Source organism: Pteropus medius, unplaced genomic scaffold (assembly GCF_902729225.1).
Source record: "Pteropus medius unplaced genomic scaffold, Ma_sr-lr_union100, whole genome shotgun sequence".
NCBI classification, from domain to species: Eukaryota; Metazoa; Chordata; class Mammalia; order Chiroptera; family Pteropodidae; genus Pteropus; species Pteropus medius.
Genome location: NW_024349222.1, coordinates 119,927 through 264,105, shown reverse-complemented (window position 1 = coordinate 264,105; position 144,179 = coordinate 119,927). Strand labels below are relative to the sequence as shown.

At 38.7% G+C, this 144,179-nt stretch overlaps 2 protein-coding genes and 4 pseudogenes across 2 annotated transcripts in view; 4 read left to right on the top strand and 2 right to left on the bottom strand.

The window, feature by feature from the left end:
* Positions 1–30,721: 30,721 nt before the first annotated feature.
* Positions 30,722–30,849, bottom strand: LOC120617193 (uncharacterized; annotated as a pseudogene).
* A 45,165-nt stretch (positions 30,850–76,014) lies between these two features.
* LOC120617129 (protein MANBAL-like) lies at positions 76,015–76,592 on the top strand (annotated as a pseudogene).
* A 6,159-nt stretch (positions 76,593–82,751) lies between these two features.
* Positions 82,752–133,416, top strand: ACO1 (aconitase 1). The gene is made up of 18 exons (XM_039880665.1): positions 82,752–82,899; positions 104,813–104,931; positions 105,187–105,355; positions 106,398–106,535; positions 115,842–115,911; positions 116,042–116,225; positions 116,709–116,848; positions 118,560–118,731; positions 121,911–122,011; positions 122,963–123,079; positions 124,325–124,484; positions 125,719–125,854; positions 126,648–126,732; positions 127,546–127,702; positions 128,781–128,905; positions 130,530–130,634; positions 131,374–131,516; positions 133,186–133,416. Exons 1-18 carry the CDS (start codon positions 82,781–82,783, stop codon positions 133,370–133,372), a joined length of 2,427 nt encoding a protein of 808 aa, XP_039736599.1. The 5' UTR covers positions 82,752–82,780; the 3' UTR covers positions 133,373–133,416.
* Positions 118,886–119,004, top strand: LOC120617159 (uncharacterized; annotated as a pseudogene).
* LOC120617165 (uncharacterized) lies at positions 123,318–123,437 on the top strand (annotated as a pseudogene).
* Positions 133,417–138,190: 4,774 nt separating the features above from the next.
* LOC120617128 (procathepsin L-like) overlaps positions 138,191–144,179 on the bottom strand; it is a 56,354-nt gene continuing 50,365 nt past the window's right edge. The window contains 2 exon segments of the mRNA XM_039880724.1: positions 138,191–138,364; positions 143,710–143,895. Of these exon segments, the coding sequence (XP_039736658.1) occupies positions 138,191–138,364; positions 143,710–143,895 (360 nt within the window).

Sequence of the window (144,179 nt, the reverse complement as noted above, 5' to 3'; positions counted from 1 at the left end):
TTTTAAAGTTAACAACGAAGATTAAAATATCCCCAGCAAAGGGTACAAAGTTTCTGTTATACAAGAATAAGTCCTAGAGATTTACTCATAGCACAGTGACTATAGTACACAATACTATATTATATTTATAAAATTTACTAGACTTTATGTTGTGTATATCACAAAAAAAAACAAATAAAAAATAATAAATAAAGAAGGCAGAAGGAAACTTGGAGAGGATGGATATGTTTATGGACTAGATTGTGGTGATAGTTTCATGTGTGTATACTTATCTCCAAATTCCTTAAGTTTTATACATTAAACATATACAACTTTTTATATGTCAATTATACCTCAATAAAGTGGTTTTAAAAAGGAAGAAAGAAAATATATTTTACAACCTCGAAGCGAAGAAATTTGCATAAGCAAGACAACAAAGCTAGCAGAAATAACAGATTCAAACATAAAAATTTAAACCTTCTATATGGAAAAATAGTTTCCATAAACCAAATATAAAAGAAAAAAGAAAATAATTTTTAAAAATATTTTGAAACGTGTGACAAAGAGACAATGTACTTAATATATTAAAGAACTTATAGAAATTAACAAAGAAAAGAAGACTTCCCAATGGGGAAGAAAAAGAGTACATGAACTGCCTACTCACGAAAGAAGTAATGTATGCTTTTTAAAAAAGTGCTCACCTTACTAATAACCAAAATTAAAACAATATTGATGCCGGTTATAATCAGGGTCGCATCAGTAGTGAAATGTGATTCTGATAAAGATCTAGAGGATGAGAAAGTAGATTCAGGAATAAAGGAAATGAGATGGGAAATGTGGAGAACAGAATCAATAAGGGAAGGAAAGGAATTGGGAGAAAGATCTGGCATAATTTAACTGTAGGCAGATGGACCGCCTTTTAGGTCTCGGTATGAAATAGACCTTGGTCTGAATCTTTTCTCTGATGTCATACCTTACACAACCTTGGCAAGTGACTGGCTTTTACAATTCTTAGTTTCTTCATCTGTAACTTAAAGTGTAGTTATGAGGATTGAGCAAAATAATATATTTCACTCGGTCAACTGCATCCCACCTGCATCCAGCAGCCTCAAGGTTTAGTAAAACTGTTTTTCCTGATTCATGCAACTCTCCCTCCTGCTGTTGGTCATGCTGAGAACATTCAATCCAGTAAGAGCGGACCAGGCCTCCTTCATCTTTATGCTCCATACATAAAACAGCCAACGAGGCTGAAAATTGCAGACTCATTTCAAGGTTAAAAGCAAAATGGACATAAGGAAGTTTTTAGACCTCAATCTTAGCTGTCTAGTCCAGCAGCCGGGGAACAATTCCTTTTCCACCAGTGAGAGAAGCAAATGCAGAGTGTTGCCAATCGCTTTTCTCCTAGGAAGTGCAGGATGGATTATACTACTCACATTTCATCTTCAATTATTTCATGCAGTTTTATTTTTGGTGAGGACTTTATGTTTGATTTTTAAAATTTGATCACCTTTTATGTAATTTATGTACATTTATTAAGTGTAAAGGAATAGTCTTGCTTCTTTTGCATTCAAAGTCTCATTACACCAGAGATGGAAAGAAGGTTGTAATGGTAAGTAAATAATAAATATGTTCATAGAAAATGAGAGAGAGAGAGAGAGAGAGAGAGAGAGAGAGAGAGAGAGAGAGAGAGACCGAGAGAAACCAGTAGTTGTAAACGAGAAGGGATTTATCCGACAAAGACTGCCACCTAGTGGAACTGTAACTGTGCATGTTCTTTTGGCTTCAGCCTGTCCTGGAAGGCGGCCAGAGAGATCAGAGCAGCTGACCTGCAAGCCTTCAAAGCAAAATAAAAAGCAGATGAATAAATGTTGGTGCATCATTAGATTCTAAATCTCGACAACACAGAGCCTTATTTAATTTGATTCCTGTGCATCAGAGACTTTAAACTGCCATTAGTCAGGCATGCCGCCACTCTCTCTTTAGTTGCAGAAGGTTAGCACTGTTTATGGGGCATAAACCAGCTATATTTTATGTGAGCAAATGGAAGGAAACAAAATCTCTTGTGATAAAATAAAGAATAAATACAAATACGACTGCCTTATCCTGCATAAGACTTCATGGACCTTTTTTCAACCCATTTAGACAAGTTCTTCAAAAACAGAGTATATATTTGAAATTTTTGAATAAATGAAATGATCATTGACATGTTTTTAAATGACCAAAGTAGCATAAGTTAGACTAGATTTTTAAGAGATTAATTCTTTCCAGTAAAAAGATAATGATATTAATGGAAATAAAAATATGTTCATAGTTAGTGTTTTCTCTCTATTCTATCAAATATAGTAGGCAAATCACATGTATAAAGAATTTATCCTCAACTCCATGACTCCATACTACTTTGCTAACTTAAACAAGGTTTATTATACTATATGCCAAAAATCTATTTAAATGCCAAAAGCAACTTTGTATTTCTAAGCCTTTGTATCGCCTTTTTATGTAGTAGAGAAAAAAGCAAATAAGATTTGTCTATTATTTTTTTGCTCCTGCTCAGGAAAAAAAAAATTAGAAGCTCTCATATTCTCTTTAATCACATTTTCTACCTCTAGGCTCCAAATTCAATTCTCATTTAGAGATTTCTAAGGTTTGCATAATATTTTAAGCACAGCGTTATGTATTTTTGTCCCGTGAGTTGCATTCTCGAATTTAGCTATTTTAGTATACAGATTTAGTGACCATCCAGTTTCTTGCAAAGAGAACATGTAAACAGATCCAAGAAGATAATTTCTTTCCTAGGTTGATGTTAAGTAAAAAGTTAATTGAATAAAACTAGAACATAACACCTACTAAAACAGAAAATGAAAGTTAACAGTAGAATTTTCATTAGTGTACAAATCTAAAAGTTTAGCAAGAAACCAAAAATAGCTCCAGCCCCCTTGATATACCTTTTGTCCTGGTTAGAGGATCTCATCACCTTCTTATTGAAGAGGACCTGCAGGTATCTCAAAATCCCACACTTTCCTTTGGTGAATAAATATGCACCACAAATTAAAGGTAATGCTCATTACAGAATAAGGGTTCAGTCATTCCCCACAAATTCTTTTGCTAGCTTCATGTGATGTCAAGTTCAAGAACCCTCTGTGGTTAATTGGTAAATAGAAAGTCCCTTTATTGGACTTTGGAATTGAGCCTCCTCTCAATTCAACAGGAACATGTTTGGATTGACCACACAGTCTCAGCACTGCTCTGCTCCGAAAGCAAAAGAGTGAGTCAGAGACAACTCTGTGCACTCAGGTGCATACGCAGCCTCTTTCTACTTCCCAGGTGACTGACAACAGTGGGACAGGCTCTCTCCCTCTCTTTACTCCCCTAAGCTGTCCCTCTTCTCATGCATTATTTTACCCTTTTGGAAATGGCGACGTCTCTCCCGGAAAAGGGAAAAGTTCAGCCTGTCAGCAGTACAGTGGGAAGTAAATGCACTTACAAGTTCCAGTGTTATCTTAGCAACTTCTTTTCTACACATTTTGCAACGATACAAGACAAAAAGCCTTTCTCCACAATGATATGACCCAAAACCTTCAAAGAATTAATGTCAGACTGACATGGGAAAAATAAACCCTGCCCTAATATTAATTTCTGGAAGTAAAATAAACAAGCAGACTTCTAAGTAATTATGCATCTTACAGAAATGTGAACCTCTCTGGGGCCTCAGAGACCACTGTGTTCAAGACTCTTGCTTTACAAATGAAGAACTGAGGCACGGTTGCTTGACAGTGTTCTATTTTTAAAATGTTCTGAATCTCTAAAAGGTCACCAGAGTATGCTCATACTTACTGTGTCTTTTAGTGCTTTGCTAATGGCTTTTCAAAACTTTCCAACTGCAGAACAATAAGGCTTCAAGACAGAAACAGGGGATGGTTTTCAATCAGTGGGACAAAAGTAAGCAATCCCTGAAAGCTAATTACATTTATCCCACTAAGAGCTGACCCAGCAACTGCTCCTGATCTAAGTTTTCCTAGTTTTCCTAGGCAAGAAACAAGATATCAGCTGCCCATTCTTCTGCCATTTCACAACCAGCACCACACAAAGGCCCTGTAATTTAGTTACAGATTGATGGCTCCTTGCATAGCCCTCAAACTCCTTGCTTCTGCAGACCAGAAAAGCTGACATGTATGTAGGTTATGATGGCCTAAGGGACCACTTGTAAGTGGGATACATAACACCTTTATCAACACTGCCATAAAAGTGATCTTTCAACAGTAAATTTGTAATCATGACTCTCCCTGAAATCCTTAGTGGTTACCCATCACCTTGGGATAAAGTTCAATTTTCTCTATTTCTTTATACAAAGACCTTCATAACCTGCCCCTTCTCTATCTTTCTACCCTCATTTTCAACCACTAACATCACTGTCACCACTCTCCATCCTACCCCTGCACCCTGAACTCCAGTCAAATGTTTGAAATTCTCCAGGCAGGCCCTGCTCATGCTTTCATGACTTTGCTCATTTGGGTCCCTCTTACATGAATGTGCCTCTGATCTTCCACCATCCCAAGTCTGCCCTGATGAGGTCCTCTGTCCAACAGCCTGGAAGCAGATCCTCTCCCAGTTCAGCAGTCAAAATGGTTGGAGCCCCAGGTGACATGTCGATTACAGCCTCAAGAGAAATTCTGAATAAGAACCATCCAATTACACCACGCCCAGTCTCCTGACCCACAACACTGATAAATGTTGTTTGAAGCTATGAACTGGGGGAGAGGGGGCGGTAAATAATTAATACAGCATCTCTTAAAACTCAGTTCCTAGTACTGACCAGCGTAGAGAGAATTAACGCCTCTCTCCTTTCTAACTGTGCCTTTTACTCTGCATCTGTCATAGGATTGTCATGCATGCGTTTATTTGCAGCTTCATCTCTCCCATTCTACTTGAAGCTCTTCAAGCTTGGGAACATGTCTTTTCATCTTTTTAACCCCGAGATCCTAGCACAAGGCCTGTCACATGAAAAGACTCAATAAATGTTTGTGAACTGATGAACTGAGTGAATTAAATTACAACCTAGTTTCAGAATTAAAACTTAAAACAAAATTTACAAGTCAAATTTGTTTTCATTCAAGTATAGGGGAATACTCTGGCAGTTATCAGGATAGCATAAAACTCTATTAGATCTCTTTATTCAAAGACAACCCTTGCTGACCACATCATTATCCAGTGGAGGGATATCTTAGGTAACTCTTCTTGGGCAGGGGAGAGATTCAGTTAAAATGGAAATCACTCAGGCTAATCAACCTCAGATACAAACTACCCTCTCAGGACAAGGAAAAAGCACCTACTAATCTACTTCGTCTCTTCATAACTGTTTAAAGGATGTCCCTTTTAGGAGTAAGAAGTCCTGGGTGGGGCAGTGGGGGACAGCAGGTTTGTTGAGCCCTTCCTCAAGAACAAGGGCATCGGGTAGGAGTCTACAGGGATTCTAGCTGCTTCTTCAAAAAGGAATTAAAAAATATTTATCAGCGACTGTGGTTAGCGTGTATATGCTATCTCCTATTTTTGTTTCACATTTTGAATAATAGTAAAGTGCATAAAATCAAAGGCCTCTGGATTTGTATTCTAGAAAACAGTATGGAGAGATTAAGGGCCACTCTATTGCCTGTGGGTCTCTTTTAGCTGCCAAGAGGCTGATACAATTAGAAACGATGGAAAAGCAAGCTAATTTTCTGAAGCCAGCTGCAAGGGAGGAAAGTAAAAATAATCTACTTCATTCATCTAGCTATTTTATCTCCCATTTGTAACCACACCAATCCTATGCCGTAATGTTAACAGTGTTTTCCCATGTTACTATTTCAGAATCCAAAGTATGGGGAATTAAGTAATTCGTCTTCAGTTACACAGCTAGTAAACAATAGGATTGTGACTTAAAGCCAGTACTCAAAGGCTTCGATCCCATGTTTTTTCCTCTAAGACTGTGCATAATGTATTGGCCTAGACTTTAATTCACATTTTCTTTCTTTTTTAAAAGTATTTATGAGCATCGTCCATGTGCCAGGCTCTTTGCTAAGGCAGATGCTATGAGATGTGCCACTGGGGTGCTACAGTGGGGGATCCAGCACCCAGAATGAATGTCCTGCCAGTAGTGGCCCTTGTTTTTGAGAATTTTTTTCAGCTGATCGTTTTTCTAATATTATCTAAAAATTTTTTCATCCATATCTCTGTTAAAATGAACAAATCTTCTAGCACGAACAAGATTGATTTTGTCAAGTGTAGAAAGGGAAAGCTAATGGAATCCTTGAGTTAATGATGCTTCTAACAATAAGGTCTATTTAGTAACTTACTTCATGGTACAAACTGTGGCCAAAACAATATACTCACTTGTCTTATGCTTCTCTACATGGAGCACTTGGTAGTTTGAGATTTTAAAATCTAAATAATATCAATGTGAAGGTTTGAAAATTGAGTTAAACATGTAGGGGGTACCAAATATATAGATGTCAAGGAGCCATATATAAATCCCTCTCCACCCCCACTACATGAGTAGAACACTAGACATTCAATAAATGGTGGTTGACAAATTAATGTACCAGGTACTGGAGTTGGTGCCTTTCACAAATTATTGTAACTGATCACTTGCTTCACCAGCCTTGTGAAATAGATGTTAACATATCCAATATGTAATTATGTAACATTTATTTGGCATTTATTATGTACCAAGCACTGTGCTAAGCATTTAACATAGCTTTTTCTCATTATTCACTTATTCGATAATGATTTATCAAGAGTTTATTATAGTCCTGGGATGAGGTTAACCCCTAAGGATACAATAGCAAGCAAATCAAATAGGACATTATCCTAATGGAGCTTGTTTTCCAGGTAGGTGGTGACAGCAATGAAAAAAATAATAATAATAACAAGATAATTACAGATTATGATAGTACTGGGTAGGAAACTAATTAAATGAAGAGACAAAACTGCCTAGAGAAGGGGCGTCTATTTTAGAAAGCATGATCAGTGAAGACTCTCTGGGGTGGTGACATCCAAGCTGAGTCCTAAAGAACACAAAGGAGACAGACATGTAAAGACCTAGAGGAAGATTTCCCAGGCAGAGAGAACAGAAATGCAAAGGCCCCAAGGTGGAAAGTAGCCTGGCTTGCTAGGTGAGCAGAAGAGGTGTCAGAGATAGAATGGTCCGAGGTGAGTCTAGAAAGGTAGGCAGGAGTCAGATGATGCAGGGTCTTACCTTATGGTTCATAGAATGTAATTTTGATTCTTTTTTAAAGCCACATGGAAGCACTGAATGTTTTAAGCTGTTATGGTATGATGTGATTTGTATTTTTTAAAGATGATTCCAGTTGCTGTGTGAAAAATGAACCTGAGATAAGCAAGAGCGGAAGTAGGGAAACTAGTAAGAAGGGCATATCGCCATCAAGATCAGAGACAGTGGAGTCTTGGCCCAGGGAGGTGGCAGTGAGTGTGAAGAAAAGTAGATGAATCTGAAATACGCAGTGATATTGGAACCAACAGAGCTCATGGAAGGATTTAAAGTGGGAAGTGACCTCATGGAGTTGGCAAATTTATTGCCCAGTTGTTACCCTTTTACGTAAATTTTAAAAATCTGAAACTAAAATGTTAAAATACTGTCAATTGTATCTCAACAAAACTGGGAGAGGGTTGGGGATTTCTGGCAAGAGCTAGAGAGTGGAAGTACTGAAAATCACACCAGATATGCTCCATTCGAAGCCTTTAACCACTGTGCTCCATTGCTTCACGCACATCCCTGCTCCTTATCAAGAATTTCTCCAGGTAACCATAGGTGTCTCTGATCTGCTACTCCTGGTTCTTGACTTTTGGATCGTCTACCAGACTGCCATATGCAGCCATGTAAGTTGTGCCCTGCACAAGTAGGGGACAGAGGAGACATGACCACTGTGAAGGTTTTAAAGACAGTTTTTCAAATTCACTGATGCTTCTCCCTCAAAGTACTCACTTCCCCTGATCTTGAATGTGGGCCAGAGTGAGTGACACCCTTCTGGTAACAGAATAAGCAAAAGTGACAGAATGTCACTTGTGAGATTAGGTATTTAAAAGACCACAGGTTCTGTCCAAGAAAATTCTCTCCTTCCCTCCCTTTATCCCTCCCTCTCTCTCATCACATTATGAGAACATTCAGCATCCTACAGACAGGCCCACATGGCACAGAACCAAGGTCTTCCAACAATCATGTGAGTGAGCCTGGAAACAGATCCTCCCCTAGTCAAGCCTTGAGATGACTTTAGCCCCAACAAATTCCAGCCCCAGCTGGAATGCAACCACTTGAGAAACCATGATATGATATTTGCTGCTTCAAGCTGCTAAGCTTGGGATGATTTGTTACTCAGAGATGGGTAACTAATACAACTACAATGTGAAATTTTCCTGGAGTTATGCAGCATGGCAGCACTATTCTCACCCTTCCTTATTTTATTTTTTTATATCTAGTTTTGGACTTCTCATTCTGGTAAAACTTCAATCACTTTCCCAGAGAGGATACCCATTTTCTATGCACTAATTTCACATCCCTCATTCTCAGGTGAAAAGGTGCTCCACCTTCATCCACCTCAGACTCAAGAGATTGGTCCTGGCTAGACCTGCACCTTTGCCTGAATTAAACAACACAGATCAAAGGCTTTCACTTTAATATTTCTGTGTACTCCCAGTATAAGAAACTGATTGTTAAATGGTGCTCAGACAAATAACAGTATCAGAATCCCTTGAGGGCTTTATGTACATACAGATTCTTGACCCCAACACCAGAGAAGATAATTCAGTAAGTCCTGAGTGTGGTCTAGGAACCTGTATTTAAAGAATGCCCAGGTAATATTGAGGCATGGCCAGGTTTTGTAAACTCTGGCTTTGTGTTTGTCCCTGACTTACTGCAGAAACAAGGTCCCCATAACTGGAACTAGAAGCAAGGTTTCCTGTTTTTTCATCAGTAAATCTCTCTCATACATGCAACATAAAGTTTACATTTTCTTCTGTGCATTTTCTTGAGGGCAATAACTGAATGATATTTGCTGAATGTCTGTAAAAAACACAGCAGTAAGTATATATTGAATTTACATATGAGACATTTTGTACTTTTAGGAAACATATTCAACTTGATGTAAGTTAATGCTCAACATATAAATTCATTTTCTGTGATCTCATTTTTGCAGTAACAAATTTAATTGGCATCTTTTCTAACTCTATGGAGAAAGTGAAAAGCATCTCAATAAATTAATAAATGACAGCTTTAGGTTTATCAGTAATCGAGGCTGCAAAACTAATAGCTAAAGAAAATATAGCAAAGCAAAAATGGAGCCATTTATTCTGATAGAGTTAAATTCAGGGAAACAGAGCAGTCAGCAAAATGCCAGAGTCAAAGATGCTACTGCAGAGGGTTTCTGGTAAGAATAAAGGAAATGGCAGTTTTCTAATTAACAGTGCAACGAATACTAAAAATGATCTTAAAGTGGAACTTAAAAGGTATTTTAATGAGTTTTTGGCAGAGACTGCTGATGAGCTCTTTTTCATAAGTGAAGAGAAATGTCTTAAAATTAACCAAGGCCTTATGATCATCATATTGGAATCATATTTCAGGGAAATAAAACCCTTAGCTGGAAGTTAAGCAAAAGGCCCAGTAGGAATACTAATCAAGCTTGTACCTTATTCTAATAACTCTAAGAAGAGGCAGATTCCTGAAGTCTAATTATGATGGCATTGTCTCCTTTTAACCTTCTTTCTGAGAAACTGTCACTGATTTTAAATACAAATATGCACCACACATGCACATACCACAACCCCCGACACATCCACAACCCACTCTGTTACCTCACATTTACCTAATTGTCTACCTCACTGTCCTTCCTTTCCTCTCCAATAGTTCTTCAGAGTCTTTTGTAATCCCTGTTCCATTAAAACACATACAAACATCTACCATACTTTTTATAGCTTTCACTTGCCTCAACTTCTAGTTTAACAAAATATTCGCTACCAATTTTCCCAAAAATATCTCTGTAGATGGACAAAAACAGTCTACGTCCTAACTTGCAATCCAATGCCCACAATTAATGGGCCTAACTCCCAGAGTCACTTCGAGAATTATCCAGTCACTTCTGCAGTGGCTCCCTCCTTTGTGTTGTAGTGAAGGATCCTTTTCCTTGTTTTTCTTCAGCTGCCCTTCCATAAGTGTTCCAGAAATTATTCAAATCCTCTGTTTCACTCCTTCTTCTCTTTCAGTACTGACATGAAGAGCATCTCAATAAATTAATAAATGACAGCATTAGGTTTATCAGCAATTGAGGCTGCAAAACTAATAGTTAAAGAAAATGTAGCAAAGAATAAAATGTAGCAAAGCAAGAATGAAGCCATTTATTGTTATACTTATCCTGTCATTCAGAAAGACAGGTTCAAAAAAAATCATGGGCTCAAAAAAAGCCCACAAGAATTGATGTGTTTATTATCAATAATTAATAATAATAAATCAGTATTTAATAAAAGGTTGACCTCTGACCCATTTCTCTAAAACTTTTATGTAGGTATTGGGTTCCTCCAGGACCATGTAGTGGTTGGTCTGAAAAATCTATATTGATGTTCACAGTTGCCCTCGGAAGAGGTGGAGGGGGACACCGTGTGTCTCCATTTGGTCAGGGCAAAGCTGGCTTTAATCATCTGTAATAAGTGCTCTGTTTTCTGGGAAATCTTGAAAAGTCACAGCAAGAGCTAGATAAATAAGTTATATAAGTTATTTAAGAATAAAAATATGATTTTTTTATAAAGAAACTGGAGGTTTTCTAGGTATTTCATCCATAGCTACCACCCATGAACCCTAGGCAGAATCTCTAGCTAAACAGATTTGCCAAAAAAGGAGTGAAAGATTAAAGAAAAGTCTCTCGTTTGGAGTTCCTTGAAGAATTCCATCAGTCCAGGGCCTCAGTCTAGACTCTAGATTGAAGCAGAGATGAAGTTTGTTGACAGAGACCATGCCAAAGCAATATAAAGTGCCTTGCAATTCAGAGTGTGGTCATTGGACCAGCAGCATCCTGAAAGCTTGTCAGAAATGCAGAATCACATGCCCCACTGGAGAATTTTTCAATCATAATCTGCCTTTTTAACAAGATCCTCAGGTGTTTGAAAGGTCTGCCTTCACGGGATCTTTTCTAGTTGAGGGCTATAGAAAAACAGGACAGCGGGATCCTTACCTTCTCCAGCTTTGCATCCTCCTAGTTGCTCCTCCTCCCCACTTTCACGGGGCCGTGAGAGTTACTCATAGAGATAGGGGCCTGGGGTAATTCCAAAGACCAAATCAAGTGCTATGACCCCAAATTTCAGCAGCAACCACACAGACTTGGCGGGAGATGTGTCCTGAATTCTATTAAGCTAATATCTTATATTAGTCAGATTCTGAGTTGCGGTATCAGAAAATGTAATTCAAACTAGCTTAAGCATTAAAGGGAACTTATCAGCTCATGTAACTGAAAAGTCCTTGTGTAGTTCAATTCTAAGCATAGCTGGGTCCATGTATTTAAACAGTGTCATAGAAAGCTGCCCACCCCTTTTCAACACCTGTTTTTCTCTCTGTTGGCTTCTTTCTCTGGAAGGCTTGTGCCTTAGCACAGCTCCCAGTTCCAGGTTTAACTCTTCTCTGCTCTGAGTCCACAGAAAAAGAGAAGGTTTCTCTCCCAGCAGTTTCCTAAAATTCTAGAACTGAGTTTAAGCTCTGTTTTTTCCAGTTTCAATCATGCTCATTTGCGAACCAATCACAGTAGACAAGTGGATGTGACCCTCTAAGTCACAAGCCTACTTTTGGAACTAAAGGTGAGGCCAAACCCATCTGAAGTACATGGCTTGACCGTGTGAGAAGGTGCTACCTCCAAGGAAAATTGAGCAGCCAATGGCAGAGGAAGGGGAGATTGATTGTAAGTATAAAAAAAAAAAGAAAAGAAAAGAAAAGAAAAAAGCAACAGCTGTTCATTAAGGCATCTTTCAGCTGAAATCTACAACTTCTCTCTCTGCACACAAAAGTGGCATCTCCAGAAACAACAACATAGCAGTTCATTAAAGCAAATGCAATAGAGCTGCAAGGCAAAGAATCAGATGCCCCCCGCCCCAATGTATTTTCCTTGTCAATTTACATTTAAAGCTGTGACTATTGGTAGCACGGCTTACTTACTTTTTCAGAGTGACAAGGCTTGACCCAAGACCCTGATTAAGAAAGGTGAAAAATCATTAGCCAGTGAAAATATAGGAGAAAAGTCATTGTAATGGTGATAGAGCTCTGGGCGAAGCTGTGTGTGACATGGGCAGATTTTGTCTTAATCAGTATCCAGTGCCACCTTTGATGAATTAACACGGTAAGTTTTAGCCTTGGTCAAAGTTTCCAATGCTCTCTAATGCCTCTGAGAAGTGTGATTTTGCCTCACAGGAACACTGATCTCTTTCTGTGTCTGAAAAATCTGGATACAGAGCTGCGAGTCACATTTGGAGATGTTCAATTTTGTTCTCCACTACTCAACTCTCAAGTGAACTATTCTGTACAAATCTACTTTAATTATGTATTAATTTCAATATTATTACATGTAGTACACAACTGCTGCTCATTAAAAATTAATCTGAACTCTATCGTTTTTATTTAGTATTCATTATAAGGCAATATTCACTTTTTTAAAAAAAGACCTCCAGATAAATGTGTTGTTCTACATAACCAAGAGGTGATTTGCCAGAAATAGAACTACCTTAATAAGAATTCTGCCCGCTTTTCCCCTTCCCTCCTCTCTTTAGCAGCTTCATTCACAATCATCAATAACAAACTGGCAGCGGGAGGAACTGGCAAGAACCGGGTACGTGCAGTATTTGAGGACTCTGCTGTTAGGCAGTTGGTGAAGTTGGAATGCCAAAATTCTATCCTCGTTTTGCTATTAAAAGGAATTATGTTATGTCCTTGTCTTCAGCAGGCCTGCTCTGAAGATTCAGCAATAGGAATGCCTTTGTTTAGATGTTGACAAGAAGACCCAGTGCTTTATTTCTCCACATCCATTACAATACTTTTCCATGCAGATAGGTGCAGAGTGAAAAAATAATGCTTAAATTTTGTGTAAGAAGAATCTCATGGGGTGCAAAAAAAATAAAATAAAATTAAGTCTCCACCTGTTTTCTTCTGAATCTGGAAATAATAGTTAACGTGTATGGAGACTTTACTAAGTGCCTGTTACTGAGCACATCCTATTTAATCCCAAGGTGAGTACGGCAGTTACTTTCACAATGAATTTTGCATTGTTTTCTTAATGCTTTAGAAGGATTTATACACATGTTCACAATTAATGATCAATACCTTAACAAACAAAACTCTAACCCTGAATTCACACTGCCAAACACTTTACAGAGAAAAATCATTTTTGCAGCAGCGTCATGGTCTCTTCTGGCAGTATCAAATCAACACTTCAAAAATAAGTTGAAGAATACATGCTGGCTTGGGGATTATTCTCTTAATACAAGAACTAATACTGCACTTCAGGCTATTTCATGAAAATATTGGCTTCAAACTAGAATTGATTCAAAGACAAGTTTTAAAAAATAATGCTCTGTCGCTCTTTCTCAGGGAGCTACACCTGAACAGGTTCCCACCCTACTTTTTCTTGACTTTCTCCTTGGCTCTAGTTAATAAACAAGTAGAAGAAATTTAAAAAAAAAAAAAAAAGCATGAGGCTAATGTGTTGGTTGAGCTATTGATGCAAATACAGAAACCAATTTCAGCCAACATAAGCAAAAATTAAAATACATGGTGGAGAGTAAGAGGTATGATACAGGGATAGGAACCAAAGGCAAGGAACATTCAGGCTTGAGGAAATCATGGGAACAGGAATGGGAAGTGGGTCAGGAACCGTTTCTTTGTTTTTTATCTGTGACATTTTCTACTCTGCAGACCAACTTTCTCTGCCTTTCACCTACATGACAGAAAATGGCCACTCGGCTCTCAAGTCTAAATGGAATATGTCGGCCAAATGGGGAAACTATGCTTTTTCTTTCTTTTTAAGGCCCAATTTCAAATTCTTGAGATAAATAATCTGAGCAACCCACCTGGAGTTAGATATCCAGCTCTGCACTATTCAACTGTAAGTGGAAGATGGGGTCAAATAGAACAAATGACTCTGGGACCTATCTATGCAGGTGGGAAGACAGATGCCAAAAAAAGAAGAAGGGACTGTGAAATGGGCAGATGCCCTACCAGATGTTTTGTTAGTCTAAGTTCTACAGAGAAGCAGAATCAATAGGATATTGGCAATAGAGATAGATGATAGATAGATAGATAGATAGATAGATAGATAAATGATAGATACATAATAGATGATAGATAGATAGAGATAGAGGTAATTATAAGGAATTGGTTCACACAATTGTGGAGTCTGAGCAGTCTCAAGATCTGAAGTCTGCGAGCTAGAGACTCAGAAGAGCCAATGGTGTAGTTCCCATCCAAGTCTGGATGGTATAAGTTTCCATCTAAAGGCAAGAGAAGATCGATGTCCCAGCTCAACAGGGAAGCAGGTGAAGTGCCCTCTTATTTAGCCTTTTTGTTCTGTTCAGGTCTTCAAATGATTAGGTAAGATACATCCACATTAGTGAAAACCATCTGCTTTATTCAGTCTACCAATTCAAATGTTAATCGAATCCAGAAACATGCTCATAGACACACTTAGAATAGTGTTTGGCCAAATGTCTGGGCACCCTGTGGCCCAGCTGACACATAAAATTAATCATCATAGGTGTCCTCCATCCCAAACAACACGGTCTCTTATGGAATCTGACCATATAGACATAATTACAATATTCATTTAAAGACATTTTAATTTTTTTACAATATAAAATGTCAACGATAAAATTTTGTTAATAAAGAATTGCTGTCTGCTTGGAAGGAAATGGAGTGCCAAACAGATGCCTCAACCAAAAAGTATTTCTAGAGTCCAACTGATCACAGATTCCTCTCAAAAAAGACGTTGGCATAAGTAATCCCATCCCATTTTCCTTAGCAAAGATGATGAAGTAATGATGAGGGAATCGTTCTGATTCAAATACTTTCAGATTTATTTGAAGATTTTAGACATTTTATTGTTCTTCCTTAACGATCCAGGCATTCCCTGATTCCAAACCCAAACTAATAGAAATTAACCTAAGCTTACCGCAGTTGTGAACATGATGACTTTTTGCAGTATTAAGCTTAAACAGCAGCTAATAAAAACACAATGTTTTAATTCACTAATGAGAAGATAATTTATTAGTCTGTAGTTTGCATTATTAAGCAAGTTTGAAAGGTTAAACACTCATATTCTAAATTATAGAATAAAGGTTACTTTCATCCATCTCCTTGTTACAGAAAAGAAGTGTGTCAAAAGGAAATAAAAACAATTTGGGGATACTTATGTTTTTAAATAATTTATAATCATTTATTCACTGAATATTTGAATACCGACTAGGTGGTGGAGCTGGCTCTAAAGAGCATACAAATGTATGCTCTTTATTCTTGATTTATTTGGCTCTATTAAATACTAGTGATATTTTGTGTTCTCTTTAAAACAAACCAATAATATTCTTTTAAGGATATGTCGATCTTTTAAATATTGAGCATTTACAGAGTCAGAATTATTCTGACAAAGTCAGATTATATCATATCTATTTTTCAGATTCAGAAAAAGATAAAAGAAAGAACAATAGACAGAGAGATAGAGAGAGAATGAAATAAAGCAAATGTGACAAAATGCAACCGATTGGCAGAATCAGAATAAAGAGTCTAGAAGAGTTCTTTATACAGATGATCAATTTACTATGGGGTTATGTCCCAATAAATCCTCAATAAATCCATCATAAATTGTAAATATTATAAGTTGAAAATGCATTTAATACTACCTTGCAGTGTATCGGTTGTTTACCCTTGTTATCACATACCTGACTGGGTGCCGCGGCTTTCTTCTGCCACCCAGCATCACGAGAGAGTAGCTGCATGTTGCTAGCCTGGGAAAAGATCAACATTCAAATTTTGAAGTAAGGTTTCTACAGCACTTTTGCACCATCATAAAGGAAAAATTTTTAAGTCAAGCCATCATAAGTTGAGAACTATCCATAATATTCTTGCAACTTTTCTGGGTATGTTTAAAACCATATGAAAATTAAAAATTACCAAAAAAATGAAAAAATTAAAAACAGAACTACCAGATGATTCAGCAGTTTCACTTCTGCGTATATATCCCAAAAAAATGAAATCACTATCTTGAAGAGATATTCTATCTTTTATGTTTATTGCAGCATTATTTTCAATAGCCAAGACATAGGAACAATGTAAGTGCCCATCAGTGAATTAGTAGATAAAGAAAATGTGGGATATAAACATATCACACACTGGTATATTATGCAGCTACACAAAAGAAGGAAATCTTGTCATTTGCAACGTGGATGAAACTTGTGGTCATTATACTAGGTGAAATACATCAGTTAGATAAAGATAAAGATAGATACTATATGATCTCACTTATATGTAGAATTTTAAAAAACGGAATCACAGAAACAGAGAAGAGATTGATGGCTGCCAAAAGCAGAAGGGAAAATGGATGAAGGTGGTCAAAGGTACAATCTTCCAGTCATAAGATAAATAAGTTTTGGGGGTGTAAGGTGCAGCATAGTGCCTATGGTTAACAATACTACATTGTGTATTTGAAAGTTGCTACATTGTATATTTAAAAGTTCTCAACATAAGAAAAAAATGTAATTGTGTGAAGTGATGGATTTAATGAAATTTATTGTGGTAATCCTTTGCAATATATACATATATCATTATGGCGTACATCTTAAACTAATACAAATGTTATTTGGTTAATGTCAGTTATTTCAATAAAACTGGGAGAAAAAATGTTGGTAAAGCTGGTAAATTGATAAACTATTCATGGAGTCAGTTTATGTAAATGTAAGGCAGGCTGTCAGCAGGAAGACACTGGATGCTTTAGTGAAATCATGGCAATTACTTTTACTGAATCTAAATTTAAACATTCTCTCCAATGAGAAATGCATAGTAGAAATTATTTACTTGTCATAGTCCTCTGGAAAGCTCCAATTCATTTACAACTTCAGAAATTTATAAACGAGCTCTCAAGCTGTGATTGGCCAGCTTGATTTGACTTTATCTTTTCTTAGAGAGAGTCACTTCCTCAGATGGATCTCCAAGGGGACAGCACTGAATCCATCACTGAGGAAGACATCAAGTAGTATCAAAAACGCAGTCAAACTAAAAGTAATTTAAATAAAACTAAGTTGATGAACAACAAAAAAAGGAGAGTAACACTTTTGTTTTTACGTTATCATGTCAAGGGTGGGAGGATTAATTAGCTTGTTTTTATAAAGCATTTTAAAGATAAATTGTGCTGTTAACTTGCCAAAACTCATTCTTATGATGCTTATTTGTTGTGTCCTATATAAATATTTAATGATTTCCTTGGGAAAGTAACTCTTGTTTAATCCATCATCCTTTTCTTATTAGTAGATAGTATACAACAGCCAAATTTTTCCCCTGAACATATTATTTTTAAAAATGCCTCCAAGATAATTTCTAATCCACTGAGCAATAATCTACAAATATTTCGTTAATTTTTTAAATCTCTTTTTGCAATTAAAACCGCATAATGTGGCAGAACCTATGTGTTGGTGCTCCTTCAAGGTAAAATAGTCGTTAATTTTCTTCTGCACCATTGCAATCATCATTGCATTGGTCATTGCCAAGGTAACTTCCTTAATATAGAAGAAACAATACAGGTTCTGATTTATTCAGTTGTTTCTAAGCATTATTAACCACAAAACATTCCTTATTTCTGGAAACTTGAGTTTCACGAATTAAGAGAAAACATTCCAGGTGTCACCCAAAGTGGTAATTTTCAACTCGCATGTTTCATGTCCCACTAATTAATCTGTAGGGTGAAAGGAAAGAGGAAGAACTACCAAAACCTCTTTTCACTATTGTTAACTATTAAGTAAGATCAATGCCGGCCCCAGATTCTGGTCAGAATACTTAACCCTGCTGCTTGGAGGATACCAGGCTGATTTTCCTCTTGATCTGCACATCCCTGGACCTCTTTATGTGGCTTTAGCAGAGGAGCATCTTGGCTTCCCGCCACAGCAAGAGCACACCCATGTGCATACATTGAACCTGGCACTGGAAGGCAAAAGGGCAGAAAGCCCGTGGATAATCCCTGGCAAGTAAACTTGGCAGAATAATAGCAGGAAGTGAGAAAGGAGATGATGATTAGGAGAAATCCTGTGTACATAGTTACCCTTCGTGGGCCACAGGATTAGAGTATCTGTCACACTTGCCAAAGAACATGGGAACAGAGACGTGACAGTCTTAATATGTTTTCAGGTATTGCCAGGAAAACTCTGTGTCTCTCGTATACTAAATCTGAGACTAGCTAATTCAGAACTACTTACTCAAGAAACATGAAGTTAATTTAAAAACACTGGATTTCTTTCCCAGCCAAAGTCTTAATGATTTGGCCAGCTCTGCCTTCATCAGTGGGAAGACCCTAGCTGGGAGGCCAGGTTCCAAACACATAAATGAAGGGAGCCACCCTTTGTCCATCACAGTTGTCTCTATTGCTTCAACCAAACCAGAAAATCTGACCCAACTTTACCCTAGAAAATTTCTCACAGTTACAGTGGTAGAATCAAGGTTATTATCACTGCTCCCCCACCCCGAAATTTGCCTTTTTTCCAGGCTGTGACCCCAGACTTGAGCTCTTCTTTGAAGAAGCAGGCCTCTTTGGGCAGGCTGAAGGCCAATTCTGTGCCCTTGAAAGAGTCCGCTTCCCTCAGTGGCTTGGAGTGGTGTATAGGGTAAGTAAGTCCGGTGGCCTGCAGACCAAGCTGAGCTAGAATCTAGGGTCTATGACTTAAGAGCTGTGTGACCTCCAACAAGTTAATCAACATTTCTGAGGCTGAGTTTTCTCACTTGCAAAATGAGGAAATAATTTTCCAATAATTAAATGCAAGATTATTACCATAGTTTTCATCCTAGAATGCAATTATATTTTAATGTAACATCAATAAATTTAATGTGAATGAAAAAATTGCTGACCTTTAAGAGTACATTTATTCATATAATCATACATCACTCTGTCCTTCAGTATCATGACAAAAATTTAAGTGAAGTCTTTTTTAAAAATCTAAAGATGATTCTAACTCATTTGTAGCCATATTCTGTCAGGCATTTTTCTTTTTCAGAACCCGTGCTCATGAGCTTAACTTTGTTGGCTATTTCAGGTGTGACAATGACATTCTGGAGCATTCAGGGCTGCTGTGTATGCTTATGCACTGGTTATGCACTGACAGCCTTAGAAAACATCATTCATGTAGACCATAAGAGGCATGTCTAAAAATATCACATTTCCTTAAATGAATCACATACTGCTGGAAACAAACCTGCTCTTCATGAAAGCTACCAGAACCCGGTATAGATAGATATGCAGCCCCCGTCGGGTCAATGTCTGCGTGATGCGTAACTTGATTAAACCAACCTCTTCGCTTTGAAGATTTTGATTTATCTAAGAATATAGGGCTGGCTAATATTTTAATGAACCAATTGTTTGTAATCAAAAATATAGTTGTTTTTACTGCTAAAAGAGACGATAAGAAAGATACATGTACTTTATCATGGTTTTAGGAAAATGTCTGTGTTGTTGGATGTTCTATTGTTAAGTGATGAACAAATAGTCCAAAGCAATTTTAAAATCCCATATTTGCTTTCTAAATTATACATATCATTATTCAAAGTGCAGTCGGCCCAGAAGAAATATTTTCTGTGAAGTATATTAGATCACTATTCTTACAAAGTGTTTTTAAACAAAATACATTTATCCATAAAATACTAAATACACATTGCCAACAACTTTGGAAGGAAAAGTAAACGTTAAAAAAAAAAAGACCACTAAAATCACACACATTTTTACCACCCACAAGATAACCTCTTTAAAATTTTGCCTTATTTGTTCCCAGCTTTTTCCAAACGGAATGCATGTACATGTGTAATTTTTTCTACAAATTCAAAATTATGCAGTTATATACATAGTTTTGATGTTGGCAATATTGTTAACATTCTCTTAAATATCTTTAAAAATATCACTTTTAATGATTGCATGTTAGCATATTATCAGATGTTTTGGTTCCTTTTAATTTTTAACTATTATAAATAATGTAATGAATGTCTTTTATATAAATCTTTGATCAACTATCTCAGGACTTTTATAAAATAGATCCCTAAAATTTCCAAGGAATCAGTTAAAAACTTCATCACACTTTGTCAGTTTCCCTCTGTAAAGTTCATGGCAATATACATTCCCACCAAAAAAGTATAAAAACATTCATTTTATTACATACTTGCCAACGATAGATTTCTAAAACTATTTCTATCAATAAAATCAGTATGTGAAAGAGATATCTGTACTCCCATGTTCACTGCAGCATTACTCACAATAGCCAAGATGTGGAAAAAGCTTAAATGTCCTTTGAGGGATAAATGAATAAAGAAAATGTGATATACAATGGCATAATATCCAGCCATCTAAAAAAAGGAAACCCTGCCATTTGCAATAGTATGGATGAAGCTGAGGGCATTATGCTAAGTAAACTAAGCCAGACAGAGAAAAACAAATACTCTATGATAGCACTTACATGTGGAATCTTAAAAAAAAAAAAAAAAAAAAAAAGCCAATTTTATAGAAACAGAACAGAATGGTACTTGCCAAGGGCCAGGATGAGGAGGAAATGAGGAGATGTTTGGTGACTACAGTTAATTATATGGTATTGTTTACTCGAAAGTTGCTAAAAGTAGATCTTAAATATTCTTATCCCCCACAATCACACACACACAAGAGTTAACTATGTGAGGTGATGGATGTGTTAATTATCTTGATCTTGGTAATCATTCTACAATGTACGTGTATATCAAATCATCACGTTGTATACTTTAAATATACATAATTATATTTGTTAATTATTTCTTAATGAAGTTGGGGAAGGATATTTCTATCAATCAGTTGATATTTACTATATACCTACAATGGGCCAGATCCTTTAGGAACTGCAGCCTAAGGGAAGAAACAACACAAAAAAAGAGTGAAAGAATTGATAAACAAACAAGTGAATGTAATACAGTAAAATAAATATGTAAAATGCACACTGACTAAGAAAAGGTGAGTCAACTGCCTGAGAAGGAAAAACCTGTTATAGGTTGCTTAACTCAACTGGGAAGACCTTCTTCCCTAAAAATATCTTCTAGATATTATAGTGTAGTTCTGGTATATAATATTTTAAATGTCATTATACAAATGAAGACCAAGAATATAGCTCTCAAAAGTTGGCCAACCACCGGGTGGACACCAAAGAGAACTTTAGTCAAAACTTTGTGCCAACCAAGGAAAATAATCTTAACACCCTGGCTAGATCCAACCTTGTGAGGAATGTTGGGATGGCAAATTCAAATATTCAAATATTACCCAGTAGAGCACTTTCTGCTATGCAGAGGCAGTCTTTAAACTGAGTTAGGAGGATTTGCTGAACATTTTTCAGTAAAAGGCACTACAATTTTCATAAGCCTTCTAGAATCAGGAAAAACTTATTTAATTTGGAAATAATATAGGCATATTAATATCTCAAATTTTTAATCCACCTTAGAAATTTGACTACAAAATAGTAGAGAAAAGGCATATTGGATCTAAAATCAGCAAGCCTCTCAAGTGTAGGGCAGTACATGTGGTCAAAAATGTTCAAAGAAAACACAGAGCAAAACTACATTGAATGAAAAGAAACAAAACTGCCATAATGCCATATTAAGCTTTCATCTTTCATTTTGCAGTTAATTTATCCCATTACAATCCTTTGACCTATTACTTACCATCAATTTTACGGTCAGGATTATAAATGCTTTTTTAGTATGCCCTCAGTCGTATCTATATGACCCTTAGGGCAGAAGTGACCTCCAGAACAGCAACAACTAAAAGCCACTGAACCTAAAGCAATGCATGCCTGGCACTCTGCAATTTTCTTCCAATGTCTAGTGGTACTTATTTATGAATAATCTTGCCTTGGGCTATTGTTCAAGTAACAAATAGCAAAATCTAAATGTTAAAGGATGAGACTCTAAGATAACTGGTCTTTGCTTTTAATTTCAACATTGTATCACTTTGGCAAATAACTTAACCTTTTTTAAACCTATAAATGTGTATTACTGAAATAATACTTAATCTCAAGAGCTATGAAAATTAAATAAAATAATGCATGTAAAAAAAAAGCATAGCAGCATAGCATATAGTACATTAGTAGTAGTATAATGTAATCATTATTGTTGCTATGATTAAGTATTATGCTTACAAAGCAATTCCTATTCATCTTACATTTTACAGCAACTTGTCGAAACATCCAAGAAATTATAATCATTCAGAGCCTGCTTTACCCAAATCTAAACCTCAAAAAATATAATTCTCCCCCTATGTGCTGTTAGTTACTAACAGTACATGATATTCTAAGCCTAGCAAATATTTCTTATTCCTGTTCTTAAGTGTATTGACCTCAATAATGTTTATGAAATGCAAGCAAGAACATGATAGATTTGTAACCTATAGAAATACATACTTTTCAAATTCATTCCTCCGAAAGATTTGTTTTTTGCTCTGATGAAGTTTAAACAAAAAAGAAAAAGAAAAAGAAATGTGTCAAACACCACAGATGCCAGACTATCTATAAGGGGCAGGGTAACCATCTGCTCAGACTCATAAAGACACAGCCTTTCCTTCAGGACAGTGGAGTAGGACAGCTTGTTCTATAAGGAGGAAGACCTTTGGCTACAGAGTCTGTCTAAGGTGATGGCTTTTCTAGGTGGACTGTGTTGACAGCCGGCAAGTAATTGAGAACTCTATTTTAATCATAAAGATGGTGGCATCCTGCCTGAGTTTTCCCTGTAGCTTTCTGTTATCTGGAATGCAGCAATGTCTGAGATTCTAGACCCCTAAAATGAGTGAGAGAATGAGGGATTTTTGGATATAGCACGAAATTGTTGAATCAAAGTGTACAGATCATGTAGGAACTAATGTCTAAGAAGTCACAAGCTTCTCAGTCACAATGAGAAGAAGTAAGATTCCAAAGAAAATCAAATGGTGAAATTTGTCTCAACTGTGTTTTAAGAAGATACTGCCTCACACCTATTAGAATGGCTATTATCAACAAGACAAGTAATAAATAGCAAGTGTTGGAGAGGCTGTGGAGAAGAAGGAATCCTCATACACTGCTGGTGGGAATATAGATTGGTACAGCCACTATGAGAAACAGTATGGAAGTTTCTCAAAAAAAATAACAGAATTCCCATATGACTCAGCAATCCCTCTTCTGGATGTCTACTCTCGAAGTTTGAAAACACTTATCCATAATGATATATGTACCCCGATGTTCATTGCAGCATTATTCTTAGTGCCCAAGATATGGCAACAACTAAAGTGTCCTTCAATAGGTGCTGGAAAAAGATGTGGTACATATATACAATGGAATACTACTCAGCCATAAGAGAAGATGAAACACTGCCATCTGTGACAATGCGGTTAGATCTTGAGAATATCATGCTAAACAAAATAAGAAAGAAAAAATTTGAGAACCATATGATTTCACTCATATGTGAAATATAAAACTGAAAGCAACAAACAAGTAAAACAAATAAAAGCTCATAGACACAGACAACAATTTTGTGGTTACCAGAGGGGAAGGGAGGTGGAAAGGAGGCAGATAAGGGTAAAGGAGATCGAGTATATGGTGACGGAAAGAGATTTGACTGGGTGGTGAAAATACAATGCAATATACAGATAATGTATTATTGAATTGTACACTTGAAACCTATATAATTTTAATAACCAATGTCACCCCAATAAATTTAATTAAAAAATAAAAGAAATAAAATTAAAATTAATAAAGTAAAAATTTGAAATAAAAAAAATGACCAAAACACAATATGTATTTGAGGAATAACTAAAATTCCTGGACCAAACTTCTATTTACTTCATTCTTAACTCTGTTTTTCCATCTGGATACTCTACCCAGAGAGACAAGTGAAGACCAGAAAGACAGAGTGAAACTCTGTTTAACTGCAGGATCCTATGCTCACTGGAAATTTGAAAACCTGAATCATTGAAAGTATAATCTGTGCCCTTTACAGCAACACAGTTCTACTTGGGACAGCTTTCTTTCTAAGTCTCTCTTGGCAAATGAGCTAAACCCAAACAAACGCATTTGTTTACTATTCTCTTAAACAAATAGATTATCGGTATACTTTGGCATTATAGAATAGTAACTCTCATTATTTTCTCTGTTGTTTTCCACACACTTTGACACCTTCCTGTCAGTAGCATTATACATGTAATTCATCAAAGCTTTAGCTCCAACATAAACTCCTCAAGCACACCTCTAATTGTGAAGTATCCTCACTGGCTTTCTTCTGTTATAGTCCTTCGAGTTAACTTCCAGCTGACAGATCTAGATTTTTTTTCTTTTCTATAACCATTAATCTTCACTGAAAAGCTATTCAAATGCCTTCCAACAGCTTCAGGGGCAGAGACTCCTGCTGGAACTAGTCACTCTTATAAATATTATTGGGATTGTGCATGTACATCAGGGAGAGAATTTTAACCCCAGAGAACATAAAAGAAACACAAGCAGTCTCATTCTGAGTGAATTTGAGTTGTGCAACTGAGCATGGGAGAGAATGTGTGCAGGAAATTATCTAGCAATTGAAAGGGCAAACAGGTGTTTCACGCAGGCTCTGCTTCTAGAGAGCAATAAGAACGTCACACTTTATTGCGTATTATTGTTACTTCTTATTATGTCTTATCTCATTCAGTAAATCATAAATTTCCTGCAATAAGCATCTTTGTATTATTCATGAAAATTTGGAAGATAGGCATTGAGAAGATGTTTGTTAAATAAATAAATGAATGAGTGGATAAATGGTTGGATGGGTAAATAGCTTGTGAAATTAAGCCTGTATTATTCACATATCAAAAAATATAGTTCCTGATAAGAATATACACCCCAATATCAAGATAAGCAAAATAGTCCAAGTCTTTTTTTTTTTAAAGAACTATCACATTATCTGTGGTGTGTGTATGTGTGTGTGTGTGTGTTTATCCCTCAAAGTTACCCACATAATTTTTGCAGCTGACTCTTTCAGGAATTAAAAACACCACTGTATTTTGAAAAAAAATCTTGGTGTTAGTTGTCTGAGCATGTGCTGGAGCCTTGGGAGCATTTTCTAAAGAAACATTACATACAAAAATTAGTGAGGGAAGATTATGACAGGGGAAAAAAAAAAAAACATTTTAAACAATTGGGTCAAAAAAACCCTATAATATCCTCCTTTAAAATTATACTCAAAATTATATATATAATGCTCAGAGCATTTATATAAGTGCTAGAGGAGAAATAAAGCTCTTATGATGAAAAGATTATAAATTTAAATTTGTAGAATTAGACTTAGCACATTTGAGTATTCTAGTGAGAATAATATCCTAGCAGAGTGCCAAATTGTTTCTTCTGTTTTATTATTTCAATTTTACTCCTGGCAAGCTGGCCAAGTGAGCGTGCTGGTCTGTAATGTTTCTTTATAAATTTACATAGTGATAAGCAACTCTGAGTACTACTTTAAAAACTATGCAAATTCCAGCTTCTGCCTCAAACATTGGAATTATTTGACAGAGAATTTAAAATAACCTTGATTAATATATTAAAGGTTCTAAATAAAAAGGTGAAAGATATCCAAGATAAGAGGAGTAATTGCATCGGAGAAATGTTAGAAATAAATAAGACAGTATAAGGAATGCCTTCAACTATTCATTAGTAGGTTGACATAACCAAGGAAAAACTAAGTAGACTTGAGAAATGTTGACAGCAATTACCCAAAATAAAACCCAACAAGAAAAACAAGTTAAAAAGCAGTTTTAATAATAAAATATCCAAGAACTGTGGAACAATATTCCAGAGGACAAGAAAGACACAAAGGGCCAGAAGAATAGAGTTGAAGAAACAAAGGCCAAGAGTTTTCCAAATTAGTGATGGTCATGAAACAATAGATCCAAAGAGTTCAAATGACAGCAAGCATAATAAATTTATATATTTATATATATAAATTTACATATCCAAGATAAGAGGAGTATATATATATATATATATATATATATATATATATATATATATATACACCTATTATATTCAAACTGCTAAGAACAAAGACTGAGAAGTTCTTGAAGACAGCCATACATAAAATTAACATTGCATAAATAGGAAGAAAAACAAAATTTACAGCTAACTTCTTATCAGAAACAACCAAGGTAGAAGACAATACCATTAAAGTGGTCAAAGAAAAACTGTCAACCCAGAATTTTATATCCAGCTTAAGTATCATTCAAAGAACAAAGAAAAAATACTTTTCAGACAAAACTGAGGAAATTTATTATCAGCATACCTACTCTTCAAAGTATGTTAGAAGTTCTTCATGCAGAAATAATATATCAGACTGAAATTTGGATCTAAAAAAACAAGAATAAAGCAAATAAAATAAATGAAGGTAAAATTAATCTTATTTTTAATTACTGTAAAGCAAAAATTAGTAGCAGCTTATTCTATGTTTATAAAATATGAAAATTTTAAGTGTGACAACACTACAAAGGATGAGAAGAAGGACTTGAGAAACAGTTGAAAGTCCTTGCACTACATATGAAGTAGTATAATACCACTTGAAGACATTATTAGTTAAATATATATATTGTAAGTCCAAGGTTAACCACTAAAACAAATTTTTAGAAGGTATAAATAGTAAGTCCATAAAGGAGATAAAGGAGAATCATAAAAAAGAAAAGTTCAAAGCAGAAATGGGATGAACAAAGAACAGATGAAAGAAATGGAAAATAGCTAGAAAAATGATAGATTCTAATCCAACAATATCAATAATATTAAATGTGAATAATTTAAAGAAAATAGTTAAAATACAATAACTTTCAGAATGGATAAAAAAGCATGACCCAAATACATTCTACCTATAAGAAATCTATTCTAAATTTAAAAATGTATATAGATAAAAAGGAAAAGGATGGAGAAAGATACACCATACAAACATTATACAAATGAAAGCTGGAGAATTGTATTTATATAAGACCAAGTAAGCTTCAAAAAAATAATACTGCAGATAAAAAAAAGGACACTATATAATAAAAAGTTTGATCTTCCATATATGCATAACAATTTATACGAATCAAAATGATTTATATAAATCAAACAACAGAGCTTTAAATATATGTGCCAAAAATTGATGGAACTTAAAGAGAAAATGAACAAATCCACAATTATAATTGAAAACTTCCCTCAGTAATTGATGGCAGAAGACACAAAATCATTAAAAATTATAGAAGTGAACAACACTATCCACCAATTAAATCTAAATAAAGTATAGAACCCTCCACCCAACAACAGCAAAATATGCTTTCTTTTCAAGTGCACATGGAACGTACACCCAGATCAATCATATTCTGAGCCATAAACAAACTTCAACATACTTAGAAGAATAGATATCATACAAAGCCTTATTATCACCAAATGCGAGTAGAAATTTAGGCTCCCCATTCAGTCTTTGCTACTGAGGTAACAGAAGATTTGTGTTTTTCCGTGTTTGGTTGGAGGAACGTGGTTATTATTGAAAAGTTTTTGATCTTGCTGCATTGCCCTTCTCCCAGTTCTTTAATTAGAGGCAGTTGACTTTTCTTTGGGCTTTTATCTGTGTCCATTGATCTTTCTCAGGGGCTGGCTTTGCCAGGATTCAACCTGGGATATACGAGAGGCAAAAAGGATTCTCAGAGAGCTCACTACTATATTGTTCTTTGGGTCCCAATGTTCCTAATCAGTTTACCCTTTTTTTTTCCACCTTTGAGTCTTTTTTCTTGTTTTTAAGATAATTATAGTAGATTATAATATTAAATGCTATATGTTATATTATATTATATTTGATAAAAATGAAGCATAAAGGGACATAAATGGAGGTTTTTATGCATGCGTAATTGCAATTACTAAAAAACTTATACAAAGAGATACACACAGAACACTATACCTGAATCAAAATGGAATCAAAATTAAAAATTATAAAATATGTTTAAGTAACTCACTAAAAGACAGCAAAAAGAAAACAGAGAAACGAAAAACACAGGAGAAAACAGAAAGCAATTAAATGCAGGCTGAAGCACTACCATATTAAAAATTACATGAAATGTAAATAGTCTAAATATGAAATTAAAAGACAAGGATTAAAAGAATAAAAACAAAAATGACATAAAAAATGTAAAATTTTAGTGTTGACATACTTTAAAATTTAGTGTTGACATACTTTAAATTTAGTGTTGACATACTTTAAAATTTTCATATATTATAGTGTTGATATACTTTAAAATTTTCATATATTATAAACATAGAATGCACTGCTACTAATTTCTGTTTTACAGTAATTAAAAATAAGAAAAGATTAATCTTACCTTCATATGTAAATATGTAATTAAAAAACAAGGAATAACAGAATGAATAAAAACAAAAATGACCCTGTGTGCTGTCTTAAAACAACAACAACAACAACAACTTTAATTATAACTGACTGAACATAAAATGATGGGAAAAAATACCAAGCATAAATTAAAATAAGAGTACCTATATTAATACCAGATAAAGTAGACTTCAGAGAAAAGTAAATTACCAGGGACAAAGAGAAACATTATATAATGATAAAAGGGTCAATCTGCCAAAGAGACACAGCAATCCTAAATGCGTATGCATCAAAAATCAGAGCTGTAAAATAAGTGAAACAAGAAATAGTGGAACTAAAAGGAGAAATAAACCAATCCACAGACTCCTCTTGACAATTGATAGGACTACTAAACAGACAATCACTAAGGACATAGAACTTAGCACCATCAACTATCAAGTTCTAATTAATATTTATAAAACACTCCACATGCCAAGAGCAGAATATATACTTTTTCAAAGAAACAAGAATATAAACATGCACTGAAGCATCTGCTACATGCACTACAATTTATTTGTTTGACATTTTTTAAACAGAAGATATAATCAATACTTAGTAATTATAACTGGCTAAATAATACAATACAATGATATATAAAGATAAATCTGATCATGTCAGGCCCGCTCCTCTACAATTTCAACCCACATTGTTATTGTGGGTATGAATAATCAGTACTCCATGGAAAAGAATGAATGGTCTTGGCAGCCTCTATAGCAGCAAAGAGAGAATGAGGGAGTCAGTATAGCATATTGATCAAGAGTACAGACTTTAGCATCCTACATACCTAGGCTGAAGTCCACTCCTGAGATTTACTGGCTGCCTCTGATATTTACAAATTCTCAGATTCCCTAAGCTTCATTTCCCTCATCTGTATAAGAATAGCAGCTACATTTCAGGCATTCTTTTCCTCTTTCTTAGAGACTGCAATAGTCTCTCACATCTGCTTCTCTTTATATTCATCCTTTTCTTCTCTCTGCAGACTAGAAAAAACAAAATGGGAAAGAACTTTCCCACACAGATGACAGTTTTAATAGTCTGACTACAAGAAAAAAGTGAATATGATGTTTAAAAAATTAACAAAGAACATTAACAGGCAATTCACAAAATAAAACATTCAAAGTGTCAAAAAATTATGAAAACCTCAATTTTATTCAAATTACTAAAATAAAAATACAAACAGATTTTAAAAATTCACACTAGTGCCCAAAGAAATGAAAATTGAAACTATGATATCATTTTACTTATAAAATTGGCAAAAATAAAAAGAAACAGTATTGAGCATGTGGCATAATTTATATTTGCTTATACTATTAATAGTGTAAATCGATACAAACTTTCTACAAAGAATTTGACATCTATTACAAATCTTTAAAGCATTAATTTCCCTTCTTGATATTTATATGTTTACTTACTTTAAAGAGTTATTATACTGCAGAAAACATCAAAGATTCACACACAAACTTACATAGGAGTTATTTACCAAGTTTTAGCTATAGTCTAGTGAAAACTAGAAACCTACCTTTATAATAAGGGGAATGATGGTGAGATGAATTGTGATATGTTCATATGATATAATACCAGTCATTTACATCATTTTTCTAAAATTATTTAATGAGATAAGTAAATGAATGCAATATAACATTAAGAAAAAAGCAGTAAAAAACCACACGTACAGTATGTATGTTAAAAAATACATACATAAGAAAAGACTAGAAGAAAAAATTAAAATTGTGAAAAGTTACTTCTGAGAGGTATGATTTTCTTCTTTCCTTTTTTCTTATGTCTTAACGTTTTCTTATTTAAAAAATACTAATCAGTTCATCTCTCAGTATTTTCTACTACACTGTAGGCTCCTTGTAAAGAAGCTGTATTTTCTTCACAGTGGTGCCCTTCCTCAGAAACCAGCACAGTTCTGAAGCAAAATAGGAGCTCCCAAATGTTAAACCATTAAAGCAATTGCTTTTGTAACGTAAAAAATTACAATTAATTTTTTTAGTTATAATTTATTCAGGAAATAATTTATTTTTTTTAAGCAAGGTAACCCTTGGTTGACCTCACAGATTGCAAGGACCTTGTCAGCTTACAATCCCTTATTTCTTTTTTTATTATGTTTTACACCTACAGTGCCTGGTCTTCCTAGGTGGTCTCCCATCCAAGTACTAATCAGGCCCGACCCTGTTTAGCTTCTGAGATCAGACAAAATCAGAGGGATCGGGCTTGTTCAGGGTAGCATGGCCGTAGACTAAGAAATAATTATTTTCATATAAATGGATTACAATTGATTGAACCTAATTGAGCATTTCTCAGTTATTTCTGGAATTTCCTATAAATTGAAATCATAAAAGAGGAAGACTATTAACATTATGATAAATTAAAGGAGGTCATGTTTTTTAAAATATTCTTATTTTACATATTAGCTGTCATTCTAAAAAGAATTTTAGGTGGGCTACTTATAATAATAAGTGCTTACTAAATATCAGGTTTTCTTCTAAATGATTTAACTCTATTATTTAATCTTCATAAAATCCCTATTATTATTATCCCAATTTTACAAATGAAGAAACTGAGGCATAGTGTTTAGTAAAATATGGAAAATAACACATCTAAGACATGGATGAGTTAGGATTAAACTCAGACCCTCTGGTTCCAAAGCCCATATTCTTGGGGACTGCAAAACTATCTCTTCATAAGCAGAGATTTGAGACAGTCGGAATCAGCTATGGTCTGATTTTTTAAACACAATGTCACTTTGCGTTAGATACTCAACTATTAAGTACAACAAACTAAAGCATTAACCACATGACCAAGCACTGAGTTGGACAATGTTCCCATTTTTAGCCCAACCTCTTTCACTCCTTAACCTCTGTCCTTGTCGTAGCCTCCTCTTACCAAACCAACAACTCTATCCTCATGTTCTCTCTGCCTTCCACTCCATCAACACTTAAAACATGAAAGGACCTTTCCAACTCATTCACTCTCAAGTGTAAAATGACTATATTGTCACCCTTTCAAGGAATTGGGGTTTTTAACAAGAAACAGAGTCTTAAATTGAAAGATCAAATCTCTAACAGTGAAGGTTTTAAGGACTGGTAAAGCTATGAAAGAGAGAGTTTGGATATACAGAATTTCTGACACCACTAAAATTATCCCTACAAAAGAGACTGTCTGGGCTGCATGAGCTTTGGAGTCTACCATTTTCTACCTGTGTAAACAATATAGGAAATGTACTTAATTGGACTCACCTTTTTTTTTATTTTTAAAGAACACAGTACCTACTTTCCAGCAATGTGAGAAGATTTAATGATAATGTATATACATTTTAGCACTGAAGTCTCTGACGTAGGATTAATAACCCATAAATTATTGGTCTGGGTATTCAGTGTTCATTTCTGTGTTAGTATAAGCATTTACGTTAGTGACATTAACATTAATTAACATTAACGAAAAAGCACTAAAGTTAGCATCTGAGAACCTGGGTTTAAGCTTTGGCTCTGCCACTTATTAGCCTTATAAGCCTGAAAATATCACTTAAGCACCCCTGACTCTGTTGGAAGAGGCAATGCCCATGTGCCCTGAACACTCTACGTTCTTGCTGGCTATGCCATGAATGTAAGGCCGTGACAGCTCTTTATGGAGGCCACTTCTCGAGGTAGTTTTTGCAAGAAGCTACCTTGAAGGATAAAATGTTTCTACCCAAAGAGCTGGTTTGCTTAGAACTCACTATAAAAACAATAAATACCTCTTCTGTAACAACCCACTGCATGCGCAGCATCCATCTAGGTCCACCTATGTCACCCCTCAGGAGCTGGAGGCCATGGGGAAATGGAGCCAATATCATGCTCAAGCTCTCTGGTATGTTGCCTTTGTCTCTGATCTAGGAGTTTTATGTCTTCTGTCAGCATCCAGAGAACACTAACAGGCCATATTGTCAGCTTGCACATAGGGTAAAATCTTAGAGCCCTCACAATTCCTGACAGACTCTGAATTTTCTTATTTACCATAGAAGAATAGTACCACCTGCCCTAGCTCCCTCACAGAACTATTGGAATAGTTATGCAGATAATCCATTTTTATATAAGATAAGAAATTAGTATAACACAAGTGACTGCAGACCATAAGGAGAACCTTGTGTCATAGCATTGAGAGACTCTTAAAAAAATATAGTAACATTTTATTGTTATATACAAGTCAGCATGTGTATATTTTTAGAATCTATCTTAAAAACATTCCTTGGAGTTTTGGTATCAAGAAATGCCAAATATCAAAAACAATGGCATGTGAATGATTCACTTCTATCCACACATAGGTAACTCATAAACTGAAACAACGCCGAACGTCTCCAAAACATCAGCCTTCCTCTACTGAAATTATATCATCACTTTTTATTGTCATTTTGATAGAAGAGCTTACATATTCATTTTTATACTTACTTAAATGAGCTTTATACTGAGGGGATTCTGCATTGCTTTCCATAAGTATTTCTCCTTTTCCTCTGGACTAAAGACTGTGTAGATTCACACAGAAAGCCAGATTTACCCTGATCTTTCTACCTCACATGAATCAAGGCCAAAGGAGAAAATATGTGCTCTGAGACTTAATGCCAACTAAAAAGAACTAACGGAAAACTAGGGCCTTTGAGTGGTGCAAATGCTCGTTACAGTTTGAATTTATCAAGTGATTACTGGATATGCAATGACCCATATGCCGATATCTTCAAATGGCCAGATGGGTCCTGCCCAAATTCAGAGTACCATGGAAGGTCATTCACAAAATCACTATAACTAGTACCCTTGACATTTACCAAACCATAAACCAAACCTGGCCCATGTGAAAAGTGATTAAATGAAAAGTCATTAACACAGCTTTAATATTTCATAAGAAGCCTCTAATTCAAGGGTGGCCTTTCATTTCAACAGTAAACCAAAATGATCAGAAATCCATATGCATGTGGGCATGACGAATGTTTTCTTAATAACAAAAGGTTCAAATTGAGATCCAAACATCCATCTGCAAATGGCTGGTGAAATAGTGGGAGGCCAAAAGGAAATAATAATCTGAATGAATCAGTTTGCAAATGAGTTTTATTGGTTTTTTTATTTTTGCTTTTAACAGGTAAAACAGAGAGGTTTTTGTGTGCCACTTCTTAAAAAATCCAAGAAATGGACAAAAGAATACAACGTATGCACCTTGCTTTTGCCACTGGACTCATGAGCACAGGTAGAAGCTGCAGTGAGGCTCTGGGAACTAGCAGAGTGGAAAGACTGTAGCTTTAATTCCAAGCAACAGAATGAAACCTCAAAACCCACAGTCTCTCTGGCAATCAGAAATTGTGTTCGATAGCTTCTGTTGCTATTACACTAACACTTTAACCATGTGTCTGGTCTATTTGCTCTGGTTCAGTGATCCTAGACACTAGACTTTAATGTAAAAAACAAATAAACAGCTCAGCATTACTAACTGAACACTGTGATAATTTGTTCAAGTTTTAAGGGGATTCTTTGCAGCCTGCATTTTCTCATAATAATAGCCAATCATAAAAGTGGAGAAAATGAAGGAAGAAAGAAGAGAGTGAGAGAAAAACAGATAGGAGCAGCTAAGAAATTAAATTTTTAAAGTACTGTTTTTCAGTAGTCTTCATAAAAAGAGCCTTATTTTTTATTTTTTCTGTTTATCTTTAGTTTTTTAAATATTGATACTATTCTACATAATTTTCTTTTTATATAACTAATCTCTTAATAACTATAACAGTGCATGTATTGTTTCTAAAAGTGTGGCTCACTATCCCTCAGATAAATAGTCACTTCTTCTCCTGGGTGGGAGACATTCACATGCTCAGTAGATAAACTGCTCAAAAGTGAGGAAAGCAAGTCATGCCGTTCAGCCTCCTGATCCCTCGGAGGATGTGGACACGGTACTTCAATCTGCAGTCCGATCAGGCTGCTCAACCTTTCTAATGCAGAAACCAGGAGCTCTTGGAGATAGTTTTTCAGTTTGGAATAAATAGTTGAACTTGGAACAAAGAGGTCAAAATCTTTTAACAACTAACTGCAGAGAGGAAGGAGACAATAGGACATCATTAAGGCAGGTTCTGCTTTGTTCTCCATTGGAACTTTCTATAAAATGCATGTATACTGCATTTATGTCCACTGATAAGATCCGTAGTATGGCTGCTTTGGTGAGTGATCAGAAATTTGTAGTCATGGATTTGTTGCTGTTATTCTATAATGTCATTTATGTCACTCGTAAATCACATACCAGCATAATCCCAAACTGCACTGTAAACCACCACTCCCGACCCACATCAACCTGGACATTCACTGAGGAATAGGAGATTTGGGGAGAAGCCCTCGGGCTCAGCCTACCCCAGCAGAATCACTTCCCAGTCAATGTCACTCATCTGTTCTTAGTAAGGGAAATTGTACTTGTCCCCCATGTGTTTGTGAACAGTATTCCCCTGATCAGATCCCTGAATCCTCAACTGCCCTTGGCTCTTGGGGAGTATGTTGCTTGATGCCAGCCATAGAATGTCTTTTCCACCAAAGTAAGTAAAAGTGACCAATGTTCTCTATACCTTGTCTCTGGGATAATTCCTTGAATCACTTGTGTTCTGCTTGATCTACTCTAAAACTACCCTCTAAAAAATATTCTAAATATGATAGTTTTCATTCCAAGTTTGTATCTTTTTAAATTAAGTGCCTCCCATATTTTAGTATTATATTTCCTTGAGTAAAGGGGTCAAAAGTATGGCCAGTGAAATCACAGAAACTGGGTTCAAGTCTGCACCTGTCAGTTTCCAGGTGAGTGATATTGGGCAATAATTTCCATTCCAATGTGCTCATGTATTTGAGGTAATTACCTACATCAAAGGTAGTTGTCAGTTTTGTCTGTTATATTGTCAAATTCCTTCAGACACCGTAGAAGTCCTTTTGTATGATGTAGTTGGGACCAGAAGTTTGTGGGTTAATCAAAAAAGCTAGAAATATGAAGAGATCTTATGAATTAATAATACATAACTGTGGAAAGCAAAACAGTGGTCTCCCAAAGATGTCCACATCTTAATACCAGAACTTGTGTTTTTGTTATGTTACATGACAAAGAGGAATTAAGATTGCTGATGTAACTAAGGTGATCAGATGATCTTAGCGTAGGAAAAGTTTCCTTGATTATTCTGGTGGACCCAATATAATCACAAGGGTCCTTAATATTGGAAAAGGGAAGCAAAAGAAAAACAACCAAAGAGATGAAAGCATAAGATTCAGCCTGATGTTGCTGTCTTTGAAGACAGCAGAATGGAGCCAAAGCCAAGTGGTATAGGAGCCCTCTAAAACAGGAGTCCCCAACTTCTGGGTTGCAGACCGGCACTGGTCCAGTACTAGTCCATGGCTTGTTAGGAACCGGGCCACACAGCAGGAAGCGAGTGAAGCTTCATCTATACTTGCAGCCACTCCCCAGCACTAGCATCACTGCCTGAGCTCTACCTCAGATCATCAGGCATTACAATGTCATAGGAGCACTGGTCCCTGGTGCCAGAAAGGTTGAGGACCGCTACTCTAAAAGATGGAAAAGGCAAGGAAATGTTTTCTCCCCTAGAGTCTCCAGAAAAAAAAGCACCCCTACTGACACTTTGATTTTAGCCCAGTAAGACCTATTTTGGACTTGTGACTTACAGACCTTGTAAGTTAATAAATTTGTGCCATTTTATGCCACTATGTTGTGTACTTTGTCACAGCAGCAATAGGAAACTAATATACATATACTATATATTTTGAGTTAAAACATGTAATTGCTCATTCACCTGTCAATCTTTTGACGTGATACTAAAACCTTTTATTTGAATGTATATCACAAATTGGAGTTACATAAAGTCCTTTCTAATTAAATCACGCTCATATATTTGGCTATAACATCCAGTTCAATTTCTTAAAGTGAAGCAGATACCTTCTAAAAGGCTGTATCTAAATATAAAAATAACTCTAACAACTCTATAATAAGAAGAAAAAACAACAAAAATAAGCAAAACAGTTAAACAAACATTTCACAAAAGAAATTATAGGGATGGCTAATGAGCTTATGAAAGGATGCTCAACATTATCAGTAGTCAGAAAAATGCAAATTAAAATCACAATGACATATCACTACATACCCATTACAATGGCTAAAATTTAAAAGACTGACGATGTTGGCAAGGATTAGACTTTTAATTATGCAGCATTTGAAATAACATATTTTGTTATCTTTCTTAGAAGTTTCATCAATATTTCAACTGACTTTACAGTTTATTCAAGAAGCAAACTGATAGATTTTCCAAGAGAAATTTTACATATTTTTAAGATTAAAATTATTTTAAGATGTATATTCAAAGGAAATCATATCAGATTAACATGAGACTTCTTCCCCAAAACAGTATTTCAGAAGAAAAAGAAGCAATGTGAACAGAGTTTTAAGGAAAGAATATTGTGACCCAGAATTACTGTTCATGTGAAAGAAAAAAAATAAAGCATTAAAGAAATGTTGATGAGCTATAAAACAAAGGAAATAAAGGGGGAAGAAAGAGAAAAGCTATGGAAGGAAGAGAGAGAAAGAGAGGAATGAAGGAAGGAAAAGAGAGTAGGTGGAAGGGAAGAATGGAAAGAGGAAGATATTACTTTGAATATGTGTAATAAAACAAGATACATATATCAACAAGAATCCTTGAAAAAGGCAATATGACATAAATTTCATAACAATAATATGGATCTAAAATTGTTTTAATATCTTACAATGTAATTAATGATGTGAGAGGAAGAAAGAAAAAGCACACTGTTTCTCAGCTTTCACTTTCTGCCATAAACGAAATGCTTTAAATTTCCAAATATTGAGGACTTTTACACAACTGTTATATAGTTATTAAAAATACATATTTCTGGTTAAAGGTAGCACAATAAATCCACTTCCACTCAGGTCATATGAACCAGACTTGGTTCCCAAGCTCTTTCCTAGACCTAACATTTGCAAAGTCATATGCACAGAATGAGGAGCCATGGGCATCTCAGTAAGAAAGTGCGAATAAGGATTCATTACAGAAGTTGGGTATGGGTTGGGCATTTGGGAGGAGGACTAAAGGAAGCAGGATTTTGTTATAGATTGGATGGTCTCAGGAAACAATTCTAGGGTGGATATCTGAATAAATCTTATCTATAAGGTAAGAGGCATAAATCAAGGCTAGAGCTGTGATAGTCACTCATAGTAGCCAAGATAGGAGGATTTTGGTATTCTTGTGGTTTGCTTTAGTCTGTGCTTAGAAAAATTACCGAGTTCTCTCACTTTTTTTCCTCTCACGTCACTGCAGTCATAGAATGCTCTTATCTGATGTCTATGTTCTGAGAGATTGTTTATATCTAACAGGAGAAAACTTTGTCAATAGCTGCTTTTCTCTTTTTCAATAGTTTTATCCAGATAATGGAGATGAGGTGAGAGCTAATCCTAATATTCTTAATGTTTCATATGCCTAATATGAGGCACAAATTTGGCAAGATTTCAGTAACAACTATTTTTAAAGAAAAATGTGTTTGTAACTAAACTAATAAAACAGTTAATTTTGTGCAGAAGATAATGACCCCTTTCCCGCTCCTCAGTTTTCATAGACAGCCTCTAGGGCATTTCTGTTTGCAACAAATATGTAGGCTTTGTTTGTTTACTTGGTCTGCCCTAATACTCACAAATATTGATTTATATCGGTAGATTTATTTAAACAGCAAACAAAAAAAGAGCTTCTCCAAATAAGCATTTCTAAGCCAAGTTTTGGGCTAAAGGGAACATATTTCTCTTTCAGTTATAATTCTCTCCAAACAAGGTACTATTGGAGAAAGCCTAAGAAACAGTATGTGCGACTCAGCTCGTTGTGGCTTTATATCAAGTTTTAGCTCCAATGAGGGCTGAGTGTCATAACAAAGTAATAGAAACAAAAGTTTCCATTCCCACTGGGAAGAGTAGCTTCCTGGTCTCAGTGGACAACATAGAGAAAAGAGTACTTCTCGGAAACAGAAAATGAGGCTGTTTCTATCCCTAGTTTACCTTCGGAGTGTTGCCATTCTGTACTTACTCACCATTTTAACTTTCTCAGTTCAAGGAAACAAAAATAGGAAGAATAAAGGGGCATGTTTGGTAACTATCTTCTACAATCTCCTGATTGAGTTGGACACAGAAGATGGCCAGAGACATGATCAGGCTGGTGCCTGTGGGAAACTGGAGAGCTCAGAATCAGGGCAGAGCTGGATCTCAGAATACATCCTCTGACAAGGTGAGGATACGTCCTTTAGTGCAATCACTGGCAGAGTCAGAGAATCAGAGAGAATTCACTCTCTGCAGTTTCCCATCCTTTTCCCATCTCCTGCTCCTGAACTAGCATAAGCATCTTCTTCAATCCATGGTCAGTTAGTCAGAGCAGCCCTTCATCCTGGCTTCTAGGGCATTATTCCATGACGAAGCTTCCACGAAAAACTTCACAAGACGTTGGCCCCTGCCTTGTTTCTCCGATTATGTCTTTCTCAGCCCCTCCCAGAGGAAACACTTGAAGACCGGTTTATATCCCCAGGTCTGATTTGGCAGAAACAGGAAATACAATAGCATTGTCATATTTCAAGGTGGTGCCTGGACCTAATCCAATGGCCCATGGACTTAGGATCTGCCCTGGACCAAGAGGTAGAACACGAGTCACAGCTTCCCTTTCTGTTCCCTCTGCCTCACCCATTTCCTGCCCTGCAGTTCTGATAGAGACTCCAGGACATGACGTTTTCCTTGATTTTCCTGCCTTATACTCCACTGCTTCTTAGGTCTACTTGAGCCCAGAGAAGCCTGATTAGGACACAATGATCATCCCAGTCTCTTCTGGGAGACGATACTATTTCAACTCCCTTCTCCTGCCTGGAGACCTCATTTAAATTGAACTGGTTTTACCTTTTCCAAAGTCAAACCTTTCACATTTATTCTGACTTGAACTAGATGTTTGCAACTCTTTATTCTTCAGAATATTCTGCACTGATTGGGAAACAATAAAAATCAGTTTCACAGCCTCTACTCTACAAATCTCAAATCACTGATGTGATGTAACCATGTCACCATTAAAAGAGGATACATGTACTAAGAAATCAGTTTGTTGTGACTGATGAGTCTGAACCAGTTTCTACTCAATGTTGGTGGTGTAGATGACCCTCTATCAAGAGGAAGCACATATACATGAAATCATATGCTTGCCTGAAAAATATCCACATGTCAGTTGTGCGATTAATCAGCTCCACATAAAGATCACATTGTAAATATCATTATATATGTTAAAGTTAAAAAAATGTGGTTCCTTCTAACATAGAGACTCTCATATCCTCTGCTGAGTGGTAAATCAAGATTCCAATGGGCTTGCATTTCCTCTCCCTTTGCCTCTTCCCAGGATGGTTTTGAGGGTTATGCATTTGCCCTTCAGCTGTGATGAATGGAGTGTTGTGCTAATGCTCGGCGCCACCATTATTCATGCCTCCATCCTCTGTCCAGGCCTTTAATTGCAGCGTCCTGGAAGTAGCAGCGAAAACTGTATTACAGAGGAAACTTTCATCTTCCTGATTATAATACCTGACAAAATGCGGCCTTTTCTATTAATCTCAATTTTGCCTTCAAGGTGGAGAGTTAAGGAGCGGGGGCAGGTGCATCCATTCACTCATCGTATGTGTGCAGGGCCCACAATCTGGTAGCATAATTCAAAAACAAAATATGTGGCTCTTGGGATCTATAACTTCAGCCTGAAGAAGCTGAGCTGATAATCATATCACTCCACTGCCACGTCCTTAATCGGCCTATTTATGGGTATAAATTAAGAATCCTACTGTAGAGAATCTGTGTCCCAGAATTCTTGACTGCCAGGACCCAGATGAGCTCTGCTGAATATCAAGCATCCCATCATATTCTGGCTCTCTCATTGCAGCCTATTATAATACAATTCACGCTTATTCAGAAATGCCCTGGATTTGTCAGAGTCATCTTTCTCTTTTTCAGTTCTTAAAGCGATACCCAAAAGAGAGTATTCAGTTACTCAAATTATATCTAAAAGATATTGGCCAAAGATTTATTGTTTAGTACATATAATTATAGTGATTTTTGTCATAATTAACAGAGAGGCAGAAGCAGTGACAAGCCCATCAGACATAATAAAAGCATCAATTTGGGTTAGAAGACAGTCCATTACTATAGCTGATCACTGTTTCTATTAAGTCTTAGAGCTACAGAGGTTATAACTTTGCCATCTGCTATTTTGTCAAATGGCTTATAGGAAAGTTTCTGGCCTGGAGAAAAACTGTAATGCAGCTGCAGGCTGCTTACTTTTCTCTTTGAAATTGAGACTTTTCAAAAAGTCTAGGATCCAATCCAAACTGTAGGAACAAGGTAAATAACTTTATATAGTATAGTGCCCACAAATCCTGGAATTTACAATTGTAAAAGTTCGACTATCATTTATTTTGAATTTGTCATCCAGGCATACCTCGTTTTATTGTGCTTTGTTTTATCATACTTCACAGATATTGTGTTTTTTATAAGACCCTTAACCAACAAAAAAAATTATGACTTGCTGATGGCTCAGATGATGGTTATCATATTTTAGAAATAAAGTATTTTTAATTAAGATATGTACAGTATTTTTAGATGTAACGCTATTATTCCACACTTAATAGCCTATAGTATAGTATAGTATAGTATAGTATAGTATAGTATAGTATAGTATAGTATAGTATAGCATAGCATAGCATAGCATAGCATAGCATAGTACAAACATAACTTTTATATGCACTGGGAAACCAAAAATGTGTGACTTTTCACTTTATTATGCTGGTTTGGAACTGAACCCATAACATGTCCAAGGTATGCCTGTATACTGGGCACTAGCCACTGGGGACACCTAGATAAAGGACATACGGTGAGATCTGGCCTATTATCCAACTAGGAAGTCTTTACAATTGCTCTCTCTCCACATAGAGCAAACCTCTCTCCAATTTGCCAACACTGGAAGCCATTACCAGCCTCTTTATAATGGTGGAGACATTATGATAAGAGAGTAAGGGCAGAGTCTTCACTCCTCCATCTGCCCTGGCTCTCTCTGGACTTGCCCTCCTTCTGAGTCCATGGTAGAGTTCTCTCTAGCCCAACATTGACTCTTAAAGCACAAACAGATAGTATAGAATCACAGGTCTGTTCCTAGATTATATAAAGATTGGTGTCCCCTAAACAGACAACTTCTTTAATGATATGTTTTACTAAGTAAAGAGCCTTTGTAGCTCTAAGATTGAAGAGAAAATACAATCAACTATAGCTTCAACTGATCTATTTTAAAAGGAAATTCAGGGTCATAGAGCAAATAGGGAATTACCTATCTACAGTGCCAAAAGCTGACCATTTTCTAACAACAGGCCCCCTTTTCTCAAGAGCTCAGGATGGATCTGTTCCTTTGATATCTGAGGCAAAATTGGCTATACCTTTTTGTTGTGGGGTGCAGGAAGATTCAGTCAGAAGAGAGCCCAGTTGTAGGAAATGGCCAATGAACTTTGAACAGCGGCTTCCCATTCTATCCTTTGATCTCCTCTATAGAAGTTATAATGTGTGTTTTGGGGGGAGGAGGGTATAGATAGACAGGGGTTATATAGGAGAGAAATTAAAACAAGCATTTAGAGAGTATTCCTCCAAGCATCTCACAGTCTAATCAGGGAGATGAACAAGTAAGTTGCAATAATTACAAAAGAGCATATTATATTTCACAACAGAAGTGTCATGTGGGCACTAGGAGGAAGTGGTAAATGCTATCAAGTGAAAGCAGAGAAAGCTGCATGGAAGAGATTATGACTAAACTGACTCTTGAAGGATCAATAGAAATTTCCAGATACCTTAGAGGTCAAGACCATTCCTGCTTTGCTTAGGTGCACTAGTAGTTCTTAAACTTTAGCATGCATAGAGTCATGCAGAATTTATTGAAGCACAGATCACCAGGTCTCACTCCAGCGTTCCTGATCAAATAGCTCTGAAGTAGACCCACAAATTTGCATTTTTAACAGGTTCACAAGTGATGCTGATGATGAGAACTGGGGGCTTAAGTGCAGGATGAGGAACAAAATGGAGCAAGATATGTTGGGAAATAGGTAGGGCCTGGACCCTAACAGTCCCTGGAGCCCATGGAGAGATCACGTACTATCTGGACAGTAAGGACCCATAGATAGGTTTTAAGCCACAATATACAATCACCGTTTTTGTGTTTTAAGAGGGCAACTCTGGTGGAAGAGCAGAGGGAAAGAATAGTTGTAACATGGTGCCAATCAGCCACTCAGGAAATGATAGAGTTAGAACAAAAGCCCAGGGGAGTGAGGGAAATGTCAAGGATAGATCTGGGTTGCTTATGGGAAAATAAAAACAAAAGTCTGGTCTATTGAGCTATCCTCTCAAAGGGGAAAAATAAATCATTTGTCTCCTTTGCCTCCAGAAACCGATATTTGTTCTCATCCTTTATTTAAATATGCATGATGTATCTTCTGGGAAAGAACACATGGATTTTAGTATCATTTACTTAACAGCCATAATTTGTTCATTCTTTTTTCCAAGAAAAAGAGAAGCATCCTTATTTGGTGAGTCAGGGTATCCCTGTGGGTTTTCCACATGCATCTCCATTATTGTTACATGCAAAGCCCTGCATCAAGGGTGCCTGGGAAATGAAAGAGGTAGGGAGGGTAGGGGGAGCCTGTGTGTTCATAATTTGAGCGAAAGCAGACCAGAGAAGGCTGAAGTAACACAGACTAGTGATGTAGAGAAGGCAAGAGTGGTAGAAATACCTTGCACCTGTAAGGAATAGAATGGAGAATTCTAGGAAGCCTGAGAACTATTCAGCAAGTGCCGAAATTCCTGAAGAACACAGTAGATGAGGGAAATATAAAATATTAACAATAATCTTAATAAAAGCTAACATTTATTGATGGTTACTGTCTTAGTCTAGGTTCCCCCAGAAGCAGAGCCTGAGACAAAAGGTCACATGCTGGTCGATTCAGGAATGGGACCCAAGGAGCAGGAGTACGGAAGAGGGAAGTGGCTTGGGAGAGGGGAAAGCCAATCCTAGGCTGCAGGATAGAACTGAGCACCACTCTGGGCCACTGCTCACTCCATCTCATGGGATCCAGTTTATGAAATGTTTCTCAGAAACTTCCACCCAGGGAAGAAAGGGAGCAGGATTCACTCATGGACTGCCTTCTCCTAATGGCCAAGGGCTGACTCACAAGACATTAAATCACTTGTACTTCTGAGTTGCACATACAAGAGTGCTTACCACTGGTGTCAGAGAAGCCTTAGGCAGGTCATAAGAATTGTAAAGAGCTTTCAGGTTGCACCTGCACCATGCAGGTTGCACCAGCATCAGAGCAGAGGCCGAGAGCATATGTGATAGTGTGTAAAGTGTCCAGTACACTTTCCAAGGGCCAGCTCCTGGGCTAAGGCTTTGCATGTGTTCTTTTATTAAATCCGTATGACAACCCTATAAGGCAGGCATTGCTATCCCCACATTACAAATGAGGAAATGAGTGTTAGAGGCCCAAGATGAGACAGCTAGGAAGTGGCAAGTATAAAATGCAAATTAACTTCTTTCTGGCTTCAAAGCCCATGCTTAACCACAATATTAGGTTGAACCCAACACGTCAACTGACTCGTGAAGTCAGTTGAGAAAGACATATCAACAGACTTTAAAATACTTATTAATGTTATTTCTATCCTAGAAATCTAACTTAAGAAAATAATCAGAAATTTACACAGATCAATGTTTATTCTAGTCTTATTTATAATGGATAAGATATAGATAGATGATAGGTAGATAGATAGATAGACAGACAGACATATATAGGTAGATATAGATAGGTGTATATAAAAATATACATATATGTATATATATAAAATGGAGTACTGTGCAATATTTTAAATGACTATAAAAACATAATATAAATACTTATGATATGACGTTAAGAAAAATATATAGCCTACAGAACATATAGTATGAGCTGAACAGCATACCAAATATAGGAAAATAGGAAAAAAAAATGAATGGAAAGGCCAAAAATGTTAAAGTGGGTGGCAAGATAATACTAATTAAATATTTTTATATGCCTCTCAATATTTTTAAATTTTCCACAAATACACTTATTACTTTTATGATCAGTAACATATTTATGTTATTTTATTATACAGTAGGTAAAGTGACTGTTATCCACCAGCGGCTCCCCACTGGGCCTAGATCACCTACCAGCACCAACTGAGTTGTGTTGTCTATACCCATCATAGCAGCTGCTGTCACTGTTGTCACTCAGGAAAGGTCCTTAATGACTGAGAGAAGGTTATGTGTCCTTCACAAAAAGTCCCTTTCAAAACACTGTGCTTGGAACCTTGGGCTGTGTCTCTACTCCTAGGCTCTCTGCCCTCTGAGCTGGACATCACCACAGCCTGGCTACTACTCTCTATGTCCATATTAGGGCTAACAACCCTGGAATGTTCGTGTTGGAGAAGAACTTAAATGAGGGCAGCCCTGATGCAGGTCTGGCCAGATGAGTTCTCTGTCCTGGGAGTATCTGAAATTCCAGGAGTCTTCCTGGTGCCTAGAGAAGATGAGAATGTGGGAGGGGACAGGTCAGGGAATTTACACCGTATCCCCCTTTACTAATACCTCTCTTGGTACTTCCACTTTCACACCCTAGCCTGCCCAGTTTTCCTCATTCCTAATTAGATGAATAGGATTTCCCACTTCTGAGTCTGCCAATTAAGTCCCTCCCTTTCCGTGTTTATTTTTGTTTAAGGGATATTAGTGCCCCATGCTACATCTCCCCCATAATTGCCGTGTGTCCATTTTCATCATCATTTTATCTTTGTTGTCTATTCTCTCTACTTCCTTTCTTGGAATAATCCCTGGAGACTCAAAACTAGAAGAGTACTATATTCAGAATGATCACACCCCAGTGCTTCATATTTACGTTTCAAAGGGCCACATGTTTCTCTTTTGTCCTTTAATAAACACTTGGAGCTATTTCAGGGAAAACAGAGTTGCTTGGCCGGGTGGAAGAGACAAGGCTGTAAGGAAGAACATCTGCAGTTCTATTTCACTCTACATTATCAGACATCAAAAGATAGTTTGATGAGGGAGTCATTTGGAGGAAAGTTTGAAACCAATGGCTTGCTATTTTAGTGTCTGTATGGCATATTTTAAACAGCATTCCTGTGTATCTACAGAATTTCACATGTTATGAGGTCTACTTTCCCAAAGGAGATGTGAGAACAAACTACCCAGCCTTCTTTGCAATGATGTGATAGTAAATGTTTCACAATCAGCTTTCCAGATGGGTAAAAAGCCCTAATTTGTAGTATTTGCCAATTTCTATGGTGTAAATTCTTCTACTATGCCTATTTCAAGTTACCAATTGTTTAAAAATTGACCTATAGCATCCTTGAAATTTAACAGTGATTTGAGCCAGCTTTGACATAACACTGCACAGGCGTGTGACTTAGATTCCATAATCGGAGACACCTGTATGAAACAAGCTTTGAAGAAAGAAGAGAGAAATATGAGGAAGCGAGAGCCACATAGACTAACTTTCTATGTGGCAGAGGAAGTATCTTGATGGAATGTAGGGGACATGGTGGTTCTAGTGTGAGCAGTATGAGTCGATACGTCTGTTCCCACAGCAGTGGCTGTGGGGCCACCGCTGGAGGAGACCTGAGGTGTGTTTGAGCATCATTTTTGACTTCAGAGCCCCCTGCCCACCTGGAGGCTCTGTGAACTTCCTTATATTCTTTAATAAATCTCTTTTGTGCTTTGACTGAATAGAGTGGATTCTCTTATTTGCAAATAAGAGCCCTAACCAATTCTGTTTGAGGCAGAGATAGATACCTGTAAGCAGAATTAAATATTGCTCCATGAAATCTGTCTTTAGAGTTTGGTGTTCCCTAGGGGGTAAATTTAGGTTTCATTCAATCCCATGCGTACCCCATTAATAGCAGTAGTGGACCGAAACCACCTCGAACTTGGATATAGGAAGAAAACAGCTTTATTTTACAATGAAGCATCTAATAAGAGTCCCAAGAAGACTTGGGGAGAGTAAGGAGTAATTCCCGTCACCTCAGCAGTGCCAGTTCTCACACACACACACACACACGCACACACACACACCGCGCACGCAACTGAAAAAAAACTCGTGAAGAGCAACACTGGAACCATGCAGATTATTCGTTATATATATTTTAATAACTTCTAACAAATAATTAATTCCTCAAACTTAAAATATTGTTCTAACACTTTGTGAATCACTTGCCTCCAAGGTACCTAAAATGCTTGTTAAAAATTATTTCTGCCTTGTCAAATCTGAATTAGAATCTCTGGGGTCAATGATCAGGAATTTATATTTTCAACTTGTACTTACAATATTTGATAATAAAACACTTTTTTACAAACATCACAGAAATGAGCACCCCACAATATATATATTAAAATGTTTAACAGCAAATGCTAGGTGTATAATCCAAATTACTACTTGCATTGTTACTAAAGCCCACATCTTTTTATAAATCACATATTCATTAATTTCTTTACCCACAAGTTCCTTCAACAAACACTTCTGAGGCTTGTGCTTTTGCTTTGCATACACCCATATTCAATAGGACACTGACAGATGCAGGATGCAGATATATGTTATCAGGCCTGTGCTCACTTTTTCTGCAAAAGGAGTATCTGGAAGTTGCAGCACCACCTCAGAGACATGTACTTCACAGGGATCTGGGGAGTCAAGCTCTCTCTTCCTCAATGCTCTTTATCTTTTCTCTCCAAACAGCAAGAACATGGCATCTTTTCACATGGGAATAAATGGGATGCAGAAAGTCTCTCTTCCATTCACAGCTTCCCTCTCATCTCTCTGCCATCTATGCATTGGCTGCCTGACTCTCTTTGTCTCTCTACATTGTGCCATCTTGAGACTGCCCAAAGCAAAGAGCAGTAAATCAAAGCCACTTCCAAAAGCCATGTTGAAGAGTAAAACAAACTCAGATAAAAAATGGTGCCCATGCTGATGAAGGAGGAATGCCAGCCTATCAGCTAAGGTAAGACTGATCCCTTTCTAAAGAAATATTATATGGATTTAATTTCCCAGGTTGCTCCCAGTGCTCCTCAGGTTGGCTCTTTCATAAAGTATTTTTGACATGTATTCATAGGAATAAATGGATTGTTCGAACTTTCTGGATTTTTCTTTCAGAAACTAAACAAGAAAAGAAAAAAATTAAATGCATAATGTTAAGTCCTCAATCACCAGTTCAACTGCAAAGGATGATAAGAAACTAATAGACTCTATTCTTTAACCAACCCATATGTTTATCATTTATTATGTCTTATATGCCTAGCTACAAGCTACCTGCTCTCAAATCTCATAGACTAGAGCAATGAGAATATTATTAACAACAACAACACCAAAAAAAAGTCAAAATTAAATTTTTCAGAGTTCTATAGATTAACTAAAGGCTTACAATGATCCAAGAAGTATTTATTCAAGAGCAGTAGCTGAATCTCAGTTAAAAAAAAAAGAAAAAGAAAAAATGTGCTTTGTGGTGTTCAAACTTGTCCTGTTACCATCCTGCTTTGAATTGGAAAGTTTGCTACATTACTTGTTGAACAAATAGGTGTAGTTCAATCAGAGTATGATTGATTGAGCATCAATTGGTTTGTGTAGTGAGGTCAGCTTATAAGCACTGATAAAAATTCTTTCATGTAATTATTCCTTTTCTCTTTCTCATAAAAATCCCTTGCTTTCACCCTGTAATCAGGACACTATTTGGGTTTCTGCTTGAATCTGTGCTGCCCTAATTGAAATTCTTTGATCCCCAAATAATACTTGTTGTCTCTCATTTCGGCTTTTTAACTTTAGGTTAACATACCAAAACTTACCATCCCTATCACTCAGAAAATTACGAGTTTTAGAAGCTCTGTACTAGGATCTGGGGACAAAGATCAAATATATATTATTGTATCACAATATTACAGAGACACAGAAGTTCTTTCACTGAAGAGAGAACCAGTCTACAGTCTGGTGGGTGTGAGTCTCCCAAATGACCTCAGTCTCACCTAGTCTAGGACCCAAAGAGAACTCAATGCGAAAGACTGTAAATAGTTTCATACCTACTAGCAAAAGAGGAAGTTGGGAAAAGTTTGCAATCTCCCAAGGACACAGGTCCTATTTCCTATTGAAATTATCTTAGAAGTTCCTGAATCAAGTGCATATTCCCTTTTGGTATCATGAAGAACTCTTGCCCCAAATCTTGATGCTGAGACTTCCTATCTACTCCACCCACCCCACCTCCACCATCTCTAGATTAGTTGGACCCTTAATATGTAATACTTGCTAGTAACTTTAGGGCAGAGTTCCTGTCTTTGTCATCCTTATATTGTCAGCAGCTACCACAGAGCCTCGAGCATAGAAAACTTTCAGTTGTGTTGGAATAAATGGTACTAAAATGTTTGTTGAAAGAGCTATGTTTGTACAGGCCCACAATCATAACACTTAAAAATAGCTAAAGTGAGATATTTGAGGGAGTAAGTCCTTGTACCCATCCCAAGTTAAGTTTAGTCAGTCTGATGGAAAGAAAAATAGCAGATCTGAGGCTATTAGCAGATCTATGGCTAAGAAACACAACCTTTAGGAAGGTCAGATACACCTAGGGCCACTGGCCAATCCAGGTAGTGCTGGGGAGTCGAGATCACACGTGAATTGCCTTTCCCACTGGCTTCAGGTCATAGACTTGATTTCCAGTGTGCCTTGAAGCAGTTTATTCTTTGATCCAATGTTCAACAAGCCCATGCACAAAACCCCTATCTGAGAGATATAGTAAGGAGCATAATGTTGTCCATAGCCTGCAGAGATCCTTTGAAGATGCATTGAAATAGCCATAACACAAAGTCAAATCGATGCATGCCATAAGAGGAGATAAGTGAAGTTCTACTTAAGAGATCTGTTAATAATCATCTTCCGAGATGATTTTTATAAGAGAAGTACTTTCTTACTTGTGACTTTATAAATATATATGCACAATAAAAAGAAATTATTAAGTGTTGCTCAGCCTGGTTCCTCTGCTTAGAACTCTGGTCTCTCCCAATCCCTTCTCTCTGTTAACTTCACTCACCTTCAGGTCTCAACTTAAAAACCAGTTCCTCCAGAATACCTTCTTTCTTCCTCCCAAGGTCTGTACTATACACTCTGGGGCACATAGGATTTCCCTTATAAGAGCATTTGCTATACTGTAACCTAATTATTTGCTTAATTTTCTGCCCCTCTAATTAGATTTAATTATATGAAAGCAGAACACTTGGTTGAGTCACCCTGTATCTCTGCTCAGGGTTTGGTGTATAATAGGCATGCAGTGAATGTTTTATATGGATTTATCAATCAATCAGCACAGAGCACATTTAAAGAGCCTCAGCAAAAATCAAAGTTGAATAACACTGAGTGGCCAAACTGCTCATCGATCTAAGTGGACGTGAAAATTAACTAATGCAAATTTTCCACACCAAATATTTAATTCAGGGCTATAGATCTTAACTCTCGTGTATGAAAAGGTGTTCATTGGTACTAACAATAAATTGTAGGAGAAATGATGGTAAAAAGCTCATTTGAAACCCTAAATTATTCTGTTTATTTTTACCATTAGTTCCCCACCACCACCACCACCACCACCACCACAATATTTTTAATAGAACCACTAGTAAAGAAGGAAAGAAACCATGCCCTGCCTTTCCTCTCCTCCCTCTTCTGTTTTCTGCCTTCTAGGAGCCTTGAGAGTGAGCTGGCAATAGCCAGAAGAAGAATGAGGAATAAAGGGAGTGAATAATCCCTGTGCCTCAGCTTTCAGTTGTCATGCACTGTCAGTTTCTGACAAAAGATCAGAGTCGTGCCCGAGGCTTGAACAACCTGGGGTGGCAGTATTCAAGGTTCTGTATCCCCAGTCGTGGACCCCCTGCTCAGAAAGCTTCCCCATACAGCCTGCCTGTCTACCTAAGAACCACACTATCCTGGGAGGTTGGGTCCAACTCTCATCAGCATCACTGTCCTACACACCTGGACAGATACTGAACATGACCCTGAGCACTAGGGTGCAACAAACAACCTGTGCTGCGCTTTTCAATGGAAAGGCTCCCATTTGATCTGTATCAGTGCAGATTGCCTTTTCTACAAGCCTGTCACTGCATGTGATGCCTCTATTACATACATAGCCTCTGGCACCATGAGCAAGGCTAAATCTCTGCCCAAAATCAAACTGTTCCAAAGCAGATCAAAATACGAAGCAGTGCTTAAGCTGAGGTGGAGAGTAATTCAAAGGCACAGACATCTAACTCTTAACTCTTTCTTTGCTTCTCTCAAATTTCCAGTTGGACTGTGGCAACCTAACTAGATGCAACATCACCACTCTTCTCCCTGCTCCTCCAAACCATTATCACCACCAAAACCCACTCAAATTCCACTACATCATACAATGCTATTCAAGGGATTCTGGCAGAGAGGTAATGAATACACAACATGACATCTTTCATTTCCCAACAGAATCCAGGGAAAGCCATCGCTCCTCTGGCAAATGCTTGCTTTCTGGCGCTCCCAACTCTCCCCAGGTGGTTCATATGCACACCCAGTTGGAAAGTGGCACTTTCCATTCTACAGCAGCTGCTCCACTGAGCCACTCTCAGAAGGCTGCCTCAACTAAAAGCCAATTTTTTATGGCAATGCCCACAGACTAATAAAGCATGCGCAAAGAGACAGGCCTCCAAATAATCAGCCTTCCTATTGCAGATCTTGGGAAGTCATGCCTGATTCAACACTACTAGCAATTTTGGCTCCTTTCACCAGTACAGTTGTAAGCAAATAAGATCTTTTGCTATAAATTTCAGGTGCCTTTCTTCAAGTACAGGTGAGAAGCACAGGACAGAGTAACTTCCCCCAGCTCTTTCTCGAATGCAAATATGCTTCTCTGATGAGCTGGAAGGCACCATCAAAGCTCTCAACTAGAATAAATCCACATTTGGGAAGGTGTGAGGAAAAGGACTGATAATAGACCTTGTTGGCATTGATTCTTGCAGCTATTTAAAAAATAATGGTTTCTTATTACAGAAGTTATTAATGTTCACTATAGAAATACAGACATGCATAGCAAGAAAAAATAAATTAGCAATAATCCACTTTCCAAAAGTAAATGATTTTTAAGATTTTAGTGCAATTCCGCCTTTCCTTTGCATTAGTGTGTGTTTGCGTGCATGTGTATGTGTGTGTACTTTATGTTATGAGTACTATTTTGTAACTCATGTTTTTACTTAATAAAGCTGCTATATTAATAATATTTTGCACATTTTTGAAAGACCCTATGTATAGGTACTAAAAATAGCTGACATTTATTGAGCCAGAAACTTTATTGTACTATTTCTTGTTAGAAGATAAACTGACGCATTTTTTAAATTTTAAAAGTTTATTTGAACAAAGCCAATTCAAATCAGGCAGTGCTAAACTGGAAGTAGTTAGGAGCACTCCACCAACAGGAGTTGGGGGAGACTTTTATAGAGAAAAGGTGGAAGCAAAGTTAGGAAATTATTGACTGCCTCCAGCTTAAAGCGCCTGCTTGGTAGTTTGTGATTCGTTGTCCTTACAGTTCCATTTAACTTTAGGCATTCACAGGCTGACATTTGGTTTGGTTACATATGAGACTAGAGCCACATCACTCTAATGGCCTCCTTGTTTAATCAATTTAACACTTTCTTAATCTTCACAAAGACTCTCTGAGTTAGATACTATTACATTTTACCATTTTCGAAATGAGGAAGCAGAGGTGTAGAGATAAGCTATATGATATCTCTCTTCTGCTCCTCCTTTCCTTCTCCTTTTCCCCCATACCATCCTCATACCAAGCAGACAGCTTCCATCACCTTGTCATATCTCTGCAAACTAGCTGCGCTACAGGTCATCAGGTAGATCTTCTAGGACCATCTCTGCCAGGGCAGAGCACATGTGCAGGCAACACAGATCTGAGGGCCTCAACTACTGCCTCCTGATGCTTTTCTGCCATGCTTCCACCCAGTGCTGGACTGGACTCAGTTTTATTATTAATGTGGGTGACACGGCACCATTTTCTGTGCCATGTTCCCTGTGTATCATTTTAAAGTCATACTTCATGGCCTTTACTTCAGTCTTGCTAGGACCAGAAATTGCATTCGCCACATTTTCTCTTGTTTCTGTCACCTCTTTTTAAAGATGTTGAATTTTGTTCTCTCCTTTTTATCTCTTGTTTTGAATCATTTTTCTTCCAATTCTCTTCTTTTTCACTCTATTTTCAGTACTGCTGTGTCATTCTAAGATACTATTTGTTTTCCTTTCTCTTGTTCCGTTTGTTCACTGTACCTCTCCACCATCTCACCCCAGTCCCTCCCACCAACTAATGATTTCTCAGCCTCATATGACTCTAGTACAGAAAATTCTCTTCCTTTTTCCTTTGGTCTAGCTTACTCCTTCAAGGCTGCTCCTGCCATATGGGGGAGCCAATGATACCAAAATTGACATATCCCAAATCCATATAATAAAAAGACAATGAAAAATTATTCCATCCAGAAGAACCTGCTAGCTGCTGCAACACACAAGCACACATTCCCCTGACCAAGTGAAAGCTGTTTCCCTGACTTTCAACTTGTCTTAATTCCAGGTACCATTTATTCCCAATACAACCCAAACTAATATGATGTTGTTATGCTAAAGGGTCTTTCCTAGAGCCTCTCTTCTCGGTCAGCATTTGCTTCACAACAGGTAATATCTCATAAATGCAAATGCAAGTAATGTGTGCAGAAAGATTACAATGCACCCTACAGGTACCATCTGGAGTCAGCTCTGCTCAGCTTTCTGACAAAGGCCCAGGTATTCCTAAGACATTTCACTGCATTGCAACCTTCTACCTAGAAACTAAGCTGCTTAATTTCACTTGTCACCAATAACTGAGGCTTAGGAGTCAGAGCACAGCAAGCAGTTTAGAGTGAGGTTGGGGGAAGTCTGAAATGTCATTCATTCTGCTTTGTGGGCTGACTCTCCAGCAAAGCTTTAGAAAGGACTTACTTTTCAGTTTGATTATATTCCCTTGTCACACTTATGTCTCCAGCTCCACCTGTCTCTTCTCTGTGGTCTTGCCTGTCTCCCAGTTTTCACAATTGATAGGAACCAAGCACTGTTTATAGCAAGTCTTTGGTTATTGCTTTTAATTCGTACCATAATAGAAAAAAAGAAGAATTAAAGACAAGTAGAGCTTATAATGAGGACAACTCCCTACATATCTGCTGAGACCTGACCGCTGAAAATCTCAGAGAATTGGACAGCCCCACTGGGACTGGTCTCCACAAGCTGTAGGATCCCGAGCTATTGGCAACATCACCTGAAAATAATAAATGATCCAAGACTGCATATTGTGACTACTCGCCAAGTTTGTTTTCTTGATGTATAACCAATCCTGACCTATCTTCTATTGGTAACATTAAGGAGCTATTCATAGACATTATCATTGCAGTGAACAGTAAAGAGGCTACAATTTGAATAACATATGATCCAAATCGTGTTGCTACTTTATCTCAACACACAATCTCTAACTCGAAGTTAAATGATAGTAGCACAACTCTGCTTTTCACTGAGCTAGGGAAAGAATTTGCATGATTTTCTCAAGGATGACTGAAACATGCAAAATATGTCAGCATACAAATATCTCACTTATGACTGAGTGCACAGGTTTAAGACAAAGTCTACGGAGAAATCAGAAGAATCACTGCTTTGGGAAGATCTCAAGCAGGTAGGAGTGAGAGGCAAGGTTTTAAATAGCTCCTGCCAGCTATAAAAATAAGTGAACTGTAAATTCTTCTAACTGTAGATTTCCTAAAACAGCAAAGATAGAAATATTCCTAAGATCCTAGTACAGGGAAAGTCACTGAAATAAATACTTCTTAAGGGAATCGATGCATTAAGAGGAAGCATTTGCACACTAAAAGCCACGTAATACACAGAGGTTGCATCCTGACAGGATACTTGTTAAAAGAATCCATTTGTGGCTCCAATATTCAGGGTCAATAATTTCTCAGAAAAAGGTTAATGGAAACAAAACAGAATTCAGGGCACATTCTCCCAACCAGTGTGCAGAAATATAAGCAAAAATACACCCTTAGCATATTCTCAGGCTATAGAATGAAAAATTATTGCAATGTTTTATTAAATAGAATTTGTGATCAATACAATGGAGAATAGGGGGAGGCTAGATGTAAGGAGGCATTTGTGTGTGTGTGGGTGAGCAGGTGGACTAAATGACTTCTGGTCACTTTTGGCCTGAGGATGCAACAATTCCATTTACGAAGGCAGAGAGTATCAATATGAATAAACCAAGTGGTGACCAGATGGAGCTGGAGAAACTTTCTCAAATCAGCTTCTATCCCAGAGCTGCTCTGAAAATTTTATAAGTGTGTCACAGGCTCACAGAAACTGAGGAAAGTTGATCGAGAATGAAGCCATGAAACCTAATGGCTGTCGTCTAATCTTACTGTTTAGAAAGAGAGGGACACCTGAGCTGGGCAGCAGTGTTCCAGAAATGCTGGGAGAGTATGAGTCTGGCTTGGGTTTCAGGGTCTAGAGCAGCAGTGCTCTCTGGAACATCACAAGCAATGGAGGTCCCAATAGACCAAGGAAAGGATCAAATAAGAGATGTCAAGAGAGAGTCTAGAGACAGGAACAGGACATAGAAACCTTGTGCACGGAAGTTTGGAACAACATGAATGAGTGAATATGAGGCTGGAGGAAGTCCTCCCAGAAAGGGATGTGAAGGCCATCTCAGTTCAGATGACTTTTGAAAAATACACCACTGCATTTAACAGGCCACACATATACCTACATGAGTCAGCCACAGCAGGTATTCTGTGTCCTTTGGCTGAAGGTGGTACAAGGTCCAGGCTGGTAATGGATGAATTTTAGTGAGTCCTCACTACCTGCCAGGTGCAGGGCTAAGTGTTCTGCAGGCAACATATTAGTCTTCATAGTGATCCTCCATCCCTATCAAACCACTCAGAGAAATAATAATCATTGATGGATTCCAAATTGTATCCCTCAATTAAATTAGAAAATCAGAAAGCTACATTATAGGAATACTTTTGGGTATATGGTGCTCACCTTCCCTCATCCACCTCAAAATCTTTAATTAAAAAGCACTGTGGTATTACACACCAGCTGATATTGTAAGAAGCAATCATATGAAAGGTATCTTTGTGCTTAATATAAGGATATTATCTATTGCAATAACCTCTTCATGAGTCCCCAAGAGACATAACTCCCGATCTTAGTATTAAGAACTGTTTGTTATAGCTCTCTTAGCACCTGGCATGTTTTTATATTATAGACCCTAGGTCATGCACCTGTTCCTGTTTCCTTATTTGCACTGGCTGCTAACAAGTTCCAGGCCAGGTCTGTGGCCCAACTCAAGGCATGTTATTACTCTGACTTCATTTCATTCTTTCTTACTCTGTTTTTTCAATTTAGTTATGTTTTATTTTGTTTCTACAAAATTTTGCACATTGTTTAAATCTTTGTAAAAAATCAAGTATAAACACATATATACATACATACGTACATACATACGTACGTACATACAAATCTAAAAGTGCTAGGGCCAAATTGCAAATACAGTTCAGGTAATAGGTTTCATGTACGTAAAACTGAAGTTAGAAAAATGCCTATCCCCTGTTAAAATTATCTCTTGTTAATATTTACAAGTAACCCAGTTTTCCTGCTTCACATTTAAGGAAATTCATTTTCAATTTGCCAGAACCTGAATTCTTTTATTCCTCATAGAGGAGCTAAGCCTTCTGATTTCTATGGAACGACTTCTCCATCTATTGGCACAATTTAACATTGCAAATAATATCTTGAAATCAAATGTTCCCTTATGACTCTGTGAAGATTTTTCCCCCATTAAGTCTCTCAAAAAGTTCCCACTGTCAAATATTAAATACATCTCTGCTACATTAAGCTTTTTGCCTTCAGGGGTTAATAAACGCATAGAAATTAAATTCATGGCATTACTCCTGGGCTGAGAGGCTTCCTGGAGCACAATCTCTACCTCCTAAAAAGAAGTTAAGCCAAATTTTCCAAAATAAGAGATAAAGGAATGAAGAGATATTAAGCATAGATAAGTCAAACCAGGTTAAGATGTGGTCATCGTTTTAAAATTAGGTTTAAAGGCTGAATGAAACATCGGACATGGCTGCATTTTAATATTCACTGGGAATAGCTTATAAGTGATAAAACATATGGGCATACAAAAGGGCCAATTAATTTTATAAGTATCATAGCCCAATACTGAATATTGAGTTAGAACCAGTCTCGTCACTCCTCCCCACCCAATGGACCTCTACTTTTGAGTAAATCATTCCCTTTATCTGACTAGGCAATCCCACTTTCTTGTAAACAAAATACATCACCCTTGACATTTTTTAGAGCAAAAAATGTTCTCAAAATCCCTGTAATGTTGCAATCTCTGTATGACTTTGTATACATACCGTGAATTTACTTATATGCACAGCTCTTGTATTATTACCCAACAGGTCTGAGTTTAAAAGTGACCTCTTTCATTTGCACAAAGTGTGCAGCCTTAAGCAAGTTACTTTTACCTTCATAATCTTCATTTTTTCACGTGTATATAAAAATAATACTTATTATCTTGTAGGATTGTTGTGAGGATTAAATAATACTTTAAAAAATATCTAGCACTTAGTAGACACTCAATAAATAGTAAATTTTAGTAGTTGTGATAGTTGTCATTGTAGAAAAAGAAAAGAAGTCTTTATCATGTTTTTCCCATAAGTCCCTTGACCTCTCACTTCTTCTCATATTGAATCTCTGGCCTGAAGAAACAACTTAAGAGGACTTAAAAGCAGGGAGTTCGCGAACGATAAGAAATAAGAGACTCGATAAAAACTATGATGTTTCAGACAGGAAGAAGCGGATGGAAGAAGAAAAAATAAGAAATAGAACAGAAATTTATATCAAAAATAAGAATCAATAAAGAAAAATCAATAAAACCCAAAGTTGGCTCTTCAGAAAAATCAGTAGAATTGGTAAGCTTCTAGACAAGCTAACTAAGCAAAAAGAGAGGATATAAATTACTAATATCAAAAATGAGAGACGAGAATATCTCATGGACATTAAAAAGATAATAAAGAATTATTACGAACAAATTTGATAACCTAAATGAAATCAACCAATTCCCTGAATGACACAATCTGTCAAATCTCACACAAAAAGAAATAGATTATCTGAATAGGTCTATAGTTATTAAAGAAATTAAATTTAAAAAAATTAATAACCTTCCCAAATGAAAAGTGCTAGGCTCAGATGGTTTCACTAATGAATTCTACTAAACATTTAAGAAATAAATTTTACCAATTGTCTACAATCTTTTTCAGGAAGGAGAAGCAGAGAGAATATTTCCTAACTAAGGCCAGCATTATCCTAAAACCCAAACTGGACAAAGGATTTACAAGAAAACTGCAGATCAGTATCTCTCATGAACACAGATGCAAAAATCCTGGACAAGATATTAGCAAATTGACCTCTTAATCCTTCTTATATTGAATCTCTGGCCTGAAGAAACAGTACGTAAAAAGAATTATACACCACAATCACGTGAGATTTATCCCAGGTATTCAAGGCTGGTTCAACATTCAAAAATCAATTAATGTAATCCATCAATCAACTGATTTAAAAGAAAAATCACATAATCATATTAATAGATATAAAAAACACATTAGAAAAAATCCAACATCCACTTATGATTTTAAAAAAAGCAAATTAGGAAAAGAGAGGAACTTCCTAAACTCAATGAAGAACATCTACGTAAAAACCTATAGCTAATATCACACTTGATAATGAAAAACTTGAAGCTTTCTCACAGATTAAGAACAAGGCAAGGATGTCCTCTCTCTCCGCTCTAGTGCATAGTGTCAACAGTGAGGGAGGTTGTGTGTGTGGAGTTGGGAAGGAGGGTTACAGACGGTATATGGGAACTCTGAACTTTTCACTCAGTTTCACTGTGAATCTAAAATAGCTCTAAGAAATAAAGTGTATTAATTTTTTAAGTTCCTGTAAGTTTTCTGATAGGCAATAATCAATAAAACATAAATGATACCTTCATATGGTGATATGAGCTCTCGAGGAAATAATAAAGAGGTTATGTCAGAGAATGTGACTGAGGAAGATTATCTCAATATTTTTCTCTTATGATTTACGCTTTTAGTATCCTTTATAAGAAATCTATGCCGAAACAAACATAAATGTTTTCTCCTATGTTTTCTTCTAGAACTTTTATAGTTCTAGATTTTAAATTTAGGAATATGATCTATTTTGAGTAATTTTTACTATGATATGGCATATAGGTCAAAGCTGATTTTCTTACATATGGATACCTAATTATTCCAACATTTTTTTTCCATTGAATTGCATTTTCACCTTTGTTGAAAAACAATTGTATTTGAAAATAAGACACACACGTATATGCATGTTTATTTCCAGACTCTCTATTCTCTTGCATTGATCTAGGTGGCGATTCTTTTGCCAGTACTACACTGTCTTGAATAATATAGTTTTATAGTAAGTCTTGAAATAGGGTAGAGTGACGCTTTAGTTTGGTCTTTCTTTTTCAAAATCGTTATGGCTATTCTATTTAATTTGCCTTTCCATATAAATTTTAAAACTAGCTTATCAATTTCTACCCTCCAAAATCCTGCAGGACTTGATTGGTATTGCATTGAATCTACAGTTCAATTTAGAAAAACTTGACATCTTAACAATATTGAGACTTCAAATCCATGAGTACTGGATTTATTTAGCTTTTCTTTGATTTTGTTCATCAGTGTTTTGTAGTTTGTAGCATGCAGATCCCACACATATTTTTTTGAGATTTGCATTTAAATATCATATAATTTTTATGACATAAATAATACTGGTCTTTAATTTCCATTTCCAGTTATTCATTGCTAATATATAAAAATTAAATTAAATTTTCTCTTCTGACCTTGTATCCTAAAATCCTGCTAAACTTATTTATTTGTTCTAGTAATTTTTAAATAAAGTCTCTGAAATTTTCCACATAGATGTTCATGTCACCTGCAAATAAAATACAGTTTTATTCCTTTCTAGTTTATATGCCTTTTATCTTTTTTCCTAACTTATTTCACTGGTTTGGACCTAGAACAAAATTGAATAGGAGTGATGACAGTGGACATCCTTGCCTTGTTTCTGATCTTACTAGGAAAGCATTCAGTCTTTAACCATTAAGTGTAATGTTAGCTTTAAGTTTATTGCACATGCCCTTTATCAGGTTGAGGGAGTTTACTTCTGTTCCTAGTGTGCTAAAGTTTTTATTATGAATGAATGTTGAATTTTTCAGATGCTATTTTTCCATCTATTAAGGTGATTATAGTTTTACTTAGTCTGACGAAATGGTGAATTATATTGGTTGGTTTTCAAATGTTGAACCGGCCTTGCTTTATTGAGATAAATCTCTTTGTTAGTAATATACTATCCTTTTTATATATTGATTGATTAGATTGGCTATTTTTTTGACAATGTTCCTATTCTGGACATTTCATGTACATAGAATGATACAATAAGCTGCCTTTTGTGACTGGCTTCTTTCATTTAGCATGATGTTTTCAAGCTTCATTCATGGTATAGCATACATCAGTTATTCATTCTTTTTTATTGACAAATAATATTTCATTATATAGATATACCTTTTTTTGTTTATACATTCATCAGTTAATGGGCATTTTGGTTGTTTCTACTTTGGCCATTATAAATAATATTGCTATGAATATTCATGTACAAATTTTTATATGGAAATCTGTTTTCATTTCTCTTGGATATATATCTAGAAGTAGAGTAGCTCATTCATATGGTAACTATATGTCAAACATTTTGAAAAATTTCCAAACTGTGTTCAAAGTTGCTGCATTGCTTTACATTCCAACTAGCAATGTATAAATGTTCTAATTTCCCCACATCTTTTTCAATATTTATTATGGTCTGTATTTTTTATTGTGTTTGGTTTTTAAATATTTCTGCTTCAAGCATCATATATTTCTACTGTATAGCTTATGTATTTCCAAGAGGATCTTTTATGTGATCTTTTAAATTATAACATGATGAATAGAGCCATAATCAGCAAAATATTATAAAATTCAAATATAAATCATTTATTACCTATGTTAAATATAATTTTCTGCTCCAAAGAAGTTTTTAAAAATAGTCTCAAGGTTAAAGATCAGTGTGTCACTGGAGAACATTTTTTTAAGATTTTTTTAAAAATTAAATTTATTGGATGATATTGCTTAATCAAATTATATAGGTTTCAAGTGTACAATTCAATAATACATTATCTGTATATTGCACTGTGTGCTCACAACCCAAAGTTAAATTCCTTTCATCACCATACATTTCACCCCGTTTACCCTTATCCATCTCCCTCTTCCCCCTTTTCCCTCTGGTAATCACTAAACTGTTGTATGTGTCCACGAGTCTGTTTGTTTGTCTTGTTTGTTTGTCGCTTTCAGTTTTATATCCCACATATGAGTGAAATCATATGGTTCTCAACTTTCTCTGGCTTATTTCACTTAGCATGATAATCTCAAGATCCATCCATGGTGCTGCGAATGGTAATATTTCATCTTCTCTATATATGTACCACTTTTTCTTTACCAGCCATCTATTGAAGGGCACTTTGGTTGTTTCTAGCTGTTGGCCACTGTGAATAATGCTGCAATTAACATAGGGGTCTATATATCTTTATGGATAAATGTTTTCAATTTTGGGGGGTAGATACCCAGAAGAGGGATTACTAGGTCATACAGTAATTCTACTTTTTTTAGCCATTTTATTTATTTATTTTGTATTGGGTTTTCTGTTTTGTTATTTTTCCCCCAGCTTTATTGAGGTATAAGTGACAAAGAAACCTAGGTAATTGTATTCTTAATTTTTTGAGGAACCTCATACTGTTTTCCATAGTGGCTGTACCCATTTACATTCCCACCAGCAATATATGAGGAGGACATCTTGCTGATGAACTACCCAAATCCAAATTCATGATTAAAAAAAAGTTATATAAGAAAATTCGACTAGAACTTTATTCTCCAACCTGAGTAATATTTATACTTATTTTTCAAAAGGCTAAACCATCTTTTCCAGATTTATTGAGGTATAATTGACAAATGAAAAGTATATATACTTAAGGTATACAATATTATGATTTGATATATGTATATTTTGAGAAATTATAACCACTATAAGGCTAATTAATACATCCATCACCTTAATAGTTACCCTTTTGTGTGTGTGTAGTGAGAACATTTAATATTTACTCTCTAAGCAAATAAAACTATAAGACATCAATGAAAGAAATTGAATAAGATATAAATAAAGGGAAAGATATCATGTGTTTATGGATTGGAAGAATTAATATTGTTAAAATGTCCAAACTACCAAAAGTGATCTACAGATTCAGTGCAATCTCTACCAAAATTCCAATGACATTTTTCACAAAAATAGAAAAGCAATCCTCATATTCATATGGAACCACAAAAGACTCCAAAGAGCCAAAACAATCTAGAGAAAGAACAAAGCTGGAGGCATCACAATTCCTAATTTCAAACTATATTAAAAAGCTATAGCAATCAAAACAGTATGGTACTGGCTAATATTTACACTTTACAAAGTCAAATTTTTAGCTTTTGCCTTCATATCCTTAATAGTATATAATGACTATCTCAGTGTTTTATACTTTCAAACGATGCATGTCAATAATTATCTTTCTTCTCAAGATTCCTCCCACTGAAATGTGTGGCCTCTGGTTTCATCTATAATTTCAATCAAAGGTAAATCAGTAATATGTTGGTCTTATAATTTTATTTGCAAATTAATGTTCAAGAAATATAAATATTAATAAGTATTAATTATCAACTTCTCCTATCAAATTAACAAAAACATTAATAATATCCAACATTGTGAAGGATCCCCAAAAGGGGTTATTTTGCTTCAGCCAGTGGAAATGAAACTAATACAAGTTTTCTGGAGGACAATTTGGAAACACTTTAAAAGTTTTAAGAATGTGCAAACCCTTTGACCTAGCAATTCTTCTTCTAAGAATTTGTACTAAGGAAGGAATTAGAAATATGGTCCAAGTTATATGCATAAAAATTAAAAAATAAGAAAATATTTAAATAGCTAAAAATGGGGGATAGTCAGTGGTTAAATAAAATACAATCTATTTGATGCAATATTATGCAACAATACAAAAATTATGTTTTCAATTAACTTTCAATGGCCTAAGAAAAGTTTTTGATGTTATGTTTTGGAAATAATGTAACATAAAACTATCTACTGTGATAGGAAGGAGACTGATAAAACTAAACATATTAATGGAGTGTGTGAATGTGTGTCTGTGTATGTGCACATGTGCACACGGGTATATTTTCAAAGTTTTTTGAAGTGAACGTGTTTTACTCTATAATGATATACAGAAATGTTCTTAATTTCACCTTTGTTTAAAACCACTTTTTAATTTTATTGAAAAACAATAAATATCTCCTTTTGAATACCTCATTTTGCAAAAATAACTTAGATAATGAGCAGTTTATGTGAAGTAATAATATGTTGGGGAACTAGCTCACAGAACTTTTCCCAATGGCAAAACAAAAATGTCACAGAGGCATTACAAGGTTTATGCTAACTCTGACATTTTACATGCTTGAGCTCATTACTATTCTCATTAATTTTATGATTGTTAATAACACTGCTATTTATATGATGACTTAACCTTTACAGATTTCAATCAAAGATTTCAAAACCTCATTGAAGAATATGTCTAGAATGTAAGAGGATGTATCTCTGAGTGAGTTTCCTCAGCAGGAAGTATATTTTGATTCTCGGTATATTTAAATGACTGGGATATCTAACTAGAGAAAAGTCAAGAAATAATTATTTTATCAATAAAAGTACTAAAATTGTAAATGACTAATGAGCTCTCATACAAATATGTATGAATGTCAAAAATACATATGAAATGAAAATAACCTGTAGAAGTATCTTCTAGATATTCCCTTGAACTAGACAAGGAATAAGAATAACTTTTTAACAAGGAGCTTTATTTTATAGCAAAAGCTGTTCTGGAGTTAAACCCAAGCATAATAAACTGTAAAATTCAAAGAGATAAAAATATAGAAGATACTCTATTTTAATTGTTAGGAACACAGCAAGAACCCCTTTGTTCACTTTTGTTAACAGCTAGTTTCAGCTGTCCCACACATCATTTTATCCTTGGTCATAGAGTTGTTCATTAGTCTGTCAGCTGTGTTTCTGTACAATTGCAAAGTGTTTTCTAAACATTGTTAAAGCCATTATATAGGATAAGCATAAAACCAGTAAGAACTATTATATTCCTCATCTTTTTCTATACTTTAAAAAAGTTTATAAAGCATGATAATTACATGTTGTTTAAAAGAACCATCTCATGGCAAAAATCTAACAAAGTAATCTGTTGCTGAGGCTGCAATGAAAGAAGCACTTGATGGTGGGACTATGTAACAGTACAGCCACACCCATGGAGGCTGTACAGAGATTACTAAATTGTTTCCTCTCAGCTCTGAATCTATTCTTTTATACTCTGCTTCTTGATGCTGTGACCGGGTCTCAAACCACCTTTCTGCTTTGTCAGGTGGCTCTAATTTAGGATGTGTCAATAGGGGCACCAGAGGGAGTCTGAGAGGCTAGAGAAGGAAGAAAGGACTTGCTCCTTCCTGTCTTGCAGTTCCCATGAGTCATCCCTGCAGTGCTCTTCACTCTGATAGCAGCCGTATGATCCCATAGCAGCAGGCAAATTCAGTTTTTAATTTTCCTCATACTTGCAAACTCCTGTGCCCCACATAGACATCAGAATTGGCTGGCCACCTCTTACTTCAAGATCTGGGTCCCAGGCCCACAGGCACCCCATTTCAAACTCAGAACCACCTGTAGCAGTCAGGCAGTACCATCTCCTTGGAAGTCTGAGTGCAATTCCATGGGACTCCTCCTCTAAGCTTCCTCTGCTGAGAGTGATAGTGACTTTTGACAGTTGCTGCCTTTTTGATACCTTAAAAGTTATCTTTTTACCCTTTCAGTGATTAACAACACTATACCTAGTGAACAATTCTTTATATCAAATTCTGTTGGTTCAAATAACTTGTGTGGCTTCTGTTTCCAAATTGGACTTTGTCTTAGTCTGCAATTTACAATAATAAGTTTTAATTCCAGAACAGCTTTTGTTGTAGTGACAAATTACCATAGATTGAGTGGCTTAAAAAACATACATTATTTCTCACACTTCGGGAGGCTGCAAATTCAAAATGAAGTTTCCAGTATGGTCGGGAAACTTCTAGGTTGCAGACTGCTGACATTGCATCCTCACATGGCACAAAGAGATCAAGCTAGCTCCCTAACCTTTTTAGAAGGGCACTAATCCCATCCATAAGAGCTCTACTCTTATGACCTAATCACTTCCCAAAAGCCCCACCTCACAATATCATCTCTTTGGGGGGGCCAGGATTTCAACATATGAATTTTTGCACATGCAGTCCATTGCAGACCCTAACTGATATAGAAAAGAATTTGGCAGTATCTAGTAATGAATTTCTCTTTTGATCCATCAATACCACTTCTGGTACTCTGTGGAAAAGGACATATGGTCTAGGATTTTCTTTAAAGTGCAAAGATTGAAACAAAAAAAGTCTATTAATGATACATACACATAAAAGAGTATCATAAAGTCATTGAAAAGGAATGGAAAATGCTCTATATATTGCTATGTAGCTATCTCTATGATATGTGGTTATAAAAAAAAAAGGGAAGAAAATAGGATCCCTGTTGGAAGTAAGAAAAAATAGGTTGAGTGAGGGCAGCATCATGACAGAATGAGAAAGCTCCACTGTTTCTCCCCTTAGTTACAAGTCAGACAACTATAACTCAACAAAAGACTTCCTGATCAACAATCAAACATGCCTGAAAGATCCACGCATCAGAACACTTGAAGATGGACATATTGGACCAAGTAGTGGAGGCCAAATAGAAGAAGGACAAGAAGGAATTATGGCTGCAGACACAGTTCAGCAGCCCCCCATGGCTCCAGCAAGCACAGAAGCAGAGAAGGAGTCTGGTTGCAGCCTTTACACTACCACCTGGAGCATAAGAGAGGAAGAGCAGTTTCTCGCTTGTAAAAGGCTTCCCTCTTCCTTCCTCCCCATAGCCACAGAATTGGAGGGAGGTGGTTGGAAAACTTTAAAGAAAACAGTGGAGTCGATAGACATTATTGGCAGGGGGCTGGAGCCACAGGATCACACCTACCTCCTCTCTTTCATACACCCTGAAGATCCGGATGAAGCCAAACATACAGAGGAAAAAGAAGGTAACTGAAACTCACAAAACCAGTTCTCTTTCATCTGTCACATTCCCCATCCCACCATAGAGGCAAACTGGTCACAGAGAGGACACCCACTAGCTGCACTTTCCTTAACTGCAGCAACTCAGCGCCATCTCAGTTCACAATTCCAGGCACAGAGTAGTGGGATAGACTAAAATACAAGATGCAACATTATGTTGCTTTCAGGAGGTTCACTTCAGCTCCAAAAACAAACACATGCTCAAAGTAAAGGTAGAAAATGATAATTTAAGCAAATAACATTCAGAGAAAAGCAGATATAGCATTAGCTGTAGCATTTTGTCAGACAAAACAGATATCAAGATTTAAAAAAGGTAACAAGAGACAAAGATAGACATTTTATAATGGTAAAGGGGACAATAATTCATCGAAAGACATAGCATTTATCCACACATATGTACCCAATCTGGGAGCACTATACATATAAAGCAATTACTAACAGACCTAAAGAGAGAAACTGACAAAAGAACAATTATAGTAGAGGATCTGAATACTCCATTCACAGCCATGATAGATCATCCAGATAAAAAGTCAATAAGAAAATATCGGCCTTAAAAGACACATTAGACCAAATGGACTTAATCAATATTTTAAGAACTTTTCATCACAATATTGTGGAGAGTGGATTGCAAACTGACAAGGTCCTTGCAATCTGTGAGGCCAACCAAGGGTTGCCTCACCTCCAGGAATCCTCCTAAGAATGGGAGAAAGTAGGAACAGATCGGAGAACAATGTGGGTTTTGAAATGCAAATGATTACTGCAGGCTGTGCAGGGTGGGGGTAATCTATAGAAATGCAAATGATTATAGTAGGATGTGGAGTTTGGGTGGGGATAATCTCATTTTAGCCAGGAAATGTATGCTCTTGTATAAAAGCAACTTGCAAAAATAAAATCTCTCTCTATTCCATCATCAGTGGATATTGCGCCTCCCGATCCCAGCTTTCTGTCTTCTTTCTTTTCTCAATCTCCCACCATTACACTCAGAATTATTTTCCAGGCCCGCACTGGACGTGGCAGGATTTACCACTTGCCAGACGTGGCATAATATGACAATTCACATTCTTCTCAAGTGCACATGGAGCACTCTCAAGGATAGACCATATATTGGGGCACAAAACTAGTCTCAATAAATTGAAGAAAACTGAAATCATACCACCATATTTTCAGACCACAATGGTATGAAACTAGAAATGAACTGCAAGAAGAAGCTGAAAAAAACACAAATATATGGAGATTAAACAACATTCTACTGAACAATTATTGGATCAAAGAAATAAGAGATCGAAAGATACATAGAGACAAAGAAAAATGAAAATATAACATAACAAAATTTGGGGGATGAGACAAAGGTGGCACTAAGAAGAAAGTTTATAACACTGCAGGTCTACCACAAGAAACAACACTCTCAAATAAACAATCTCACATTATACTTTAAAGAACTAGCAAAAGAACAAACAAAACACAAAGTCAGTAGAAGGAAGGAAATAATAAAAATTAGAATGGAAATAAATGAAATAAAGAACAGAAATACAAAAAAATTAATAAAACAAAGAGCTGTTTCTTTGAAAAGATAAAAAAATGACAAACCTCTGGCTACACACACTAGCAGAAAAAGAGAAAAGATTCAAATAAATAAAAACAAAAATGAAATAAGAGAAGTTACAACTAAAACCACAAAAATACAAAGGACTAGACAAGGATACTCTGAAAATCTATATGCCACAAAATTCAATAATCCAGAAAAAATGGACAAATTCTTAGAAATATATGACCTTCCTAGAATGAAACTTGATGAACTGAAAAATTTAAATAGACTGATCATTAATAAGTAAATTGAAACAGTAATCAAAAACCTCTCAAAAAACAGAAGACCAGATGGCTTCACTGGTGAATTCTACTAAACATTCAAAGAAGATTTAATATCTACCCTTTTCAAACTCTTTCAGAAAATTAAAGAAAAAGGAATACTTCTTAACTCATTTTACAAGACCAACATTACCCTGATACCAAAACCAGGCAAGGACAACGCGCGTGCACACACACACACACACACACACACACACGCACGCACGCACAATACATGCCAATATCTCTGATAAACATAGATGCAAAAATCCTAAACAAAATACTAGTAAATTGAATACACCAATAAAAGATCACACATAACGATCTAGTGGGGCTCATTCTAGGGATAGAAGGATGGTTCAGCATCTGCACATCAATCAGTGTGATACACCACTTTAACAAAATAAAAGATTAAAATCATAGGATCATATCAATATATGCAGAAAAAGCATTTGACAACAAACAACATCAATTTATGATTTAAAAAATCACTCAAAAAAATGAGTATGAAAGGAAAGGAAAAGACCTCAATAAGAGCTGTATATGATAAAATCTCAGAAAATATCATATTCGATGGTGAAAAACTGAAAGTTTTTCTCTAATATCAGGAACAAGGATGCCCACTCTAGCCACTGTTATTCAGCATATTACTGGAAGTCCTAGCCAGAGCAATTAGGCACCAAAAAAAAAAAAAAAAAAAAAAAGAAATAAAAGGCATCCAAATCGAGAATAAGTAAAAGTGTCACTGTTTGCAGATGATACAATTCTATATGAAGAAAACTCTAAAGACTCCAGCAAAAGACTATTTGAAACAATAAACAAATACAGTAAAGTTGTATGATGCAAAATCAATATAAAAAATCCATTGCATTCCTATATATAAACAATAAAATATCAGAAAGAGAAATAAAGAAAATAATCCCATTCATAATTGCAACACAAAGGATAAAATACCTAGGCATAAACTTAACAAAGGAAATGAAGGATCTGTACACTGAAAACTACACGACATTATTGAAAAACATTGAAGAAGACACAAAGTAATGCAAAGATATTCCATGCTCATGAATTGAAAGAATTAACATTGTTAAAATAGCCATATTACCTAAATCAATCTATAGGTTTAATGTAATCACCATCAAAACCCCAATGGCATTTTTCACAGAAATCAGAAATCGAAAAAAATTCCTCAAATTATATGAAACCAAAAACACCCAAATGGCTGAAGCAAAAACCAAAACCAGAGGTATCACACTTCCTGACTTCAAACTATAATACAAAGCTACAATAATCAAAACAGCATGGTATTGGCAGCAAAACAGACACACAGATCAATAGAACAGAATTGAGATTCTAGGTTTGTTTCTAGGCACATAATTGAGATTGATGTGCCCAGAAACAAACCCACACATGTATAGACAACTAATTTCCAACAAAGAAGCCAAAAACATACAACAGAGAAAAGAAATTCTCTTCAATAAATGGTGCTGGGAAAAATGAAAAGTCACATGCAAAAAAATGAAACTAGACTGCTGTCTGACACCATATACTCAAAATGGTTTATGTACCTGAATATAAAATCTGAAACAATAAAATACATAGAAGAAAACATAGGCACTAAAACTTATGAAGGGTTTTAGTGAACTTGACCCCAAAGGCAAGGGAAGTAAAACATAATAAATACATACATACATACATACATACATACATAAATCTAAATCAAACTGAGAAGCTTTTGCATATCAAAAGAAACTGTCAACAAAATAAAAAGGCAACCAAAAGAGAAAAGATATTTGCAAATGACACCTCCACTAATGTCAAAAATTTATAAAGAACTTATACAACTCAATGACAAAAAAAAAAAAATGTGATTAAAAAATGGGCAGATAATCTGAATAGAAAGACAACTCTTCAAGGAAGACATACAGAAGGCTAACAGATATATGCAAAGATGCTCAACATCACTAGTTATAAGGGAAATGTAAATCAAAACGACAATGAGATACCACTTCATACCTGTTGAAATGGTATCAATAAGACGAGAAATAACAAGTGTCGAAGAAGATGTAGAAAAGAGAATTCTCACGCACTACTGGTGGGAATATAAATTGGTGCAGCCTCTATAGAGAGCAGTATGGAGGTTCCTTAAAAATTAAGAATAAAGCTACCATATGACCCAACAATTCCCTCTCTGTATCTACCCCCCAAATTTGAACACACTTATTCATAAAGATTATGAATCCCTTATGTTCACTGGCATTATTTATAATGAAGCCAAGACATGGAAAAAGAAACTAAATGTCTTCAAAGGATAATTGATAAAGAAGATGTGATATGTACACACACACACACACACACACACACACACACACACACACACAATATGGAATACTACTTGGCCTTAAAAAGGATAAAATATTGCCATTTGTGACAACATGGATGGATCCTGAAAGTATCATGCTAAGTGAAATAAGTCAGATGTTTTGAAAAGGACAAGAACCTTTGAGAAATGGCAGGTCTAGGTCTAGAGCAGAAAATGTATAAACTGAGTGAGGAACCTCTTGTTACTCCAGAGAGCAAGGAAGTTATTGAGCATAGCTGGGTTATATCAAAGGACTCAGGAGCCAACTTGAAGACATTCCATTAAAATAGCTTCGTTTGCGACCTCTAATGATTAATGAGTCTAGGCAATGATCATCAATGTCTGCTCACATTACAAAAAAAAAAGACAACCGGATATTAGGTTCCTCCTGAAAAAAGTATACAACATCATCTGTAAAGTAACCTTGTGCAAAACATGGAACCATAATCAAGCTTCAAGATACATGTTCTATACCTATTTTCAGGGGACAGAAGGACATATTATATGACATCATGGAAATGCAATTAGCTAAATACAGGTATTAAACCACTATAGTACAAATGATTATTTCTTCAACAAATAAACTGCAAGAAAAAAAGTGTATAAATCTGAAAATTAACAGAGAAAATGTTATAGGCCTAATTTAAACAAACAAATTGTAAGACAACTAGGGAACTTTGAACACAAATGGGATGGTTTTAACATTGAAATTATTTTTAACTTTGTTAATGTAATAATGATATTGTGGTTACATTTTTAAAACAAAATACAATACATGAAATCGTATAAAGTCAGGTATTTTCTTCAAAATTGTCAGGTGTGGGGAAGAATTGAGTTAGGACATAGAAGAAATAATACTGTCCAAGACTTTATAATTGCAGAGTCTGGGTCATAGGTACATGGGGGTTCATTATATAATTCTTTTTACTTTTTTATATATTTACATTTTTCATAATAAAAAGTCTATTTAAAAGGCAAAATCATAAGTTAATATTTTTGGATGTAATTCTTTGATAACTTTGCTCTCACTTGCATTATTATTACACTAGCCAAGTTTTTCATTTCTTCTAGAGTCAAGTTTTGGTAATTTATATGTAATGCTGTAAAGAAAAAAATTATTCATTTTAATTTTTCTTAGAGAATAAAATAAATAAGTCCACTCTGTATAGAATGTAAAACTGTAAGGAAATCTGACTGTTGGAAGAATAATCATGCCTGATTTTTTTTTTTAAATTGAGGAATTTCTTTGTTACATCTGAAAGAAAATGAGGTGAGAAGGAGAGTAGAGGTGAGAAAGATGGCGACTAAATATGCAGTGTTTGATTAAACCCTTCCCCATTATTCTTGAAATGAACAGAAATAGTCTATATGAAATAAAAGACTTAATAATAGCATCTAACATCGAAAGAGTAATTACAATGTGCCAGTCAGCTTTTCTAAGCACTGTATATATTATCAGCTCATTCAATCTTCATTAAAACTGAATGAGATAAGAATTGTTATTACAGCTGTTTTCAGAATGAGGAAACTGAAGCACGGGGAGGTTAAATATTCTTCGCATGTGACACTACTAAAGTAGTAAAAAGTGGAGTCAGAATTAAAACCCAGGATCAGAGGCAATAAGTCTCCAGGACTGCACTTTTTAGGCATTACAATGTAAGACAGAGTTCATAAAACTACTGCTCACAAGCCAAACACAGCCAGTAGCCTATTTTTGTACATTTTTTCCAGGAGCGTTCCCTGCCTGGGGTCGGCAGGCCGGCCGCGGGGGACAGGGGTCCCAGGCCTACTCAGCAGCAAGCACCCCACGAGACGTCGCAGCACAGGTTCACCTGTGCAGCCACCTTGCGGTTTCTGGTCTCGTGTGGCCACGGGGCAAGGCCGGTACTTTCCTGTGACAGGAAGGCCATGAGAAGCGCCCACTGTTAGCTGTCGAAGTCGCCGGTGGCCGTCAGATGCCCGGACATCGAAGTCGTCCTTCCTGAGGAGAAGATAGAGGAGGAGGAAGCTGAAAGGTAGGCCCCGCTCCCGCGCCACCTGCAGCCGCCTTGTCCTAGGCGGCGGGAGGGCCAGCAGGTAGGAGTACAGGTAGGAATACTCGGCCCCTGCCATGGTGTAACCACTGAGCATCTTGTCCCTCAGGGCAGCCATACCCGCAGCCTCACTTTTATTCTTGAAAACTAAGAAAAGGTTTTTGTTTTTTGGTTTTTGGGGTTTTTTTTGTTTTTGTTTTTGTTTTTTAAGGCTGTAAGAATAAGAAGAGAAAGAAAGATGAGGAGAAGGAGTAATGTATGTGCCTGCAAAGACTAAAATATTTGCTCTCTGGCCGGTTACAGAAAAAGCAGACCAACCCATCCTTTAGTGCCTTGCTGGGATCTGAGTGGTTTCCACATGGATAATAAAAAAGAGGCGTGTGATCATGTTAGATGAGGCTGGGAAGATAAAGACAGCTTATCTAGATGCAGGAGTGTGGATGCTTAGAAAACTATGAATTCCCCAAATCTCAAAGTGTGAGTAGGTCTTTGGATTGTCACAAGCAAATAGACGGCATTTGAACAAAAATCAAATCTCTGAGGGGTGGAAGCTACAACTGATAGAGGTTTCATACGTATTTGTCAGAAATTTCCTGTCTGAGTTTCAAAATTATTTGCATAATTTCACAGTAACCCCCAACCTGCACCCTCTAAAAAACAACCAGATATCTGTCAGAGTTTGAGATTTTACCCTACTTATAAGCTAATAATAATGTTACTATTTTATGAATATTGGCAGAAGACACAAGACTTGTGGGTCATAGAAAAGAACTTTATTACATGGCACAGCAAGCAGCATGAGCATCAATTCCTTGTCACAGGTCCCATGAGGGTGATGTGCAGGGGCCCAGAAGATGTAATACTACAATGAGTTTGTGTTACAGATGAGAAACACTAAGTCTAGGAATTCACTGCATTTATAGTGAGTAGAAAGAAAGCCTGCACTCTGAACCCACACATACTCATGACGCTGGCTCAACAATAGAAATTCTTAGACAATATTGCTTCATCTATACCCTCATTCAATTCTTCTTCCTGTCCAATAATGTTGAAGTAAATGCCTGACATTATATAATTCCAACCCTCAAGGTTGCTCACTGGAAATACAACACCAAGGAACGGCATGGGCAAAGAGCAGTCAGGACCTTCCCTACTTGACATGCCCTACAAAAATGTGCAGGGATGCTTGGGGCCCATGGAGAATTGCTTTCCCCATCAATCCATCCATTATCCCTACATGTCTGGTCTTCTGGCAAACTTTCACAAAAGTATGTCAGTCGACTGGCCACTCTGATTAATTTAGCCAACAGTTTTTCTGTCCAATCTGTTCAATTTGTCTCATACGGCATTTAATCAAGGCTACTGTCAGAGGAACTTTAAACAACAAGATGAAGTTAACCCCCAGTATTAACCTCAAATATGCCTTCCAGGGTCCTGGACTCATGCACCTGTCCCAGTGGAAACCAGGAGACTACTTCAGCCACTCAGGGTGTAGTCTAGTCCAAGGTCAGTCCATTTTCCATTATGACCCCTGCAAGGGAGTTCACACTGACCTGCTGATCTTCGGTGTCATTGTAGATAATTATAGTAGGACCAGAAACAACCTCTATCCCCAGGGGAGATACATTCTGTGTCCCATTTCCAGCCATATACAAAAAATATAACTCAAACAGGCACAGATAACTTTCATCAGAATTTGTCATTAAACTTTATTTGGATCAGCATTACATTGGTTTGGTTAAGTCACACAGGCAGTGTCACTAAGTAGTTGTAGTCTTCTTTTCCATGCATGGCATAACCCAAGACCTCTCAACCATCAGAGAAGCATGAGAATTTGTAACAGTCAGAATGAAACAAAGTCGTGCCAATCCATGGGTCTGTACCTGTTTAAAGGAGGTGCAAATTGGGAACTACTATTGATGGCATCAAGCACAGCAGAATAAGTCAGGATCAGCCCTGTCCACAGATTGTCAGCTATAGTTGCTATTTGACTCAAGTGGCAGTGTTGGACCTAGGCAACAAAGAGATTATTAACTGCCTCCACCCCTGTACATCTGGGGTCTAAGGTGTTCCCACCACAGGTGCCACGGTTGTTTAATATCTCAAGCCTATGGTCTTCCAAACATCAGACCAGATAGTAGACAAGACAGCTAAATCATTGGCAAGAGCCCCAGTAAAAAGCACAAGTTTCATCATAGGGAGTATTAGCCAGAGTTATAAGAATGGTCTCCAGCTCTGCCCACTGAGTGGACAGCCACACCAATTATCATGATTGACATATATGGAGCAACAGCTGAATAGCTGCAGCAGCCCAGTGGATATTGATAGATTTCAACTCAGCCAAACCATCAGAGAACCAGGCCTAGGCATTAGGGTGAACCTCTGTGAATCAAGAGCCTCATTGAGCCAGTAGCTTTACTTCATGGGGCATAATACAAATACAATTTCCCTAAAGCAATAGCTGCTACTTTTTCATATAAACCGAGATGCCACTGGGACCATGTCCTTGAATATCCAATTTCTATTTGACAAGTGAGGTATATTGGGCCTTTTCCTTATTAGTCGTCAAGTCTGAGTTGACGCACCCCACAATGGGGACATCAGGCAGCAGAGTCACGGGCCTCTATGTGTCAGGTGTTCCATTTCCACAAGGTCCAAGCAACAACAGGTCAATAGCTGTGGCCGCTCCCACACCACTACTACTACCTCTACTCGTTTTTTTAAAAAAAGTGTAGTTGGGGCCTGATTCCAGCAGGTGGCGATATTGTGCTACAAAATTACCTCCACATGCGCAACCGTTAAGTCTTCTAACTAAAGCAGTGATTTCTATTTCTTCTCAGATTATATATATATGTGTGTATATATACATATATACGTATATATACACATATAAACATACATATATATACATATATACGTATATATACACATATATACATACATATATATATATATTTTTTTTTTTTTTTACTAAACCACCGTGAAGAGACCGAGGGTACCTCTCTACATGCCACAGTACCTGAATAGATGTAAACCTTCTAGACTTTATGAACATTCACAATACTAGTATGTACAACATAAGTATCAATTATACATTCAGCACTGAAAGACACAATGAATGACACATTGAATATACCCCAAAAGTCCTTCCTACAAGATCACTTTAACTTTCCTTCTTCACAGAAAACATTTCCCAAACCCCATCAGTTGATTCTGGACATTCCCCCCACCAACCCCCCAACCGCCAAGGCAAGGTTTCTGAACCCTGGCATTATTGAAATTTTGAGCTGAATAACTGTCTGGAGAGGCATTATGTGCACCTTAAGATGTTGAGCGCCATCCTTGCTTCTACCCACTAAATGCCAGTAGAACACACACACACACACACACACATCCTCTGGTCGTGACAATCAAAGATGTCTCCAAACATTGTCAAATGTACCTTGGGTGGGTGGGGGACTAAATTGCCCTAGCTGAGAACCACTGCCCTGTAGAAACATGGAACAGTGGACCAAGAAGTCTAATAGGCACATCAAGGGCTATAGCTCCTAGAAGTCCAGAAAGTAGAAGGAATGTAGATGGAGGGAGAGGAAGATAGGCCGTGGCAGATGGCTTTATATATACATATATCCTTCGTCGCTTCAAGCTAGGCTCAACACCAATTCCTTACTCCCATTATTGCAGCTTCCCCCACAGTGCTCAGTGCCTTTAGATACCCTTGTTCCCTGTCCCCCAGCATCCAGTCCCTCATCCCCAACTAGCTGGATAGGATTGTGACCTGGGGACTTGTATACAAAAATATTTGAGTTTCTGAAGCACTTCCGGGGGAGCAGCGCATGGTGGCGCAGGAGAAGTTGACGCTGAAGAGTAGTGAGTCAGAGGAGACCTCACACAGCAGGCAGCTAAGGTCATGGCCTCTGACCTCGATTTTTCATCTCCCAAGGTGCCCGAGCCCACCTTCCTAGAGAACCTGCTACAGTATGGACTCTTCCTGGGGGCCATCTTCCAGCTCTTCTGTGTGCTACCCATCATTGTGCTTGTTTCCAAGTCCCATGAGGTGGAGGCAAAGCCATTTGAGCCCAGAAGTGGGGAGGTGACGAGGAAGCCCAAGGTTGCTGCTCCTTCCATAACGAGAGGCCTAAGAAGGAAGCCAAGAAGAAGTGGTAGAAGACAAGGCCTGTGGCACCAGGCAAGAGGGGTAAGGGCTTTAGGGGCAGCCCTCCTGGAACTCAGCATCCTGTCCACTCGCTCTGTCCCAGGCCCAGGCTCTGAGGAGGCTGGGATGCCCTCTCATTATAGAGAGCCGAACGATCATGACAGTCCCAGGCCCCAGCTGGGCAGACCTCCACTTCCTCTTACTTCTGCTTCTGTAATAGTTAAGAGCCAAAGGGACTGAAACACCCTATAAGCAGACTGCCTTAGAAGTCTGTTCAGAAATCAGGTCAGCTCACAGTTATGTTCTCTTACTCAATCATAGAGTCCAGCCTTTAGTCACCCACCTTACAGATTTACACTACGTTTTAGTCATTATCGAATGCTGACAAGCACTGCCTTCTCCCATTGTTTGTGCACCACAGATGTTCTGCTGATCAGTCACCTTTGTCTCTGCTTATGCAGATGAAGCCAAGCCGGGTCAGGCCTCACCTGTTTGTTTAGGTCAAGATGCTATAGCCACTGCAATGTTTGTGGTCCCACAAGTGTAATAGCCAGGTCTGAAAGGTGCCTCGTGTGAAAGCCAGTGGAAGACCCGGGCCACGGCAACGCCTGGTTTTCCTTTGGCAGTTGGAAGGGATTTGGTTGAATAAGTGCGTGTTTCTTGGGTCCAACTTTCTGAGCTTCTGAAATGGGAGGTTTGTCACCCTCAGACCAACTGCTTCTCAACCCATCATAGCCACATCGCAGGTGAGCCTTTTGGCGTCCACCTCTACAGCCCTTATCTCCCTCCTCCCCACCCCTATTCTTTCATCCTTGACCAGTGAGGAAAAGTGTCAATAAATTGCCCGCGTGTTGAAAAAAAAAAAAATTGAGTTTCTCTCCTCCTTGAAGTTCCCCAAGCATACGCAGCTTTTTCTTTAAAGCAGCTGAAGTTGGGGTATGGGGAAAGGAGGAGTCTGGAGGTATGGAGGGACAAGGCCATTCCATGCCAGTAAGCAAGGCTTTGCATCAACTTCCGGCTTCAAGCAGTTGCTGGCAACTTGGGCTCATCCAAACCAATACCTGGTTTTGGTCCATCTAAAGCTCTATCTCCTTATTGCTGCTGTCACTTATTTAAGCTTTGGGGATCCCTTGACTCTGGAGTTGCAGTCACTTTTGGTTGCCCCACTTTTGCTGCCCTATTGTCACATAACATTCCATTTTCCTCCCGCTCTTAAAGACAGTGAGCACAACCAGACATCGCTTAGGTAGACTGTTTCAATCCTGCCTCTTGCCACTTAGTTTCTAAATATTTATTAATGGGTAGGACAGTGGGATACCCTTACTTTCACCCTTGCCCACCAGGTGGGGAAGAACATCCGCTGCTGGATTCTCAAGAGTCTTCTCATGTTCACTAACACAACCCATGGAGTCTTCCAAAAAGGGATGTCTCTGCCAGGATCCCATCTTGGCACCTAAACTCTCAGGTTTTGAGATTCTACCCTACACAAGCTAATAATTTAGCTTGTTGTTGTTTCAGAGATGTTGGCAGAAGACACGAGCTTCTTTGTTCAGAGATAAAGTACTTTAATACTCAAACACAGCCAAGTAGCATGAAAATAATGTTGCTTCAGTTCCCTATGGGGACAACAGGTAGAGGCCCAGGTGGATGTTACTCACACAGTGAGTTTGCTTTGTAGCTGAGGGAAAATGAGCTTGGGGAGTCCACTGCTTTTATAGTAACTGGAAGATAGGTCCCAGAATGAAGGACAAAGAGACTAAAGCATGGAAAAGAATAAACAGAGCATAAGAAACGTAGAGACTATAGTAAGACTTTAAAAAGAATAGGTAAACTAATATGTGAAAGCAATCTCTTCATAAACTGGAAACGGAGATGAGTCCAATTAGTGACAAATGTGCGATTTTTTTTTAACTCTCACTTGTCAACGTTACCAAATCATTTCCTGGAAAATAATATATTGAATAAGTCAGTAACGGCAGCCTCTGAACAAGGTACTGCCTCCAACTTCCAACACCACCATCCCCCATGATGAGGAGCATGTTTACCTGTGTGCACCTCTGTACTAGCATCAGGGAGAAGAAGCCATACAAATAAATGAATAGGGAATTCTAGACAATATGGTGATAGACCAAAGTTCCCTTCCGGAACATTTAAGTTCCTCTTCTTTTCTGCAAAGAATAAATAAAATATAACTTCAAGGTATCCAATGATTTCACTTAAATAAAATTCTAGTGGGTTGTATAGAAGTTAAAAGCACAAGCTCTGGAGTTAGAGCAGCCTTCGTTCAAACACCAGCATTGCCACCTACAAGTTATGTGACCTGAAACAAATTGTGTAATCACTCCAAATTTCAGTTTCCTCATCTGAGAAATGGCAACAATGTCACTAGCCTCAAGTGGTTGTTGTGAAGATTCACTGGGTCACTTAATACATTTGACTTTTATTATTAGCTATGTCAAGGAGAGTGGTACTTAATTGGAAAGCAAGTGGCCAAAGGATTCTGGCTCCCTGGGAAGGAAGCTCAGGGTTCTGGCACTTTGGCAGGAAGAAAAAGCATAGATGTTAAGGATATGACAGGTGTTGAAGGGGGTGGCAGTTTGATATTTGTGGGGAGCCAAGATGAGGCTAAGAACTGCCTTTGCTCATTATGAAATATGGCATTTTTTTTTAGAGAACAGAAAACATTTATTTGAAACTTCCTCTGGTATAAGGAAGACATACCTTCAGTGATGAGTCCCTTCAAACAAGAATTTCAGAAAGGACTACCTTATACTTCATTCATTGCCAAACAGAGATCTCCCTTCTGTGCTTTGAGAACACGGAAAGCACGTAGGCCAACAGAGAGCAATAGAGTAGGGGGCAGGAAGAAATTGACAGTGAGTCAGAGTCAACTAACTTGTATTGAGCACCTACTATGTGCCACGCTCTGCATTAGGAGTGATGAACAAACTGACATGGTCCCACCCTCATGGAGCATATTTCTCCAGGCAGAAGCTCCCTGGTGCCAATCTGTGGACATGCTAAAGCACAATCACCTGTAGCATTTAGATTCCTCAGACTCTGAGCACAATCCCACCCTGACCTAATGAATCAGCCATTCTGGGAGATAGGGGACACAGGAGGCTATATTTTTAATAAGTGTCATCTGGTAATTCTCAGAAACACCTAGTTTGGGATCCACCACTGGTATTTCTGAAAGGGTGGTCAGACCCTCAAACTCGGTTTCTTTAAAAGTGCAGCATGGGAATGTGTGTTTTCGATGCATCAAGAAGTTTGAGAACCATTAATGCTAGACTGCCTTTCTCTTACATCGCTTCCTTTGTATTTAATAATATGTGTGAAAGTACATTATGATTTGCAAAGCTGTAGAGGAGAGACTGTTCCAGGATGTGACTGGGACTGAGACCCTCGTGCTGGACCTGGGCCAGAACGGAGCTTGCCAACCAAAAACCCCCTTGGAGACTGTGTGTTTGTAAATGATGTTAATTCTGACATAAACTAGCACCCTCCCTTTCCTCTTAGTATGTGCTGGTTCCAGAATAGGCTGTTATCCTGACCTGGTCAAGCACGGAAAGTAATTTCCCATACCTGGTAGCATTCACATACTAGTACCTATGACTATCCCTGCCACCTCTTTCACCCTGTGTAATTCTCTGGTGACTGTCAAGTGGCGTGGAAAAGATCCACTTTGTCTTGCAGCCACTCAAGGTGCACCTCCTGTGTAAATTTCCCTTAATAAACTCTGTTAGCTGTCAGACTGAAGTGACCAACCTCTTTCTTCAGTCTTTTCCCATTCTCCTCTCACAAAGGTAGATTTTCAGTCTCAGGACTTTTCCCTGGATCTATGTGTAGCAAAAAAAGCATAATACAAAGTTAGTTGGGCCTAGTCTTTTGGACTTTTCTATAAACTGAGAAAGTTCGGTTTACACGAGTAACTGAAATAGTTTCGAGTATAATGAGGTATTTCTAAGAGCTTAACAGGCCTCTGACTGAATCCTCATGGTTCTGACAGTAGCAGAAGCTTCTGGTGGTAAGGCTGCTGGAACAGTACTGTTACCTTAACGGAAGACCCTTCTGCCACTGGGAGCAGATCTGCGGGGCATGCGCAGTTACCTCACCTGGATGGCTTCCTCTCAGAAGATCCATAAAGAAAATACATTCCTCTGGCCCACTTGCAGAATCTTCTGTGTTATGACAGAAATATTCCCCAGGCAGACCCTTTACGAGCATAGTAATATGACTCTGAACCCCTTAGGTGTTTAGCTTTCTCAACACACCACGAGACCCAAATTTAAGATGTGGTATTCAGGATGAGGAAGAAACCATATTTGTAGGAGACAGACATATGGTTAGAGAAGATACTGAATTCCCATTTTAGATGTTAAGAATGGCAGGTGCCTTGGGGATAGCCAGATGGGATGTCCCACAAATGGCTAAAAACAAAGAGCATAGAGATCTAACAAGAGTTAAGATCAATGGGAAAAAGGTAAAGGGCTTCAGCTAAAGGCGGCAGGGAGTTTGCGCAGAGAGAAAATAAATTAAGAAAACTCAGTGTATGAAGTCACATGTAAAGTGAGAGGAGAAAGTGCAGAGAGATAGCCTAGCCTAAGGGAGAGGGATGGGGAGAGAAGAGGTGACTCATGAGAGCAGAGGGCTCTAAAGTCAAAAAGAGGTTAAAATTTCAAAGACTAGTGTCAAATACCACAGAGTAGTCAGCGAGGACAAGCACAGAAGAGAAGCCACTGGATTTAGGATCCACATGTCACTGGTGATATTCCCAAGAGCAATGGAGCAGAGTGACGTGGGAACTACTTCCTTCATGTATTTGGCCGAGTGTTTACTAATAAATCTCAGTTCCCTTTGTAGTTCTTATTTAACTATTTTCTGTCAAGGATTATTAGTTATCATATTATATCTGTTATCATTGAACATTAAGAAATTTTGCTTTCTGAAGGGCTGCCTCAGTAAGAATCAAAATTTAGCTAGATTCCTCCCAGCCTTCCACCCACTCCTGCTGTCCCTATACTCTCCCTAACTTCCAAGGGGATGCTAGTATTATTTTTCAGGATTTGTCGTGTCCCTCTGGCATATGGTGGACACTCCAGAAAAGTTTGTTCAATGAATGTGAATGGAAGGAATTTAGAGAATGGGGAGGGAGGTCTTCTCCCATGTTGGAAATATAGTAAATATCCCCTCATTCAAAATTAAATAGAACTCTTTATATTTAAAAATTAAGCGTAACTAGGGGATAGCTGTACTCTAGTGTAGCACGATGAAAAAAAGTGTTATGACGGGCCTGAGGGCTGAATCCCAGCTATAAGACATTTCATATTTACAAAATGGGGCGATATTCCTTACTTCATAGGGCAGTTGGAAGAGTTGAATTAAATAACGTACTTAAAGATCCAATCATAGGGCCCTTCACAGAGTAGGAGCGTACTAACTGGTAGCAGTAGGTATCAGTATTAGCTATTAGTTATTTATCTTAACAGCTGTTTATTCAGGTACTCAAGAAAGAAAATTACAGTAACTTTTCATATAACTTGGGCAGAAAAACCTCACTACCTTTCATCTAGAAAGATCTAACCACTTCTTTGGACTCACATTTGCCCGAGAGGACGCAGCTGCAACCAACCTACCAAAAAGCAGGTCCCTTGAAAAAGGCCCATTCATCGTTAACTCTCACCCATTTCTCTGACTTCCAACTGGTGAACAGCTTGCATTACAGTGTTTTTAAAAATTACCGTTGGAGTCCTATCATGTCAGCGTGACCCCGATGCCCACTTGGCACGCTCCGCGGGGAATGAAGCCGGGGGCGGGGTGCGTGGTGAGAGGGCCAGGCGGTGGGGAGGAGCAAGGCGACCACGAGTACCCGAGCGGCCAAGTAATGAAGCCTTACGGTAGCGCTACGGCCAAATCATTGTTGGAAGCCGCATTTCTTCCCTTCCCCGTCGGTTCACTTCCCGGAGCAAGTTGGTCGGCCACACTCCATGTCCCAAAGTGAGCGAAAGTCACCCTCGTGGACACGCAGGAGCGGACTCGGGGCCAATTCTCCCTCCCACGGAGGGCGAAGTCCTTCCAGCCGGGGTGGGGACCCGGGAGCCGGGACAGACTCCGCCCCGCCCCTCGGGTCACAGTCCGGGCGGATCTGGGCCCGGCGCCCACGCCCCGCCCCTGCTCCGCCCATCGGCGGGTGGCCATGGGGTGGAGCGGGTGGAGCGCGAAGGAGGAGCCGGCAGCTGGCACCGCGCCGCGCACGGGAGCGCGCCCCGCAGCTCGGCGTCCGCCTGCTCACCCGGCCCCGCCGTGCACCCCGCGGTGAGTACCCACCAGGCCGGCCGCACGTCCCGGGGGGAGTCGGTGCGAGCACCTTCCGCGGCGCCCGGGGCGCGTTCCCCTAGCGGGACGGAGGCAAGCAGAGCGGCCCAGGGCGGGGGACAGTCCCGGGGAGGCCCGCGGGGAGAATCGGGGACTAGTTTCTGGGGACTGGACTCTGCGCCCTGTCCCCAGCCGGTGCCGCACGGGGAACAGGGGCCGGGAGCTGGAAATGACTTCCCTCGATCCTCTTTGGCTTGGCCGTGCCTGCTGCCCGCAGACTCCTCGCCGATGTTGCGCGGGCCTCACTGGACAGCCCTCACCGAGGCCAGGCAGGCTGGCCGAGCTGCGGAGTCCTAACTCCGAGAAGGGTGTGCGGGCCTCAGCGGGTAGGCCTCGCCGAGCCCGGGGTGGCCAGATAGGGAAATCCTTACCGAGGTGCCGGCAGATGGGGGACCCACATCAAGTGGTAAGGGGAAAGTAGGGCGAAGGGGAAAAGACACCTCGGTGGAAGGTGGAACAGTTGGGCACAGAGCTCATCCTGATTCAGGAAACCTAAGAAGAAGCACGGACAGCCTTTCCTAATCCAGCCAACACATCGGAATGGCACATTTTCCTTCCTGCCACATACAGAACCCTCCTGGGGGTAGGAGGGCTGGGAGCACAGCCTCCAGGACAGCAATTCTCAACCTTTTGGCAGGGGGGCTCAAAAACCCCTTTACACTGAAAAATTAGTATGCTAAGGAGCTTTATGTGGGTTATATATTTCGATATTTGCCATATATAACTGAGAAAGTTTTACTATATTTAATAATTCATTTAAAAATAATAGTGGACCTATTAAATGTTAATATATTTTTTAGGAAAAACCATATTTTCAAAACAGAATGTTACTGAGAAGAGTGGCATTGTTTCATATCTTTCAAAGCTCTTTGATATCAGGTTTCATAGTAGGCAGCTGGATTCTTAGATCTGCTTCTGCATTCAGTCTGTTGCAATATCACATGTCATGTAGCCTGGGAAAACCCCACTGTATACTCCCAAAAATTTAAGAGTGAAAAAGGCAAAGAGCATCTTGGTATCATTATGAAAGTAGTTTTGAGCTTGAGGATCCCTAGAGTCCCCCACAGGGCACCACACTTTGAGAACCAGTGGGGTAGGAAATGCTTCTGAGGCTTGAATCATTCTGCTTCTTGTTTGTAATCTTTCCTCTGAATGGAAACACACCATCCCATGTCATGGACAGTGTTGACCTCTTCTATTTGACACCAATCTTGACTTCACTTTGGAAACCAAGTACTAGGTCCCCACATAAGTGATGGTCCCCACATAAGCCTTGCTGGCCTCCTGAAAACTTGGCAAGGCTCACAGGTGGCTTGGTTGTTTCAGTGCCTGCGGAGCTGACCAGTCAGTCCATGCATTCAGATTGCAGCAGTGATATGGCAGATAGGACCTAGGGGTTCAGAGAGGAGCCTACAGGGAGCCTATGCCAAGTGTCCAGGGGTTTGTACGAGAGTTACCAAGCAGGCAAGAAGTTACTTCCAAAAGAACAGGGACACATGCTTTTGCCTTCTTTTCTTCCATATTTATTTTCGTTTGTACTTGTGTACTCTTGAGTTTGTTGGAATCTGATTCCCCAGGTTTGGTGCTCTTGTGTTTTCCACTTTCAGAGATGTGTCACTGTGAGTGGCTCTTCCTGAGCCCTTTCTGGAAAGCAGTGTCCTGCATCCTGGTATGTGATATATAGGATCCCTCACGAGATTATTTCCTTTACTTCACGTTCTGTCAGCACAAGTTCCCAATAGAAATTACATACATGTTTATATCAAAGGAAAATAATTCTCTAATTCTATCTTCCCTTTTACTCCTCCATCCATAGAGCCTCTGGTACTCTGATGAAGTAGCCCATACTTTTGAAAAATGCTGCAAGCCCATGGGCATGTTGCATCTCTTGTTATACTGTGCACAGATGGGAGAAGGCAGTGGGATCTAACCTCTGGGCATCTGCTCTGTTCTTTGTATAAAGATATTTATTGACCACCGACTTGCCAAGTGCCCATTTCTGCACTGGACACTGGGGACAGTAGCAAGCACAAATAGATGTGGACCCTGTCTTTCTGGAGCTTACAGTCTGGCGCTTAGGTAACGGCCGTTGAGATTGTGCACTGTCAGTGTTCACATGAAACATGGTCCTATGCGGAGAACAGTATCCCTTCCAGATGTGTGCTTCAGAGCATGAGCAAGTGCTGGGGAAGCCAGAGTCCCAAACTATGAAGATAGTAATAAAACCAACATTTATTACCATGTGCCTGGCAACAAACTTTCCTTACCTTCCTTCCTCCTTTCTTCCTTTTATGGAGGAGGTCGCATTCCCTGTGAGGCAGCCAGACTTTGTACAGGAAAATGAGCTCCAGCCTGGTTCCAGTCATGTCACAAGGCCAGTCTTGGGCAAGACACTTTCTCTCTGTGGGCCTCAGTCTCTTCATCTTTGAAATGAGGGTTTGTGTCATTGATGTCCCAGTGGGGGACATTGCAGATGTCCCAAGGAACCAGTGGTTTGCTGGAGCTGGTTTGCACTAGCATCTGTACGCACTTCTTCCCAGTTCCGTGATCAGTGGCATCACACCTTTTAGCTTGAAGTAAGCCGTTATGAGGGTATATTTACACCATTGAAGTCTGCAAATTTTATAAAGCAGCCCTACCCCCACCTCCCAATCAAGCTGTTAAAGGTTTACTGGCACACCGTTGCTATTGTCAGAGCCAGGGTGATTTTTCTTTGTATTTTAACAGAAAACAAACTCTTTAGCCAGGACAAAAACACTGGATGTGGGGTGTGTAAACCAAGTTCTCCAAAACTTTTGATAGGGAAAAAGCAGCCTATTTTCACTGTGTTCTAGAACACGGGTCAGCAAACTTGTCTGTAAAGGGGCAGATAATCTTAGACTTTGAGACTGTACAGTCTCTGTTGCAACTACCCTGCTCTGCTGTTGTAGTGTCAAAGCAGCCCTGGCAATAATGTAATGAACGGGCACAGCTGGATCCCAGTAAAAATAGATTTACAAAAACAGGTGCTAGGCCACAGTGTGCAGAGTCCTGTCCTAGAATGTCAGAACACGAGCCATGATTCAAGGAGGTAGTTTCATGGAAAAGGAAATTGTTCAGGATTTTATGCATGAATACCAAGGACTTGATACTCCAAGACAGATATAGCTGGAGTGGCAACTGCAAAGGATTTGGAATCAATTGAAAAAGAATCCATGGTAGGTTGTTTAAAGGAAGGCCAGCTGTGTTCAAGTTTGAGGACACAACTGCGTATGGGGGGATGGAGGATGACTTTATTCTCAACTGTTTCTCTAGAGCCATCTCAGACATGCTGGGATGGAGGGACCTGCAGTCTAACCCAGTGTGTGAATTTTGGGTGATCTTATGCAAAAATCAGTCGTGTCTCTAATATCTATTCTGATTCCAGGGGCAGGGACAAATAAAATATTAGAAAAGTAAGGAAAAGCTTCATATATTATACACTCTATGGGTATATGGGTATTTGTATATTTATTTTTATGTATACTTAAGTTCTGTGGGTGAGTGATTACATATTCCATGTATTTAAAATAGCCTTATAAATGTCAGGAAGACAAACATACCAAAGTACTAACGATAGCCAGTTCTGGGCAGTGGAATGGGGTGGAAAGAAAAAGGGGATTTTTGCTTGTTACTTTTTGTAATACTATTCGTCTACCCTGCAATGCCTACCCTGCAACATTCAGGTATTGCTTTTACAGCCTAAAAACACAATAGAAAATGAAAATTCCAACAACCTAGATTTTTAAAAGGAAGAGTTATTTCTCTAGTAAGAATGTTACTACCGCCTCCCCTCTGCCCAATAAAACAAATTACCTTAATTTTCACATAGCAGTTCTGAACAAGTGTATATGATACTAGTGTATATGAACTCCAAATAATATTTATATAGAGAGAGCCCTCAGGTCAAAACATCTCGTTAAACTACTGTTTCACTTAAGCCCCATCCAGGCTTAGGAGTACCAGATCATAGCGTTCTTTAATAAACTACCATGCATCCCTTAAACTGCTGTTGTAAAATGCTGTTTCATGAGCTCTTCTGAAGTACAGGTTTTAAGTTTAAAAACGTGTTACCAAGACTCTTCCCCTGCGATCCTATTTTTATGAGAGAGAAGGCATGTGCATGTATGTAAGGGCGAGCCCATGCACGGTTAGAGGCAAAGAATCTGCCAGACGCTGAGTCCTTTTCTCTCTGTGGTGGGGTACACTTGGTTTTTAATTGTTTTTCATTTTGCTTATCAGTATTTTCTAGCAAGTATTAAACAAGTATTAAACTTGATCTGACCAAAAATACACCCTACAGTTTCTTGTCCATATTGTGCATTGAGAACAACACAGTCACATTCATTTTTCTTAGACTTCCCACCCACTTGCCAAGCAGCAGACCCCTGCTACTCCCTCTCTCCCAGTGGGAAGCAGATGCACAAGTGCACTGCAAGAGTAATGGGGCGTTTGTGGTCCGTATGTGTCTGTCCACTTTCTTGGAGAGCAGGCTCCAACCTGAGCCCACTCTCTCCCTGCAATTGACCCAGGGCTTAGAAAGTTCTTCATAGGATTAACACCATCACCTGAGAAGCCATCAGCTGATCATCTCCCTAGATCAACTGGCCTTACTATCTTTTTTAGCTATTTTAAATGGAAAATTTTAGACATAACAAGGAAATGGAGAGTAGAAACCCCCAGCTTCGACAGCTAGGAACACTAACATTTAGCTGGTCTTGTTTCATCTATACCTTTCCTCAAACTCTCTTCTTTTTCCCTCTGCCAGTAGTTGGCATCTTTACTTTCAACTATATAAATTAACCAAAAAAAAAAAAGATCCCTTGTCCTGTCTTTTTAGTAACAGGCATGTACTGACTGCTGTAGCAAAATCTTTAAACTCTTCTGCCCGAATGCCAGCCCAGCTGAACCACCAGTGGACCTCAAACATTTGCTGTGTGGCTCTGTTTCTCTGCTGCTGCACTTGCTTGTCTCCCTAATAAGTTGGTATTCCCTCTCTCTTTCTCCCACTTCTCCTCTGTATAAAGCTTATCTCAATTCCCCTGGCTACAGCTTGCTTTTTCCTGTGACCTATATGATTTTCATCGTGCTATAGTGAATGATTTGCATGCTCATCTTAGTCTCCTGGTTAAATCGTACTCTGTATAAAACAAAAGAGTGTTTTCCTTATCTCTTATATTATTTAGCGATGCTTAATGCAAGGTGGATACTCGAAAAATAGATGCTAAATTAATTTAAATTAAGCTCATTGGTGGAAAACTTTTATTATAAAAGAAATGTATCACATTAAAAGAAAAAGTTATAGATATGCCTTTTGTGGTGACCAAGAATATTTTATCTCACCTGAGAGGATTTTAAAAGATTTTAAAGAATTGGGATGAAAAGACTCTTCAATTTGAGCCAATCTAAAAAGGCACCTTTTTTTTGAGGAAAATGTTTTTCTTTATGGTCATTTTTTTCAATTAAATATCTGGAGCCTTTAGGTCTTCTCTGATTTTAGAATGCTTTTCCCCCAGTAGAGTGACTCTGGCTATATTTTAGAATATCCATTGTGTTTTAAAATGTAGATTTAAATCTTCAGTAAAAGAAATAGGCTCTATTCAGGACCCACGTGCCCCATGAAGTAAGTTGATATCAATCTCATGAGTAATGGTCTAGGTACCAGGTCTAGAGTTCCCAGCGTACACTGTGTTTTCATCTTTGTCCTTGTTTAGTTATCACAGCAGCCATTGTGAGCGGGGCGAAGCAGTGTTACCTTAAATCTGCAAAGAACCAAAATGAGGTTTAGGGAGATAAAGTGAATCTTGTCTACAGCAGAAGATGGCAGAGCCTAATTTTAAGTGTAGATTGGAAACCAAAGGGTCTTTTCGATGAGATATTATGAACATGCAAAGACAAGAAACTATCTTTCTAAGCATTATATGCCTCTGGGAGACAGACCAGGTTCTTGAGGTATGTATATATATCTTAATGCCATGGAACTACTAAAGTGACATCACATTCTCTGAAACCATCATTTCCAAGATTCCTCACGTTCTGCTTTAGTCTTTGTTGTAAAAGTTAATCCACCTTCTAATGAATTAGCAAGGCTGCTGTGCATGAGTGCTAGTGTGGTTCTCAGTCTCTTTTCCTGACCTAGGGAGAACTCTGGGCAAGCCCATCTTTGGATGGCATGCTTGCCTGAGCTGTTGCTCAGACATTGATGGAGAACTTAATTATTCCTTATCCTCATTATCCTTTTATGACCATTATTGTAAAATTACAATAATGCATAATACATGTTATGGCATAGTTCATGAAGAAAGTATGTCAGTCTAAGAAAGTGTCTTACATGATCTCTTTTTGATTCGAAGAGAGGTGAATCAATCATAGTCGACAATCTGCAGGAGCTATGCTAGGGCAGGCATACCAAAGTACAATTCTGTAATAGTGGTGGGATCAAGACTAGCCTCAGGATTGCTTTCAAGGCTGGTGGTATGTTTCATAAAACCCTTTTTTGCTCAGATAAAGAATCAGTTGCATTTTTAGCTCTGGTGATGTCTATAATATCGACACCAACCCATCCTTTAAAAGTTATCATAGAACTTCTGCCAAAATCAAGAAAATAGAGGAAATAGAGGTTGACTAGCTAATCCTCACTTGTGTACCTTAGAGTGTAAAGATTCTTTTAAAGTGAGATTTAACGTTTAAAAATCCATTTGGTTAATTTGGGTCTTTGTATAAAAAATGACTATAAAATGCTATCATTTATGCTGCCTGTTGGGAGATAGAATGGTGCGAGAGAGTCAGCCCTGGCATCAGGAGGCCCGAGTGTGACTCTCAGCTTGGTTATGTAACAGCCACGAGACTTTGACAAGTTACTTAATCCCCTGACCCTCAGTCTTCCCACCTGTAAAATGGGGTGGTTATTCCTTTTTCATAGAGTTGCTGAGGGACTTATACAATGTGGGTGAGGTGCCTAGCAGCCCACAAGCACTCAGCACCAGGCTGCTTTGCTTATAGAATGATGTAGCTCCCCGACACCTTGGCATAATGCCTGATAATTGCTGCTGTTCTTCCAAACTTCTGTCCTGGCCCAGACCTCCTGAGCTCCAGGCCCACCTATGCAGCTGCCAGCTGAGCATCATCATCCCAAATTCACCATATCTAAAACCAACATCCTGTTTCCCATCTCGGTCATTGGCTCTGCCAGGAACGTAGGAGTTATCCTCGTCCTCTCTTCATCCTCGTCCTCATACTCACTCTTGGTCCATTCTGCTTTTTTAAACTCTCCCTGGGATCTATTGCCTCCGGTCTCTTTTTCAGACTTGGCTGTGATAGCACTTTATCTGCCTCCCTGACACCAGTGTTCCCCCGAGTCAGCCCCCACCACTACCAGAGTGATCCTTGAAAATCAAATCAGATCTCGAAGATTCCAGCTTAGAATTCTTTGATGGTGCCTCCTTGTCTTTAGAAATTTGAAACTTTCTGTAAAGTTCCTCATGATCTGGACCTTGTCCTTCCCTTTTCCCCTCCTCTTAGCCCTGGCCATGCACCCTGTTTTTCATCTACTTAGAAGTGCTTTATGACTCCCACAGGGGCACCCTTCCGTGCCTTTGCATGTGCAGTTTTTCTGCACAGAATGTTCTTTCCCTGACTCCTTCCTTCTGTGTCATTCTGGAAGGCTCTTGCTGGCGTTGCCTGTACCTGCAAGCCTTCCTGACCTCCTCACATGCCAGATTAGGGGCTCTCCCTAGAGGCTTCTGTAGCATGGACTGCATGATATTGTCATTACCCCCTGGCCAATCTGCATGAGACTGTAGAGCGAGAGAACTTTTATTCCTTTATCCTGGTAGTCCATAAATGTCAAAGGTAATATGTGAATCAACATCAGTCCCTTCTCTCAGATAATCCAGAGAAGCCCAGGTAACCAGAAGCGTCATGGTCTAATGCTGCTCCGTTACTTGTCACATCTTTGACCCAATGAAATGGCCATCCTGTATAGATGTCATGCTGGTGTGTGGGCCACTGAGATCGGACTAGAGCATAGTTGCATGAGAGCTGATCTTTAGAGTCTGATGGACGTGGGTTTGAACTCCAGTTCTCCCTGTCTACACACCTGCGGTCTAGCTTCAGATTTCCAGCTCCTAACCACACAGGTATACTACTATGGGGAAGGAATGTACTGGTCAGAAAAATGGGTGTCGGGTCCTTCTGGCAGTTCTCTTTCTTCTGGAAAATCAGTAAATATATGGGTTTATGCCTCAAACTTCTGAGAACTTTACTATCAAGGCATCATTCTTGAGTCCAAGCAGTTCTAACATGGGTGGAGTAGATGACCTCAGAAACTTGGTGAATTTGTAGAGATAAAAGCTGCCCTGTGAGACCCTGGCAGCCTGACACCCAACCTTTTGTGGTGACTTTCTTTCTACTTCCTAAAATTTGAGTTAGAAAAGTTCATGACCAAGAATCTACAAAATGAGTTCAGGAGCTTGAGGAAATCATGCAGCTTTCTTAAAGAATGGGTATCAGTTAGGCCCACCCCGTAATGCTCTAACAGACTTCAGCTGCCTTCTCCGCCTCTACTCCTGCTCTCAAGACTTAGATGCAGTAGGACTTGGTTGGGGTCTCTGCAGGTGTCATTTTTGAAAACTCGCTGGTGACGGGGGCTGCTGCCAGGTAGGGGACCCACATTCCAAGAAAGCACTGAGGACTGACCTCAATGAGGAAAGGAGGAGGTCAGGAACAGAGCTCAGGCTGGGTTAGGATGCCTGGTTCTGAGCAGCCCTGCCCTGCTTCTTCCTTTACTTCCTGGCCAAATGTTTCATGACCCCATGATGACTTTCTTTTCTCGGTGCATCTCCTCAATTATAAATTCTTAAGTTCACCACGACTTTTATGAAACTTTGTTTATATTAGCCCACAGTGATACCAAAAAATAAAAATGACTATTTCTGTTGTTTTGAGTTTTGTTTATGCAATTACTACAATATGAGAGCTGAAAGCAGAGGTCCCCTGTTAGGAACTGGGCCGCACAGCAGGGGGTGAGAGGTAGGCCAGCAAGCGAAGCTACTCTATTTGCAGCCGCTCCCCAGCACTAGCATCACCGCCTCAGCTCACCTCAGATCATCAGACATTAGATTCTCATAGATGCCAAAAAAAGTTGGGGATCACTGAAGGATGTATTGGGTAAGCCTTTCACCTTTTAGGAATTACATATGATATTGAGCCTAGAACTGGGGAGCCTTAAAGAGTCTGGGGTTTTACTTTCTTGCCAGAAAGTAAAGAGCAGGGGCTGCTCACTAAGACAGTTCAGTGACTATGGCCTTGGTCCCCCAAATGCTGACTCTTGCCTTTGGAAGTGTCTGTGGTCATTTGCCGAGTGAGTCATGGTCATTTTTATGGTACATCCTGGAAATTTCCAGTGTTACTTAATAATGAAGTTCAGGGAAACAGAAGACTTAGATTTAAGGAAGTAGCCACTTTTTAAGTGCAATTTTCATATTATGAGTTAATTTCTTATAAAACATTAACACATCCCAGTTTTGGAAATCTACAAGTATAAAGCTAGGAGGGTGCTCTGTCATATGCCTTTAGTCACAATCCCTCAAGTGGCCTACTCTGCTGCTTCCCTTTTCTGCGCTCACTCATCCTGCTCTGGCCTCCATACCTTCCTCAGACCCACCTCAGGGCCTTTGCTCATGATCTTACCCCTCCTCCAGACCACACATAGCTCATTCTCTCACTTCTTTCAAGGCCGTGCTCAAGTGCCTCCGAATCAGTGAGGCCTTCTTTGCTCTCCTGACACACCTCAAGGCCCCAGTGCTGCCGGTTGCTCTTGTCCTGTTTTATCCACAGATCCCGTCACCTTTGACATTCCGTTTTTTATATTTGTTTATTTGTTTAGTCTGTCTCCCTCCACTAAAATGGAAGTACCGTGAGGGCAGGGACTTTGTCAGTTTTGTTCCTTGGTATGTCCCCAATGCCTAAAAGGGTTCCTGGCAAATTTTAAATGTTTAACATAATTATGTGTTGAGTAAATGAATGAATAAATCATAGAATTTTTTCACTCAGAAGAGATTTTTAGATCATTGAATAACCTCATATCACAGATTAGGAAACTGAGGTACAAATAGGTTATCTGGCTTATTCAAAATGAAACTGAGTCATTTAAAAACTATTAACAATTCTTTAAAAAAATCTAGGAATATATGTGGAGCATTCTGGTCAGTTGCCTAGGGTAAGAGAAGAATAAGTGAAATAGACTAAATTAAAAATTTAGCGAAAAGAGACAAGTTATTGTGTGATCTCAAAGCTTTCTGATAGAAGGCAGAGTTTTATTCATTTTTATAGCATAAAGTTCACCTTGCATGTAAAGAGCGCTTGAGAAAAATGTGTTGGTGGATTTAGTTATATTGTTATAAAGCTATTTCTTTTTTCAAGACCCTCCTAAGGCATTAATTTTTTTTTCATTCTTTTTGCTACAAGTATCACATTTAAGAGCTTTCTGTTTGTTTGTTTGTTTGTTTTTTAATTACTTTTTATGATCCTAAGAGGATCAAAGAGATAACTAGTCTCTGGGAAAATTCAGAGATACTTAAATCACTCCAGTTTCCTAGATGCATCTGTATCAAATAAAGCAAAGAACTAAATTTCTAGCTCTCTACTATGTGAAAGAACCAAGTTGACAAGCCATGGTGGTTTGCTGGCCTTAATGGTTGTGACCTCGATCTTGTGTCTGCTCACGCAGGCATCCTTGGAATCTCACTTTGGTCAAAATGTTCTGTATAAGTAGAATGATGTTCAGGTGCATGGAAGTCATTTTGGACTGGGACCAATTAATTTCTCTTTAAACAGAAAAAAATGAAGCATAGCTAATTTTTGTAGTGAACTGAAGTAAACTCTAGAGATGCAGTGGCATTTAACTTTGGAGTTGGAAGCCATGAAAATTCAGGATGGGTATATTAAGGAAAGTGAGAAGAGAGGAAGAGAGGTGGGTAAACCACATGAAGAAACCTCTTTCTGTTGTTTGCATCGATTTAAAAAATCCATTCTTGTGTGTCTTTAGATATCCTAAATAAACGATTCAGAAAATTTGTTAACTATACTTGAGCCCCCAGAGCAGTGATTCTCAATTACTCAAACTATACAAACTCTCCTAGAAGCTGATATGCCACCCTCCCACCCCCCAAAAGGCTCTATCCTTCCCACTCCATTACTGACAGGATTTCTGCTGCTTCCTACAGGTGCATGGAAATCCTATGGTTGGTTGTAGGGCCTACTCAGATCCATACTTCTTTCTGTCATAAGACAACCAAAGAAGATTCAGTTCTTAACAGCAGAAACAGCTAAATCTTGGATTTATATACTCCAAAGCCCGGAAAGAGACCTGAAGAGGTGAATCTTATTTTATCTGATCACTGGCATTAAACTAAAGTCAGTTGACTATTCCAAACATCTCTACAGATCTGGCTGTGCCAAATAGACATCACTGTGTGGCATTCACTGACAGCTGGGTATAGGGTCAGAGATGGTTTAGCAAGAATGATGCTTTAGCTGTGTACTGCCCATATGCTGTATTCAAGCTCCCTCATAAAACCTGTTTGCAGGCTTGCTGCCTGCACTTAGAATCAGTCTGGGTAACAGATAGCAAAGCTGATCCAAATGTGGATTTTTGCCCATGATTTAAGCTAATTGGCCACTTACCTTGCTAAATCCAACTAGGTACTCCATGAACGCAAGTGGGGTGAAATTGTACATCAGATTTTAGTGCCGCCTAAAGATTTTAGGACTCCCTTCTTGTAAAGGGGAATCTTGCAGACAGTCCTTGCCTCTCCAGGGTTAAAGTCTCATCCACATTAATAGCTCAGTCAAGTCCCCTCAGAGATGAGAACATTTGGTCACCAGAGGCCATATTAGTGTCACTTCATTTGGCCTGTCTGGCAGACAGGCAGTTTACAAAAGAAGAAATTCAGATGTCCAGTAGACAGATGGAAAATTATTCATCTTACTACCAATTAAAGAAATACCCAAGATTAGCTTTTTAATCTCTTAATGGCAAAAAGTGAAAACAAAATGATGTTGCCTGGTTTAGACAACTCCATTCACTGCTTCAGAGAAGAGTCATAAAACTGGTGTGGCCTTTCCCAGGCAACCTGGTGATGTATAACAAAATGGAAATGGGCAAATCTTTTCACCCAGCTGTCCTACTTCTAGGAATTGAAAGCTAGGAATCTATTTTGAGAAAGTGGATTAAGGATCTACTCAAAGAAGTGTGTACAAAGGTTGGTGCGTTGTTCGAATGTTAATATTTGGAAACAACCTAAGTACAAATGATCCCCAATTTACGATGTTTTGACTTACGATTTTTTTGACTTTACTGTGGTTCGTGTGGTGATACACGTTCAGTAGAAACCCTACATTGGATTTTTAATTTTGATATCTTCCTGGGCTAGTGATACGCGCTGTGATAACTTTCTCATGATGCTGGGCAGCAGCAGTGAGGTGTTTTTTCCCAACTGTAAGCTAATGTAAATGTTCTGAGCATGTTTAAGGTAGGCTAGACTAAGCCGTGGTATTCAGTAGGTTAGGTGTATTAAATGCATTTTTGATTTTTCGATATTTTCAACTCACGATGGGTTTATTGGGATGTTACCCCATAGTAAGTTGAGGAGCATGAATATTTTGGTAAGGTTTTAAATAAATTATTAATACCAGAGTGACAGATTTTTATGGTGTAGTTAAAAGTGATATAAAATATCATATGATGGCCCTATAAAGAAGTTTGTGGTCAATTTCTGAGTGAAAAAGCAATTTATAGAACATTTTTTTTTAAGAAATCCAAATACACTTAAAAACCTTGTAAAATGAAACTCCAAACCATAATATTAGATTACTTTTATTTTCTTCTTTTTGTTCACCTGCATTTTCTAATGTTTCTACAATGAGCATCTATTTCTTAGTGTCATATTTTTACCACCCGAGAAAATGTGGTTTAGCAACAAACTTGATATCCTGCTGGGATTGAAGGAGGAGGAAAAGGGGATGGGAGTGGGGATGAGAAGGAAAGGGTCCGACTTGGATTGATATGTTTGACTTTTATGAGTATAGAGCTGTCCATCTAAAGTTAAATATGAACCATTCGTGGATTTTCTTCAGAACCATTTCGCTGCATTGGTGGATAATGAAGGACATATTTGGGGGAGCAAGGTGGGTTTATCTAAAGTCACAAGTTTACTTTTAAATAAATCCTCATCAGGCATTATAAAAGAAAGAACTGCATATTGTAGTTCCAGGAACTTTGCGAACTGTTCTAGCTTCCTTTCAAAAAAAAAAACATTGCTGAAGATGTCAAGTTCTCATTTTATAGAAACACCGTGCCTTCCTATATGAAATATCCTCTAAAGATATATATGTAAAAATTTTAAATGACTGCTTCAGCTTTTAAAAAAGTAAGCAATGAATGAATTCATGCTTATGGAAAATAGAATTGGATTATATTCAGAGATATAGAACATAAAAAATTAAAGCCCTCTCCCGCCACACCACTTTGTACAATGTGTTCTTCTATTTGGGAATAATCAATGTTAACTTTATCGTATATCTTTCTTTTTTGTGTGCATTTTCATATGCAATGATATGTGTGTATATGAATGAATATGTTCAAGTATTCTTGAAGGTTTTTAACTTAAATTAAGTTCTAGTATATATATTTTATGCAACTTGTTTTATTTCACTTATTAGCTCTTTAATGTGAATGTGTGCTTACATTTCTGCTGTCGAATCTGAGTAAGGAATTGTATGTTTAATATTCACATCGATAATTGCCCTTACTTCTCTGCCTCTCTTGGAATAAACTGGTCACTCAGGGCAGATTGTCAAAATTTAACCATAAGTTGTTTTTCCAAAGTTTAGCTATCATTCAGTTCTCTGGCAATCTGAAACACATGGAAGATTCAGTAAATAATTGTAGAACTAACTCACAAAATTACCAGAAGGTTTTGATATGGCTAACCAGTGCTTTTTTCAACACTACTTATGAAGGATTTTTAAGTATTTTTTTTTCCTTGCTAGAAATTTGTATTTCACTGGGATAGGGGTAATCAACTATATTTCCTTCTACATTCCTGTGACCCCAGGCAGTGACTTTTTTCAGGGCCTCTCATCAGGTATGCTGTATCATCTCCAGGGTTCTTTATGGAAGGCTCAGCATTCTCTCATTCCCTCTCATTGCCTCCTTATCATCTAAGGTCAACATGTCCCTAGGGCGAGGTGATGGGTTAATGCCATGCCGCTTATGCGCAAGCGAAGGTGCCTCTACAAGTCACTTGCAGGTGTCCTAAATTGAGGCCAGAAGCTCAGTTGACAGTTAGACTGTCTGTGGTTGGGGAGGAACCCTAGCTTGGAACTCTCTCCACCATCTAAGATCTGCCTGCCTGTGCCTCCTGTTTAGTATTTTTAGTTATTTGATTTAAAAATCTGGTGGTCAATACTATTCCCCACCCCCACTCTTCTGTGCACAAAATGTACCTGTGGGGATCATGACATTGTACAAGTCACTCAGCCAGTATTTCAGGAAGGGTTAGCTTTGAAAGACACTGTTTCCCTAAATAACTGCCTTAACTTTCAAAATGTGAACTAGGTGTAGGGTTTCAGGTACAATGCAAGTGTCTCTTTTTGGATTCCTCTTGTATTAGAGCTGTTCCCGTGTCTGATGTGATCGGTCGGCAGCCCAAGCATTCTGAAAGCGAGTGTTCAAGAAAGAAAGGTTCTAAATGAGCTCCAACTTCGCTGCTTAAAAGATGTCATTTCTCCTTCTTTCCTTTTTTTTCTTTTTTTAAAAAAAATCTCTTTTCTCTTTTCCTTTTTACTATTTATTTATTTATTTATTTATTTTGTAGAGAATTTTTATATGAGTTTATTTGAGTTCAACAGAGAATATACCTGGAAGCAAGATCTCAACAGACTGACAAGAATGCTTCCCTTTTTCTTTTTCTCTTTTCCTTTACCTTTAAGTGATCCCATCTCATTCCCTGGAACAGAAAAGGCAGTGAACCAAACATATTTCCATGAATACTAACTCTTCCCCCTCCCAAACAAGAAAGAAGATAGGGTAACACTCTACCGTTACTCCAAAACTCCACATTGACTCTGATAAATTTGAATGGGGATTAGATGAAACAGAAAAATGTAGGAACCAAACAGAGTGAGGGGATGATGGGAGGTAAGAAAAGAAAAGAATTGAAACTGAGTCTGCGCTTTATGTGCATGTGGGAAGTAGGCAGGGCTCCCTGGCCAGATGGTAGGGTTCCTAGACAAAACCCCAGTCTTAGGATAATTTTGGAGTTGGCAGGAGCCGTGGTGTTTCTCAGGTCTCGGGGATGGGGCGGTAAGAGTCTAGCCAGGGTAAAGCAGACCTAGGAAGCACTCATGGAGCCTAGGTTCTACTTTGGATCTGGACCATTCCCAGGCCAAAGGTCCTTCCCCTCGTCCTCTCTTTGGAACGCCGTTGTATTCTGGCGTTCTCGTGGGGTTACAAAGCCTTGGGAATTCCCGTGAGCAGATTTGAGTCAAGGGTGATAGTGCGAGTGGAACCGTGGGGTGGCTCACTGATTTCCGAAGCCCTCCAGGCTCACGTAGAGGGGCTGTTTCTTATCTTCCAAGCAAAGCCAGTTTCTGGGTTTGCCAGAACGCAGCTGCTGTTCTTTCCACTGTCCCGTGGCTCAGTCAAGGGTGGCAGGGACATGTAACAATGCCTAGCTCAGAGGAGGGTGCTGGGTGACCCCTGCAAAGGAGTAGAGACAACTCCAGTTTCAAAATCGAGTCTTGTGGGAGAATTTCTCAGGCCCATGAGTCAGTTCTGGCTTTTTTCAGTTTTGGGGGGTGGTTGGTGACCTGCAGCCAGCATCACTTTCAGAATAGGAATTGCTGCACCCAGAGAGGCAGTGCGGGGTAGGTGGAAAGAACCAGAGTTCAAAACCTAGCTCCTCCTCTTACTAGATATATACCCTTAGGCAAGTTTTTCCACCCCTCTGAGCTACAGTTTCCTCAGCTGTAAAATGGGAATAATGATATGCCTTAATTTACAGAGATGTTACCAGAGTTTAAAAGATCATATAAAGCACTTGGTGTGTGCTGACACTTAGTTATTAGTAACTAATTCCACTCTCCTTAACTTATGCAAGTCAAATTTTCTTTATTAATGTAGAGAAACCAGATAATGACCTAGTTGTTAAGGAAAAAGGGAGGCAGACAGTAGAACAATTCACACAAGCCATCTGCAGGAGTCGTACTCACTATATGCATCCTGAAATACCAGCCGGCTTTGTAGGGTGATAGGTAGGAACAGCAAGAATTGCGTAAGGCTTCCAAAATTATGTCCAGGGCATTTGTAAGCCACAGAGAAGTAAATTGACACATTTTGTCCTCACTGTCTTATGGCAGATGTGGATACAACTTAGCGACTGGTTTAACTACAGAATTTTGGCGAACTTGGGGTCCCTTACCCTTTAGGGCTTGACACAGAGATAGGGATGATTCTGAGACTTTTTAAAGATATGAATGACCCTCCCTGCCTGGTTCTACAAGGGTTTTCCACCACTTCCCCCGGATGTGGGGATTCCGACATGACCCACAGCCTCTGTGGAGACACTCTTCTGTTGATCCGTTTTCCAGGTAGACGAAACAACAGTTTCACCATTTCAGTTGCTACTGTTTGAGGTGGAAAAGTTGGGGCAGTAGCATCAGTAACAAATCAAAGGGAAAATAGTGTTATTGCCTTTTTAAATTTACACCTTCAGAATTCTAGTTCGTGGAATGATTAGTCTCATTTTCTGAGCCCACGGATTTGTAAATTTCTGCAGATAAGCTAGCCTGTTTCTCACTAAAAGGTGTATTTATATGGATTTGTTCCTCTTGATTGGATCCTTGTTTAATGGAGATGAATAACAAATCTCTTGTATTTGTGGGCCACTTCATCTTAAATGCACTCTCTCAAAAACTAAAGCCACAGTCCTCCCTCCCAAAGCAGTCCTAACATCCTCAATCCTCCACACACAGAGTTGTATTTCTTCTCTCCCCTGGTGATTCTCCATGCACTCAGCAGCCATTTTTCTCTAAATTTTGCCTCTTCAGCTTTTAATCCATCCACCACGTTTTTTCCATTTCGGATGCCGCCTTCCCATTGCCTGCCCTGGTTCCCTCTCACCTCTACCCTTTCTGTAGTTTCCTACCTGAATTTTCTCTCTCTGGTTACCCTAACCTTCCTCTAAGCCAGTACTTTTGTCAGGTTCGGTTGGCACAGGTCACAGACTGGTGAACCACCAGTCAAATAGAGTCCACAGGCGTGTTTGGTTTGGCCATCATGCTGCTGAAACATAGGGTAGTTTAGAAATATTTAGTTACTAAAATTTATAAATCAAGAGAGTACATGCAAAAACCCAGGTGACCAGCCTTGGCTGGAACCAAAGGGCCACTGCCCCCTTCAGCGTACACGCACAGCCCAGGCTGGCTGGTCCCTCTGCAGACTGCTTCACTTGCATCTGTCCCTTTCTTGAACCAAAGAGGCATTTCGGTTGTGACCCCGTCTCCCTTTTAGACATGGTCCTCCCTTTTTCATATGCTTTTCATGGTCCCTCGCTGCCTCCTCAATTAAGTGTAAGTTCCTCACCTAGCACTCCAATCAGTGTCCAGCGATGGATTCTCATACTGAACATGTGTCAGAAACACTTGGAAGATTAAAGACTGATTCCTGTCTTAATCCACCTCCTCCAGTCAATTCTAATTTGGTAGTTCAGACGAGACACTCAGAAATCTGTATTTTAACAAGAAAGATCCCAAGTAATTCTGATGTAGAAAGTCTAAGGCACATATTTTCATAAACACAGTTTCAGTATGTTCCAGCATCCCTTGCTGGCCTTTCTTTAGTTTCAGTTCTAGAATTCCTAAAGAAGGAAATCGATTGGCCCAAATTGCATCGGATACATGCAAAAACTACATGGGACTAGGGCAAGGAAGCAATTCCCAGCACAGAGGCACTGGCACACAACCGCACTCTCCTCAAGATTCTCTTGTCCCCATTACAGGTGTCTGGTTTATCCTCCCACACTAGTAACTCCAGAAGGCAGGGGCTCTTTCTCAATCAGCTGCCTATCCCCAGAACTAACCAGTACTGGACTTTAGACAGAGTAGATGTACAAATACCTATTTCTTTTAAACTCTTAACAAGTTTTCAACAAATTATATGTGTACATAGTTAAAAATGCAAACAATACGAAAAGATATACAGTGAAAACTGAGGCTTCCTCACACTCCTGATTTGAGGACCCTGTCGCTTTTAAAGAAAACTGTTCGTTTTATGTTTTAATGAAGATATGGGTCTGTCTGTGGGGGGAAAAAAGGCCCATTTGTAACTCTTTATCCACAAATAGACGTTTCCTATGCATGTTTTTTCTTGTTTTACAGTAATAGGTTGATCATTCCATGTCAGTTATCCCGAAATTATGTTGCGTAGTTAAGTGTTTACTCATAAAAACCCTGGATTAAGTAGGGAAATATTTCTGTTTTTATCTTAAAATTAAGACTGTTGGGGAATGAATTGATTAAAGGACTTTTGCCCAAGGGGTAGGACTAGAAAGCAAGTCTTCTAACTCCCACCCCGATGTGTTCTGCTCTAAGCTATATATAGTTACTTGAAATCACTGTTTATCTGTGTGGAACCCGGGAACAGTGTCCTGCCTTGTTTACTGCTTATTTTTTATAAAAAGAGAATTTAAGTATAGGAGAGGGGGAAAAAAATGGCGTAGGTGATAGAGGCTTCTTTCATTCCTCTTGCGACCAAATAAGTTGTGACAGAAACACAGAGCAAACAGCAAGAAAAATCGCCTAGGATCTAGACGAACAGAAGCATTACAACAAGGGAGAGAAATAATCAACTTGCAACAGTAGAAGGTTGGAGGAGAAGAAGATGCAAGGCTGCCCGGTCCACAGTGGCTGACACAGAGTTACGTCAGCAACAGTCGGCAGCTGCAACACCTCTTAAAGGTGCCCTGTCCGCGAGCGGATTTTTGCGGTGACGGATCTGCTAGCTCTGAGCACCAGCACCGGGTAGGCTGCACAGGGGTCACCAGGGACTTACTGGAAGACACTGAATTGTCAGAGTGAGGGCTGGAGGCGAGGCTCTCCTCTGGGCAGAAGTGAGCAGTATCCATTGTTCCTCTGTTGTGCCCTCCCCTCAGTGTGCCCCCTCAGCGCCACCATAACGAGAGGACATCAAACTGGATAACAGAGGATAACATGCTCTGCCCAGAGGATTCCCTGAAACTCCACCTCCCTCAGCTCGGAGTGCCACTCAAGCCACATCCAAGTGTATCCTCAGTGAGTCAGGTGCTCCATGATGAGCAGCGCCTAGACTTAACGCTGGTGGCAGCTGGCCTCGGTTTCTGGCATAATTTCTTGAAGTTTATAGTTATAAGCACAGCATCTGTAGATTGCTTGCTGAATCTCAACAGGTGGCCCCGGAGGGGTACAGGCTGGGGTTGAACTTGGCCCGCAGCTGAACCCCTCTCAGGACTGTGCCTCTGGACAACTACTACATAAAGCCGCACTAATAAGACCGGGAGATTTAGGAACTTTGCATGGAAACTAACACAGAAGGCAGCCAAAATAGGAAGACAAAGAAGCAGAAACCATATGAGAGAACAGAAAAGAGACCCAGGAATAATGAATCAAGCAATCTAACAGATGCAGAGTTCAAAACACTGGTTATAAAGATGCTCAATGAACTCAACGGAAGTGTAGGTGAATTCAGTGAGAACTTTAACAAACAGATAAAAAAAAAAACATAAAAATGGAAATGGAAATTATAAAAGGGAACCAGTCAGAAATGAAGAACACATTATCTGAGATGAAGAGTATATTAAAGGGAATCAACAGAATGGATAAAGAAGAGGACTGAACCACCAATATAGAGGATGGGGAAGCCAAGGACACTCAATCAGAATGGCAAGAAAAAGAAGCCAAGACTATAATAATAATTTAAGGGCTCTCTGGGACACTATTAAATATAAAAATATCCGTGTCATAGGGGTACCTGAAGGAAAACAAGACGTTGAAAAGCTATTTGAAGAATTAATGATGGAAAACTTCCCTCACTTGGTAAAGGAAATAAACATACAACCCCAGGAAGCTCAGAGAGTCCCAAGAAAGAAGAACCCAAAAAGACCAACACCAAGATACCTCATAATTAAAATTCCAGAGGTTAAATACAAAGAACTTTAAAAGCAGCAAGAGAAAAGCAGGTAATTACCTACAAGGGAGCACCCAGAAGACTGGCTGCTGGTTTCTCAAAAGAAACTATGCAGGACAGAAGGGTTTGGCACAAAATATTCAACATGATGAAAACCCAGGATCTACAGCCAAGAATACTTTATCCAGCAAAGCTATCATTTAGAGTCGAAGGACAGATAAAGAGCTTCCCAGACAAAAATAAGCCAAAGGAAGTTATCAACACCAAGCTAGTATTACAGGAAATGTTGAAGAGACTTTCTTAAGAGAAAAAAATATGTATCAAAAACAAGAATAAAGAATGGTAATACATTCCCTTCAACAAGTACCTCAAATGGAAAAGAAGTAAGGGCTCCAACCAAAAGATAGAGTTTCTGAATGGATAAGAAAACAAGACCTCTATATGTGCTGCCTACAAGAGACTCACGTCAGATTAAAAAACACACACAGACTAAAAGGAAGGGGATGGAAAAAGATATTGCCTTGATGGACCTAGATAGAGGTTATTGCACTGAATGAAATGAGTCAGAGAAGGACAAATATTGCATGATTTCACGTACATGTGGAATCTAAAGAACAACAACAACGGCAACAACAAAAGCAGAAATAAACTCATAGATACAGAGAATATTTTGGGGGACAGCAAATAAAAACAAAGTGATTAAGAGGTATAAATGGGTAGTTGCAGAATAGACAGGGGGATGTAGAGTGTGGCATGGGGAAGACTGTTGATAATGTTGTAGTATATATGTAAGGGTGAAGAGGAGTACTAGATTAGTGGGGTGATCACTTTATGAGTTACCTGGATCTCTGATCACTATGCTGTACAACTGAAACAGGTATATTATTGTATGCCAGCTATAATTGAAAAAAAAAAAAAGAACTAATTGAATTATGCAATGAAAATAAAAGCAACTAATTGTCTATTATATTTCAATAAAGCAGGGGATAGGTAGTGGGGAGAAGATACCTGAGAAGTCCTGCTCAGAGCCGGGCTAGAGAGTCCCCTGGGGAGTTTGGACTTTAATTGCACCACAGTGTACCATAAGAATTCCCTGATGTGACTACACTGTTGCTTCCAAATGCAAAAGTGAGTCAGGAAGACTTCTCACTAACACGTTTATTTAAAATGCTGCAGAGCTGCTTTCAAAGTTCAAGTTTTATATAATTGCATAATGTCACCTGGTATGAACTGCTTACCTCCTATCAAGCAAGACGTGAGTCCAACTCAGAGGTCTGCTCAGATATTCAAGATTTACCATGAGACACCTCCTTCATTTCTCATCTTTTTATTTATCAGTGGAAAGTTGTAGAAATAAGACAAAAGAAGTTCAGGATTTTATACTCTCTCAAAAGGTGAATGCTAGCTTTCACAATAGCTTCACAAAGCTCATTTTATTTGCTAAGAATATCATTTTTGTATTATTTAGGCCCCACCTTCCTCCTCCTTTAAAAAAATGAGTGATTTCTTAAAGTGAATGTGTATGATAATTGTTAAAGGGGGCAAATGCTCATCAGAATAAATGAGGTCCAGCTTTGAGAGTAAACATTAAACGTTCTTGTTCCTTTTCAGGGACACGTGGCCATCAGGAACCATGAGCAACCCATTTGTACACCTCGCTGAGCCTTTGGATCCTGCACAACCAGGAAAGAAATTTTTCAATTTGAATAAATTGGATGATTCAAGATATGGTAGGTCCCTGGCTCTATGAAAGAATTAACTAGTATTTTATTTTCACCTAGTTTGTGGGTTTCTGAATGTGTACTGAATGTGTCCTAAACTCATGCAATATCTTCATATTTTAAACTTTTGAGATCAGTTTATATTTACCCTCTTTCCCTGTTGGAAGAATAGTCTGATGCCTCTTATCAACTTTATGTAGAGTTCTTATAATAAGGTGTCTCATGGTTTTTGTTTGTTTTGTTATGCTTTCTCCTTTATCCTAGAACGCTTACCATTTTCTATCAGAGTTCTCCTGGAGGCAGCCATTCGAAACTGTGATCAATTTTTGGTGAAGAAAAATGATGTTGAAAATATCCTAAATTGGAATATCATGCAGCATAAGAACATAGAAGTGCCATTTAAGCCTGCCCGTGTCATCCTGCAGGACTTTACGTGAGCCTAATATGTCACTGAACTCTCTTCTACTCTGCCTTTCTTGTCAGACTTTAAAGAAGCTTTAAAAAAAAAAAACTAAAAACCACAGTGACCATATAATTTATCGCCCAATATCCAGACACTTTTGAAAATGAAAGGGGGCTCTTAATCCCACACAGCACGAGATTGTCTCAGGCAAATCAGGTTGTGTAATCACTGCACCTTTCCAGTGGCAAAGGTCATTGTCTTTGGTCTTGGGGAATCACAATTCTAAGTATACTAGTGAAAGGTGAAAGAAATAACATAGAGTAGAGCTATCTTGGAATCTTTTTTTCCCACATGTCCTATCACCCAGGGAGCCAAGTTTCAAACAGCTGCCCTTGGAATATTAATGTGACGTGTAGTTCACAAGGCCTGACCTGTTGCTCTTCAGCCTCAGTTTGCCTCCTGCTATTCCCAGGAATCTTTGTTCCCCATCAGGCCTCTTTTTTGAGATAATACTACCTTTCCATTTTTACATGATGTTAATATATTCCTCCTGGAGACCAAATTTAATTTTTCTAGAGGAAGAGCACCCAAATTTTATACTCTAATATAATGAAAAGGAAGGATTCACTTATAAATTTGACTCACAGCCTACTTTTCTGAATTATATCCATTCTTTTAAATCCGGTCTGAAGTTGAAGATGTAACCCATATGTCTTGTCCAGGTCTTTGTCAACTCACCATGTGAATGGGAAACAGTCATGACACTAAAAGTTTTAGAGTTTTGAAGCACCAGCTTCACTGGAGTTTCTCTATTTAGACTATATTGTTTATTAACTTTAATGTTTTGATAAAATTGCATATAGAGATACTGCTGAGTCATGGCCTATACTACCTAGGTGTTTTCTGCTCAAGGAAATGGAGTTAGAAACTTTTCACTTTTCTGAGTCCTTCATCGTTAGCTTCACTGATGAGACAGTCTCATTGCCAATTTTGTCAATGGAGACAAAAGCTGAAAAACTCACTTACATGTGTTTAACAGATTTATTTTCTGTTTAATTCCTTCTTTTCTTAGGGGCGTTCCAGCTGTGGTTGACTTTGCTGCAATGCGTGATGCTGTGAAAAAGTTAGGAGGCGATCCAGAGAAAATAAACCCTGTCTGTCCTGCTGATCTTGTAATTGATCATTCCATCCAGGTTGATTTCAACAGAAGGTGAGAGATTAAACTGAATACCTGGGTTTTATGCTTTGTGCAAAATCATGGCATGCAATTCTTTGTGTGTGTGTGCATGTAATTAAATAAAAGAAGAAAATCTTTAAAAGGTATATTCAGAAAAACTCAAACTTAATAGAGATTTTCCAGTGAAAAATTTGGGAGGTAGGGGGCAGTGAATTAAAAATTCTTTTTTTCTATTTATTTCTTGGATAGGAGCAGCCTATGTTTAAATTTAGCTTGAAGTCTGGGTGAAAAACACATGAATTTCTGCCATTAAAGTTTGTCAGTACAAGTAGGTATTTGACTTTAAGAGAGCTTGAAGTTTTTTTTGTTTTTTTTTTTTAAACCACTGGAGTCTTGTTGTTTTTTTGATCCCAAGTAACTGTTTCATCTGGCTATCTCTGTCTCTCCATGTGGGTTTCCGTAATCTTTTCCTTTGTTCGTTCTTATATTGTTTGGGATATCTGCTTCTCTTTTCCTGCCAGAATCCTACCATTAGCCCTAAAATCTCAGTGGCAGTCAATAATAGGAATTTATTTTTTACACATCTACAAGTTGGTCATACAGCGGTCTCCAACGTTTTTGGCACCAGGGACCAGTTTCGTGGAAGACAGTTTTTCCACGGACTGGGGCGGGGGAAGGAGGGGATGGTTTCAGGATGATTCAAGTGCATTACATTTATTGTGCACTTTATTATTTTTACATTGTAATACATAATGAAATAATTATACAACTCACCATAATGCGGAATCAGTGGGAGCCCTGAGCTTGTTTTCCTGTAACTACATAGTCCTACCTGGGAGTGATGGAAGACACTGCCACCCAAAGTGTGTCGCATATGTCTAGTCTATTCCATAATCTCGTTTTGCTTGCTGTCACTGCAGAAGACCCTGCTTCACAGAGATAGGATGTTGGAAATGGAACTTTTCAGTGCTTTTGTGGCATTCTCAGAATATTCCACCCTGACTTTAATCCAGAACATGTGGAGATTTGAAAATGTTTCAAACATACTTTTAAGGCCACTGTCATTTGCAGTCTCATGCAGTTGATCCTCTTCTAGCATGGACAAAGTCGATTCACCTAGCTTATTTACAAATGGGTCATGGATCCATTCCTTCCCAGTTCGGGGATCTTTTGTGGTTGGCAAGTAATGTTTAAACTCTTTAAAGCTCTAGAGCAACTCTCGTAACTCAAAAACTCTGGCCAGTGATCTGCCTTTAGAAAGCCATCTCACTTCTGTGTACAAGAGAAGACAGATGTGCTTTGTGTCCATCTCCTCACAGAGCTGTGCTAACAGATGTGAGTTAAAGGCATGTACTTTAATGTGGTTGGTCCTTTTAAATCACATCTCGCAAAACATAAGTTCAGATGACATATCTCAGCTAGCCAGCTTTTCTCTATGGATGACACAGTGCATAGACATTGAGAAGCGACCTCTTTGACCTGAGTGGTGAAACCAGAAAGCCATCCGATCATGGCAGCCGCTATGTCCGTGCGTATACCGATGCAAAATGACCAGTTCAGTTTTCCTGATATGTAAACATTCAGAGTCTTGAATAGTGCTGTAGCTGTGGTGTTTGTTGGCAGTAAAGGTGCACATAACATATCGTCATGCACAGCCTCCTGAAAAATATATCACACAAAAACTAGCTTTGTTGCCTTGTCAACATCAGTAGACTAGTCAACCTGGATTGCATACCACGGTGACTCAGTAATCCTCTCTAACAAAGGTGCCTCAAGATCCTCTGCTAGTTCATCAATCTGTCTAGTTATGGTGCTAGCCAAAAGAGGAGCACTTGCCACCTTTTGAACTGCAGCCTTTCCTAAAACTTCACAACAAATGTCCTTAGCAGCAGGCAGGGTCAAACTCTTAATTGTAAAGGGCTTCTTAGCTTTAACCAGTAAGAATGATGCTCTCAGTGCAGACACATTTGATGAAGTGGTGGTCTTCAATAATTGCTTCTGTTTTACGTATTCACATTTTTTTCTTTTAAAAAAACTCTAAAGGCTTGTCTTTTAATGTAGGGTGCTTAGTCTCCATGTGGCAAAGCAGTTTTGAAGGTTTCAGGGCTTTGTTGGATAGCTGGTTGCCACATATACAAAGTGGGCTTGGAGAATATGAATCACCTGTTGCAAAGAACCCTTAATTTAAGTAGGACTCTTGGTATTTTCTTTTAAATGCAGCTTTCTTTTTGTTGGCAGTCTTTTTGTTTAGAGTCTTCTGCTGTCTCATCACTGGGCCTTTCTCCCTTTTCAGAGAAGCTCTCCAGTGGTATTGTTTTTTACTCATTCTGGCTAAGTTTAGTTTGTGGGCTTACCACAACTCTGACTAAGTATACAGTGCGGGAAAGAGGAATTGATGGAAGTAGTAAATAAAATAATGGGCGGGCCATACATAGACTAAAATAAGTATTGGATTCTGACTTTAAGCCTGCCACCAGATGCAGCTGTACAACTGAAGTATATCAACTCACTTGCCACTCTGAAGCCTACCATCAGATGCAGCTTAATTGTCACTTGCCACTCACTGATAGAGTTTTGATATGAGTCTACAGGCAGTTGATTTATTATGGTCTTTGTGCAGTCAAACCTCTCTGCTAAAGTTAATCTGTATTTGCAGCCACTCCCCAGCGCCAGCATCACCACCTCAGCTCCACCTCAGATCATCAGGCTTTAAATTCTCATTAAGAACCATGCAGCCTAGATCCCTCGCATGCATAGTTCACAGTAGGGTTCACACTCCTATGAGAATCTAATGCTTGATGATCTGAGGTGGAGCTGAGGTGGTGATGCTGGCGCTGGGGAGTGGCTGCAAATACAGATGAAGCTTTGCTCCCTCCCCCACCACTCACCTTCTGCTGTGCAGTCTGGCTCCTAACACACTATGGACTGGTACCGGTCCATGGCCTGGGTGTTGAGGATCCCCTGGGTTAGGAGGTCAACTGATCTAAGCTGAGCGTAGAAGGACAGCTCTGCTTCATCCAGCCCTGGGTAGGTTGACTGCTTACACTGCACTGCACATATGCAAGGCAGCTGGGACAGTGGCATTCCGTGTGTGTTTCTTTTGGTGGTCCAGGCTGAAGGAGAAAGCAGCTGATCACAGAGGCTCAAGAGGGCAAGCAGGAACCCACAATATTTTGAGGCCTAGATCAAAACAAGTCACACAGTCAAACCTAAAGTCAAAATGGAGAGAATATTGGCTTTTGTAGAAGTAACTGCAAGATTATGCAACAAGAGAGAGCAACCAGGTCCTGCTAGAAGGTTGGGATCTGAACTTAGAAGTATAACTAGATAAAGTATGATCATCTATCTGTGAAGAAAGAAATAATTATTCTATATACAGTGCTAGGAAAATTAATTATTTGGTAAAGGGAGCAGTTCATATAAATTGAAACATTAATCTTTAAAAAAATTAAGTTAAAAAATTTAACAGAAAATTTAGGGATATATATGTCAAATGTCTTGATGAGAGAGATCTTTCTAAAGTTAGAAACAATGAACGAAAAAAAAGTGCGGGAAGGGAATCTATAGATTTAATGACTTCAAAGTTAACAAGAAATAACTTGAAAAATATTTGCAACAAATAGGACAAAGGATTAATATCTTTAATGTAAAGAGTCTGTATATTCAATTTAAAAAATAGTAAAAAGGAAAGTGAACATTTTACAATAAAAGAAAATGTAAATGGTAAACAATATATAAAGCCTTTTCAACCTTACAAGTCATAAAAAAGTAAATTAAATCATTGAGATAGCATTTTCTCATCAATATAGTTAAGAGTAGAAAATAAACATTATAAAGGTGTCATGAAGGAGATACTTGTATACACCACTAAAGCACTGTAAATTAGAAATGATGAAAGCAATGTGTATTAAGGTGCTTAGAAACTGAGATATTCTTTGTCCTGGAATTTCTACTTCCAAACTTATCCTTAATAGATACATGAAATTCAGAAAAAGCTTAATAAATAAATAGTGTTTGTTAAGGTATTATTTCTATTAATGAACACCTAGAAGCATTCTAAATGTCCAACAAAGGAGAACGATTTATTAAAGTATGGTATGTCTTTAAAGTGAATTATTAGGTAACTTTTACAGTTATAATGTGCTACATAACACTTGGAACATGTTTGTGTCAGTTCAATGAGCCAGGTGTAAATTTCAAGTATAGACTGATCTCAGCATGATGAAAAGTTATGTAGAGATTAAAAGATTGGAAAGAGAAGGTGGTAAACCGATTATCTCTAGGATTGTAATTGTTCTTTATTTTTACAATAAGTAGCTATTGCTTTATTATAAAACATCATTTAAGAATACAAAACAAACCATTTGAAGGGGGAAAAGGCAACCATTATTTGCTTCCTTGGGGATTTAAGTGGGTTCTGTACAGCCTCAAGAGAAATGTAGAAACTGGTCATTCTCGAATTAGTGTTGCCAATATCCAAACAAATAAATGCAGGGTAAAGAAAAATCTGCTTTATCTTTAACTGACAGTTCTTGGAACAAAACGTCTGGATACTTGCCAGTTCTTTCCTTTCCTTTGGACTCTAAACCCGTCCTTAGGCAACATCTTTTTTTCTTTTTCTTTCTTAAATCACATGATCTCAATTGAATGTTTTGATTTCAGAGGGAAGAGTTAAATATATATATGTACACACAATGTTATCCTATTTAAGACTAAGGATGTTTCCTAAAGTCCTATTTTAGGAGTTACAAAAAGTAGCCTCACAAAATCATGGCTAACCTTATCTTTCTTGGAAACTCTCATTGGTGTGGATGAATTTACTTCATTTTGCTGGCCTGGAAAGGGAAAGTACTGGTGAAGACAGGGTTGCAATTCTTTTAATGTCTAAAGCCTTTGGACTCACAATTCAAAGAGCTCCTGACTATTCAGCAGTTAATGATTCTGGGTCATCACCAAATTCACAGTGATTCTTTTTCTCTGTAAACCTTGACATTCATCAACTTTGGTTTCAATTTTTTATGGACATTTTTCATTTACACTGTAAGTACAGAAAACATTATTCTGAAAATAGCAAATCCAGGGCTGAACTTTGATTTCACACTGATATTCAAATATAGCTAACACTATTCCTTTTTTTAAAAATTAAGTTTATTGGGGTAACATTGGTTAATATAATTATATAATTTTCAGGTGTACATTATAATTTGACATCTGTATATTTTATTGTGTGTTTATCACCCAAAGTCCAGTTTCCTTCAGCTACCATATATTGGATCTACTTTACCCAATTCACCCTCCTATTACCCCCTATATTTGACCTCTTTAACCCCATCTACCTCCCACTTCCACCCCCACCCCCTACCCTCTGGTAACCACTAGTCTATATTCCATGTCCATGAGTCTCATTTCTGTTAGAAGTGCTTTCATTGGTGGTGTTTTGTTTTCATTTCTTAAATTTGGTTTTGCAACTTGACCTCCCTGTCTCTTTCCTCATGTTTGTAAGGAATTAAATTTGATATTTCTCAAACTTTGTGGAACTGTGTACTGTAGGCTTATTTCCAGCTATTTCCCAAAATGAAATAGAAAAACTGAGTAAAGAGTGGTAGGTGGTAAATTTTCTCAGTTGAATATTTCTAAGCTCTTTGCATGGTTTGAATAATATTAATTGGCCTCACACAATCTTTAGGAATTGAGGATCTAACACATTATTGTAATGTTTTACAAAATTTTCTCAGGGGAAAAAAAAAACGTTTTAAAAAATCCCAACAAGTATATTGTAACAATTTCTGACTAGATTTTATGAGTGTGAAAACTCTCTCCTTTGTATATACTGTTTGTGAATTTTTAGAGTACCATTAAATATAATACTCAGAAACGTTGAAGTACATCCAAAAGTATGTACAAATCTGAATTCAAATTATGTGACTCAGGAGAATTTTCCTCTTTAGATGTCAGGCCATTCACATTCAGAGACCTTATTAAAAGCTCATTAGACTGAGTGAATTTAGGAAAGTTCTTAGTGGTACAAAAATCTGAATTGTAGGTCTGTTTATTCATGCCAATAACCAGAACTAAGTTAATTGAGCCAAGGTCAGCTTAGCTGATGTTATGTTTTCATGAATAAATAGATTTTTACCGGGAATTAACATATAAAACAACCAAAGCATTTCTGACTTCTCCTTGTCCTGTAAATACGTCATTTATATCAAATGGATGTTCTCTTCATTCTCTGGGGTAATATTCCCCTTCCAACCTTGTTTCTGCTGTGAGAAGCTCTGATACCCTTCTGGTGCTGCAGGCAAGGGGATAAAAGTTAATGGGAATTCACAAGTGCTCAGAGTACAGCAGAAGTGATGGGGATACCAGAGCCAAGGGACCACATATGATTAAGAATAATGTTTGCAATGACCTGAATGGACCTAGAAGTTATTATGCTGAGTGAAATAAGTGAGACAGAAAAAGATAAATACCATATGATTTCACTTACATGTGGAATCTAAGGAACAGTTAGTAGTAGTATATTGGCTAGGTGGAAAACCAGAGGAGAGAAGGAGCAATTAGGAGGATCATTTTATAAACTATATAATTGTCTAACCAAGGTAGTGAATACTTGAAACTAATAAAAAAAAAAATCTCCAATAAAAAAAAGAATAATGTTTCAAGATGCTTTCCTTTTTTCTTTTTTCTTTTTTTTTAAATTAAATCCATTTAACAGACCTACTATACCAGAAACAGTTTAGCATAGAAGAGAAGAGAGATTAGTGAACACGACTTTACTGCAGTGGGTGAATGTAGTGACCACAGAGAAGGGGCAGATCATCCTGACTCGGGCCATCAGAGGGTCGGTCCTTCATGCAGTGTCCCTTGTTCTGAGTACTGAAGGATATTTACCACAGGGAGAATAGCAAGAAAAGGCATTCTGCACGGAAAGAAGATTGTGTGCAAAGGGACTTGGGGAGAATATGAGGGCTGCACTGCAGTGCGTCTGAAGCTTGGATGGGAAGATGGGTGAGGGCTTATAAAGGAAGTCTGAGGAGAGATTGTAGGACTGTTTTTTAAAGCAAGGTGTTTATACTTTTATTTGGCAGGTTCAGGGTGTGTCACGGCGATCTGTATTTTAGAAAACCAATTCTGGTGACAGTACAAAAGTATTCTGGTGAATAGACTGACAGAGAAACCAATTAGGGAGCAATCTCTGGAATAAAGACTTTGATAGTTGTAGTTGCTACATGTTAGGACAGGAGGTCGTTAAATGAAATATGGACGGACAAGGACGAGAATGAGATTTAAAAAAGAAGGTCAAGCAATTAGAGTTTGCCTGTTGAGTTTGTGGTGCCCAAGATATTCCTGATGTAGATGCCCTAGATACATTGGGGATGTGGATCTGGACCTGAAAAGACAGGTAGGAATTGGAAGGATAGAGCCCTCAGTGTACTAGTGAGATGGTGGAGTTGAGTACCTTGAGGACTAGCTAGCTGCACCTCGTCCAGAGGATCCAGAGGGTCTGCTGACCGGGGGGTCAGGAGTGGTGTGCTCCTTTGTTCCAGTATAGCAGGGTCTCTCCTTTCTCTATTTCTTCCTTTTGCTCTTCTGTAACACATACACACATTGACAGACATTCATTCTGTACATCAGGGATCAGCAAACTTTTTCTGTAAAGGGTCAAGAGTAAATATTTTAGGCTTTGCTGGCCACAGACTGTCTCTGTTCACATTCTTTTTTTCTCCAACCTTTAAAAATCTAAAAACTATTCTTTGCTTGAGGGCCAAATACATAGAGATGCCGGGTGGGCCTCATTTGGCCCTTGGGCTATAGTTTGTGGGCTGCTGCTGTAAGACACTCTCAGGGATTGATTTCATTAAAGCGACTAACACTATTCTTGGAAAATGTTCACATCAAGAGAAAAAGAGAAAAAAAAAATCAGCATGGTAACTGAATGTGTTTTTTGTAAATAACAAATGCTTCTAGTTCTTTCCTTCCCAAAGAGTGCCTACCTATTGTTTTCTGACTGACTTCCCCTCACCCCTCAGCATACATCTATGTGATTTCATTTGGAAAGGCATTTCTGACCCCTGGCCTGAGTGCTCCCATGGCACCTTGTACTTTCCATATCGTGACATTGATAGTCACACTCATAATTGCTTGTACCTCTCACCAGGCTCTGAGCTCCAAGTAGGCAATGCACATGCTGTTTTTGCACTATTGTGTTCCCCACATGTGCCATGAGGTAGGCTCTGCAGATCATCAATAAGTGAAGGAAAAGGGTGGATGAGAGGTATAGTGGTTAAAGTAGAGGCCCCAGGGCCATCAGACCTGGGTTCAGACAACAGCTCTGGCCACGGACACACTCTCTAACCCTTCTGTGCCTCAGCTTCCTCTTCTACACATTGGGGTAATAGTAGTGCTTATGTGAAGGGTCATTGTGGTGATTGAATGAGTTCATGTGTGTAAAGTATGTAGAATAGTGATGGGTTCTTAGTAATGTTAGGAGTGTTAACTATTAATGAAGTTGGACTTGGGTTTGTCTTAGCTATTAATTTTACTATGCTTTCTTATGTTCACTCAATCCATGATACATAGTTTATGAGCACCTTCTGTGCCTCCTAGCATAGCTTGTTTCCTATCTCCCAACATAAGCAGATGAAAATGCCAGCCCAGACGGCTTAGCCCGGAGAGGTGTTATAATGAGGACAAGGATGAGAAAGGAGTATAAGAATATGGGCTCTTTAAACATCTAAGCTGCTCTTGGGGGTGGCTCCATAGTGTAGTGATTAGCACGTCTGCTTTACACGCAGAAGGTCCTAGGTTCGCACCCCAGGTGGAGCCACAGACCATACCCGGGGTGAGCCAGACCCCCCCGAGTGCCCTCGGGGCACCGGCCCTGGGTACACGCCCCGAGCATGTGGGAGGAGACACCCCGCCTTCAGAGATCCAGTTCCTAAGGGGAAATAGCAACATCCATAGGTCAGGGGTAGAAATTGGGGGGTGGAAATTAAAGAGGGGGAAAAAATAAATATCTAAGCTGCTCTTGTTACCATAAATATCTTGAGTCTGTTCCTGCGAGTCATACTTTATGATTAAATTAGTTTTAACTTAAATTCACTTAATATTTTCCACCCACAATGTTTAATGGCATCACAGGAATCAGTTGAGCCAAATAACAATTACTTTTTTTTTACCTTTGCTAATTACCTTTCCTTTCCCATGTCAATGAATGAATAATACCACCCAGCAGGCCTGCAGATGAAATTACTATTTTATTTATTCATCACCAATAAATTTGATGCATAACATTTTAAGCCTTAAAATTTATACATTTAAGTTTTTTCTCTCTGACAGGGCAGACAGTTTACAGAAGAATCAAGACTTGGAGTTTGAAAGAAATAGAGAACGATTTGAATTTTTAAAGGTATGAGCAGAGTTTGGTCCCAGTGGTTGATTCTTTAGGTATGTGGGGTTCGAGGGAGGAGCGCCACAGAGCTGGGCTGCACAGAAATGTGTCAGGCATTCATAGTGTTCTTTCCGTTTTTCAATCCTAGTGGAGTTCTCAGGCTTTTCGCAACATGCGGATTATTCCCCCTGGCTCAGGAATCATCCACCAGGTGAATTTGGAGTATCTGGCAAGAGTGGTATTTGATCAAGATGGATATTATTACCCAGACAGCCTCGTGGGCACAGATTCACACACTACCATGATTGATGGTTTGGGCGTTCTCGGTTGGGGTGAGTGTTCTTCTATATATGTTGTTCTATAGCGTGTACCTTTATTTTGATACCGTTACATCCCGGTAGCATGAATTTGCATGACCACAAGTATCAGAGACGTATTTTGTCTGTTTCATTCACTGCTGTATTTCCAGTGCCCAGCAAAGTGCCTCATGCCTATGTTTGGAAAAATGAACTGGAATAAGGAGTTAGGGACATTTAGAATAAACCACCTAGGGTATTTGTTAAAAGTAGAGATTCCTGAACCTCAGTCCACTTGGTGTGTAAGCAAGGGGATTTTGATACAGGTGTTTGGTGACCACACTTGGAGAAGCACTTACTAAAAATTCTATAGAGAGAATACTGCTCTTTATGGAAATATAACCGTGTACTAGTACAACATTGTAACTGGGTTCGTTATCTATTAATGACTCTGAATTATGCCTGAGGGATATGGTGAGAAATAAAGAAAGCATTATTTTATCATGCCACTCCTTGCAGGTGTGGGTGGTATTGAAGCAGAAGCTGTCATGCTGGGTCAGCCAATCAGCATGGTGCTTCCCCAGGTGATTGGCTACAGGCTGATGGGAAATCCCCATCCTCTGGTAACATCCACTGACATCGTGCTAACCATTACCAAGGTAACATATGCTGCCTGTTCTGTGGTTTTGGAGAGTCATAGTGACAAACAGAGAGGAAATATATGACGAGGTCTCTCTTGGTTTCCATGCGCTCTGGAAATGCTAGAAAACAGTATGTTGGTGACTTTAAAAACAGATCGGATAAGGGAGAATTCTATGATTAAGTTTTAGGTAATTATGTTTATTTTATTCCTGTCACTGCATGGATTTTTTTTCTTTAAAAACGTTTTTGAAATTGTGAAATATTTCAAATACACAAAAGTAAAAATTATATTCATATATATGCCTACCCACATAGAATTAACAGATGATAACATTTTACCATGTTTGCTCCAGAGCTCGCTTGTATGTATACTTTTTAAGAAATAAAATGTAATATTTATAGCTAAAGCCATCCTCCCATTCCTAGAAATAATCACCATTCTGAGGTTGTAAGAACCATTCTCATGCATGTGATTCTACTTTTACTACAGTGTCCTCCCCGCCCATAGTTCTTCTTTGTGTGTAAATAACAAACTCTTTCTATGAATGTTTGATTTTTTTATTCCCCTCTCTGCATTGTAAGTTACATTGTTACAAGAGATGTTTCTCTAAGCTGGAAAATATTTTGGTTTTTTTTCTTTTTCTTTAGCACTTTTAGGAAATAATTCTTTTTGTGTCTGTGTGATGTGCTTGCTTTGCAAAATGAGGCCAGTTTATTTTGAAAGATTATCAGAAAAATAATTTTTTTATTATCACAAATAGAATTTTTTCTGATTGTACAGTTTGTCAGGCTTGGGGTATTTGGAATGACATTATACTGATAAAGGCCAAAAGAAGTTTCTTTTCGATTTAATCTTTGTGGAATTTGGAATTGGATTTAATTGAACACTATAGTTTATCATAGATGTCTGTGCATTGTTCTTCATATGTGGAATAATATAAGACTTGCACACATAATTTGGCAAAATTCCATGTAACCAAAAGAGCCTGTCCCTGTGGTTGTCCACGGTTCATGGAACTGGCTTCATGTAAGGCCAGGTTCGTCACTGAGGCCCAGGCCTGGCCATTGGCCTGCGTGGAAAAGGAAGTCAGACTCTCTGGATGTTTTGGTCCCATTAGACTTGTACCTATGTTCAGCAGATTTGTTTGTTACACCCTTAAGAGCAACCACGTACTTACTCAACTTGTGCAAGTCATAATGTATTTGGGTTGAAAGAATTTAATTTCTAGCACTTGTAGGCACTTCCAAGGATCTCATTAGAGAGAGTGTTTCCCATTTTGAAAGAGGTTTCTTCATGTTGTTACTTATATTTTTGGCATTACTTTTTCTTACCTTGTTTTGGAAGAACTGTTTTGACATAATTTTAGATTTACAGGAGAGGTCTTGTTACCTTTCTCCTGGCCTCCCTAAATGTTAATTTACAACACCATGCCACATTTATCAAAACAAAGACATTAACATTGTTATGGCCCTATTAACTAAACTAGAGGCTTCACGAGTTTTTCAGTAGTGTCCTTTTTCTGTTCTAGTATCGATCTAGAATACCGTGTTATATTTAGTTGGCATTACTTTTTAAGTTTTATTTTTTAAAGTAAAAATCAAAAATATTTTGAGCTAACATATTGTTTGTGTTTACTCACAAGGTTAGTTTATAAGAATTACAAGGTAATAGCTCTGCATTTTAGATATGGTCTATCAACTCTGACCCTTTTCTGTCCTGCTACTCAGCACCTCCGCCAGGTTGGGGTAGTGGGAAAATTTGTCGAGTTCTTTGGGCCAGGAGTAACCCAACTGTCCATTGCCGACCGAGCCACGATAGCCAACATGTGTCCAGAGTATGGAGCGACAGCCGCCTTTTTCCCGGTCGATGAAGTCAGTATCAAGTACCTCATACAGACAGGTACGTGTAGAACCGTGAGAACAGAAGGCCCTTGGTAAAGTTTCACAGAATGCTGAGGATTGGAGCACTGCCTTCGGCCTCTGCCCCTCAGAGTGTACTAGGTCAGATTTACAGATTTTTTTTCTTCTCTCTGTGAAGTCAAAATAGTTGTTGAGACTATGGCCATCCCACCCTGAACAAGCCTGATCCCGTCTGATCTCGGAAGCTAAGCACGGTCAGGCCTGGTTAGTATTTGGATGGGAGACCACCTAGGAATACCAGGTGCTGTAGGCGTTAAAAATAAATAAATAAACAAATAGATAGATGAGAGATAGATAGATAGATAGATAGATAGATAGATAGATAGATAGATAGATAGATAGATAAAGGATGGGATTGTAAACTGACAAGGTCCTTGCAATTTGTGAGGTCAACCAAGGGCTGCCTCGCCTAAAAAAAAATAGTTGTTGAGATTTCAGAAGATATGAGGTAGACATGGTATGGCGAATAGAAAGAGCTCAGATATGCTGGAAGCCTAGATATTTATAGTGGTCTTCTACTACTAGTTATATAGCATGAAACAAGTAATTGTGACTGCTGTCTGTGGGGCATCCGCTGTGTGCCAAGCACCTGGTACCCATCCTTTTAATGTATCTGTAGAGTAGATTGATTGATTAGTTAATTAACTAATAAGAGAGAAGACCGAAGATCAGAGAGGTGGGGTAAGTATCCAAAGCTAATAAATAAGGGAGCTAGAATCCAAACCTGAGGCCTCCAGGCTCCAAACAGGGGCAGCACTCCATGATACCCGTCTCAGAGCTGTCTAAAAGGTAAAATGAAAGACTGTATCTGAAGCTATTTTGGAATGTCAGTGATTTTTTAACTGTGTGTTTGTGCGTGTATACATATATATACGTATATGTATATACCTGTACCTATACATATATTTGTTCAGAAATTTGACTTTAACTTTGAGAAAGGGTTCGTTTGTTTGTTTTTAATTTCTCAAGTTTATTTTTTAAATACTAAATATTCATTAAGTCATTCATTTGATACATTATCTAGTCTAAGTCCCAGAGGTTCAGCAGTGAACAAGAAAAAGTCTATGCCCTCGCGGAGCTTACATTCCAGTGAAGGAGAAAAATAAGTACATAAGTATTAATATAATATATTTATAAGATAATGAAGAAGTGGAGGGGGGCGAGTAACCTGAGGATGCTATTTTCTAAGGAAGGTTAGCAAAGGGCTCTTAGAAGTGCAATTTGAATAGATGTCTGAGTGATGGGGGACAAGCCATGAGAAGTGATGGAGGAGGTGTTTTTCAGGCATAGGAAACCACCGGTGCAAAGGCCCAAGACAGAGAGAGGTACAGTGTGTTCAGGAGACAGCAGAGGGGCCTGTGCTGCTAGAGCCCAGGGTCGAGGCCATGGGAGGTAAGTTCAGATGGTGGGCAGGCGGGGGCCAGGGCCCGATCCCACAGGCTCGTAAGCCACAGTGGGCAGTTAGGATTTTATTCTAATGTTCTAGGAAGCCACTGGGTCATTTTGAACAACAAGATAACGTGAAATAATTATTTTTAATACCTCATTCTGTGTGACAGAGATGGCGAAGACCTTTTATTTTCCAAATGACTCTTAAAATTAGAACTAATTCATTAAGGAGAAAAGAACAGACAAGCTTGTGCGTTCTCATCTGTATTCAGTGTTTACTATTGAAGGGTTTCAGTGGCCAGTGTTTCTTGTGAAATATTAATAGTCTTGGGCGTTTAAGGTAAGAGCTAAGCCAAGTTATTTTGGCAAAGTAAGACAGGGGCAAGTACACATCTCTTGATAAGGTTTCATAAGAATCTTACAGACTGCAGGTAAATCCAAGTCTTCTCCTAATTTCCTCTAGATATAGTTAAGATTGTGATGAAAAAGCTTATTTAAAAAATGTTTTTATTAAATATAACCATATTAAAATTGATTGATACCTCCCGTGATCCCCAAAGGATTTGAAGTGAAAAAGATTTAGAAATTAAAGAACAGAATAAATAGTTGAGGGAATCACCTTAAATAAGGGAGGGAAAAAGGGGAAAGCTGCAAATATTTCCAGAGCTAAGATTAGTTTCTGTGGCTCAAGAGGTGTCCACTGAACTTCTTACTGATCTGACAACAAATTGGAAACATCTGTAAAATTGAAATAAATATACCACATCAGAGAAGTAGAATCCTTTCTCATTCATACCTAAGAGAACTTTCTTCCGTGCATGTTCATGAAGAGATGGCATGAGATGTAATGAACAGTGGGCTCAATAACGAGTCATGATAAATGTGTTAATGAAGCTCAGACCGTCAGCTCTTACGAGGCTCATGCTGAAAGCTGATGACATTTACAATTCAGTTAAAAGAAACAGGCAAACAAAAAAGTGCTGATCTATTGTGGGTTCAAGAGTCAAGTTTTCAAACAGTCTTATTTGATTGTCAGAGAAATGGATAGACTGCATGTCCATTGGGCATACTTTGTGAGTATTGTCTCTTATAACTAGGGTCTCAAGAATTAAATGCAGAGCATTCAGGGTCATATTCCTGGTGATATAGCATTATGAATTAAGACTTTGGAGTCAAACTCAGGTTTGGATCTGGTTCTGACATTTACTGGCTGCGTTGCATGGGAAAGTTACTTAATCTTCTTGAGCACCATTTCCTCATCTATAAATGAGAATAACAACAGTATTTGTCTCATAAGGTCATGATAAAGGATTAAAGATTGAAATAATGCATTCGAAACATTTAGCACACAGTGCCAGGCACACAGAAAGTGCTCATAGCTGGTAGTTTGTGGTAGAAGTCAGGGTGGATTATTATTTTAACAATAATAATATGGAATGCTGAGTCTGTGGCCAGTTAAAGGCAGAGGCATAGGTGTGCGCTGACAATTACTAGGCTTAGGATCCTCCTAATTTAAGACCATAATAGAGAGGAGGCTAGAGTCTTCTAGTCTCTTTGGTAGGAACAACAAATCAGTTAATGGCCCCTAATAAATAGCAGCATCAGCTAGAGAGTCAGACTGTTAGCCTGAATGCTGAGGTATCAGCAGAGCTGTTGTGTGTAAGTGAAATGCATATTACTTGCATAATTGCTGGTGGAGGCGGTGGTTTATAGCTTTCACCAGGAAGTATTAATATTTATTACTTGTTACCTCTTAAAATGCCCATTTAGGTCGTGATGAAGAAAAGGTAAAGCACATTAAAAAGTATCTGCAGGCTGTAGGAATGTTTCGTGATTTCAGTGACCCCTCTCAAGACCCAGACTTTGCCCAGGTATGGGAGCGCCTTCACTAACTGTTTCTTTTTCCCCAAGGCTGTGATTTTAGTCGTATATATTTTTTCTTGGGTGGTATAGTTAAAAAATTAGCCATTGCCAAGTCATTGCTGGAGAACGGGGTGTTCAAGGGCTGAAAAATCAAAAAGATAAGGAACTGTGAACATTAAACAATGTAACTTCATCCATTCTCCCTGGCCATTAGATTGGGCTGGATGTGCTTCCCCTTTTTGACTATGATTTACTCCTCTTATGTAGAAGACCTTGATAGAAGGACTTCACTAGAAGTACTAGAGCTATTTAAAGGCTAAGCTCATCGATATTATAGATGGGGAAAGAAATGGAGGTGTGAACATATGAATTGGCTCTGATTTATCCCACGGCTTACCTTCGTTTACTTTCTAGGGTGCACACTGAATCCACATTTTTCTCAGCAGCCAAGATTAGAGGGTATACTAGATGTGGGACCCTCGTTTTCTTTCATTACATCAAGGGAAGGAAATATTCCATTAAACTAAGGCCCATTTCCTGATATTTGATGTTTTAATGGCTGTATCCCTCCCAAATCATTTTAGAAAAAGTGCAGCAGTCTAGGTATTTCAATAGAAAACCCATCTCAGACTAACGTAAAATGAAAAGGATATACACGCTGCTTCACAAAGATGGGCGAGTGGAAGACACTGGGCAGCCGCTCCAATGCCCACCCTACAATGTCTTTCTGAGAGGTGACAAGGCATCCTGCCTGTGCCACGCTCTGCAGGTGACCCTCTTCATGACTGGAAATTCATCCCTTAAGTGTTAAAATGAATATCAACTTTCTTGTTTTGAATGTGGTACTTTAGTTTGTTCATTTTAGTTGTTCTGGTCTTTTAAATGCTCCACGTGGCTTGTGTTTTCTCTTTGTGAGTATAAGTGTCAGTTCTACAGTTCCTTTTCTTCTGGGGGAACAGGTTGTGGAATTGGATTTGAAAACGGTAGTACCTTGCTGCAGTGGACCCAAGAGGCCTCAAGACAAAGTTGCAGTGTCTGACATGAAAAAGGACTTTGAGAGCTGCCTTGGAGCCAAGGTAGGGGCTCAGGAGAGGTGGGTGGAAGTCATGCCCAGCCCTGCCCTAACCCGGTTTCTTGGTGCCCAGGTTCTTTTCGCCCCACTCATGGTGAATCTTCCTGAAGCCTGGCAGCGAGGGCATTTTTTTTCCATCCCTAGTCTTTAATGCCTCTCCCGTTAGCCAGGAGCCAAGCAGCTTCCTTTGAGCACTTGACCCTCTATAAACACAACTCAACTCACTTTTGAAAAGCATATCTGTCTACACACCATGCCACCCTGAACACGCCCAATCCCGTTTGATCTCGGAAGCTAAGCAGGGTCAGACCTGGTTAGTACTTGGATGGGAGACCACCTAGGAAGACCAGGCGCTGTAGGCATTAAAAAAAAAAAAAAAAGGCTTTTGCACATTATTCATTCTACTTGTCCAGGCTTTTCCAGCCATTGTACTTCTGTTCGCGCCATTCCTTGCCTGCATGTCTCTTCCTCATCTACATATCTTAAATCTGTCAGCTCCTCTGCAATGTAGCCTCAGATCTTAGAGCAGAAAGTCATCTCTCCTTCATCTGAACTTTCATGGCACTTGGTCTGAAACCTTTTGATGATGGCTTTCCATATTGTTTAACTTATATTTCTGGTACTGTATATTATTTGCACGTCTAATTTCCCTTACCAGACTGTGCATTCGAGGATGAGATTTATGTCACTATCACCTCTGTTTCCCACAGAGTGCCTGATATAACCTCTTATATGCAGATTTTCCATGAACATTTCCCAAATGAATGATTAAGATGTGTGATGAATTTTATCCTTGTAACATCAGAATTATACTAAATGTTCCTCTGTACTTTGTTTGCCTTATTGAACACGATTAGTTTAATCTGACCAAAATGGTACCATTTTCTAAATTTCCATCAGGTTAAAATCAGTGACCTCAGTCTGTATCCATTAAACTCCACAGTAATGTCAGAGTCCCAATTAGACTAACTTTGAACTAAATTTATAGTTTTAGCATTTCCATTTTTAGGTAGGAACTAATTATTAAATTCAAGACACAGTAAGATCAGAATCATTACTGCCTTTTGTAAAGATTTTAAAAGACTTAAGAGAACTGTAATTTTTCTGTAGCATTTCAGAGTTCACTGGCCAAGATATTTATGTTTTGTTAAGAATCATTCTTTAAAATTATAGTTCTGAAAGTATTTCTTCTTCTTTCAAAAGAGAACTTTTGAAAAAAATTTTTTTTTCTCTTTTTTTCTTCCCATAGCAAGGATTTAAAGGATTCCAGGTTGCTCCAGATCATCATGATGACTATAAGACTTTTATCTATAATAATAACGAATTCACCCTTGCTCATGGTTCTGTGGTAATTGCTGCCATTACCAGTTGCACAAACACCAGTAATCCATCTGTGATGTTAGGAGCAGGTAAGTGCATTTGAAACCCTCCTCATGGCCATATGGATAAGTGACCCAGGAGCTTAGCTGAGTTCTACATCTAGTTCCCTGAATCTTGTCTTTTCCAGAGGGACTTTATGGCCCAGAAATGTTTACACAATACATAGTGTCCAAAACAAGGTAAATAAAGTAGAATACATAATGCATAATAATCTTTGGAATTAACACAGAAAGTAAGTAGAAGAAAGCAAAAAAAAGATGAATTTCTGATAAAGCCTCTTGTGTCATACTTTAGAAGAAAAATAACTGTTTTCCTGTCAGACCATTCTCTGTAAAACCCCTGGTAGGCTTTTTATACAGTGGAATTTAGTCTGTCTTAGACATATTGTCAAGTGCATCTGAATTAGGGCACAGGGCACTCAATAATAATACTCACTTGCCTATTATGCAATTCTGGTTAGTAGTTAATATTTACGTGCTAAATTTCATTAATATAAGTTCTCTTTTGTTCTCAGATTTTTGAGCATCCCCAAGAATTCCTCTTGTGCTTGTTGTTGTGTCCCTAGACCCAAAGGGTATCAATAATTCTTTCCTTATGAAGTAGATAAGTGCATAAGGAAAACTTTCCTTGTCAGCTAAGCTATTTTTGTCTGAAGCAAACCAGTTTCCTAAAGCAAAGTCACCAGCTTGTCTCCTCATTTCTTTTCTATTTCTGTGATATATATCCTATGACAGAGCACCCAGTTTTCCTAATAATCTCTGTATTTGCTGAAAGTCCAATGACCCAGGAGCTCTTGATCTTCCACTTTAAGAAATATCTGAGGACTAGATTTTTACTTCTAGACTGACTATATTCCTCACCACCCAGTACATAATTCATATACTTAAGAAAGGGCCCTTCCAATTATAATTTTCTTCCAAATAAAACATAATTAGATTACTTTCCCTCCAAAAATTAAAAACTCATTCTGTAATATATTCTAAACAGTTTTAGGTTTATCTCTTTAAAAAAAAAAAAAAAGGCAGATCTCTTTCTTCATTTCCATGAACAATTTTGAGTTTACTGCTTACATGTAAATGATTTCGGGCCAGTGAGCTTTTGATTTCTATTAGGCAGCAGAAATAGCGGAACGTACCAATATGAATGGAGCTTTGTCAGGCAGTAGCAGGAAATGCAGACTGAAAGTCGGTCCCTTTTCCCAGCTTCTCCTGGCACCTAGAGTAGGTGACCACCCACCCGGTGTCTGTGTTTACTATCTCACAGGATTGTTAGCAAAGAAAGCTGTGGATGCTGGCCTGACCGTGAAGCCATACATCAAAACTAGCCTTTCTCCTGGGAGTGGTGTGGTCACCTACTACCTGCGAGAAAGCGGAGTCATGCCTTATCTGTCTCAGCTTGGGTGAGAGAGAACTTTCTTATACACCATTGCTTTTGTTGTATTCCACATGTATCTTGCTATGTCACCTTGTAATAGATATAAGCTTATCTGATGGTATGTAATTGTGCTGTCTTTTGTCAGATAGTGAGTAGACTAAAACTCTTACATTCCAGCAGAGTAGGGCATGCCCGTGGACATTGGTGCTAGTTGCTCATCATTCGAGGGTGTCTGTGAAGGGCAGATCAGGAGCTAAAATCAAGCCTGAGCTTTGGTGCAGTGCTGCACCCTCCTAGAGTTGGGGGCTTCTTTTCTCTGCTATGGACCAGCACTGGCTCTGCAACTGAGAGTCTGCCCTTTGGTATGAAAATCATTATTTACCACGGCTGAAAGTGTTCCCATTCCTTGATGTAAATTAGTGTTTGCTGCCAGATATAGTTTCTCCAACTTCCCCTTTACTCCTAATTTGGATGCCAGATTTTATTCATGTGCCTCATGAAAGTCAAAAGTCCTTGGGGTTATGTAACAAAAGTAGTGAATAGAGACAATAAATGGCATATCTGATTTCAACTTTTAAAAATTTTAGACCATTTAGACTCCTTTTTATAATTTACTTAAAAAGAAGTCTAATTGAATGATCTAGGATGATTGAATAATATATCAAAATGATCCCAAGAATGAAAGCTTAATAGGAACAGCACTGTACTAAACTTATTTCCTGCACTGCTGTTCTCTTTAAATCCGTGGTCTCTAGGAACTGCTCCCAGCAGAAGGGCTTGCTGAGAATTCTATCCTGTGCTTCTCTTTTGGCACCTAGGTTTGACGTGGTGGGCTATGGTTGCATGACCTGCATTGGCAACAGTGGGCCCTTGCCTGAACCTGTGGTAGAAGCCATCATACAGGTAATTTCAAAGGAGTCTGTGGGTCTTCAGAGCTGTTGTCCCTTTTCATGTATGTGACCAAAACACAGGTAATTTCAAGAAAGCCTAGGGAAGGAGGAGAATGTGGTTAGATGTATGGTCTTTGGAGTCAAGCTGTATAACCTTGGGCAAATTCATTAACCTCTTAGTACCTGAGTTTTCACAACTGTAAATTGGAGATGATAATAGTACCTGTTTCGTAGAGTGGTGAGCATTGAGATGATAATAGACATAAAAGATAGTGTGGTGCCTGGACACAAGTGCTCAATAAATTCAGGTTTTAACTACAGACAGCTCCAAAATTGTTTATTCTTGGTAATCTGCAAACTGGTTCAAAGTCAGAAAAGTTGCCACACAAATGAATCTAAACTATGGTGCATTGACTCAGTTTTTGTCCCATAAATTCTGTAGCGTTGAGAAATACTATGTGGTTTGCTTTGCATGAATTATAGAATCCATGTAAGTCAATTCTGGCTTCCTTTAACTTTCAACTTTTAGTCTTTCCCACCTGTTCTTAGGCCCCAGGCAGCAAAATAACCATGATGTCGCCTTCTGACCAACCTGGTATTTTCTCATCAGCAGAAACCACTGAACATGTCTCTGTGTCTTTTGACCCAGACTGTCTCCCACAGGGAAGACACTGTGAGCTCTTCTTTCCTGTAGGGTAGAGGACCAAGTGAAAGGGAGGCTTAAAGAGCTACATCCAGGTGGTGGGAAAACTTTGGCAAATGGTCAAAACTGAGCAACCTAGGCATTCTGTTCTTTCCGACTCGATTTTTCTCTTGCCTTACACAGGGAGACCTTGTAGCTGTTGGAGTATTATCTGGGAACAGGAATTTTGAAGGTCGAGTTCACCCCAATACCCGGGCCAACTATTTAGCCTCTCCGCCCTTAGTAATAGCATATGCAATTGCTGGGACCATCAAGATTGACTTTGAGAAAGAGCCATTGGGTAAGATTTTGTTTGTGTGGTTACAATTTTATTTTCCCGATGAATTTAGAAATACTATTGGAAGAAAATTAATGTTTTCCTTTAGAAATAATGAAGCTAAGAACTTTCAGAGATTCGGAGAGTCTTTCCTTTATTCCCCAATGTACAGCTAAGACAAAACTGAAATACACAAGAATTTACTAAAGGGCAGGAGATGATAAAAGAGATATAAATAGGAAAAGTAATAGAGAGCTTGCTATTCTGGCTTCCTCTTTAGTTCCTCTCTTTCTGTCTCCTGTTTTAATCTAAGGATAGGCGTGCGTTGTGTTAATTATCCCCTGTAGGAACACATTCCAGGTAGTTTAACTTTTCAAAATTCAGAGAAAATGATGCTTTGTCTTCTTTCCTGTGGTCTTCCTGCTTCTTATCTCCTTAATCCATTTGAAGCAGATTAGATAATGTGAAAACAATTTCCCTTAAATTTACTTTTAGGAAATTATAACTTCAGAGGTACAGTTGATTCTTTTTACATGTGGATTCGATATTTGTGAATTTGCTTATTCACAAAAATGTACTTTAACCCCCAAATCAATGCTCATCATGCTTCCATGCTCATTCACAGACATGCACAAAGGAGGGAAAACTCTGAGTCATTCAACATGCACATTTTCAGCTGAAATCAAACAAGGCAGTCTTCTGCCTTCTTATTTCAGCTGTCATACTGTAAATAAGTATCCTGTTTGTGGTCTATTTAATGCCATGTTTTTCACATATGTGTGCTTTTAGCGGTAATTTTTTTGTTTAAAATGGCCCCACATATAGAACTGAAGTGCTGTCTAGTGTTTCTAAGCCCAATTAGCCCTATATTAATTTAAATAGGCTTTATTCAGGCATGAGTTATAAGGGCTATTGGCAGAGTTCAATGTTAATGCAGCAACATCACCTATTAAATAAGATGTTTTTAAACAGAAACTCTCATAAAGCCAGGTTATATCTTGATCTGTTGACAAAAATGTTGTGATCAGAGTTTCAGAAAACTAACCATGAAAAAAGAGTATTAAATGAAGTTTTTCTCACTAACAAGCACTTTTTTCCACAGGGGTAAATGCAAAAGGGCAACAAGTATTTCTGAAAGATATCTGGCCAACTAGAGAGGAGATCCAGGCGGTGGAGCATCAGTATGTCATCCCTGGGATGTTTAAGGAGGTCTATCAGAAAATAGAGGTGAGGTCCTGCCCACTCTGCCCCCAAGTATTTAGGGGAAACCTGCTCCTTTGTGTCATCTCTGAAGACCTTGAGGCTAATGGGGGTGTAAACCATAGAAGTAACATTTGTTTCTTCAGAAAACTAAGGAAGTGGTTCTCAGTCATTTTTGACCTGTGACTCATTTTTACAAACTCCACACTCCCCACAGGTTCAAGTGGTCAAGTGGGCAGCAGCCCCAAGAAGAAAGGCCTGGGGCTATGTGTGATACCTGGCCAGCTCTCCATAACTCTTTTCTCAGATACCCTGGGTTATTGTGTCATCTGTGGTTGAGGACCTCAGATGTCACTGTTGTGTGTTACTAAGGTGGTGTCAATTGGTGGAATGCACCTCTCAGAATTATTTGGATTCTTAAAAATGAATGAATGAATGAATGCCACTCAATAGGAAGCAACAAACTGCTGAAAGAAAACTTTCTGTGCATTTTACAAATAGGGAGAAAATGTATGGAGCTCGGTAGTATTTTCTGAAACTCTTAGACATTATTTCTTTCCCTGCTTTCTGTGTTAGGCTGACCCAAGGGCTACTAATTAGGACCTGGGTTGAAAATTAGAGAGTAGACTGTCTGGGGAGATGAGTCAAATGGGGATCATAGGCATGCACAGTGCCCTCCCATAAGTGCCTCATTGGGAAATGGTCTGAGGGAGTTTTGTGGGCACTGGTTAAATGCATTTGTTCAAAGGCTACATTAATGGACCCGTGGAAAAAATTCAAGCTAATTTTAGTGCACAGCAGCTGTCATTTGCTTTTCAATGAATGTGTGACCTGGAAGTCTGCTTCCCCTTATCTTCACAGAGTAAATAATTTCTCCTTTACTACAGTCTGGATTATTATTTCTTATATTTGTAAATATATATGAATTATTTATCTATTGCTGTACAACAGATTACCCCAACAGTTAGGGGGTTAAAACAGCAAGCAGTTATCTCGCAGTTTCTGTGCATCAGAAATTCAAGTGTGGCTTAACTGGGTGCCTCTACCTTCACAAGGCTCCAGTCAAGGTGTCATCTGGGCTGCAGCTCATATGAAGGCTGAACTGGGTGAAGATGTGCTTCTAAGGGCACTCACGTGGTTGTTGGCAGACTAAAGTGCTTCACAAGCTGTTGGACTGAGGGCCTCAGTTTTCAGTGGCTATTAGAGGCCTCCCTCAGTGCCTTACCTAGTGGGTCTCTTCACAGCTCACATCATAGCAGCTGACTTCCATTAGGGCAAACAAGCAAGAGAGGGTGAGAGAGACAGAAGGCAGAATCTCTTCATAACCTAATCTTGGAAATAAGTCACTAGGTTCAGCCCCACTCAGCAGTAGGGGCTCACTTTAGGGTGTGAATCCCAGGGGATGGGGGTCCTTGGAGGCCATCTTAGAGGCTGCCTGTCACAGTGCATATGTATTTTTAAGGTTTTTTGTTTGTTTGTTTGTTTGTTTTTTAAGCACAGCACTGTCTTAGTATTAAGGAACTCATATGTGACTAGAATAAGAATGGTTTTTATTGTACTCTTAGCTTGAATATATGTTTTATGTTTATGTGTTAAATTTTCCTTAGGATGGAATGTAATTAGATTGGCCTTTTTTCTTCTTTTTTTTAAGACTGTGAATAAAAGCTGGAATGCTTTAACAGCCCCATCAGATAAGCTGTATTACTGGAATCCCAAATCTACATACATTAAGTCACCGCCATTCTTTGAAAACCTGGTATGACTTTTTACTTTTTAACAAAATGAGTTCTTCAAAAGGCTTTTTTCCTTTTTGTCCTTTTTGTCCTTTTTGTCCTTTATTATCCCATACCCTGGCTTTGACTACCCATTTCCTTATAATCCTTGCAAACTAAAGCAAATAGTGCTGAGGAGAGTTTTCAGAAGCTAGGCTATTTGGCTGTAGTGGACCTAGAGTTTTTCTGTCCAGGGGTTCTGTGTGGTTGTGTAGAGACACCTTGGTGATCAAGTGCCACCAGGACATAGATTAGTGAAGTCTGAGAGTCTGTTCCAGGAGAATATCCCCAAGGCCTGCCATATTTAAACTGTATACCCATAAAAACAGATGAGCAAGGAATCTAAGCCCCCCTCGGTGGGTCCCTGTGGAAAGCGGATGGGAGTAGAAGTCAGAATTCCAGTTGTCCTCAATATGTGAGATGTTCCCTGGATGTGGAGAAAGAGAATGTCATTTCTGTGGACATGAAGAAAGAGAATGTTATTGGCAGCTGCATCCCTGTTGCTTTTAAGGGAACAGTGCCAATATTTTGCCTTCCCTTCAAGGGTGAGATATGAGTAAATTAATTTTTCTTTTCTAAGCACCCTAATACAACGCATAGAATTTTCTGTATGTTGAAATAGAGCTGTCATCTGATTCAAGTCCATGGACCACTACTGTTGAGACTTTTCTGGTGACTTGTTAGAGAAAACCCAGACAAACACTGACTTGTGTTCTTTGCTAGACTTTGGATCTTCAGCCCCCGAAATCTATTGTGGATGCCTATGTGCTATTAAATTTGGGAGATTCAGTAACAACTGACCACATCTCTCCAGCTGGAAATATTGCAAGAAACAGCCCTGCTGCTCGCTACTTAACTAACAGAGGGTAAGTATGTGTGAAATTAGGGCCAACTAAAAGCAAACGGGGAGTGGAAGGGAACTTAATATTAAATATTTATTTAATTTATTCAGTAAAGTAGCCCATGTAGTTTCACAAAAGATAAAATATTAAAAATAGGTAAGAAAAAGGAAGAAAAGACAATAATCAGGGTAAGTCAGTAAAGTGGAGCCTAGAATTAATTAAAAAATTAAATATTTTTACATGGTCTCTTTGGAATCAGACTCTGGGTTTTCACTGAACCCTGGGGCTTGAAAAACAGTCTTTCTGTTTGCTATTTCAAAGCTTCCATGGGCGAATTCATCAGCACATTAACTCCATCAAAGAGAGAGGAGACCTTCTTTCTGAGCAAGTGTTGTACTTGTTAGACTCAACTGTCATCTATGCCCCCAGCCTGGCTGTGTTAAAGCACAAAGCTCTGCTCTTAACCTGTGGAAGACAGGGCCTCATTACACTTGAAATACTCAGCAGGAATATAACCTGAAGTGCATTGCCATTCCTGGTCGAGAGACATATTCTTCACAGAGAACTGCTTCTGATTTACAGTTCACGCATCCATTTATCAGTCCTTCAATCATATACCAATTTTAACAGGTATTATACCAATATTATTTACTGTTGTCTAATATACCCATATTAATTAAAGTTAGTTCCAAATCTGACCTTCCATGAAAATCATCCAGAGAGATAAAAATTTCTGGTTCCCATCCCCACCTCTTAAATCAGCTTCTTCAAGGATGGGGCCCAGAGTCAATTTGAAGAACAAAATCTAACACCTTCTTTAATTGGTGATTGTCGACCTCCTTTGAGACATGGACTCTTCAGGGAATTGAACAAAAGCAAATATAATACCTTCCCCCCAAAATGCACATATCCACAAAATTTTGTATATAATTTCACTCGCTTCTGAAGCCCCTTCATTGAGTCTCAATCCTCAAATTATATCTAAGTTTTAAATCATGTTAATACATGCACTTCCTAGCATTTTAACCAACAGCCCAGTGAACTTGGTCGCTGTGATCATTGTAAGATGTACCTGGTATCCCAAAGTTCCCTTTCACTGGAGCCCATAGACAAGATTTTTCTCTGATTTCAGGACCAGGCATAGCTGTTCTACCTCATTGGCACTGCTTTGATTTTTATCTCATGAAATTGAAAATCATGTTGCTAATTGTGTGGCTTCCCTTTGCATTGAGTTCATGATTACTCAGGGACAATTCAACCTCCTTCTGGTTAGTTTATGGGACATATTTTACATTTCCTCCATTCTAGGCTCCACTTTACTGACTTACCCTGATTATTGTCTTTTCTTCCTTTTTCTTACCTATTTTTAATATTTTATCTTTTGTGAAACTACATGGGCTACTTTACTGAATAAATTAAATAAATATTCTTATTAGAGTTCCTTCTGCTTTGCCTATCCAGATTTATAAGATGGAAAGTTGACCCTGGAAGGACATTGATTTCCACCTTTCACCACCCCACTTTTCACCTTGCACTCTGTCCTCAGTTGAAGCTGTGGGAACAGCTTTTCTCCCTTGGAGAACAATGTTTGGTGGACATAGAGAATTAACTAAAAGTTTATGATTTTTCTCTGTTCTTGGTATAACCTTTGATCGGTTCACTAAACTGGCTCCTCTTCTGCTTGTATTATTAGCCTGACTCCACGAGAATTCAACTCCTACGGCTCCCGCCGAGGTAATGATGCCATCATGGCACGGGGAACATTTGCCAACATTCGCTTATTAAACAAATTTTTGAACAAACAGGCACCACAGACTATACATCTGCCTTCTGGAGAAACTGTAAGTATTGTGTCTTCTGCCAAGTGTCCATGTATGTAGAGTTCATCACTGATGGGAGGTGCCCTTTAAACTGTAAAATTTCTTCTTCCTGCCTAGAGATTCTGCGTCATGGTTTAACTAAATCCGCTTTCCTGTGAATTGTGGTTAAAAAGCCTCTGGGTGAAATTTCATCAGTTCTGAGTATTCGAGGGGGAAATTCCAGGTTAAGGTAGAGGATATTTATCAAGAAGTGCTATTGTATGAATTTATTAGCATTTAACTTAATTCACCATACCACCAGGAAAAGAAGGAATGTGGAGGCTTATGGAGGTCTGCTTGGATCCTAAAGGGAACCATGTGCTTGGCATATTATAGTTAGAATTGTTTGTTCACAGATAGGAGGCACATGAGAGATCAGGAGAGCCTGAACTTTGAGTCAGACAAGCCGGGGTTGAAGTCCCAGCTCTTCATACCAGCTGTGGAGTCTTCAGCAAGTTATTTTTCTCTCTGAGCCTCATTTTTCTTACCTGTGATATAGAAATAATATTTACCTTGTCAGGCTTTGAGGTTTAAAGTTAAGTGGAATGACATATAAAACAGCTGGCTTAGTGTCTGGCACATATAATAGATCCTCGATGTCACTTCCTTTCCCAATGAATGCTGAAAAACTGCTTGAAACGGTTTAGGCTACTTGAGAAATAACCTTCACAACTTATTTTAAAATAATAACTAATATTTATGCAGAACTTACAGTTCTAAGCTGTTTGTATATACTGACTTATTTAAGTCTCATAACAACCCTTTGAGGTAGGTACCATAATTATCCGTGTTTTAAATTGGGAACCTGAGGCATAGAGAGCTCCCTAAGGTCACAAGTAGAAAAGCTGAAATTAAAACCCAAGGAGTCTGGCTTCAAAGTCAATGCTGTTTACCCCCACACAAACTGTCTCATCTGTAACTGATTATATTTTTGTAAAGTGAACCCTTCATAGGTAATCATTAATCACCAGGACCTAGCACAAAGTCAATGTCCGGTAGACATTTGTTCAATGAATAGCAGGGATGAAAAACTATTAAATGAAAAAGATACAAGTAAATATTGGAATGCCCAAGAGACCAAGGGGAAGGACTTGCAGTTGTAGATATTGGGAGGCCTCCAGTATACTGTCACAGCAAACCTCACTTATTTACAAGCCCTCACACAGAATTTTAGTCAGATGTTTAGTGCCTCTTCTTAAATAAGGAGACAGAATCAGAGATGACCTAGACCAAGAACAGAGGTAAAAGGGATAAAACTCTAACAAAAAAAATTGTTTCCTTAGAGTGATACAATCTGTTGCTGTAATCAGAGAACAAGAAAGAGCTTTTTAAATAAAAAAGAAAAAGTTTTCACAGGAAAAGTTGATTAGTTGAGAAAAATCTCTCAAATTGTAGAACAGAAAGGTAAAGGAAAAATTAGAGAGAAATGTAAGAAAATTAAATAATGAACTGAAGAGGCCCAACATCTAACTGAATAGAGATGCTCAAAAGAGAAGAGAGGAAATTAGCAAGAAAGTAACACAAGGAAAATTTCCCAACTACAAGGTCTCAGATTCCAAATTGAAAAGTCCACTTGAATGCACAGCAGAATGATTAAAGATGACCCACTCCAAGTCACATTATTGTGAAGTTAAGAACTCTCTGCATTCTCTTCTTCTAAAGAAGAGAACATAAAATTTAGTTGTTTATTACTATGCCTCTATATCTTATAGATATTATAACTGCCAGATATTATAGATATTTAAACTGCCAGTTCTTCATTTCTCCAGTTTTATCATCTGTCAATTTCCTATTCTGATAAGGATTTGGTTCTATTAACCATCATTCCCAAGAGTCCTCCAATACCTCCTCTCTCTCTCTGACCTCACGATAGAATTATGACAGATGTTTTGGAAAGTCAATATGTGGTGTCTGCATTATGATTATGTAAATGCTATTTACAGCTGAGTCATGTAATAGACCACGATTTCCTTTTCTTGGCAATTTAAAAACAATTTCCACTGGAACTAATAATTTTCATTGTTTTTTGTGTATGCCCACCTGTTTCTATGTCCCTATGTAAATGCTCTGCCCAAAGTACAAATCTTCTCTAAAGATATCCAGTTGTATCAGGCAGTCTGTCACTTAAGAATCTTTTTCATAGAGCTATCACTCTTGGAGCCCTCGGTCTTGCTCCAGTTTGGACAGAGTGCTCTGTAGACATGGGGCACTCCTGTGATCGAGGAATCTTCCTCCACCAACATCCTGGGAATTCCTGACATTTTCTTTTCCTGAATCTTTTTGCTTTATTCCCTCATTTTGGTGGAGCACATTTGGTGGAACCAAGTAACTTCCTGAGACAGGGACTGAGTGATAATTTAAAAGTTTTTGAATATCTGAATGTGTTATTTTAATTTTACTTAACTGGTAGTATGAGGGACACAGAATTTTCGGGTGTAAATCAGTCTAAGTTTCCACATCCTTAATACCCAAAGCTAATAATAGATATCTCTGAAAATACCAGATAGGTTGTTTCTTTCTAGTCTTTGACAGGATCTAGACTATTCGATTGGACAGAGAAGGCTTTTACTTTTTTGTAACAGTTTCTATATTCATGAGCTATGTCTGGCTGAAGACGTACAGATCCTACTCAGATTTAGCTAATGCCATGTAAAATTAACCACAGGCTCCACCAGTCCACCAAAATAGTAATTTGTAAAAGCCTGCTTGAAAGTTCAATTCAACACCTTTCTGAGCTCCTTTCAAATGAAGCACTCTCTAGAGGGATTTTATTTTCTGACTTACGCAGCCAGGGAAAACAACTGTTTCATTACTCCACCATCAGCAGTAATATCAGATGTCTTTGTTAAATCTGAGCTTGGCAGGATGGTTAGACTTCCTGTGAGAAACAAATGAATCTATTTGGTGTGAGATGTTTCTCATGTATACTAAAATATTAGTTAATCCTTTCCTATTCTTTATTGATTTGTGCTTCCATCAGTGTTTCTCTCTCTCCATCTTGACCTCCAAGTAGAAAAGTAACTAATAAAAGTTTGCATTTTATGTAATTTCAAAACACATTACTTTCTTTGTGTTTTGCTATCCTTCACAAGTGACCATCACTGAGTCTATGATGCTGAGTTGAACCCTAGGTTTAGGTGGAGTTCTCTGTTTTTTAAGCTTTAAAATAGTTTAATCAATGGAAGAGGATGGGGCAGCGGGGGTCAAGGTGGCAGGCTACGTAAAAGTGGAGTTTGCCTCATCTCAGGACCACATTAAAATTATAACCAAATTATAAGTCAGTTGACGTGGAGAACCACCCAAAGTCTAGCTGATCATAACACATACATCTGAAGATATTAATAAAAAGCCACACTGAGACTAGAGGGTTGGAGACACAGAGACGTGAAATGGGCTGGTCCTGCACCGGCACGTGTAGGTTGAGCACCGCAAGGGACAGTGTGGCTGCAGAAGACCCCCTGAAGGATAAAGAGGTCCTAGCCCCACAAAGGGGCTCCCCAGCCTAGAGTTTCAGCCCCAAGAAGAAGAGTTCCCACAAAATCTAACTGTAAAAATTAGTGGAGATTATGGCTGTTTGAGTGGGATGGAAGAACCCTGAAAACCCAGATGTCACCGTTAAAGGACCCGCGCACAGACTCACTCACTTGCAGACACTCACCCTGGGTTTCGGTGGAGGGTCAGCAGTTCAGGCAGCACAAGAGACAAACAGAGAAAGACTTCATTGTGCAGTACTAGGACGAGGACTGGAGGGACAGCCACCATTGTTCCTTTCTTGCACCCCTTCTGGGGCAGTCTACAGATGGAAACCATCATGCCTCTGATGAGCCCTTCCCCCACATGGCAATTCTCAAGCTACAGTGGCCCAGGAAAGTGGGTCACGCCCCACCCAACGCACAAATTGCTGCAGTGAGCCTATTGCCAGACAGCTGGTCCCGCCCTGCCCCTTTCTGGGACTACACATTCCGCACGGCAACAGACCTCAGCTTGTGCAGCACACGTATTTTAGAGGAGGCATTTGGTTTCAGACCACTGCTGCCAACATGAGCTGCAGTATCTCTTGGGCAAATCACAGAGCTCTCTGGGCCAACACAAATGTCAGCTGCCTCGCTGTAATCTGTGACTTTAGCGGAAACCTGCGGACTCAAAACTAGCAGCAAATGTGATGCTGTATTGCAGCAGTCCCCAACCTTTTTGGCACCAGGGACCAGTGCTCCTATGAAAATCTATTGCCAATGATCTGAGGTAGAGCTGAAGTGGTGATGCTAGTGCTAGGGAGCGGCTGCAAATAAAGATGAAGCTTCGCTTGCTGGCCCACTGCTCATCTCCTGCTGTGCGACCCAGTTCCTAACAGGCCACTAACTGGTACTGGTCCACAGCCTGGGGATTAGGGACCCCTGCCTGCTCTATTGTCCTTATGGCCCTGTGTTTCTCTGAGACCCCGCCCCACCTAACCTACAAATTGCCCATGGCAAGCCCATTGCCAAACAGCTGCTCCCGCCCTGCCCGCTTCTGGGGCTGCGCATTCTGCACAGGCAACAGACCTCAGCTGGTGTGGCATGCACAACTCAGGGATAACATTTGGTTTCGGACCCCCTCTGCCAGCAAGAACCGCAGCATCTCTTGGGCGGTTCGCGGGAGTCTGTAAGCTGACACAGACAGCAGCTGGCCTTGCTGTGATCTGTGACTTTTGCAGGAACTTGCAGACTCAGAACTGGCAGCAAATCTAATGCTATATTGGCCTGATGTCTTGATGTCTCCATGTCTCCTGAGACAAACAGCCCCTGACGAGGCTATTCCCAGACAGCCAGCCCCATCCTGTGCTTTCCTTGGGCTGCTAATTCAACAGCAGACAACAGCACTCAGCTCGTGCAGCCCGATCAAGGCCTCTGTGTACTGGGAGAGACTTTCACTGGCAGGCCACAAACCTAACCCTGAGCTACAGTATTTCCTGAACAGATCTCGGTTATCTGCAGGCCCGAAGCGGGCAGCGGCTGGACTTGCTGTGATCTGAGACTGTTACGGGAAACCCCAGAGACAGCACTGGCACAAAAACTGCATTGGCCGAGGGAAATTTGCTCACTATTCCCCAATGACTCCCCGGGTCTTCGCCTTACTCAACTCGCATACCACCCAAAGACCTCTTCTAGCTATGAAGTCTTACAGGCAACTGGCAGGCAGCTTCAGGCCTTAAGGTGCACTGGACACTTTGCTAAGCTGCCCCAGGCTCAGTGCTCGGGGTAACTGGACCGCGACTTGCACTGTTTTCTCTCCCACTTGCCTTTAGATCCAGCATAGGCAGCAACTATCCACGGATCACTTTATAGCTCCCACCAAGTAGCCCTGAGCAATCAAAGGCAGCAGCTGACCTTGGCCTACTCAGGAGCACCTCCCAAGGGGCCACGGAACCAACACACCCAGAAACTGGTGCCAGACCACAACGGAGTACCACCTGACAGGCCCCATAAGTGGCACTCCCAAAGAGTGGTCTCAACAGGTACACAAGACTGCTGGGGCTAATTTCACTCATTGAGGTCAGACCACACACACCAGCTCATACCCTGTGGGTGTGACCGGTTTCCACAGCCAGTCAGCCCTAGAGTCAGTTCCGTCCGCTGATGTGCTAACAGCAATCAAGGCTTAGCTACAACAGGAGGACATATACAACCACACAAGGAACATACCCAGAGCCCACAGTGCAGGTGATCAGGGAGACTGTGCCGCTAGGCCACACAGGACGCCTAAGGCCACCTGGACAAGGTTCCTAATACATAGAAACAAACACAAAGAGGCAACTAAAATGAGAAAGCAACAAAACATGCTACAAATAAAACAGGAGAAAACTCTAGGAAAAAAAAATGAAATGAGGCAAGCAAACTCCTAAGACAGAGTTCAAACCAGTGGTTATAAGGATGCTCAAGGAACTTAGGGAAAGAATAGATGATCTCAATGAGAACTTCAACAGACAGATAGTAAACAAAAAAGAATGTAGAAACCAAAAAGCAGAACCAGTCAGAGATGAAGAATACAATAACTGAAATAAATAATACACTATGAGGAATACGCTATGCAGATTGGGTGAAATAGAAAATTGAATCAGTACCCCAAGACGGTACACAGAAAATCTTGGAATCAAAATACAAAAAAAAAAAAAAAAAAAAAAAAAATTAAAAATTAAAAAAAAATAAATAAGGATAGTTTAAGAAACCCCTGGGGCAACATCAGACATACAATATCCATATCATAGGGGTACCAGAAGGAGAAGAGAGAGAGCAAGGAATTAAGAATCCATTTGAAGAGATAATGACAGAAAACTTTCCTAACCTGACAAAAGAATTAGTCATATAAGTCCAGGAAGCACAGAGTCCCAAACAAGAAGAACTGAAACAGACCCACACCAAGGTACATCATAATTAAAATGCCAAAGGTTAAAGAAAAAGAATCTTAAAAGCAGCAAGAGAAAGGCAGCTGTTACTTACAAGGGTACTCCCGTAAGAATGCCAGCTGATTTTTCAGTAGAAACTTTGCAGGTCAGAAGAGACTAACAAGAAATATTCAAAGTAATGAAAAACAACGTACAACCAAAAATACTCTACCCAGCAAGGCTATCAGTTAAAATAGAAAGTGAGATAAAGAGCTTCCCAAACAAGAAAAACACTTAAGGAATTCATCACCAACAAGCCAGTATTACAAGAAATGTTAAGGGGACTTCTGTAAAAAGAAGAAGGTGGGAAAACCCATAAATACAAATATTAAATGGCAATAACTATGTACCTATTAATAATCACTTTTTTTTAATTTGTTTATTTTAATTAGTTTCAAGTATATGGTACATTGGTTAGACATCTATATAGTTCGTAAAACGATCCCCCCAGTTGCTCCCTCCCTCCTCTGACCCCCCGCCTAGCCAATGTATTAATACATTACCTATGCTGTGTTCTCCATCCTCGTGACCATCCATCAGCTACTAATTTGTACTTCTTTAATCCTCACCCTATTCCCAGCCACCAAAACCCGCCTCCCGTCTGTCCATCACCAAATTGTCTACTATATTTGTGGGTCTGTTTTTGATTAGTTTGTTCTTTTTATTCTTTAGATTCCACATATAAGTGAAATCATATAGTTTATCTTTCTCTGACTTAAATACCTTCTAGGTCCATCAAAGCAATATCTTTTTTCATCCCCTTCTTTTTCATATCTTTTGGTTGGAGCACTTAATTCTTTTCCATTTAAGGAACTTATTGGTAGGAATGTAGTTGTTACCATTCTTTAATCTTGTTTTTGATACGTGTTTTTGCTTCTTAAAGAAGTCCATCCAACATTTCCTGTAATACTGACTTGGTGGTGATAAATTCCTTTAGTTTATTTTTATCTGGGAAGCTCTTTATCTGTCCTTCAACTCTAAATGATAGCTTTGTTGGATAAAGTATCCTTGGTTGTAGATGCTGGGTCTTGTGTCAAGCCCTTCTATCCTGCATTGTTTCTTTGGAGAAATCAGCTGCCAGTCTTATGGGTGTTCCCTTGTAGGTAACTACCTTCTTTTCTCTTGCTGCTTTTAATATTCTTTCTTTGTATTTAACCTTTGGCATTTTAATTATGATGTGTCTCGGTGTGGGCCTCTTTGGATTCCTGGTTTTTAGGACTCTCTGAGTTTCCTGGGGTTTTATGTCCATTTCCTTCACAGGTGAGGGAAGTTTTCCATCATTATTTCTTCAAACAGCTGTTCAACATCTTGTTTTCCTTCAGATACGCCGATTGGATGGATATTTTGACCCTTAATAGTATCCCATATGTTCCTTAAATTATTTTTATAATTTTGGCATCTTATCTCTTGCCATTCTGATTGAGTGTCCTTGGCTTTCTTGTCCTCTAGATTGGGCATTTGATCCTCTTCTTTATTCACTTTGTTTATTCCTTTGTTTATTCCATTTAATATACTTCTCATCTCAGATAATGTGTTCTTCATTTCAGACTGGTTCCCTTTTATAATTTCTATTTCCATTTTTATGTTTTTTTAATCTTTTTGTTGAAGTTCTCACCGAATTTATCTACACTTCCCAAAACTTCATTGAGCATCTTTATACCCAGTGTTTTGAACTCTGCATCTGTTAGGTTGCTTGACTCCATTATATCTGGATCTCTGTGCTGTTCTCTCAAATGGCTTATGCTTCTTTGTCTTCTCATTTTGGCTGCCTTTCCGTGTCTGTTTCTATGTACTAAGCAAAGCTCCTAAGTCCCCCGATCTTATTAGTGTGGATCTGTGAAGTAGGTGTCTAGTGGCACAGTCCTGAGAGGGATTCAGTTGCAGGCCAAACTTAGCCCAAGACTCTACCCCTCCTGGGCCACCTGTTAAGATTCAGCAAGCAATCCACAGATGCTATGCCTATAGTTGCCTCAAAAGGCCACACCAGAAACCAAGGCCAGCTGCCTCCAGTGTTAGCAAGGAGCACCTGACTGGTGGAGGACACACCTTGATGTGGCTTGGGTGGGGCCATGAGTTGGGGGAGGTGGCATTTCAAGAAATCCTCTGGGCAACCTCTGTTACCCAGTTTGATGCAGTCACGGCTATGGCGGCACTGGCACTGTGAAGGGGAAGGGCTCAACAGGGAACAATGGATACCTCCAGCACTTCTGTACAGAGTGAGTTTCGCCTCGACCCTCACTCCAACAGTGTCTCCCTGTAAGTCCCTGGTGCCCCCTGCACGCAGCCGAATTGGCACTGGTCCTCAGAGTGAGCAGGTACATCACTGCAAAAATCTGCTCACAGATGCAGCCCCTTTAAGAGGCATCTGCCGCAGCCTCTGTCTCACTCAGCCGCTAGAGACCGGGCAGCTCTGCGTTCTCGCCCCATCCTATCGTCTGCCGTTACAGGGTGATTTCTTGGATTTCTCCCTAGTTGTATGGCTTGTTCATCCCAGGCGATTTTTCCTTGCTACTGCTCCTTGTTTCTGTCACAACTTTGATTTGGTCACCAGAAGGATGAACAGAGCCTCTATTGTTACAGGAAGCAACATCCGAAGGAGGAAATTGGACACTCCAACAACTTTGTTAGAGGAAGGAGAATTTATTAGCTGGCAGAGCACGTGGAGTTTAACAACACCAAAGCACAAGCTCCCCTTGGTTAGATTTCTTACAGTTTATATACCTCTGTAGTGTCTATGCAAGGGGCGCGTGATGCCTTTGTCTGAGGTTTCATGGGTACCTCATGACTCAGGAGGGGGAGGAGAAGTTTCGGTAGAGAGCTGCAAAGGGGAAGGAATTTCCAGACCACTGGTCTTATCAATTTACAGGTCATATGGCTTGTAAAACCTGTGACCTTGGCATTATCAGCACTGTTATAGGATTCTTGAATGGAGAGACATGACACTAAGGCTATAAGCAGGAAGCAGCACTTATTGATGCCAGCACCGGTTCATTGGATTCCTATCCAAAGGCTGAGCCCCAATTGTAACATAACAGGCAGTTTTATACAGTCTTGTTATTTCTACACAGCTACAGAGATAAGGAAGAACATTAATTGGTTGGCAAGCCATAAATCAACAGATGTGAGCTGGAGAGTTCTTGAGGTGGGGGAGGTAGCTATGAGAAAACATGTTAGCTGGAGAGTCTTTGAGGTAAGGGAGAGGGCAGTTAAGAATGGACTTATTTGAGCAGGAAATGGCCAGGCAGAGTTAGGCTGCCTGTTTCCAGAAGACCATTTAGAGATTNGAGAATTAGAAATGGCCTCTCTGAGCAGCAGTTACTAGTGACGTTTGGGATGGTATTTTCTAAACCCTCCCTGGGAGCTCTCTGCAGAAAGAAGTGTCTCGGGTTAGCAAAGGTTTCATTAAGGTTGTCTCTTAGGTACTCTGTTCACCCAGGACACAGACCTCAGCAGCTGCCTCAGCGTCGATGTCTAATCCCCCTGGGACCTTGGTGCTGCACACTTCATCTTCACCTTGCCTAGAGAGCTGTCGTATCGGGGTGAGGCTCAGGGATAGGGAGTGTGTCTGCTGTTCATATTTTTATAATAAAAAGGTGTTTTTTAGGTAATGTCCTATCCCTAAGTTTTCATCACTATTCTCTGGGCCGAGTGAGACTTGGGGGAATTGGAGGCAGTGGGGCTAGTTGGGGATGGGAGGTAAGAATGGAACTGATGATAACTCTATGAATAAACAGAAATAAATAATGATAGGTATCAACCTCACTATGTTGTAAAGGCAGATGGAGGAGGTGCTTGTAGAACTCAAGTCTAATGTGGTCCTACTGAGCATTTTTTTTTTTCCTTTTCCTTCCAAATCCCACTGATTTCCTTCTAACAATGCTGATGACAAATAAAGGTCCCTTTTGGCTGGCCCTGGCTTGGAGAGGCTCCAGCTTACCTTGATCTGGACTTTCATTTGGGGTTTGAGGTTTTCTGGAATGATGACAGTGTATCGTTCTCGCCCTGTGAGTCCCAGGGTGTCTGCAGTCTCCCCAGGAAGATATTCGAGGGGTATCACTCCCATTCCAACCAAGTTACTACGGTGAATTCGCTCGTAACTCTCAGCCAGGACAGCTCTGATTCCCTGATGGGCCAAGACAGGAGTTTGGACACAGTTCCAATTTTCCTTCAGATACTCAGAAACTTTACAAAAGGCTTAAGTCAAAACTCTTCTCACACCTAAATTCTTTGTAAGTACCAATTAATAGTTTACACAAAATATTACCTTCTAGTTATAAATAACACAGTAGCCAGTTTTAACTGAATGCCTACAAAATACAGGTACTATGTAAGCACTTAAATGAAGTCTCTCATTCCCCCTCCACCAACCCTGAGAAGTAGATGCTATTATTGTCCCCTGTACTCAGG

Bases quoted from the DNA above. Each gene is read 5' to 3' on its own strand.
- ACO1 (XM_039880665.1), top strand. From the start codon at position 82,781: ATGGGGTGGAGCGGGTGGAGCGCGAAGGAGGAGCCGGCAGCTGGCACC. The intron at 105,356-106,397 runs GTGAGCCTAATA...TTCTTTTCTTAG, and splicing joins GTCATCCTGCAGGACTTTAC to GGGCGTTCCAGCTGTGGTTG. The intron at 124,485-125,718 runs GTAAGTGCATTT...ACTATCTCACAG, and splicing joins ATCTGTGATGTTAGGAGCAG to GATTGTTAGCAAAGAAAGCT.